We start from the raw sequence: 124,651 nt of genomic DNA, 5'->3' as shown, positions 1-124,651 counted from the left end.
CAAGTTCTCATTTACAACTTCGACCTGGCCAAGATAAAGCAAAGCAGTGCGACACAAACAACAACACAAAGTTCTCAATGGAATAAACAAACGTACAGTCAATAACACAATATAAAACATCTATATACAGTGTGTGCAAATGAGGTAAGATTATGAAGGTAAGGCAATAAATAGGCCGTAGTGGTGAAGTAATTGAAGAGGGAGTGGTTACAAAATTGATTGGACACACCTAGTAAGCAATACTATTAAACACATTAAAAAGTGAAATACTGTAGCTATGTTGTCAAAAAAAGAAAACTCCAAGCTAGAAGTATCAGAAGACTTAGATATGACTGGGAGAAGTGTCAAGAATAAGAAAGCAATATATTCGATAGTACACTAGAACACAGCAAACATGAACAACAACAGTCTAAAAATAGCTGAGGGCAATTGAGCAAAATGTCCACTAGATGACAACAAATGGACCTATCACGAACCTGGATTTCTCACCCTTCCTGTAGGTTCGTGATAGGTTCATTTGCTGTCTTCTAGTGGACATTTTGCTCAATTGCCCTCAGCTATGTGTAGACTGTTGTTGTTCATGATTGCTGTATTATAGTGTTCTCCCTCTTCAAATTAGGCCTAATTGGAAAAGCTGTTCAATAGAGGACATTGTATTATTTGTTTGTACTTCCTGACGAAGGCCATGCAGCTGAAACGCGTCAGATTTGTAAAACTTTGTTTCTATTGAACATGCCATACAAATAAAAGCATTTTAATCAATTATATGAAGAGTGCCTTGGTCCTCCTTTCTTTTTGATGACCAATTCACCCCTTTTACAAAAGAGCACCTTCTGTCTACCAAAATATACTATTGTGTAGCTTAGTAGCGCTTCCCTTCCTCCTCTTTCTACTCTACTCATCAAATTGGATGCAGTCTATCACAGTGCCATCTGTTTTGTCACCAAAGCCCCATATACTATCCACCACTGCGACCTGTATGCTCTCGTTGGCTGGCCCTCGCTTCATATTCGTCGCCAAACCCACTGGCTCAAGGTCGTCTATAAGTCTTGGCGAGGGAAAGCACCGCCTTATCTCAGCTCACTGGTCACCATAGCAGCACCTACCCGTAGCACACGCTCTAGCAGGTATATCTTTCTTTTTGCTGAGTAGAGTGTTGGAGGCTCTTTTGTAAATGACATTGCCAAAATCAAGGATCGGTAGGATAGTACAAGGGTATGTTTGGCAGCATGAGTGAAGGATGCTTTGTTGCAAAATAGTAAGCCGATTCAATATTTAATTTTTGATTGGAGATGCTTAATGTGAGTCTGGAAGGAGAGGTTACAGTCTAACCAGACACCTAGGTATTTGTAGTTGTCCACATATTTTAAGTCAAAACCGTCCAGAGTAGTGATGCTGGACAGGCGGGCAGGTGCGGGCAGCGATCGGTTGAAGAGCATGCATTTAGTTTTACTTGCATTTAAAAGCAGTTGGAGGCCATGGAAGGAGAGTTGTATGGCATTAAAGCTCGTCTGGAGGTTAGTTAACACAGTGTCCAAAGAAGGGCCAGAAGTATACAGAATGGTGTCGTCTGCGTAGAGGTGGATTAGAGAATCACCAGCAGCAAGAGCGACATCATTGATGTATACAGAGAAAAGAGTCGGCCCAAGAATTGAACCCTGTGGCACCCCCATAGAGAATGCCAGAGGTCAGGACAACATGACCCACTGAACTCTGTCTGAGAAGTAGTTGGTGAACCAGGCGAGGCAGTCATTTGAGAAACTAAGGCTGTTGAGTCTGCCGATAAGAATATAGTGATTGACAGAGTCGAAAGCCTTGGCCAGGTCAATGAATATAGCTGCACAGTATTGTCTGTTATCAATGGCGGTTATGATATCGTTTAGGACCTTGAGCGTGGCTGAGGTGCAACCCTGACCAGCTCGGAAACCAGATTGCATAGCGGAGAAGGTAGGGTGGGATTCAAAATGGTTGGTGATCTGTTTGTTAACTTGGCTTTCGAAGACCTTAGAAAGGCAGGGCAGGATAGATATAGGTCTGTAACAGTTTGGGTCTAGAGTGTCTCCCCCTTTGAAGAGGGGGATGACTGCGGCAGCTTTCCAATCTTTGGGGATCTCAGATGATAAGAGAGGTTGAACCGGCTAGGAATAGGGGTTGCAACAATTGCGAAGGATAATTTTAGAAAGCGAGGGTCCAGATTGTCTAGCCCAGCTGATTTGTAGTTGTCCAGATTTTGCAATTCTTTCAGAACATCAGCTATATGGATTTGGGTGAAGGAGAAATGGGGAGGCTTGGGCAAGTTGCTGTGGGGGGTGCAGGGCCGTTGACCGGGGTAGGAGTAGCCAGGTGGAAAGCATGGCCAGCCATAGAAAAATGCTTATTGAAATTGTCAATGATCGTGGATTTATCGGTGGTGACAGTGTTACCTAGCCTCAGTGCAGTGGGCAGCTGGGAGGTGGTGCTCTTATTCTCCATGGACTTTACAGTGTCCCAGAACTTTTTGGAGTTTGTGCTACAGGATGCAAATTTCTGTTTGAAAAATAGCTTTTGCATTCCTAACTGCCTGTGTATATTGGTTCCTAACTTCCCTGAAAAGTTGCATATCACAGGGCTATTAGATGCTAATGCAGTACACCACAGGATGTTTTTGTGCTGGTCAAGGGCAGTCAGGTCTGTAGTGAACCAAGGACTATATCTGTTCCTGGTTCTACATTTTTTGAATGGGGCATGCTTATTTAAGATGGTGAGAAAAGCACTTTTAAAGAATAACCAGGCATCCTCTACTGACGGAATGAGGTCAATATCCTTCCAGGATACCCTAGCCAGGTCGATTAGAAAGGCCTGCTCGCTGAAGTGTTTTAGGGAGGATTTGACAGTGATGAGGGGTGGTCATTTTACTGCAGACCCATTATGGTCGCAGGCAATGAGGCAGTGATCGCTGAGATCCTGGTTGAAGACAGCAGAGGTGTATTTAGAGGGCAGTTTGGTCAGGATGATATCTATGAGGGTGCCCGTGTTTACGGATTTGGGGTTGTACCTGGTAGGTTCATTGATAATTTGTGTGAGATTGAGGGCATCTAGCTTAGATTGTAGGACGGCCAGGGTGTTAAGCATGTCCCAGTTTAGGTCACCTAACATTATGAGCTCTGAAGATAGATGGGGGGCAATCAATTCACATATGGTGTCCGTCCAGGGAACAGCTCGGGGCTGAAGGTGGTCTATAACACGCGGCAATGGTTTGAGTTTATTTTTACAGGGACAGTGCACATTAATCAACGTTTCAGTAAAAGTGCCGGTTTTAGCCAGCCGGCTGATTTTCAACCGCAGTCCCAGGGCAGGTTATTAAAAACAATTACAATATAGACAATCATTGAGCAGTGAGCACACGCAGAGCAACATAGGACAAGCAAGACATAACATACAGACAGAGCAACATAGGACAAGCAAGAAGTAGCATACAGACAGAGCAACATAGAACAGAAAGCAGCAAGACAAAATTCATAAAAGCAACAAAGTGTTTCCACACCTCACAAGCTACAGACAACAGACCACATGGAAAGCGGCAACACACAGCTAGGGACCATGTTCACAAATCTGACTGACCTTTAGCCATGTCTTCATGCATTTTGTGAAAGTGTGATAAGTGGTGCAGTTATGTGTGTCTGATGGCAGTGTATTCCAGACATGAGAAGCTCTCACAGAGAAAGCGGATTTACTAAAGGTGCTTTTCCTTAAGGGAACTATACAGTCACCTCTCATGGCAGACCTTGTGGATCTGCTGCCATATATGTTTGGCTTTTCTGTTTAACAAAAATACTGAGTGGAGGGGGAGCCAGGCCATTTAATGTCATGTATTCAAGATTCGCGTTGGTGTATTGCACAAGATCCCAACTCAGGAGCTCATGCTTTCTGAGGATGTAACAGTGATGATGGCTATTAGGCGTCCTATCAAGCACTTTGAGGCTATTAGGCGTCCTATCAAGCACTTTGAGAGCCTGTTTGTAGACAGACTGAATAGGTTTTAATATTGTACAGCAAGCTTGGGCCCAACTAGTCAAGCAGTATGTTAAGTGGGCTCCACCACTATAATAATAATATAATAGATTTGAAGTACAGTTTTGCTCCCTCTGTAGTCAAACAATTTCGTATAAATTGGAAATTAGCTAGGTTGAATTTGGTTATCTGAAAAACCTTTTTCACATGCTTTTTAAAAGAGAGGTTGGAATCAAGTATGATGCCAAGGTACTTAAAATCAGATACCACCTGGAGCTTCTCTCCTGACACATAGACATCTGTCTCTGTAGCATCTGTTGCCCTCTTTGTGAAGAACATGCAAACAGTTATTTTCACATTGAGATGCAAACACGAGTCACTGAGCGACTTTGTAACCTGGACCATTACAGTAGTGAGTTCTTGTGTCACTGTATCATCTGCATACATTTGAACTTCAGACCCAGTACAGACAGAAGGCAGATCATTACTGTACAGGCTGAACAGGAGAGGCCCCAGTATTGACCCTTGGGGCATGCCCACATCATAGCTAAGAGTGGGCGACAGCTCATTGCTCACTCTGACACATTGAGTTCTGCCTTCAAGGTATGATTTCATCCATCAAGGCATCGGGGGAAAAGTTGAACTTGGACAATTTTGTGATGAGAATCAAAAGCCTTCCTTAGGTCCAGAAACACAGCCCCAACAATGCCTCCTTTGTCCATCTTGGACTTCACATTTTCCAGAAGAAAGCAGTTGGCCGTTTCTGTGGAGTGTTTCGCTCTGAAGCCAAACTGCATGGAGTGTAATGTGAAGGGGCTTTTGTAGAGGTGGGCAATCAGTTGTTCTGCTACACACTTTTCAGCAACCTTTGACACCTCAGGTAGTATACTAATGGGCCTGTAGTTACTCACGTCAGCAGGGTCGCCCGATTTAAAGATGGCCGTTATTATGGCCGACTTCTATACCCTTGGAAACACCCCCTGACCAATAGATGTGTTGGTGACCTTAGTAATGGGGCCAATGAGTGACTCTGTAGTTTTTAAGAAAGGTAGAGTCCAGCTAAAACACATATTTAGCTTTAGAGTTCTTTAGTGAGCTAATCACCTTATTCACCTCTGACTCAGAAACCTCCCTTATGATGAAGACAGGTTGAGTGTCATTTACTAGCACTGAGCCCAAGAAACCAGTGGAGGGCTTCTGTGTCAGTAACCTGACAGAGTCAATAAAGTAGGAATTGAAGGCTATTGCTATTTTGATTGCAACCTGTGTTAGATTGTTATCCACCATGATTTCTAGTATTTTTGCAGTGTTACTATGGTCTTTCCCTGTTAACTTTTTTAGATTTTTCCCAGATCAATTTATAATTTCCCTTTGCTTCACCAATTATGTTAATAAAAAAGTTTGCCTTGGCCTGTCTGATTTCTTTCATCACCTTATTTCTCAACATGGTAACTATGTCTGTCATGCTATAATTTGGATCTTAGTGCTGTTTTTAAGAGCATAATCTCGTTCTTTCATCAATTTCCAGATTTCTCCATTTAGCCAAGGAAGAGTGCTCTTTTGGCCAGGTTTGGATTTGATTTTCTTTAGGAAACCATTTATTGTAGTCTGGATTGTGGATAGAAAAACCTGACTATCAGCTTCCACATCTGTATAGGACAAGAGATCATTCTAGTTAATTCCCTTAATGTAAGTCGCTCTGGATAAGAGCGTCTGCTAAATGACTTAAATGTAAATGTTAATTACGTTTTCAAAAGAGTTGAATTCACTCTTAGGTATTCTTAGTTGATCCGGCTTTCTAACAGTAGAGAGGTTAAACCTGCTCTTAGACAGCTTTCTGGCTATAAGTGTCAGATTATGATCAGATAGCCCAGTAACCATATTGAATGATTTAGTCACTCTCTCTGGTTTATTACTGGATACCAAATTAATCTGTGTTTTAGATGAACAAGTCACCCTGGTTGGCCCTTTCACTAGCTGTGTAAGGTCAAAGGTATTAGTGATCCGTTTGAGGGTTTTCCTACAATACTTGTCTTCATAATTAATATTAAAATCTCCCATCAAGATGACCTCTTTCCCAAAATCACATTCCCTAAGCATGTTATTAAATTGATCAAAAACACACTTTTGGTGGAAGGTGGCCAATACATTCCAATAAGGGTAAAAGACATTTGGGGAGACAGGTGAGAGACTTGTTTCTGGAAAGGTGAATTTTTAGAAGTAGAAGTTTGAATTGTTTTGGCACAGACCTGGATAGTATACCAGAACTCTGCAGGCTAACTCTGCCCCCTTTGGCAGTTCTATCTTGTCGGAAATTTTTTATAGTTACGGTTGGAAATTTCTGGATTTTTGGTGGCTTTCCTAAACCAGCATAAAGACATGGCTAGGACATCCCGGTTGGCAGAGTGTGCTAAAGCAGTGAATTAAACAAACTTAGGGAGGAGGCTTCTAATGTTAACATGTATGAAACCAGAGGTCAACAAATGAGAGCGCCTGGGGAATGGGAGTGGAGCTATGCAGTGCAGGGCCTGGATTAACTACATCACCAGAGGAACAGAGGAGGAGTAGGATAAGGGTACAGCTAAAGGCTATAAGAACTGGTCGTCTAATGAATTCGGAACAGAGAGTTAAAGGAGCAGGTTTCTGGACGCGGAATAATAGATTCAAGGCATAATGTACAGACAAGGGTATGGTAGGATGTGAATACAGTGGAGGTAAACCTAGGCATTGACTGACGATGAGAGAGGTTTTGTCTCTAGAGACACCATTTAAACCAGGTGAGGTCACAACATGTGTGGGAGATGGAACAAAAGGGCTAGCTAAGACATATTGAGCAGGGCTGAAGGCTCTACAGTGAAATAAGACAATCACTAACCAAAACAGCAATGGCTAAGGCATATTGACATTAGGGAGAGGCATGCGTAGCTGAGTGATCTTTGGGACCAGTGAGTAGCTAGGCGAGCCGGAGACACGGCAATTCAGACAGCTAGCGGTCCAGGGCTAGCAGGCTAGCAAAAGGGCATTAGGGGGACATCGCGATGGAAGAGTCTGTTGTAGCCCCCTCGGACGGTTACGTCGGCAGACCAGTCGTGATGGATCGGCAGGGCTCCGTGTAGGCAGTAAAAGGGTCCAGGCCAATTGGCAAAATAGGTATTGTAGCCCAAGAAATTGGCTGATGGACCTCTTCAGCTAACAGTCTGATATGCTCTAGACAGCTAGCCGGACGCGGCTAGCAGATGGGCCTTCAGGGGACGTCGCGACGGAGGAGCCTGTTGAAACCCCCTCGGGCGGATTATGTCGGTAGACCAGTTGTGATGGATCGGCGGGGCTCTGTGTCGGCAGTAAAAGGGGTCCAGGCCAATTGGCAAAATAGGCATTGTAGCCCAAGGAGTGGCTGATGGACCTCTTCAGATTGCCGGGAGATGGGCCTAGCACAAAGCTAGTTCCAGGCTAACTGGTGCCTGCTTCGGGACAGAGACGTTAGCCAGGAGTAGCCACTCGGATAGCAGCTAGCTGTGATGATCCAGGTGAAAAGGTTCAGAGCTTTTGTTAGGAATCCGGAGATGTGGAGAAAAAGCAGTCTGGTATGCTCTGGGTTGAATCGCGCTATGTAGACTGGCAGGAGTTGACTGGGCTATGGTTAGCTGATGAACGCTAGCAGTGGCTAACTGACTACTAGCTAGTAGCTAGTTAGCTGGTTAGCTTCTGTTGGGGGTTCCGATTCTAAAGTATAGAAAATAGCAGATCCATACCACATTGGGTGAGGCGGGTTGCAGGAGAGTATGTTGAAATTGAGGTTAAACATATAAAAAATATACACAAAATATATACAAAAGAGAAAAAAAGATATATACAAGGGACACAACAAAACAAAGACGCCTGAACTGCTACGCCATCTTGGATATGATTGGCATGACCTCAAGAGAGCAGTTTACACCAGACATCTTAAGACATTGCTGAACTGAAACAGTTTTGTGAAGAGGAATGCTCCAAAATTCCTCCTGACCGTTGTGCAGGTCTGATCCGCAACCACAGAAAACGTTTGGTTGCGGTTATTTCTGACAAAGGAGGGTCAAACAGTTATTAAATCCAAGGGTTCACATACTTTTCCCACCCTACACAGTGAATGTTTACATGGTGTGTTCAATAAATACACGAAAACATATAATTGTTTGTGTGTTATTAGTTTAAGCAGACCATGTTTGTCTATTGTTGTGACCTAGATTAAGATCAGATAACATTTTATGACCAATTTATGCAGAAATCCAGGTATTTCCAAAGGGTTCACATTCTTTTTCTTCCCACTAACACACTGTTTCCAAAACTGTTCAAAACACGTTCAAAACAGAATGATGGCAAATGTTGTGCATTTCTGCAGTAACCAGATAGAAACATATAGAACATCTCAGCAGAATATGTAATCATTCCAAACACAGCTGATTGCAATTTCAGCTGAAAGCCTACCCAAGTGTCCTAGAGAAACATAAAATAACGATGAAGCAGTTGTACACTGTACCCTTTGAGAGAAACGGTGAACGTGTGAAAGAACTCCGGTATCAATATGTCCAGGTAAGATGTCTGTTCAATAACTAAACAGGGTATATACACAGCTATGCATAATGTAAAGTACTGTAAAACTGTGGATTTACTGTATTTTAGAGCGTAATGGAGAGGGAAGCCAGGCAAACTGCACATACATTCATCTTTGTGGATGAAGCTGGATTCAACATGGCAAAACACGACGCAGGGGAAGAAATGTGATTGGACAGAGAGTAACCGTGGATGTCCCAGGCCAGAGAGGAGCTAACATCACAATGTGTGCAGCACTGTCCAATGATGTTGCTGTTACACAAACCACGCATTGGCCCCTACAATACAGAGGCTAATTTATTTTATGGATGACTTGCTTAATTCAATTAAAAGCTGTAATTTAGCCATATATGGACCTTGGGTCAGTGAGAACGTTCCTATTTACTCTATAGTTTGTGTGTGGGTGTGTGTGTCACATGCTGGGCAGGATGTAGCGTTGAAGAGGAGGAGGCAGAGGCAGTCTGTCTGTCTGAGTCTCTCTCTCTTTCCCCATGCACACATGGATGGACAGACCACAGAGAGCCATCAGTGCAGGAGGCTCACCTGAGAGAAATAAAGGGAAGGAAAGAGAGAGAGAGAAATGTAATAAACATACCTGCAAACATAAGTACCTGGTGTGGGCACGTTTGGGTTTAAGGGCATCATGAATAGTTCTGAACTGTTTTAGTTGTGTTATTTGCACTGTGTTCAGTTTGAGAGCTGTAAAACTGTGCTAAATGTTACCTGTCTGTGTTGATGCTAAAAGCCAAGCAACATGCCAAGGGATAATACAGTTGAATTGTATTATAATAATGAAGTTATACTCACGGGTAGCTCCGTTGAGGTAGCGTAGTCGTATGAAGGCTCCACCCCTTACGCTGCTGATGGCTGGGAAAAGCTCCACCCCTTGGGGGAGGTCCTTAAAGGCCATGCCCAGGAAGCAGTCATCTACTACATATCCCAGAGTTCCTGTGTCCGCGTCCAGAACCAGCAGCACGCGCTCTGGGACAGGGTGAGGGGGGGACACAGATTGCTCTTCCGCCTGCACCCCTCTCTCCCCGGGGTATCTCCCCAGGGCTTGCCCTGCATGCCATAGCTGATTGTTTGTGAGTTCCCATCCCCAGGACTGTGAGTCTCCGCCCATCAGTGCAGTGTAACCAGAGGTTTGTAGCGGGCAGTGCTCTGTAGATACACCAATCACAGCATGACTTCCTCTGTGGGTGGGACACCAGAGCACCTCCCAGACGTGCATTCCTCCCCTTTCCCCCTTCTCCCCCCGAGCCCCGTCGCTGATCTGCTGGGTGGGTGCGCGTGTCACTTCCTCCCCGCACTGGGACAGCAGGAAGTGAGGTGAACAGTGTGTGGGGCTCCAGCGGCACCGGGGGTCTCCAGGGTCAACGGGAGAGGAGTTTAGGAGGAGTGAAAGGCGGGAGGAGGTAGGGATGGACAGCGGGAGGAAGGAGGAAGAGGAGGGAGCATCCTTCTTCATCTTCGCTGGGATGCCACCCAGCCATCCAGACAGTGACAGACCCATTATGGCCTACACACACACACAATATTCACTACTCAGACATCGGCTGAGCTAGGGTTTTTCAAGGCTGTGGAGAAAACAGAAATCATGTTAGACTGTTTTTCTCAATTGAGCAATCCACATTTCATAGTGATGTCATTCATCACAAGTTAAAGATCCTATCCTTGGGCCTGCCGAGTGGCGCAGAGGTCTAAGGCAATGCATCGCAATGCTTGAAGTGTTCATACAGACCCAGGTTTGATCCCAGGCTGTGTCAAAGCTGGCCGTGATCGGGAGACCCATGAGGCGGCACACAATTGGCCCAGTGTCGTCCGGGTTAGGGGAGGGTTTGGCCGGCCGGGGTTTCCTTGTCCCATCACGCTCTAGCGACTCCTTGTGGCAGGCCGGGTGCTTGCAAGCTGACTTCAGTCGCCAACTGTACGCTGTTTCTTCCGACACATTGGTGCGGCTGGCTTCCGGGTTAAGCGAGCAGTGTGTCAAGAAGCAGTGCTGGCAGGGTCGTGTTTCGGAGGACGCATGGCTCTCGCCTTCGCCTCTCCCAAGTCCGTACGGGAGTTGCAGTGATGGGACAAGACTGTAACTACCAATTGGATATCAAAAAATTGGGGAGAAACGGGAGTAAAAAAAACTATATAATAAAACGTTATCTTATCCTTACACACAGTATCATAAGAACATAAAGGACTCATTTATAACTAGTACTGTGGTAGCCTATAAATACTTTTCTGTCATGACAGCAAGATTTTGAATCAAGACTGGCCAAAGTCCTAAAGTATTATTCATACAATTTAAAGGTACTAGACCTCATGTAACAATTCAACAATGAACCATCTCTTTTTGTCAAATGTACTGGTGCCACAAATCTCTTGTTAAATTGACTGGTCCTTTGTTGCATTGACAACAAGAGACTTGCTGGCCCCAATCATTTTGACAACAAGAAAAGGTCTGTCTTTTGTTGACCAATATGAAGGCTGCACCATTTAAATGCAATTTTGTGTGGTCCCAATTACTTTTTGGGGGGGGTGAAATATTGTGAAACACTATCATTCTAGTATTACTGTAGATATATTTTGTGAAATTGCAATGCAAAGAATTACATATAGCTCCTTTAATAAATAAAAAAATCAGTCATACAAAATTGACATCACTATAATCTCTCCCAGAATGTTTTACATTAGATCAGGTTAATCAGATGGTGATTGTTTGGAGGAATTGTCGTTGGATAAATAAACGTAGGCTAACTTGTTTAGGTAAATAGATAGTAGCTTACCACACGTTCTCTCTCTCTTGCCCTTCGTAGTAATGGACATGGTCCCTCATGACCATGTTTTAACTCCTCTTACGTTCCCCTCACCGGACGCTAGCGGGACGGTAACGTAACCATGCGGTCCAGTGAGTCTGACGACCTCGGCGGAGAGAACAGCACGTTCCGAAATCACGGAACCACGTCAAACAGATTGCCAGTGCAAGGGCACGAGATTCTGTGACCTAAGTAGTGAAGTGATGATGGATATGCGAGAGATTTTGAGACAAACAAACAACGGATAGTATGTCATAATAGGGGGTAAACATAATCTGCATTCTACAATTTTGTCTGCTACAGTTTAATGCATGTATCATGCATGATTGCGTATTAAAACGTCAACAGCCTTTCTCACATCGACTGTATATTAGCCTATAGGCCTATTCCTTCCCTACTGGCTGGCTCCCTCCCTCACCCCCTCTCATCTTTCTCCATCGCCCCCTCCCTGTCTTCGCATCTTTCTCTATCGCGTCCTGTAGTGGATGAACACATACACCGCGAAACAGACGAAGAGGATGAGGCTAGGGCTTTTAATTGAGAAAAATAAGATAGAACTAGAATCGGCTCATAGAGAGAGCCAGAGAGAAGCATGCGCAGAAAGAATGTTAGCTTCTGTGCGTCCTCTAGGTCGTCGTTGGTTATTTTCCGAGTTTCTTTTCTTGTCTGTAGTTCAATAGGTAGGCTAAACGTTTACAATAGCAGTAATAGTTTACTGCTTGCTACAGATCACACTTCCATCATGATCTCAACAGTAGGCTGTTTTTTAACGTTGTTTTTATTTATAAAGGACATGTTAGCAAACAGTGGCGTTCGATGCAGTTTAAACTGGGGAGGACAATTTTTTCTTGATGAGAATGGCCTTTTTTCTATTATAACATATTGAATGACTGTCATTCATATTCCATTCACCCAGTTCAATGTAACATTGATAGGTTTAGGCTCCTACATGACAATCTAATTTTCCCTATACCCATCATGAAGTTGTTCCAACCTAGCCTATGAATGAAAGTTTACAATGCAGGTGCACACAGGTAGACATGGACAGACAGTGACATATTCAATACCGCCTTGCCCACTCTTGCCTACATCTAGCGGATCTAGGGTGTAATTATTAGTCCAACAGTTGCAAACAAGGGTTTCTATTGGACAAATTCAGGAATGTTTCGCCCTGTTTCGTTTTGTTTGCTTCTGTTTAAGAAACGTTTTTAAACAAAATCAGTGGAATGAATACACCCATGATCACCCATAAACACAGTTCGCTTTCATAGCAGCCACATTGTATTCCTTCTCGCATCTATGCACTCTCCCCTTCATTTGTGGACTTCTTTGCACAACACATCAGCTGTATGTGACCAGGTGAATAAATATTTCCAAGCCAAACCAAATCATAACCGTTACACACAACTTCTATAGTTGTCACCATATTAGCTAAAGTAACATCATAGTCAACACAGCCCAATATAACTAATGCATTAGTAACCCGCTACAATCATGCAGCAACATTACAGTGTATAGTCAGTAAGCAGTTTAGCAGTTAAACCGACAGGCCCTGGTGGCAAAACATTTGTAAAACCAAAAGCTTACATTGACTTGGAAGAGTTCCAGTGTATTGTTGGAAATGTATAGCCAGCTAGCTAACATAGCGTCCCTCTATTTGAGCAGGGTGTTTGAGTAGGCTAAACTAGCTAGCTGCATTTGAAACTGAAAGTGGGGAAAAATGAGGAAATCTCTCTTTCTATCTCTCTCTCTCTCTCTCTCTATTTCTTCTTAATTTGTTCAAAACTGATCAACCATTGTCTTTCTCTTTGAGAAAACTACTCATCACATTTTATGCACTGCAGTGCTAGCTAGCTGTACATTTTTGTCAAATTTAGAGAGACAAAAGACGCTACTGCTACTCTCTGTTCATTATATATGCATAGTCACTTTAACCATATCTACATGTACATACTACCTCAATCAGGCTGACTAACCTGTGTCTGTATGTAGCCTCGCTACTTTTATAGCCTCGCTACTGTATATAGCCTGTCTTTTTACTGCTGTTTTTATTTCTTTACCTACCTATTGTTCACCTAATACACTTTTTTGCACTATTGGTTAGAACCTGTAAGTAAGCATTTCACTGTAAGGTCTACACCTGTTGTATTCAGCGAATGTGACAAATACACTTTGATTTGATTTGATTTGAAAAGGACCAATCACACAGACAACCACTAGAGTAAGTTCAAATTTGATTTTATTGAACATTCTGGCTTGTAGAGGTCCTGAGAGACAATATTTTTTTTATTCAGCGTTTTGTTTCCGACTGTATAACCAAGTTATCACCGTCGGAGGACTTAGGCAAGCTACGGCAGTGCTGCCAGTTGTGATAGGGAACTGCATTTCACACTAAGTCAGTGGCGATTTTAGCATGTAAATCTTGGTGGGACGAACAAAAAACAAAAATGTTGGATGCCAGCAAAGCCACTACGCAACACAAGACTAAACAGTACATTAATTGCACTATCTGAGCAGCTAACCGATCTCTGCAGCTGTACATAATCTATTGGTAAATAGCCCACCCATTTTCACCTACCTCATCCCCACAGTTTTTATTGATTTACTTTTCTGCTCTTTTGCACACCAATATCTCTCTCTACCTGTACATGATCATCTGATCATTTATCACTCCAGTGTTAATCTGCAATATTGTAATTATTCGCCCACCTCCTCATGCCTTTTGCACACATTGTATATTGACTCCCCTTTTTTTCTACTGTGTTATTGACTTGTTAATTGTTTACTCCATGTGTAACTCTGTGTTGTCTGTTCACACTGCTATGCTTTATCTTGGCCAGGTCGCAGTTGCAAATGAGAACTTGTTCTCAACTAGCCTACCTGGTTAAATAAAGGTTAAATAAAAATAACCAAAACTGAGTGGGTCCAGTGCTAGTCCTGCTGTATTCTCTGGAGTGGGCCTGACTCAGGGGCTGCTGTAACATTCCTCCTCATCAATGGAAGCCAGTGCAACTGAGTCATAGACTGTAATGTATAGTAAACTATTTGCATAGTTTATCTCATCATATGACATCTTCAGCAAGGACAATCTTTACTTTATCACACATTCTTTGTTAGCTCTTCTATAAATGACTATTTTTAAGTCTAGTAAAGATTATGAATTCACTTCCATGCTTTATATTTGACAAGCCTTTTCAAAACCTTTTTAATTTGTAATTCAATCACACACATGTAGGTATGTACAGAGCACAACTATTGCTACTTTTTCCCCCTTCTGTACTTTTTTGTCTCATTGCTTTGATGAAAGGGTTTTTGTTAACAAGGTTGTCGACTAGACTAAACCGAACTCCCAGGCCTCTGAACTAACATTTCTTCATTTTACAGTTGAGTGGTAAGCATACAAGGAGACGCTGAAGCATTGATAATAATAAGTTGTTTTATTCTTCTCAAGAGCAAAAATTGTTAGTATTTTAACAAAACGCATTCTCTATAATTTAACATTTGAAACCTTAAGGGAATTTTATTTGAGTCAGAAAATGATGTTCATATGATAAGTATCAAAACCTTGCAGAGCACATACCCAATTGACAAACACTTAGAAAAAAATATTAACTATTGCAGCCAAGATTTAAAAATAACTGACGATAGCACAAGATGGAGGGACCGTTAACGAAAATGACAGTTAATGAAAATGTACTGTCGTGTCTTTGGCTATGCTGGATTAAGTGACATGACATGCTATTCTATAAAATAATTTCTCTGTAATTAATATTACCTGATTAAGCTAATCAGGTGAATGTAATTAACTTGAAAGTCGGGACACCACAAAATAATGTTTATAGAGCTGTTATCTTCCGAATAAACTCTTAAAAACCTAGTAATTTTACATCAGTAGCGGTCAATATTTAATCCTCGCCTTATTCAGTCTCATCTGAAAGTTGTAAATTCTTGGTTATCTTCATGAACCCTGGCTAACAAGTTGAATCAGCAATACAAAATTTGGTTTAATTATTCATTTACTAAATATCTAAATAATCACACAGAATTACATATACACAGAATGTATCATACATTGGGGCGGCAGGATAGCCTAGTGGTTAGAGCGTTGGACTAGTAATCGGAAGGTTGTAAATGACAAGGTACAAATCTGTCATTCTGCCCCTGAACAAGGCAGTTAACCCACTGTTCCTAGGCCGTTATTGAAAATAAGAATTTGTTCTTAACTGACTTGCCTTGTAAAATAAAATAAATTGATTACAAATTATGTCATAAAGGAAAATGTCCCTAGAGGACGGAACAGATACGATGGCTGGTTACACAAAGAGAGGGGGTTGGGTTTGAGTGAAAGAGCGGGAAGACTGAAGAGCAAAAAGGTTTTGTGTCTCTATCGGGACGTAGGCATCTATGCTATCGTAAATACAGTATCTTATGCATTCTAAATAACAGCCCATTTGAAAAAGCAGAATGCAATAAATATTTACTCTGAGCTGCGCTTCGGTAGATTGTTCGTAGATGGTAGGCCTGGTTGGTACAGCATGGATCTCTGGTCCTCTGAAGACTGTCTAGTGGTGAACTGGAGTGTGGTAGAATGGATATTCTGTCCGTCCTCTCCTAGCCCACGTTTAGAATGCGGATGGGGTAGCACTTCTTTCGTGAATAAGAGTTCAAAGTTCATACCAAGTTGCCATACTTTAAGCTCATGCTATATTCTGGTTGGTATAGTTGAAATTCATCCTTCTGGCGTGAAGGTCGTCACCTTCACATTGAAATTTGATGCCAATTGTGTTGCAACATGCTGATGTTGGCTTAGTTCTGTAGGTGGTCTTTGTCCTTTCAACGTGGGGATGATAAGTCCACACGTCCTTGGCACAGAAAGTTAAATTTTCGTCAAGGGGCTTATATAGAGAGGGCCATGTTTCATAGTTTAACATCCAGTGTTTGTACACATGGGCGGAGCCACTGAGTTGAGCATAGTTTACTCATGAAAACCAATTCTCTCATTTAGGAGCTAAAAATGACATTTAATCTTTTCACAAATAGTTAAATATTTAAACATTTAAATTGCACAACAATTCCATGTGAATCTGATAACTAGAATGTGTAGATTTTCCAAGACACAGTTTATGTCGTCCTATCATCAGTATTCATGTCTCAGACTCCAACTGAACTGACATCATATTCATTAAGTCCCAACGCATATTTTCAACTGGTTGGATTACCGAAATATGGTTCCGTTTCCCATCTTTTGATATCACCAGACTCTCTCAATGTTAACAAAGGGATTTTCAATAGTCACATTGGTGGAGTAGAGAGAGGAAAAAGGGGAAAGGTATTTATGGTTGGTCATAAACCTTCCCCTCAGGCCAAAGTCATGACAGTATGCTTAGTCCAGTATAAACAAATGTCTAGAATTTATTATCAAATCAATTTCATTTGTCACATGCGCTGAATACAACAAGTGTAGACTTTACAGTGAAATGCTAACTTACAAGCCCTTAACCAACAATGCAGTTCAAGAAATAGAGTTAAGAAGATATTTACTAAATAATCTAAAGTAAAAAGATCAAATCCAAAAGTAACACAAGACAATTACATAACAATAACAAGGCTATATACAGGGGGCACCGGTACCTAGTCAATGTGCTGGGGTACAGGTTAGTCGAGGTCATTTGTAAAGGGACTATGCATATTTGTAAAGTGACGCTTATATAGGCGACAAAATTCAGAAAGTATACAGCACAATGGCATAGCAGAGTCATGTCTTAACCCTTGTGTTGTCTTAAGGGTCAGAAATGACCCGCCACTATGTTTAACAGCAGAGAGAAATTGATGACTTTTCCTAGAGTGACCCCAACATTAGAAAAAGTGAAACATTGGCTTTGTTCAAATTTACATGAAAGCTGAACACCACCAGGGTACAAAGATTGTCTTAGGGTCATTTATGACCTGGCAGTTATAAAATAATTTACACACCACAAAAACCACAAAGACACACTCACAAAGACACAGTCCCTATAAGGGAACCCTTTTCTTGGAACCCCTTTCTCCAAGAGTGTCCTCATCAAGTTTAGCCTGTTAAGTTCACACCATTTGATTCTGTCCTCTAACATCTGCCTGGTATTCAAGATAACATGCAACATAGCACCACCACTTTTGAAGGTTTTCGTCAACCTCTGCTCAGACTTAAATTGCAGTGTTCCAAGAACCTCCACCAGGGGTGACTGTAGTATCCTCAAACAGACAAAAAGGAGACACAAGAGGCACCCCACACTCATTTTAGATCTCAGGGGTCTTTATTTTCATACTCTATGTTCTCACTCTCATCACTATCTCCTTTGCCATCTTATCAAGTCTTCACTTAGAACTCCATCCACACACACACACACACACACACACACACACACACACACACACACACACACACACACACACACACACACACACACACACACACACACACACACACACACACACACACACACACACACACACACACACACACACACACACACACAGAATGAGAAATTGAGATTATGTGTGCTACTGATTGAACTCAGACAAAACTTTCTTGTGCTTGTGCAGCATCTCCCCTCCACGACCCCACACGTGACTCAAGTTCACAGACAAAATAAGAAACCTTTTCAGACAAAATAAACAACATTTCAGACAAAAAAAATAAAACTTGAAAGCGTTGTTTACTAATGGGGAATGCAGTCAGAGGCTATAAAGGTGCTGCAGATGACAGTCCTCCCAGTTCTCTCTCTGCTGAAGTGCAGAACAGGTCGTATATCTGATTTTTTCAGATGTCCAGGAGGAACAAGAGAACAATGATTTAGAAGAGGAGGAGGTATCTGAAGAAGAATACAACCCAGAGCACGATGCATCGTCTTCAGATGAAGAAGAAATCCCCCAAGCTGAAAGAGAGACATTTTTGTCAAATAACAGCAAAATAACATGGTCCTTGTGACCATATGACAACCAGGGCAGGAGGGCAACACAAAATGTCATAATGATGACCTCAGGGCCCACAATACATGCAGTTGCCCATGCCCAGGACATTGCCTCAACATTCTACATGTTCATTACACCAGCCAACGAAAAATCATCCTGGATATTACAAATTTGGAGAGTTTCCGTAAATATGGAGACAACTGGAAAAAGATGGATGAGATTGACCTGCATGTCTACATAGGGCTGCTAATCTTAGCAGATGTGCATAGGTCCCAAGGCGAGGCTACATGTAGTCTCTGGGATGCAGAGAGTGGAGGGTGATTTTCCATGCCACGATGCCACTGAAAGTCTTTCAGTCAAGACCTGCAAGACGTGTAACAGACAAACTGGTGGCCATAAGAGAGGTCTGGGAGAAATGGGTGGAGCGTCTGCCATACCTCTACAACCCTGGGCCTGAAGTAACAGTGGATGAGCAATTGGTTCCCTTCAGAGGTACATTTTATTTTCATATCTGTAATGTAAGTGATTTTCACTGTTAATTGTATTATGTATTGCTATAATATCATTGATTTATGTGATTGTTTTCAGTGACACTGATACTAATTACTGATCGTAATCTCTTTTGTCAAAAGGTCGCTGTCCTTTCCGGCAGTATATGCCCAGCAAGCCAGCAAAGTATGGCATCAAGATATGGGTGGCCTGTGACGCACAATCCAGCTACGCTTGGAAGATGCAAGTCTTCACAGGGAAGCCGACCAGTGGAGGCCCGGAGAAGAACCAGGAGATGCGGGTTGTGGTTGATGTGACAGATGGACTGAGGGGGCACGATGTCACGTGTGACAATTTCTTCACCTCTTATGAACTCAGCCAGCAGCTCCTGAAGAGGAAGATCACCGTGATTGGCACATTTAGAAAGAACAAGCCTAAGCTCCCCTCTGCACTCCTCGCAACAAGGGGTAGAGAGGACTTCTCATCAAAGTTTGTCTTCACCCCCACCACCACTCCAGTTTCTTACATCCCAAACAGCAACAAGTATGTGGTCCTTCTGAGCACACTGCACAAAACGGCTGAGATAATATAAGCCATTTAGCAGACGCTTTTATCCAAAGCGACTTACAGTCATGTGTGCATACATTCTACGTATGGGTGGTCCCGGGAATCGAACCCACTACCCTGGCGTTACAAGCGCCATGCTCTACCAACTGTGCCACAGAAGGACCACATGATTGGGAGGACAGGAAGCCAGCCATCATCTTGGACTACAACCACAACAAAGGAGACATAGACGACCTGGACAAGGTGAATGGAACTTACAGCTACAGGAGGATGACTGCCCGCTGGCCCCTGGTCATCTTCCATAACATCATTGATGTGTCCTCATACAATGCCTTCGTGATATGGAACAAGATCAACCCTACCTGGATGCCTGATAAGCGGAACAAGAGGAGGGTGTTCCTGGAGCAGCTCGGAAAGGCACTTGTAACCCTACACATTCAAAGAAGACAGCAGCCTCTACAGCGCTTGTGAAAGCTGTTCAGGGGGCTGAATCTTGTTCTGATCCTTGTCTTCATCCACCTGAGGCTGCAGCTGGGGCAGGCAAGAGGAGATGCCAATTCTGCCACCCAAAGGACTGTAAAACCAATAATATGCGCTGCACATGTGAGAAATACATCTTCAAAGTCCATGCACACACATTTGCATACTGTCCCTCATGTGTTAATTAGAGTTGATTGATTTATGTTCTTCACGTTTTTGTTTTGTATCTATTATCTTTTTTTATTCTTATTTATTGTTATTGGTTATACACCTTGTGGGTGGGGACAATGGTTAAAAAATTAACCATATAACTTTGTGTTGATCTTTTTCTGCAGGGAGGGTTTTGGTGCCAGCAAGTTAGTGTATGGCCCCCTCTAGTGGTTCAGGATAATGGAGGTTTGGAGTACAGAACTCAACTAGTGGTAACCAATGATGTTATATACATGATGATACATGATGATGTTATATAACATCATTGTTTATATACATCATTGTTGGTAACTTTCTAATGCATACAGTCAGATCTGAATGTATTTTATCCAACCATATGGATATATATATACCATACCAAAGCTCCTCATGGGTCTTCTATGGGCCTCACTTAGTTGAACACACTGGTTGTGGTCGTCTGTAGCTCAGATGGTAGAGCATGGTGCTTGTAATGCTAGGGTATTGGGTTTGAGTCCAAAGACTACCCATTTTGTAAAATGTGTCCATGCATGATTGTAAAGTAGTGTTGGATGAAAGTGTCTGCTAAATGGCATATAGTCTTTGTAAATCCAGGCTAGCACTTTATTCTAAGGTACAAAACGACCAGCTATTTACTAAGAAATTACAAGTAATTACACAGTAATAACATAGGAATTACTCAGTTGTTTCTTTGGGATTACTGAAAACATGCACCACCAAGCAGCATTTGGCACCACACTGGTACCACATAATGTCCTATTAAATACCAGGTAAACACCAGTTGGAATAAAACATAAATAATTGCTACTACACCAGTGTACAGGGTACCTGCCCTCCCACTGTTTAAAATGCAGAACACGGTATATTGTGCATTCGGAAAGTATTCCGACCACTTTACTTTTTCCAGATTTTGTTACGCTAGAGCCTTATTCTAAATGGATTAAATAAAGAAAAAATCTCATCACTCTACACACAATACCCCGTAATGACAAAGCAAAAGCAGGTTTTTAGAAAGTGTAGCTAATTTATTAAAAATAAACAGAAACGCCTCCCGGGTGGCGCAGTGGTTAAGGGCGCTATACTGCAGCGCCAGTTGTGCCACCAGAGACCCCGGGTTCGCGCCTGTCGAACCGGCCGCGACCGGGAGGTCCGTGGGGCGACGCACAATTGGCCTAGCGTCGTCCGAGTTCTGTCTGGAATTCAATCAGCTCAGTTTGCGAGAATTCTCCACCAAGGTGGACTGTGATAGGATCACGTAAAACGCAAAGATATCCTTGAGCCTGCTGTCGTCTTCAAATCTGGTGCAGAAGTTGTCCCTCAGCTGCTTGACGAAATCTTGCGTCACTCTCCCTGTCGTTTCTTCGGTGTGCAACAAGTCCAAATCGAACAACTCAAGCTGCCTAGTTTTTACACCATGCCCACGGCTGTTTTCTTACTTGTAACTGCAGATTTAACCCGTTTAAGTGACAGTTAATGCTTCAATGTTTCTGCGTCGGGCCTCTGGGGCGGGAAGGCCACTTTGAAAGTTCCATGCTTGGATTCATAATAACGTCTGAGATTGAATTATTTGACAACAGCGACATTTTCATTGCAAATAAATTAGTCACAACGGCTTGGCAGTGAGAAGATAAGATGAACGCCTATCTCTGTATATTTCTCCCTGAAACTTTCCATTATCCTTCTTTCGTTTAATACTTTTTAAGAGGACAATTTATCTTTCTATCAAGCTAATTGTTCTGAACGAATGTTGACTTAAAAGAGATTAGTGTAGCCTACAGTAGTCTATGTAGACCTGTTTTCCCCCAGCAATCAACTCACAGAGAAATAGACAAAAATAATTATTTAATAGAGACATGGTGATTTTATGAGCGTAATCGGATCGAAATTATTATTTTATTGCCACTGTATGTATTATGTACTAATCAGATGTGTTAAAATTGTTATTGCATTTGTAGTGTAGGGCAATTAATTGTGCTAATATTATATAATAATTATGTTCTGGCCCACCGACTATTAGCTCAGAAATATTTTGTCTCGAGGCCAAACCTAGTTGATGAACCCTGATCTCCAGCCATGTCTGAGTACCCAGAGCTAGAAAAATGCATGCTTTCAGACACACAATCCGTTTCACTAAACTCTAAATTGTCTTCAAAAAGCGAAAAATGTTCACAAAAATAGTGTAGCATTCACAACTCTACTACAGCCTGTTAGAGTTGCGTCAATTCGAATCTGGTATCAGGATAAATATGACATTGAGTCACCGATTGTATACTATGTATGTTTTATTAGCTAAGCAATAAGTGGTAAATGCAATTTTCGTATATACGGGCTCTCTGTCCCACCTCGCACGGTAAAACAGAGAACTGACAAGATGTATATAAACAGTATTCTTTATACTGTGATAGACAGTTCCAACCCGTCTGTTGGCCTATCACAGTAGAGACTGGGCGTGGTTTAAACTTGCTCAGCCTATTGCAGGCGCTCAGGCGGGTCCCCGCCGTTATCTCGCACCTGGCTCCTGTTATCTAACAAAAGACCGCTTGTTCTCGCAACACCCCGCTCTGAATGTGCCCCCTCCCAACTCATTGAACAGTTCCTGTCTTCATGCTACTTTTCCATAATATAATATATATGCCATTTAGCAGACGCTTTTATCCATCATGAGAAAGGCCCATGGCCTTGAAACTGTTAACAATGTTTCAAGTCAGCTATGTTGCATAACACACACATACATCCACACAAGCCAACAGCAGATAATATTCAATCACATATATGGTAACGGGCTATAGTGCATAACACAGAAACCTCTGAGTACCTAAGGCCAAATAGCCGTCTTGGTATTACCTCAGTGTGAGCTGGTATAGCATATGTTGGATCTGGTATGGCATATCTACAGCCTATAGTATAGTAGTCTGAGTACCCATCGAGAAAAAAATGTTTTTAGACAAATAATACATTTTCACAAAATGACTGTAGCATTCACAACTGTGCATTGTCTTCATCAGGCCTTGTAAGCTGAAAACATGGTGTAGAAATAGTTTTGGAGTCGGTTAAAGCGTCTGCAAGTTTGAAGTAGACAAAAGGAAATGCCAATGAGCTTGTCATTGGCCAGTGAGGGTAATACGGTAACGGTATGTAGATACTGAACGTGATTGGCTACTGCAGCTTGCGGACTGGAAACCCCCTGAAAGATCAGTTTTGAAAGAAACGAAAGTTGAGCCTGACTGTTGATGCTGTTCAGAGTGGTGCGGAGGAAAAAATAAACACAAAAGAACAGGAAAAGAATAAGACAAAGTGAGCCTGCTTTTCAAGACACTGGTCCTGCTTCAACAGTGATCCTGCGTCAAGTAAAGCTTAGCAGTGTTTAGCAGTCTTCCACTTGACCGTAAGTACTTTATTATTAATGTTCCATGCCATGTATAAAACACTCCTAGACCCTGTCGCACAGGCTGGTGAAACTCAGCCTGACTTATTTGCCCTAATGCAGACAGCAGCACCATCAATCAAGCAATGGTGTAAAGTACTTAAGTAAAAATACTTTAAGGTACTACAAATGTAGTTTTTTGGGGGTATCTGTACTTTGCTTTACTATTTATATTTTTTGACCACTTTTACTTTTACTTCACTACATTCCTAAAGAAAATGATGTACATTTGACTCCATACATTTTCCCTGAAACCCAAATGTACCCGTTACATTTTGAATGCGTATGTAACGGATGTGAAACGGCTAGCTTAGTTAGCGGTGCGCGCTAAATAGCGTTTCAATCGGTTACGTCACTTGCTCTGAGACCTTCCCCTTTGCTCTGCAAGGGCCGCGGATTTTGTGGAGCGATGGGTAACGATGCTTCGTGGGTGACTGTTGTTGATTTGTGCAGAAGGTCCCTGGTTCGCGCCCGGGTATGGGCGAGGGGACGGACGTAAAAGTTCTGTTACACGTATCATGACATAAAATGGTAATTCGTACACTAAATCAAGAGAACATCACTCGCCATCCCAACTGCCTCTGATCTGGCACTAAACACAAATGCTTTGTAAATGATGTCTGAGTGTTGGAGTGTGACCCTGGATATCTGTAAACTTTACTTTTGATACTTAATTCTATTTTAGCAACTACATTATTTTTTAAACTTAAGTATATTTAAAACCAAATACTTTTACTCAAGTAGTATTTTACTGGGTGACTTTCACTTTTACTTGAGTCATTTTCTATTAAGGGAGCTTTACTTGAGAATGTAATACTTTTTCTACCACTGCAATCAGAGCTGGGTGGTGTGTGGGTGGTGTTTCCCTGTTGCAACTTGAAATAAACCGGATTGATTGTTGATTTACTTTACCTTCCACTGCGCTCCCTTTTGTTCACCTGGAAATTCTTATAACACCCCCCTAGCCTACTTGAGCCCCTTGATAATCAACCAGTGGCCATTTTAATAAAATACCTCCTCTGATGTCAAAGCCAGACAGTACAACAGCCGGGATTGAGTCAAATGTGCATTGTCGACCAGTGCACTGTACTTACTTTTGAAAATGTAGGAGAAAATCCATCTTCTAGATAATAACTAAACTACACAGCCCAGTCTCTCAATTCAGCTTATGGCAATCCTTCATTACAATGCTCTTTGCATTATCTTTAATGTTGTATATAATATCAACAGACTGACATGACCTCGGCTAATCCTCTCTAGTTTCAGACCGTTTTAAGTGATACCCACGGTGGGATGGGCAAACAAGGAATGTTATCCTCAAAATGTAAATGTAGGAAGTCAGTTTGTTTGGCAGGGTAATGTATATCTTACAGTAAGTTGTGCAGTAGGTCATAATTAATTCAGGGTGATACTGTTAGTTTGTTGTCATATTTAGACACATTGTCTTTTCTGCAATATAGAGCCATATATATGGTGACTCCTACTCAAAGGATAATGAACCAATGGCTTAACGCAGCAGAGTGTTAGGGTCTGTTGGAAATGATCAATCCAAGGAAATATAGTGCAGTGTTCAGTTAAAAAGGATATTGACAACAATAGTTTTTTGTAGATTTTTTCAAAGTGATCAGAGAACACCCTCCATTCAGAGATTGGGAATATTTGACCTACAGAGGATTTGTGCTGGTTTTTACTGAGAACAGAACTCAGAACCAACCTTTTACGATGGAAAACTACCAGAGCAGATGGTACTATATTATTATGAGGACCTTTATCTATGCTAGCCAGGTCAGCTATGCATGGCCCGAGAGAGAACCACTTGACCTGCAACTGACTTCAACACTTCCATAAATTCCTGTTGACCTTCAAGTAAAGTGTTTGGTCCCACACAATGTTTTGTGTTTACTTATACTTATGATCAGATGACAACAGCTCAAGATGGCGTGGAAAACACTTTTAATCAGGCTCAATGTAACACTGTGGAAGGATAAGGGCCCCTATTCAGGCACACATAGATAGGGGTCTAGGGGAGCCCTTTTCGCCCACATATAAGAAAAGTGTCTTTTCAGATTGGTGGTGTTTCTTAAAGGAGTATTCTGCAAACCAAACAACAACAAATAACATACAAATCAAAAAATCACCATGTTATTTTTGTCTATCTCTACTGTAGGCTACACTAATCTTTTAAGTCAACATTCGTTCAGAACAATTAGCTTTAAATCAAGACAAAATGTTGGTCTTAAAAAGTATCAAAAGAAAGTTGGATAATGAAAATCAAAATCTCAAGGAAGAATGTACAGAGAGATGAAAATGTCCCTGTTTGGAAATAATTAAATCTCAGAGATCATTATGAATCTAAGCATGTAACTTTGAAAGTGGCCTTCCCGCCCGAGACAGAGGCCCAGGTAGAAACACTGAAGCATTAACGGAAAGCTGATGTATTCTGTCATTTAAACAGGTTAAAGGTGCAGTTATAAGTAAGAGGGAATAGTCGTAGACATGGTGGAAAAACTTGAGGCCTTTACTAGGAAGATTGAGTTGTTCGATTTGGATGAATAATCTGGAAGGCTACTGCACTTCAGCACAGTGAATAAACGACAGGGAGAGTGACCAGGCCCAGCATTGTCACAGATGTGATTTCAAGATTTCATCAACCAGCTGAGGGACAACTTCTCCACCAGATTTGGCTGGGATTTGAAGACTGCACCATGCCCACGGATATCATTGCGTTTTTACGTGATCCTCTCACAGTCCGCACAGGTGGAGAATTCTCCTCCCTTGTTAAGAAAACGATACCCTCGCAGGGATGTGCTCAGGAGTGCGGAGGCCTTGTAGCGTTTTGGGTGGCATGCTCAGAGGAATACAGCACAATAAAGAAACTTGCATTTTATTTGCTATCAATGTTTGGATCGATTTACACCTGCGAGTCCTCATTTTCCTCTATGAACGCAATATAGATTCACGACAGGAAAAATATTTCATATAAGTCAATCGAGGACTGCCTGCGCATCAAAATCACATCCATCTCCCATTGAGTAAGTAACTTATTGGCCTATAGGACTGTATTTAGTAAATACTAACATTACTGTGAGTGCTTATCCAGGGATATTTAGGTCTCAAGCTGACAGTATTTTCTGTTCTGTCATTACACGTCTATCCGGATACAGACATTCAGATACAGACATTGAGCTACAGACATCGCCTTTTTTCTTTCAATTATGGTTTTATGTTGGATGCTACATTTTTGTCCAATTGCAGTTGTAAGTAGCCCTCATAAAAAAATCCTACTTCTATTAGGCCAAATATGTTTTCATTGTGAAAGATGATGTTAAGCCTCATAGCCCACCTCAGCCAGTATTTCATATAGGCCTAGACTCTGAAGAAATATACTTCAATTAAGCGCTGGTGTTGTTTGTAAAGTCAAATTAAAATGAAGATTAGTGTTGAACTGGTGTAGGTTTTTTATATATGTTGCTGTACTACACTTGCATAGCAAGACTCTTACTAGAGCTTGTGAATTCAATATAGATTTTAATACAGAGTAGCAAAGCCGTGCTGATCCATGGAACAACCAACTTATCTGAGCACAGAGCTCTGCCTTTATAGCTTTGCAGCCTCACACACAGCATATGGTACACCCCATATGTAAATGAAATCACTCCCCTTGTCTTTCCACCACCATTATCTTTTAGTCCGAGTTCTTGCTTGTTCACGCCTAGTAACGCCCACATCTGCTTCAGGTTAGATTATAATGGTGGCAGGACCCCTTATGTAATACAAAAAATAATACATTTATTGCATACTTCACGTTTCACATGTTGGTCATTTTGCTACCATCCTCCCTCCACGTTCTCCTGTCATTAGTATGTCCCGATGTAACAAATGTAATTATGGCCTTAGCTAATGTACTCATGTACATTGTTTTAATGTAATCATTGGCATGTTTGTTTTGCCCAGAAGCAACAAATGCACTAGATGATATCATTTCTACTTCCTGTTAATGTGATTATTGTCCTGTTTTCTCAGCATAGCAACTGCACCTAGTTACATTGCATTAACTCCCACAGAAGTTAGCTATATTTTCAGTACCAGGCGCTATTCACCTCCTATTGATTGCGCCGCGGTTGCAGCTTTACGTTTCACCACCACAAAATGGTCCGCCAACTTTTTTATTAATTCACTGTATCCTGCATTCTCTCTCCACATGAATGAAGTTAAAATGTAACCTTTTCATTATTTAGGTAGGGGCCAAATCATTTTGCTGGCATGCCAGATTTGGCCCGCGGGCCGCCAGTTGGGGAACCATGCCCTAAGGAAAGGGACTCTCCTCCCAGGGCTGGGTAAACGAGACCTTTCCTTCCCTGCTGAGCGAGAACACAGAACGTTTCAGCCAGTCAGGCAAGGAGCCACAGCACCTAGCCCCGCCCTCACTCTCCATTCGAACTGAATTATAAAAGCGTGGCTCGAATAATGGCCACTGCCGACCGAAATCCTTCTGCTGCTCAGACATAAGCGTAGTTGGTAACTGGAAAGCACCCTTGCTTACCTTCAGATTATAATTGTGACACATAGGCCTATGTTTTATCCCTACTCACTAAGAAAGTTTCCTATCAATTGAAATGATAGATGGTGCCCTGCTTATGGTGGAATATAGAAAACACATATTTTAAATTACACCATTAGTTACGCAATTAAATAGACATTATCATAATGTTAGGCCACTCCTCTACATCCTCTACACCAGTAATTAAAATATTCATGCAAGTAGACCACTGATTGACCAGCTCATCCTCCTCAGGACTATGGCATCATACTCTGAGGAAAAAGCAAGCATTTTTTTAAATGTCTGTTTGAGATACAAGTTTAAGGTGTTATTTTGTAATTTTTATATATATGTTTTGGCCATATATGAGTATAAGATGAGTCAACATTATTTGGGTATAACTGTCTATTTTCACTGGACAGTTACTTTAAGTCGAATAATGTTGGTGTTTTTTATGATGGGAGGGTCGGCAGCACGTGACTGGCTTCAATATTCTTTCATTGGTCACCTAAGTAAAGATGTTGCTAGAGTGCTGACCAACTTTTCAACATGTGCTCAAGCTGTAAATTCTCAAAGTATTTTGAGCTCTTAGTTTACTGACAGACTAGCTCTGGTCCAGAGCTTTTGCTGTCCCACATTCCTAATCTCAACAGGCATGGGATTTGAACCAGCAACCCTGTGGGCAATGGTTCACCTCTTTAACCTTTAGGTTGTACAGTACATTTTTATGGTAGCCTACATATTAAATTGCTGACTGACACTTCTTCTTTCTCCAATACTTTCCAAACATCCCACATCACTCTGTGTTACTGTATGTTGGTGGTTTCAGAAGACACATTAGTTCTTGTTCATTAGACTAATGTTTGCCTTTTTGGTATTTTAAACTTTTCTTCCAAATTTTCCTCAGACAACGCTGAAGTGAGAGCAGAACATGGACGTGGTTGTGCGCCATAACCACAGAGGACACCAGGAGTTTGCTGTCCAGGCCGAGCACTTGAAACTGCCGTACCTAGGACTGAGACTGAAAGCTCAGGGCATTCACAACAAGTACCTCTTCAAAGACAACATCCCAGAATACCCAAGGCCAGAGTTCTGGGTTTCCCAGCTCAGACACGACACGAATGAAGGCGGGCTATTTGGCATAGCCGTCGAAAGCGAAGGGGGGTTCTGTGCTAGGGACCGAGAAGAGGGGCCAGAGGACCCAGAAGAGGGGCCAGAGGGTTTGGACCTGCTGTGGTGGAGCTTGTCTTTGGGAGCAGAGGAGATGGCCTCGGCTGAACAACGTCTGCTCCAGACCAGGTACCCTGACAGGACAGAGGAGCAGGCCAGGGAGCAGAAATCCTTCCTGCAGAGGTTCGCCACCTCACCTGCCTTCCTGGACACCTCTCGACTGGGCTCCTACCGCTTCACCTTCCCCCTGGAGGAGCTGCTTAAGAGATACCGGGAACAGGTACTGAAGTCTTGTTAATGGAACTGTTAAAACATCTGTAGAATAAACATACAGGACTGCTGGGTACATACCGAGACCATGTGAGAATTTGTGGTCAAATAATTTAAAGAAACAAGAGCATGTAATTTAATGATATTGAAGGTGTTTGTCTTTTTTTTAGCTATGCGTTGGACACGAGCCAATCCTGCGTGTGTATGAGACAGTCCTGTACAAAAAGGAGGTGATGTACTCAGTGCTAGTCCACAGTCACTTCAACAACGACCTCTTTGAGAAGTACCCTCTCCTCCAGGACAATGACGATGGAGTCTGCGCTTATAGAGATGGACAAATCATTTGGAGACCCGAGGCCATGTGTGAGACACACAGGTTAGAGTGGACACAACTTTTACTGGGGACGGGGGGGGACATGACCCCTCCACATTCTGAAACTGGATGTTTGTTCCCCCCAGTTTTATCATTTATCACCCCCCAGTATAATTCACAGATCAATGTAAACAATGTGCAGACTCAAAACATTTCCATGCAATGCTAAATATGTCAGTTACTTTAGATGTAACGTAGCAATAATAGGTACAAAAATCACTCTCAATTATAGCATGGGATGCTTTAATTACAATTTGAATTGACTCACACTTTTACTTCCTTTCCACAGCTTCAAACTGGTGCCAAAGCCCTACCAGAACCAGGATGTAGCCCACCTGATCCCTGATAAACAGAAACACCAGTTCTACGTTTGGGACAACATTGCTGTAGCGTTCCACATGGACGGTTCACAGGTTAGATTTCACATCAACTCTATTGATTGGATCAACAATGTTTGTACCGGAAAGTAACAGGGTGTAAAGGATTTAGTTCTAGCCCAACTCTAACACACCTGATGATTCAATTAAGCAACTAATTATCAAGACCTTTAGAAGTGTAATCTGTGGCCTCCCGGGTGGCACAGTGGTTAAGGGCGCTGTACTGCAGCGCCAGCTGTGCCATCAGAGTCCCTGGGTTCGCGCCCAGGCTCTGTCGTAACCGGCCGCGACCGGGAGGTCCGTGGGGCGATGCACAATTGGCCTAGCGTCGCCCGGGTTAGGGAGGGCTTGGTCGGTAGGGGTGTCCTTGTCTCATCGTGCACCAGCGACTCCTGTGGCGGGCTGGGCGCAGTGTGCGCTAGCCAAGGTGGCCAGGTGCACGGTGTTTCCTCCGGCGCATTGGTGCGGCTGGCTTCCGGGTTGGATGCGCACTGTGTTAAGAAGCAGTGCGGCTTGGTTGGGTTGTGTATCGGAGGACGCATGACTTTCAACCTTCGTCTCTCCCGAGCCCGTACGGGAGTTGTAGCGATGAGACAAGATAGTAGCTACTACAACAATTGGATACCACGAAATTGGGGAGAAAAAGGGGTAAAAAAAAAAAAAAAAAAAAAAGAAGTGTAGTGTAATCTGTGTGTAAGTGGTGCCTGGAACAAAACCCTGCACACCCTGTATCTCTCCAGGATAGTTTTTAAGACAACTGCTTTGTTGGTATAACTTTTAAAGGTACAACAATGTTGCCAAAGCAGCACGACTTTACAATCAGCAATCAAAAGTCTAGTTATCAATTAAGATGATGAAAAATTCTGTTCCTCTCAGATGTTGAACTTCGATATGTACAATTTGAGAGGCCATCTGAGATTCTGTGAGCCAGGAACGCCACCAATTTCCTCCACCTGTGAGTTCACCACATACGAGGATGCCAAAGACAGCGTAGACTACTATTGGCCTTACTACCATACCCCCCTGTTCTGATAAACTTACTACTACACCCCCCCTGTTCTGATAAGCTTAATACCACACACCCCTGTTCTGATAAACTTACTACTACACCCCCCTGTTCTGATAAACTTACTACTACACCCTCCTGTTCTGATAAACTTACTACCACACCCCCCTGTTCTGATAAACTTACTACCACACCCCCCTGTTCTGATAAACTTACTACCACACCCCTGTTCTGATAAACTTACTACCACACCCCTGTTCTGATAAACTTACTACCACACCCCCCTGTTCTGATAAACTTACTACCACACCCCCCTGTTCTGATAAACTTACTACCACACCCCCCTGTTCTGATAAACTTACTACCACACCCCCCTGTTCTGATAAACTTACTACCACACCCCCCTGTTCTGATAAACTTACTACCACACCCCCCTGTTCTGATAAACTTACTACCACACCCCCCTGTTCTGATAAACTTACTACCACACCCCCTGTTCTGATAAACTTACTACCACACCCCCTGTTCTGATGAACTTACTACCACACCCCTGTTCTGATAAACCTACTACCACACCCCCTGTTCTGATAAACTTACTACCACACCCCTGTTCTGATAAACTTACTACCACACCCCTGTTCTGATAAACTTACTACCACACCCCTGTTCTAATAAACTTACTACCACACCCCCCTGTTCTGATAAACTTACTACCACACCCCTGTTCTGATAAACTTACTACCACACCCCTGTTCTGATAAACTTACTACCACACCCCTGTTCTAATAAACTTACTACCACACCCCCTGTTCTAATAAACTTACTACCACACCCCCTGTTCTGATAAACTTACTACCACACCCCTGTTCTAATAAACTTACTACCACATCCACTGTTCTGATAAACTTACTACCACACCCCTGTTCTAATAAACTTACTACCACACCCCCTGTTCTGATAAACTTACTACCACACCCCCTGTTCTGATAAACTTACTACCACACCCCCTGTTCTGATAAACTTACTACCACACCCCTGTTCTAATAAACTTACTACCACACCCCCCTGTTCTGATAAACTTACTACCCCACCCCCTGTTCTGATAAACTTACTACCACACCCCCTGTTCTAATAAACTTACTACCACACCCCCCTGTTCTGATAAACTTACTACCACACCCCCTGTTCTAATAAACTTACTACCACACCCCCCTGTTCTGATAAACTTACTACCACACCCCCCTGTTCTGATAAACTTACTACCACACCCCCTGTTCTGATAAACTTACTACCACACCCCCTGTTCTGATAAACTTACTACCACACCCCCTGTTCTAATAAACTTACTACCACACCCCCCTGTTCTGATAAACTTACTACCACACCCCCTGTTCTAATAAACTTACTACCACACCCCCCTGTTCTGATAAACTTACTACCTACCACACCCCCTGTTCTAATAAACTTACTACCACACCCCCCTGTTCTGATAAACTTACTACCACACCCCCTGTTCTGATAAACTTACTACCACACCCCCTGTTCTGATAAACTTACTACCACACCCCCTGTTCTAATAAACTTACTACCACACCCCCCTGTTCTAATAAACTTACTACCACACCCCCTGTTCTGATAAACTTACTACCACACCCCCTGTTCTAATAAACTTACTACCACACCCACTGTTCTGATAAACTTACTACCACACCCCCTGTTCTAATAAACTTACTACCACACCCCCCTGTTCTGATAAACTTACTACCACACCCCCCTGTTCTGATAAACTTACTACCACACCCCCCTGTTCTGATAAACTTACTACCACACCCCCTGTTCTAATAAACTTACTACCACACCCCCCTGTTCTGATAAACTTACTACCACACCCCCTGTTCTGATAAACTTACTACCACACCCCCTGTTCTAATAAACTTACTACCACACCCCCCTGTTCTGATAAACTTACTACCACACCCCTGTTCTAATAAACTTACTACCACACCCCTGTTCTGATAAACTTACTACCACACCCCTGTTCTAATAAACTTACTACCACACCCCTGTTCTGATAAACTTACTACCACACCCCTGTTCTGATAAACTTACTACCACACCCCTGTTCTGATAAACTTACTACCACACCCCTGTTCTAATAAACTTACTACCACACCCCTGTTCTAATAAACTTACTACCACACCCCCTGTTCTGATAAACTTACTACCACACCCCTGTTCTAATAAACTTACTACCACACCCACTGTTCTGATAAACTTACTACCACACCCCTGTTCTAATAAACTTACTACCACACCCCCTGTTCTGATAAACTTACTACCACACCCCTGTTCTGATAAACTTACTACCACACCCCTGTTCTGATAAACTTACTACCACACCCCTGTTCTAATAAACTTACTACCACACCCCCTGTTCTGATAAACTTACTACCACACCCCCTGTTCTGATAAACTTACCACCACACCCCTGTTCTAATAAACTTACTACCACACCCCCTGTTCTGATAAACTTACTACCACACCCCTGTTCTGATAAACTTACTACCACACCCCTGTTCTAATAAACTTACTACCACACCCCTGTTCTGATAAACTTACTACCACACCCCTGTTCTAATAAACTTACTACCACACCCCTGTTCTAATAAACTTACTACCACACCCCCTGTTCTGATAAACTTACTACCACACCCCTGTTCTGATAAACTTACTACCACACCCCTGTTCTAATAAACTTACTACCACACCCCTGTTCTAATAAACTTACTACCACACCCCCTGTTCTGATAAACTTACTACCACACCCCTGTTCTGATAAACTTACTACCACACCCCTGTTCTGATAAACTTACTACCACACCCCCTGTTCTAATAAACTTACTACCACACCCCCTGTTCTAATAAACTTACTACCACACCCCTGTTCTAATAAACTTACCCACACCCCTGTTCTAATAAACTTACTACCACACCACACCCCTGTTCTAATAAACTTACTACCACACCCCTGTTCTAATAAACTTACTACCACACCCCTGTTCTGATAAACTTACTACCACACCCCTGTTCTAATAAACTTACTACCACACCCCCTGTTCTGATACTACCACACCCCCTGTTCTAATAAACTTACTACCACACCCCCTGTTCTAATAAACTTACTACCACACCCCCTGTTCTAATAAACTTACTACCACACCCCTGTTCTAATAAACTTACTACCACACCCCCTGTTCTAATAAACTTACTACCACACCCCCCTGTTCTAATAAACTTACTACCACACCCCCTGTTCTAATAAACTTACTACCACACCCCCCTGTTCTAATAAACTTACTACCACCCCCTGTTCTAATAAACTTACTACCACACCCCTGTTCTAATAAACTTACTACCACACCCCCTGTTCTAATAAACTTACTACCACACCCCTGTTCTGTTCTAATAAAACTTACTACCACACCCCTGTTCTAATAAACTTACTACCACACCCCCTGTTCTAATAAACTTACTACCACACCCCCTGTTCTAATAAACTTACTACCACACCCCTGTTCTAATAAACCACACCCCTGTTCTAATAAACTTACACCACCCCCTGTTCTAATAAACTTACTACCACACCCCTGTTCTAATAAACTTACTACCACACCCCTGTTCTAATAAACTTACTACCACACCCCTGTTCTAATAAACTTACTACCACACCCCCTGTTCTAATAAACTTACTACCACACCCCTGTTCTAATAAACTTACTACCACACCCCTGTTCTAATAAACTTTCTACTACCACACCCCTGTTCTAATAAACTTACTACCACACCCCCTGTTCTAATAAACTTACTACCACACCCCTGTTCTAATAAACTTACTACCACACCCCCTGTTCTAATAAACTTACTACCACCCCCCCCTGTTCTAATAAACTTACTACCACACCCCCTGTTCTAATAAACTTACTACCACACCCCCCTGTTCTAATAAACTTACTACCACACCCCCTGTTCTAATAAACTTACTACCACACCCCCCTGTTCTAATAAACTTACTACCACACCCCCTGTTCTAATAAACTTACTACCACACCCCTGTTCTAATAAACTTACACCCCCCCCTGTTCTAATAAACTTACTACCACACCCCTGTTCTAATAAACTTACTACCACACCCCTGTTCTAATAAACTTACTACCACACCCCTGTTCTAATAAACTTACTACCACACCCCTGTTCTAATAAACTTACTACCACACCCCTGTTCTAATAAACTTACTACCACACCCCCACTGTTCTAATAAACTTACTACCACACCCCTGTTCTAATAAACTTACTACCACACCCCCTGTTCTAATAAACTTACTACCCCCCCTGTTCTAATAAACTTACTACCACACCCCCTGTTCTAATAAACTTACTACCACACCCCTGTTCTAATAAACTTACTACCACACCCCCTGTTCTAATAAACTTACTACCACACCCCTGTTCTAATAAACTTACTACCACACCCCTGTTCTAATAAACTTACTACCACACCCCTGTTCTAATAAACTTACTACCACACCCCTGTTCTAATAAACTGTTCTACTTACTACCACACCCCCTGTTCTAATAAACTTACTACCACACCCCCTGTTCTAATAAACTTACTACCACACCCCCTGTTCTAATAAACTTACTACCACACCCCCTGTTCTAATAAACTTACTACCACACCCCTGTTCTAATAAACTTACTACCACACCCCTGTTCTAATAAACTTACTACCACACCCCTGTTCTAATAAACTTACTACCACACCCCCTGTTCTAATAAACTTACTACCACACCCCCCTGTTCTAATAAACTACTTACTACCACACCCCTGTTCTAATAAACTTACTACCACACCCCCTGTTCTAATAAACTTACTACCACACCCCCCTGTTCTGATAAACTTACTACCACACCCCCCTGTTCTAATAAACTTACTACCACACCCCCCTGTTCTAATAAACTTACTACCACACCCCTGTTCTAATAAACTTACTACCACACCCCTGTTCTAATAAACTTACTACCACACCCCCCTGTTCTAATAAACTTACTACCACACCCCTGTTCTAATAAACTTACTACCACACCCCTGTTCTAATAAACTTACTACCACACCCCTGTTCTAATAAACTTACTACCACACCCCCTGTTCTAATAAACTTACTACCACACCCCCTGTTCTAATAAACTTACCACCACCCCCTGTTCTAATAAACTTACTACCACACCCCCTGTTCTAATAAACTTACTACCACACCCCCTGTTCTAATAAACTTACTACCACACCCCCCTGTTCTAATAAACTTACTACCACACCCCCTGTTCTAATAAACTTACTACCACACCCCTGTTCTAATAAACTTACTACCACACCCCTGTTCTAATAAACTTACTACCACACCCCCCTGTTCTAATAAACTTACTACCACACCCCCCTGTTCTAATAAACTTACTACCACACCCCCCTGTTCTAATAAACTTACTACCACACCCCCCTGTTCTAATAAACTTACTACCACACCCCCCTGTTCTAATAAACTTACTACCACACCCCCCTGTTCTAATAAACTTACTACCACACCCCCTGTTCTTATTTCTCCTATTTCTTGATTTGTTGTTTGGATTGTTTTCGTGATTGTGTATTTGGATTGTATTTGCGAGACGTTCTACTGCACTGTTGGAGCTAGTAACACAATCTTTTCCATGCACCTGCCATAACACCTGCAAATCTGTGTACGTGACCAATAAACTTTGATTTGATGATGATTTTGAAGTCAGGTAAAGTTAAAATGGTTATTCTTTCAACATGCTTCACTGGTTTAAACCCAGTAAGCAACATGTGTTCTTGTTAGTCAGCATTAGTACATTCTTTGTCAGGTTTGAGAAAATATTGCTTTTGTTATTTTTGTGCCTTTGCTCTACAAGGAGCTAAAAGGACTCAAGTATTTTTTGTTAAGTTAGAATCTTTAAGAAAATAAATCTTCTACATTGGGACTAAACTATGTAGCCCAGTCTCTCAATTCAGCCTATGGCAATCCTTCATCACAATGCTTTATTTAATCTCAACAGACTGACATGACCACTGCTACTCCTGTCTCTAGTTTCAACCCTTTGTTAATCATGATGGGCGGCCCATGACAGAATCAGCAAACATGGAATCGTATCCTCAGTTTGTTTGGTAATGTCTTTTACAGTAGTAGTACAGCGAATAATTATTTTTGCAGGGTGATATTGTCAGTTTGTTGTCACATTTAGATCTTTCTCCTGTATAGAGTGAGAGAAATGATAACTCCCACCCTGTGCAGCATTGTGTAAAGTTTCAGATGCATGGAAAGATGACTGGGAATATAGCCAAATACAAACAGTGTTGTTATTCCCCCCGCAAGGCAATCAAACAATTGAACAGTATAAACAGTATAAAGACAAAGTGGAGTCGCAATTCCATGGCTCAGACACAAGACCTATGTGGCAGGGACTACAGGAAATCACAGACTACAAAAAGAAAACCAGCCACGTCATGAACACCAACATCTTGCTTCCAGACAAAATAAACACGTTCTTTGCCCGCTTTGAGGATAATACAGTGCCACCGACGTGGCCTGCCACCAAGGACTGCGCCCCCCCCCCCCTCCTTCATTGTGGCTAATGTGAATAAGACACTTAAACGTGTTAACCCTTGCAAGGCTGCCGGCCCAGACCACAGTGGTTCCTTATGGGGGGTGATTCATGCCAGAATTAAGCTTTGTGAAGCTACTGATACCTCTCACCAAGTCACCTAACGTCTTCCTAGTGTCATAAATTAATGGCATGAATTAACATGGACTGTCAATGGAGACAAGTTTGTTTCTAAGGCATCAAACTGCCGACGCGTTCACGTCATGTGACACATACACATCATGTAGACGTAGTGTTCACGTGATGTTCACATCGCGTAACATGTCACTGACACGCCACATGTCAGTTTGTGTTTAAGTACCATGAAAGTCTTAAAAACGCCTACATGTGTTACATTGTTACGTGTTAGTTTAAGTGTCTGTGTAGTTCATCAAATTCATTTGTCGATTTAGCTAAAATAGGCCTATTACCTCAATACAAAAATTATTAGGCTAGTTGATATCGCAGCCACCATTACTGTGTAGATATGCCTATTTCTTGCATCAACAGAAAATCAAGGGCTTCTTGGTCGCCTAGTGGTTAGAGCATTGGACCAGTAGCTGAAAGATTGATAAATCAAATCCCAAAGCTGGTTCTCTGGGCGACTGAATACTTGTATTTCGATTAAGGCAGCCTCCCGCAATGCTCTGATTCAGAGGGGTTGGGTTAAATGCACATTTCAATTGTGGAGAGAGTCTAGGTCTCTAGGGGCGAATTCAAAACAACTCAGAAGTCAGCAATCTCTTACTTCTGACTTCAGCGCGTTCAAGACAACCTGGAACTCTGAAAAAAAACGAGGTCAGACTGGGATTTTGATTTTGTTTTGACCTGAAAATCATTGATGTCATTTGACCTCGTTTCCCCCCCACTTCCCAGTTTACCGGATTAACAGACACAGACACAACCATGCAACCTTCATCTATACATTTATGTGGAGATGTTTTATGGTTAAAAGCAGGGTTCGAATTGAGGCGTGTCCTGTCTGTACTATCATTAAATTGAAGACTTAGTTTTTATCAAAGATTCTCTGTAATTAGTATTACGCGATTAAACTGATTAATCATGTAACTGTAATTAACTAGGAAGTCGGGGCACCAAGGAAAATATTCAGATTACAACGTTATAATTTCCCAATATAACTTTTCAGATATTTTATATCTGATCACTTGGTCTTCGAATTAATGAATTATTTATTTGACCTCATGTTAGTCTCATTCCAAACTTCGTAAATTGTTGGTTATCTGCACGAACCCAGTCTTCACTATGAGTCATCCATACATCAATTGTCTTAAATCATTTATTTACAAACTAAGTGTTTGTGGGTGGTCCCACCTGTGGACGTCGGGCCCTCATGGAGTCTGTTTCTGACCGTTTGAGCAGACACATGCACATTTGTGGCTTGCTGGAGGTCATTTTGCAGGGCTCTGGCAGTGCTCCTCCTTGCACAGAGGCGGATGTCGCGGTCCTGCTGCTGGGTTGTTGCCCTCCTACGGCCTCCTCCACGTCTCTTGATGTACTGGCCTGTCTCCTGGTAGCGCCTCCATGCTCTGGACACTACACTGACAGACACAGCAAACCTTCTTGCCACAGCTCGCATTGATGTGCCATCCTGGATGAGCTGCACTACCTGAGCCACATGTGTGGGTTGTAGACTCCGTCTCATGCTACCACTAGAGTGAAAGCACCGCCAGCATTCAAAAGTGACCAAAACATCATCCAGGAAGCATAGGAACTGAGAAGTGGTCTGTGGTCCCCACCTGCAGAACCACTCCTTTATTGGGGGTGTCTTGCTAATTTCCTATAATTTCCACCTGTTGTCTATTCCATTTGCACAACAGCATGTGAAATTTATTGTCAATCAGTGTTGCTTCCTAAGTGGACAGTTTAATTTCACAGAAGTGTGATTAACTTGGAGTTACATTGTGTTGTTTAAGTGTTCCCTTTATTTTTTTGAGTAGTGTATATATTTACGCTCAGTGTGTCGTCTTGATCGCTGCTGAAAAGTTAGTTTCTGTTGGAGAGTTTCCGCCCTCTCTCTCTCTCTCTCTGCCGTGGTTAGGATAGATTGTTCAGAGTGACATTCATTAATTTCGTTATAGAATGGATGTTTCGGCGGTTGTCATTCTTCGCGTTCAATGATACCGAATTCCTTGCTGCAGACTAGTAATTAATATCAAAGACTTGTTCTTATTCTGTCAGTATCGATAGTCGAAGAGTTTAACTACGTGGTATGGTTAAAAGATTCAGAAATGGTCTGCAACCTTTGTCCTCTCGTAATGGAGAAAAACATGGTCTGTTGAGAATTTCTCAAAGTTGGGGTTTTATTCAGGAGTTGCAGAAAAGGGCCTGTCCCAGGATGCCTGACCCTAACTGGGCTCATGGGCGGTCCTCTGATTTAGTTAAACTCAAAAGGGAATTGGAGTTTCCTTCATTAAACAGTCCAAAATCACATTGCACAATTGTACAAACAGTATCATCCTCACTCATTCATCTTATACAACAATTAGATGTAAACCTCATATCTGAGGCTATTATATAAACAGCGTTATGGTAATGTGGCCGCACCGTATCCCATCAGTTTTACCAAGTTGTAACAAACGGACCAGTTCGTAGCTGGATTCTTCACTGATCTTTTATACCTTCTCCAGAACATAAATGTTGTTCGGACCTCAAGTTCTGTGAGGTGGAAGAAATTCCTTTGTTCTCTATGACACTTCACTCTGTCTCTATACTGTGGCCATGAGGCAGGGTCTTCCTTGGGAATTTACGACCTCTCTGACCACAGCAGCCTACTTGAAGGAGACAGGGAGAGGGGGATGGGGCTTGCTGTACCCAAGAAGGGCAACGTCATGACTGGGGGTATGTGAGGATATAGGCCTTGTTATAGAGACGTGCAAAAAGCAAATGCTACCATTTGTTTGCTTAGGTTTAGGAAAAACAACGGTCCATATTATATAAAGCGAACTAGGCTATAACAATGATTAACTCCACAATTATTTCACCATAGACTACTAGCTTATCGAAGGTCTTGCGCAGCCTAAACATCACAGGAAAATGTGGTTGGTTTATTAAATGCTTTGCAATTTAGAGCTATGCCTAACGCAAAATCCCAAAAAGTTAGAATCGGTGTGGGCCTATGCATCGACCAAACAGTTTAACAAATAATTACATATATTATTCAGGAGAATCCCATTGAATCAGGCTATTCATTTCAGTGCAATTGCGTTCTTACTCATATTCTTAGACTAAACAGAACCGAAAACACCCCAGCCTGTTTTGATCACAGATCATGATGAAGCCTGAACATTTAAGCTGTCTGTCATTGATTTAGCCCACAATTGCCTATAGATTTGATACACGTGAAGACTTATATTTAATATGGAATTGACAAACAAAAGCCTGAATAGGATCCCGATTTTCCCCCACATAATATTTATTACCAATTAGGCTAAATGTATTCCTAATAATTTGCATAGGCTAACCATTGCGATTAATGTTATTTACCATCTTCTGCTTTTTATGAATAAACAGGCATCAGTGTAAACATATCATTTCCATGACCCACACACACATTAATGTTACTTACCTTACAGATCACAAAGTGAGCTAATTTCCACTCCATTCATATGGAAATACATTTGATTCATACACTGGCTTGTCTGGCTGTCATGTTTTCATTTTAAACAGGCATTCCCTTATCTACACTGAAATAATTTTAGTCCTCAATTTGACTGCCTCGCCTGGTTCACCAACGACTTTGCAGACAGAGTTCAGTGTGTCAAATCGGAGGGCATGTTGTCCGGACCTCTGGCAGTCTCTATGGGGGTATGCAGACGACACCATTCTGTATACTTCTGGCCCTTCCTTGGACACTGTGCTAACTAATCTCCAAACGAGCTTCAATGCCATACAACACTCTTTCCGTTGGCTCCAACTGATCTTAAACACTACCAAATGCATGCTTTTCAACCGTTCGCTGCCCGCACCTGCCCGCCCGACTAGCATCACCAACCTGGACGGTTCTGACCTATAATTTGTGGACAACTACAAATACCTAGGTGTCTGGCTAGACTGTAAACTCTCCTTCCAGACTCATATTAAACATCTCCAATCCAAAATCAAATCTAGAATCAACTTTCTATTTTACACCAAAGCCTCCTTCACTCACGCCGCCAAACTTACCCTAGTAAAACTGACTATCCTACCGATCCTCGACTTCGGCTATGTCATCTACTAAATAGCCTCCAATACTCTACTCAGCAAACTGGATGCAGTCTATCACAGTGCCATACCAAATCACCTTATTCCACCCACCACTGCAACCTGTATGCTCTCGTCGACTGGCCCTCGCTACATATTCGTCGCCAGACCCACTGGCTCCAGATCATCTATAAGTCTATGCTAGGTAATGCTCCACCTTATCTCAGCTCACTGGTCACGATAACAACACCCACCCGTAGCACATGTTCCAGCAGGTACAGTGGGGAGAACAAGTATTTGATACACTGCAGATTTTGCAGGTTTTCCCTACTTACAAAGCATGTAGAGGTCTGTAACATAGGTACACTTCAACTGTGAGAGACGGAATCTAAAACAAAAATCCAGAAAATCACATTGTATGATTTTTAAGTAATTAATTTGTATTTTATTGCATAACATAAGTATTTGATCACCTACCAACCAGTAAGAATTCCGTCTCTCACAGACCTGTTAGTTTTTCATTAAGAAGCCCTCAGTTTGGGGCTCCATGCAAGATCTCACCTTGTGGGGCATCAATGATCATGAGGAAGGTGAGGGATCAGCCCAGAACTACACGACAAGACCTGGTCAATGACCTGAAGAGAGCTGGGACCACAGTCTCAAGGAAAACCATTAGTAACACACTACGCCGTCATGGATTAAAATCCTGCAGCGCACGCAAGGTCCCCCTGCTTAAGCCAGCGCATGTCCAGGCCTGTCTGAAGTTTGTCAATGACCATCTGGATGATCCAGAGGAATGGGAGAAGGTCATGTGGTCTGATGAGACAAAAATAGAGCTTTTTGGTCTAAACTCCACTCGCTGTGTTTGGAGGAAGAAGGATGAGTACAACCCCAAGAACACCATCCCAACCGTGAAGCATGGAGGTGGAAACATCATTCTTTGGGGATGCTTTTCTGCAAAGGGGACAGGACGACTGCACCATATTGAGGGGAGGATGGATGGGGCCATGTATCGCAAGATCTTGGCCAACAACCTCCTTCCCTCGGTAAGAGCATTGAAGATGGGTCGTGGCTGGGTCTTCCAGCATGACAACGACCCAAAACACACAGACAGGGCAACTAAGGAGTGGCTCCGTAAGAAGCATCTCAAGGTCCTGGAGTGGCCTAGCCAGTCTCCAGACCTGAACCCAATAGAAAATCTTTGTAGGGAGCTGAAAGTACGTATTGCCCAGCGACAGCCTCGAAACCTGAAGGATCTAGAGAAGGTCTGTATGGAGGAGTGGGCCAAAATCCCTGCTGCAGTGTGTGCAAACCTGGTCAAGAACTACAGGAAACGTATGATCTCTGTAATTGCAAACAAAGGTTTCTGTACCAAATATTAAGTTCTGCTTTCTGATGTATCAAATACTTTTGTCATGCAATAAAATGCAAATGAATTACTTAAAAATCATACAATGTGATTTTCATTTTAGATTTCGTCTCTCACAGTTGAAGTGTACCTATGATACAAATTACAGACCTCTACATGCTTTGTAAGTAGGAAAACCTGCAAAATCGGCAGTGTATCAAATACTGGTCATCCCCAAAGCCAGCACCTCATTTGGCAGCCTTTCCTTCCAGCTCTCTGCTGCCAGTGACTGGAACGAATTGCAAAAATTGCTGAAGTTGGAGACTTTTATTTCCCTCACCAACTTTAAACATCTGCTGTCTGAGCAGCTGTGCATAATCCATCTGTAAATAGCCCACCCAATCTACCTACCTCATCCCCATACGTTTTTTAATGTACTTTTCTGCTCTTTTGCACACCAGTATCTCTACTTGCACATCATCATCTGCTCATTTATCACTCCAGTGTCCATCTGCTAAATTGTAATTATTCACTCCTATGGCCTATTTATTGCCTACCTCCTCATGCCTTTTGCACACACTGTATATAGACTTTTTCCCCCTACTGTGTCATTGACTTGTTTATTCCATGTGTAACTCTGTGTTGTTGTCTGAGTCACACTGCTTGTCACGACTTCCGCCGAAGTCGGCTCCTCTCCTTGTTCGGGCGGCGTTCGGCATCACCGGCTTTCTAGCCATCGCCGCTCCATTATTCATATATCCATTTGTCTTGTATTGTTTCCATACACAACTAGTTTTCATTTCTCCAATCTACTTGTATTTAACCTTCTGTTTCCCATCATGTTTTGTGTGTAATTGTTTCATGTTATTGTGGTGTTTTTTTTACGCGCTTTACTTTTGTTATGTTCCGTGTTTTGAGCGCGTTTGATTTATGTAGTGCTCTCATTTTTGGAACTAAAATAAAAGTGAGCCTGTTTACATCACTCTACTCTCCTGCACATGACTTTGCCTCTATACACCCGATGACAGAATTACACACCAAAACATGATGGAAAACAGAGGGTTAAATACAATGGAACAAGACAAGACAAATGGATATATGAAAAATGGAGCGGCGATGGCTAGAAAGCCGGTGACGTCGATCGCGGAACGAACAAGGAGAGGAGCAGACCTTTTGCTTTATCTTGGCCAGGTCGCAGTTGTAAATGAGAACCTGTTCTCAACTAGCCTACCTAGTTAAATAAAGTTGAAAAAAAATGTATGATTTAAAAAACATTATAGCTCATTAGTACACCCTTGTGGTTGAGTATATATCTATTGTATGTCTTATGATACAAATACCATCAAGGGATACGTTAGAATTTACAATAACGAACACCTTATGAAACAGCTGTGAAAACCAATCTAGAAATATTTTAGACTTAAATACATAACCATTTATATATTTTTGGTACAATTTTGGTCAATTTACTTTCAGATTTTTAGTACACTCACATGGCATTCATAGACTAAAATAAAGAATTCTGGTGTGTGGAATAGCGAGGAGGTGGGTATTGTGTGGATGGGAGGTTCTGCCTGTCACTTGTTTTTCAACAGGCAGTGGAATCGAAGAGGGAAACTGCAAAGTCCAGGAATTGCTCCTGTGTTTGCAGTGATAATGTTTTTAGCTAATCTGTGCAGCTCACATTATGTACCCAGTATGATAGTGTTCTTGCTCTTTCTTAGCAGATAATGACAACATGACATTAACATTCGCGGATGTAATGAAAAGTTGTAGGGTGGTTGGTAATGGAGGACATCAGGTGGATCCATATCTGGGTGTTAGGACCCCAGAACCCCTCGGTCCTGGAGAACAGGAGCAGAGTAAAGGGAACAGGGTAGGAGACAGACATACACAAGCAAACACAGGTTAAATGATTATCAGCTATGTAAAAATACAGTTATTGAATGATTTAATTTAAATGTTTGATTAGACATGTAATAATGTTAATGGCAGACAGAAAATAAAGGATACCTGTCTAATTTTTTATGTCAGTGGGGCTGGTAAAGGATGGTCCCTGGAAAATATAAAGATGAATTGTGAGAGAAACTCCAGGGTGGTGTCATGACAACTGGAGGCATACACCTTAACAGTACCAACCTGGAAGTGGCGGTTACTTAATGTGACCCAGTGGTTAGCCTTGAGATTGACTATTTGGAGAAACCCTGGGCCAGTGTTGGTACTGCTGACAGCATGGTAATTCAGCCACCACAAGGCTGCAAATGTAAATAGTTTTCATCTGAGATTTTTATATTTCACTTTAACGGATGTTGACCCCAGCTAGGAGCAAAAGAGTGTAACCGTCCCTCTCCTCGCCCCTACCTAGGCTCGAACCAAGGGGAACAACTACCTCAAGGTCTCAAGAGCAAGCAATGTCACCGATTGAAACGCTATTAGCGCGCACCACTGCTAACTAGCAATTTCACATCGGTTACACTCACCCCCCTTTTGCTCAGCAACCAGTGATCCGGGTCAACAGCATCAATGTAACAGTTTAACTTTGGTCCGTCCCCTTGCTCCTACCCGGGCTCGAACCAGGGACCCTCTGCACACATAGACAACTGACACCCACGAAGCATCATTACCCATTGCTCCACAAAAGCCACGGCCCTTGCTGAGCAAGGGGAACCATTACTTCAAGGTCTCAGAGCGAGTGACGTCACCGATTGAAACGCTATTAGCGTGCACCACCGCTAACTAGCTAGCCATTTCACATCGGTTACAAGAGCAGCAAGCTTTCCTGGGTTTCGCCTTCCTTTCATCCTTCTTCCATGTCATTCACCCTGATGTTGAAACACTTGGTCCCCTTGATTCTTCTCAGGTGGCTCTCCTTCTCATGCGCCCTGTCCATGTTCAGTCTCACCTTGATTGATAGAAATAAATGCAATTATATTTCATATTATCACATATTATATCTCTTGGAAGGCCATAAAATAAATGAACAGTGGACAATAATTTTTACCTGGTCAAAAACCTCCACATCCTTCTCAGTCTGTGCCTGAAGGGGATCTTCGAAGGCGTTCTGATCTGGTTCGACTACTTACACCACATCAGGTGGAGTATTAGTGACCTCAAAGTACAATATTCAAAAACAGCAAAAGAAAAACAAAGTACATTTAAAAAATGTATACTACAGTATATGCAATAATGTTATATACAATTGCATTGTTTACGTCAGTTAACTGCTGTGGCTCCCCTCCATACAGCAGATGATTTAGTGAATACTCTGGAGGCATGGACACTGCTGTGTTGTGATAATTACCTTCAGATTGTCCTTCCACCATTCCTGGTACCGGTCAAGGGACTTGCCCATGGCAGTCCCGTTGGTCCATTCATCTACACATTCACATTATATATATAACTCACTGTCCTTTCAGCGTCAATTTCGAACCCCCCCTCCCCTCTAAATTACTGGATGTCTATGCGAAACAATACTACAACTATTACATTTAACTGACATTGACTAAAAGTAACTAGGCTCGAGCTAATTACTATGGCGCTTAGCCAAGCTACATTTGGTTAGCATCAAGCTAGCGAACTGTTAAAACGCTATTTTCGTACAAATATTAACACTAACACATTGTATCGTGTCATCACATATTTACATATATTACCTAAAGTAAACTGAGCCTTTGTTCATAGAAAATAAAATGTTATCCATAACGTTGAAAAAAAAAGTAAAGAACGTTTGGACGCCATGTTAATCCCTTCTCGTTCATGTGTTTAAACCATTAGCAACCTAGCCTAACTCCTTTAATTGACTTACAATGGGGGAATACCAACCAATTTTTCACTCAGTTAAAATTACCTTCAAACACCACCAAACGCATGGACTATGTAAATAACCAAGTTACCTCAATATTTTGAGTCATATTGCATTTTTGCACATTACATACTTGAAATAATAGAGTAAAATGATGAGACTGAGAAACGTTCGTTTTCAGAACTAGTCATTTTCCATAATGAAGAAGAAATGTTAAATATCTCCCCAACTCACTTATTGACGTCACAGCTCCCCTAGCGGCAGAAATGATATACATACATTACAAACAAATACCTGGGAGGCAAAATAAACAAAATAAAAAAACAAAAATATGACCATACATATGTGTGTCACATACACATGGCATATGCTTGAGTACCACCTTGACATTTCTGATCTGCTTGACTCTATAAATGAACACTAGAACATTAGTAGCCAGAATTAGCTAGTTCAAATCTAACTTTGTCACATGCGCAGAATACAAGTGTAGACCTTACCGTGAAATGCTTACTTACAAGCCCTTAACCAACAATGTAGACCTTACCGTGAAATGCTTACTTACAAGCCCTTAACCAACAGTGTAGACCTTACCGTGAAATGCTTACTTACAAGCCCTTAACCAACAATGTAGACCTTACCGTGAAATGCTTACTTACAAGCCCTTAACCAACAATGTAGACCTTACCGTGAAATGCTTACTTACAAGCCCTTAACCAACAGTGTAGACCTTACCGTGAAATGCTTACTTACAAGCCCTTAACCAACAGAACAGTTCAAGAAGAGTTTAAGAGAATATTTATTAAATAATGTAAAAAATGAAATAAAAAATAATAAAAAGTATCACAATAACATAATAATAACGAGGCTATATACAGGGGGAAACGGTACTGAGTCAGTGTGCGGGGGGTACAGGTTGAGGTAATTTGTAGGTGTGAAGTGACAATGCATAGATAATAAATAGCGAGTAGCAGCATTGTACAAAACAAATGGAGGGGAGTCATGATGTGCAAGTTAGACATCTTTTGTTCGCATGTTTTTAAAATATTTTATTGAACCTTAATTTAACTAGGCAAGTTAGTTAAGAACAAATTCTTATTTTTCAATGACGACCTACCCAGGCCAAACTCTAACCCGGATGACGCTTGGCCAATTGTGCGCTGCCCTATGGGACTCCCAATCACAGCTGGTTGTGATACAGCCTGAAAACGTAGAATTGTATCCTTTTTGGCAATGTCTCTTACAGTAGTAATACAACAGAGAATTATTTTTGCAGGCTATATTGTTAGTTTGTTGTCACATTTAGATGTTTCTGCTGTATAGAACGAGAGAAATGGTAACTCCCACCCTGTGCAGGGTTTCAGATGAATGTCACAGAGGGTAGAGTCAAAATCTAGGCCCCAGTGAGAATTGAATTGAACTCACGACCCCTGGTTTACAAGACCAATAATTGGAACGCTATAAAGAACACACCCATCATAGAGTTAAAAAAAGAGACACACCTAAGTAACCAAACATGCAGGTTTCCCAGTCTGGCTCCTACAGTAAAAGCAGATTCCTTGTCATAATTTGTTATACATTTAATGACAAACTCTCCCAGGTCTATGTGACCCACAGGCAGGTCTGGTCTAGTGGTCAACATTCTTCAGAATTCTCCTTTAATAGTCTCCTCTCCTCCTTTCCTTGTCTCCTCTCCTTCATGACCATCTATTTAGTTATTTTTAGGGGTAGTTCAGCTTTAATACTGCAGATAGATTGTGTGTCCTTTCAATGTAATTATCTGCATCATTTCCAATCCCCCATACATTTTTTTAACAAACATTCCATTGTATTATTTTCCCTTAACCCTACCACTCCTCCCCTAATTGGAGTAAATGAATGGACATCAATACTTAGGCTTCTACTTCTAGCTTATACATATTATAAACATATTAGGGACACAGTATATTTTTATATACAGACCCATAGACTTGCATTGGAAAGGCTTCTTAGCGCCAAAAAATCAAACGATTTCTGGATGGATTTTCCTTGGGTTTTCGCCTGCCATATGAATTCAGTTATACTCACAAACATTATTTTAACCGTTTAGAAAATTCAAAGTGTTTTCCATCAAATTCTATCAATTATATGCATTTCCTAGCTTCTGGGCCTGAATAACAGGCAGTTTACTTTGGGCACGTCAGTCAGGCAGAAATTCAGAATACTGCCCCCTAGCCTTAAGAAGTTTTAATACTTTCTCAGAAGTAGCCATTATTTACTATACTGAACAAAAATATATATGCAACACGCAACAATTGAAACGTTTTTACTGAGTAACAGTTACATTATTCATCTCATATGCATACGTATATACTGTACGACTGCATCCTTATGTAATACATGTATCACTAGCCACTTTAACTATGCCACTTTGTTTACTTTGTCTACATACTCATCTCATATGTATATACTGTACTCGATACCATCTACTGTTGTTAGTTAGATTACTTGTTGGTTATCACTGCATTGTCGGAACTAGAAGCACAAGCATTTCGCTACACTCGCATTAACATCTGCTAACCATGTGTATGTGACAAATAAAATTTGATTTGATTTGATTTATAAGGAAAAGTTCAAGTTAATGTTGTTATTCTTTCAACATGCATCACTGGATTACATGACCTCTGCTACTTCTGCCTCTAGTTTCAGCACTTTTTAAATCATGATCGGCAGCCCAGGACAGAATTGGCAAATGGAAACTCCCACCCTTTGTCGCACTGTGTAAAGTTTCAGATGAATGTCACAGAGGGTAGAATTAAAATCAAGGCCCCAGTGAGAATTGAACTCACGACCCCTGGTTTACAAGACCAGTGCTCTAACCACTGAGCTATGGAGCCATACAGGTATATTTGAAGAATTGGAACGTTATAAAGAACACACCCGTCATACAGTTAAAAAAAGAGACACACCGAAGTAACCAAACATGCAGGTTTCCCAGTCTGACTCCTACAGTAAATGCAGATTTGTGACATCCTTTGTTGTACATTTAATGGCAAACTCTCCCAGGTATATGTGACCCACAGGCAGGTCTGGTCTAGTGGTCAACATTCTTCAGAAATCTCCTTTAATAGTCTCCTCTCCTCCTTTCATTGTCTCCTCTCCTTCATGACCATCTATTTGGTTATTTTTAGGGGTAGATCAGCTTTAATACTGCAGATAGATTGTGTGTCCTTTCAATGTAACTGTCTGCATCATTTCCAATCCCCCATACATTTTTTTTTACAAACATTCCATTGTATTATTTTCCCTTAACCCTACCACCCCTCCCCTAATTGGAGTAAATGAATGGACATCAATACTTAGGCTTCTACTTCTAGCTTATACATACTATAAACATATTAGGGACACAGTATATTTTAAATTAGTCATATTTTTATATTTTTAATTTTAGTCCCACCCTTCAGCTACCCTCAACCCCTCCCACCAATCTCTGAAAACCATCCAACTTTATAATGGTACACTTATCATAGTTCAGTTGTATTCCAGAGAGGTTAGAGAAATTACCTAGATTGTCTATGAGGCTGTGCAGCGATCCAAATGGTGGTTTTGAGTCCTCAGCGTACAATGACACCTTTGTTTTTAAGGCCCGGATTTCTATCCCCTTGATTTTATTGTTGGATCTGATTTTAATAGCTAACATTTCGCTGGCCATAATAAAGAGATATGTCGACAGTGGACAACCTTGTTTCACTCCTCTTGACAGTAATACCCTCTTCCGACAACATCGGGTGAAATTGGAGAGCGCCAAATTCAAATGACAAAGTCATAATATTAAACATTCATGAAGATAGAAGTGTGTCATATCATTTAAAAGCTTAACTTCTTGTTAATCCAAATGCGTTGCCAGATTTCAATAAGGCTTTACGGCGGAAGCATACCATGTGATTATCTGAGGACAGCGCACCACATCAAAATATTTTTTCAACCAGCACAGGCTTCACAGAATCACAAATAGCAATGAAATAAATCACTTACCTTTGAAGATCTTCCTCTGTTTGCAATCCCAAGGGACCCAGCTACACAATTTATGTTTGTTTTGTTTGATAAAGTCCTTATTTATATCCAAAAAAGTTAGTTTAGTTGGCGCCATTGATTTCAGTAATCCACTCCTTCAACATGCATACAAAGGAATCCAAAAGCTACCGGTAAACTTTGTTCATACAAGTCAAACAATGTTCTATTCAATCCTCAGGTACCCTAATTTGTAAATAAAGGATAATACTCCAGACAGAAAGAACGGTGTTCAATAGGAAAGGAAAATAACGAAGAGCGCACCCTCATTCACGGGCGCCAAAAGCCTACTTTTCCTGTTGAGCTCCCTTGGGAAAACGACTATTACTTGTTCGTATTTCAAAAAACAAGCTTGAAACCCTGTATAAAGACTGTTGACATCTAGTGGAATCCATAGGTACAGCAATCTGGGAGGAATGTTTATATACAGACCCATAGACTTGCATTGGAAAGGCTTCTTAGCTCCAAAATCAAACGATTTCTGGATGGATTTTCCTTGGGTTTTCGCCTGCCATATGAATTCAGTTATACTCACAAACATTATTTTAACCGTTTAGAAAATTCAAAGTGTTTTCCATCAAATTCTATCAATTATATGCATTTCCTAGCTTCTGGGCCTGAATAACAGGCAGTTTACTTTGGGCACGTCAGTCAGGCAGAAATTCAGAATACTGCCCCTAGCCTTAAGAAGTTTTAATACTTTCTCAGAAGTAGCCATTATTTACTATACTGAACAAAAATATATATGCAACACGCAACAATTGAAACATTTTTACTGAGTTACAGTTAATATAAGGAAAAGTTCAAGTTAATGTTTTTATTCTTTCAACAAGCATCACTGGATTACATGACCTCTGCTACTTCTGCCTCTAGTTTCAGCACTTTTTAAATCATGATGGGCAGCCCAGGACAGAATTGGCAAATGGAAACTCCCACCCTTTGTCGCACTGTGTAAAGTTTCAGATGAATGTCACAGAGGGTAGAATTGGCAAATGGAAACTCCCACCCTTTGTCGCACTGTGTAAAGTTTCAGATGAATGTCACAGAGGGTAGAATTAAAATCAAGGCCCCAGTGAGAATTGAACTCACGACCCCTGGTTTACAAGACCAGTGCTCTAACCACTGAGCTATGGAGCCATACAGGTATATTTGAAGAATTGGAACGTTATAAAGAACACACCCGTCATACAGTTAAAAAAAGAGACACACCGAAGTAACCAAACATGCAGGTTTCCCAGTCTGACTCCTACAGTAAATGCAGATTTGTGACATCCTTTGTTGTACATTTAATGGCAAACTCTCCCAGGTATATGTGACCCACAGGCAGGTCTGGTCTAGTGGTCAACATTCTTCAGAAATCTCCTTTAATAGTCTCCTCTCCTCCTTTCATTGTCTCCTCTCCTTCATGACCATCTATTTGGTTATTTTTAGGGGTAGATCAGCTTTAATACTGCAGATAGATTGTGTGTCCTTTCAATGTAACTGTCTGCATCATTTCCAATCCCCCATACATTTTTTTTTACAAACATTCCATTGTATTATTTTCCCTTAACCCTACCACCCCTCCCCTAATTGGAGTAAATGAATGGACATCAATACTTAGGCTTCTACTTCTAGCTTATACATACTATAAACATATTAGGGACACAGTATATTTTAAATTAGTCATATTTTTATATTTTTAATTTTAGTCCCACCCTTCAGCTACCCTCAACCCCTCCCACCAATCTCTGAAAACCATCCAACTTTATAATGGTACACTTATCATAGTTCAGTTGTATTCCAGAGAGGTTAGAGAAATTACCTAGATTGTCTATGAGGCTGTGCAGCGATCCAAATGGTGGTTTTGAGTCCTCAGCGTACAATGACACCTTTGTTTTTAAGGCCCGGATTTCTATCCCCTTGATTTTATTGTTGGATCTGATTTTAATAGCTAACATTTCGCTGGCCATAATAAAGAGATATGTCGACAGTGGACAACCTTGTTTCACTCCTCTTGACAGTAATACCCTCTTCCGACAACATCGGGTGAAATTGGAGAGCGCCAAATTCAAATGACAAAGTCATAATATTAAACATTCATGAAGATAGAAGTGTGTCATATCATTTAAAAGCTTAACTTCTTGTTAATCCAAATGCGTTGCCAGATTTCAATAAGGCTTTACGGCGGAAGCATACCATGTGATTATCTGAGGACAGCGCACCACATCAAAATATTTTTTCAACCAGCACAGGCTTCACAGAATCACAAATAGCAATGAAATAAATCACTTACCTTTGAAGATCTTCCTCTGTTTGCAATCCCAAGGGACCCAGCTACACAATTTATGTTTGTTTTGTTTGATAAAGTCCTTATTTATATCCAAAAAAGTTAGTTTAGTTGGCGCCATTGATTTCAGTAATCCACTCCTTCAACATGCATACAAAGGAATCCAAAAAGCTACCGGTAAACTTTGTTCATACAAGTCAAACAATGTTCTATTCAATCCTCAGGTACCCTAATTTGTAAATAAAGGATAATACTCCAGACAGAAAGAACGGTGTTCAATAGGAAAGGAAAATAACGAAGAGCGCACCCTCATTCACGGGCGCCAAAAGCCTACTTTTCCTGTTGAGCTCCCTTGGGAAAAACGACTATTACTTGTTCGTATTTCAAAAAACAAGCTTGAAACCCTGTATAAAGACTGTTGACATCTAGTGGAATCCATAGGTACAGCAATCTGGGAGGAATGTTTATATACAGACCCATAGACTTGCATTGGAAAGGCTTCTTAGCTCCAAAAAATCAAACGATTTCTGGATGGATTTTCCTTGGGTTTTCGCCTGCCATATGAATTCAGTTATACTCACAAACATTATTTTAACCGTTTAGAAAATTCAAAGTGTTTTCCATCAAATTCTATCAATTATATGCATTTCCTAGCTTCTGGGCCTGAATAACAGGCAGTTTACTTTGGGCACGTCAGTCAGGCAGAAATTCAGAATACTGCCCCCTAGCCTTAAGAAGTTTTAATACTTTCTCAGAAGTAGCCATTATTTACTATACTGAACAAAAATATATATGCAACACGCAACAATTGAAACATTTTTACTGAGTTACAGTTAATATAAGGAAAAGTTCAAGTTAATGTTTTTATTCTTTCAACAAGCATCACTGGATTACATGACCTCTGCTACTTCTGCCTCTAGTTTCAGCACTTTTTAAATCATGATGGGCAGCCCAGGACAGAATTGGCAAATGGAAACTCCCACCCTTTGTCGCACTGTGTAAAGTTTCAGATGAATGTCACAGAGGGTAGAATTGGCAAATGGAAACTCCCACCCTTTGTCGCACTGTGTAAAGTTTCAGATGAATGTCACAGAGGGTAGAATTAAAATCAAGGCCCCAGTGAGAATTGAACTCACGACCCCTGGTTTACAAGACCAGTGCTCTAACCACTGAGCTATGGAGCCATACAGGTATATTTGAAGAATTGGAACGTTATAAAGAACACACCCGTCATACAGTTAAAAAAAAAGAGACACACCGAAGTAACCAAACATGCAGGTTTCCCAGTCTGACTCCTACAGTAAATGCAGATTTGTGACATCCTTTGTTGTACATTTAATGGCAAACTCTCCCAGGTATATGTGACCCACAGGCAGGTCTGGTCTAGTGGTCAACATTCTTCAGAAATCTCCTTTAATAGTCTCCTCTCCTCCTTTCATTGTCTCCTCTCCTTCATGACCATCTATTTGGTTATTTTTAGGGGTAGATCAGCTTTAATACTGCAGATAGATTGTGTGTCCTTTCAATGTAACTGTCTGCATCATTTCCAATCCCCCATACATTTTTTTTTACAAACATTCCATTGTATTATTTTCCCTTAACCCTACCACCCCTCCCCTAATTGGAGTAAATGAATGGACATCAATACTTAGGCTTCTACTTCTAGCTTATACATACTATAAACATATTAGGGACACAGTATATTTTAAATTAGTCATATTTTTATATATTTAATTTTAGTCCCACCCTTCAGCTACCCTCAACCCCTCCCACCAATCTCTGAAAACCATCCAACTTTATAATGGTACACTTATCATAGTTCAGTTGTATTCCAGAGAGGTTAGAGAAATTACCTAGATTGTCTATGAGGCTGTGCAGCGATCCAAATGGTGGTTTTGAGTCCTCAGCGTACAATGACACCTTTGTTTTTAAGGCCCGGATTTCTATCCCCTTGATTTTATTGTTGGATCTGATTTTAATAGCTAACATTTCGCTGGCCATAATAAAGAGATATGTCGACAGTGGACAACCTTGTTTCACTCCTCTTGACAGTAATACCCTCTTCCGACAACATCGGGTGAAATTGGAGAGCGCCAAATTCAAATGACAAAGTCATAATATTAAACATTCATGAAGATAGAAGTGTGTCATATCATTTAAAAGCTTAACTTCTTGTTAATCCAAATGCGTTGCCAGATTTCAATAAGGCTTTACGGCGGAAGCATACCATGTGATTATCTGAGGACAGCGCACCACATCAAAATATTTTTTCAACCAGCACAGGCTTCACAGAATCACAAATAGCAATGAAATAAATCACTTACCTTTGAAGATCTTCCTCTGTTTGCAATCCCAAGGGACCCAGCTACACAATTTATGTTTGTTTTGTTTGATAAAGTCCTTATTTATATCCAAAAAAGTTAGTTTAGTTGGCGCCATTGATTTCAGTAATCCACTCCTTCAACATGCATACAAAGGAATCCAAAAAGCTACCGGTAAACTTTGTTCATACAAGTCAAACAATGTTCTATTCAATCCTCAGGTACCCTAATTTGTAAATAAAGGATAATACTCCAGACAGAAAGAACGGTGTTCAATAGGAAAGGAAAATAACGAAGAGCGCACCCTCATTCACGGGCGCCAAAAGCCTACTTTTCCTGTTGAGCTCCCTTGGGAAAAACGACTATTACTTGTTCGTATTTCAAAAAACAAGCTTGAAACCCTGTATAAAGACTGTTGACATCTAGTGGAATCCATAGGTACAGCAATCTGGGAGGAATGTTTATATACAGACCCATAGACTTGCATTGGAAAGGCTTCTTAGCTCCAAAAAATCAAACGATTTCTGGATGGATTTTCCTTGGGTTTTCGCCTGCCATATGAATTCAGTTATACTCACAAACATTATTTTAACCGTTTAGAAAATTCAAAGTGTTTTCCATCAAATTCTATCAATTATATGCATTTCCTAGCTTCTGGGCCTGAATAACAGGCAGTTTACTTTGGGCACGTCAGTCAGGCAGAAATTCAGAATACTGCCCCCTAGCCTTAAGAAGTTTTAATACTTTCTCAGAAGTAGCCATTATTTACTATACTGAACAAAAATATATATGCAACACGCAACAATTGAAACGTTTTTACTGAGTTACAGTTAATATAAGGAAAAGTTCAAGTTAATGTTTTTATTCTTTCAACAAGCATCACTGGATTACATGACCTCTGCTACTTCTGCCTCTAGTTTCAGCACTTTTTAAATCATGATGGGCAGCCCAGGACAGAATTGGCAAATGGAAACTCCCACCCTTTGTCGCACTGTGTAAAGTTTCAGATGAATGTCACAGAGGGTAGAGTCAAAATCAAGGCCCCAGTGAGAATTGAACTCACGATCCCTGGTTTACTAGACCAGTGCTCTAACCACTGAGCTATGGAGCCATAAAGGTATTTATTAAGATACAAATGTCTCATATCATTTAAAAGCTTAACTTCTTGTTAATCCACATGCGTTGCCAGATTTCAAAAAGGCTTTCCAGCGGAAGCATACCATGTTATTATCTGAGAACAGTGCACCACATCAAAATATTTATTCCAGCAGCACAGGCTTCACAGAATCGCAAATAGCGATGAAATAAATCACTTACCTTTGAAGATCTTCTGGATTTCGGTAATCCACTCCTTCAACATGCATAAAAAGCAATCCAAAAAGGTACCGGTAAACTTTGTTCATACAAGTCAAACAATGTTCTATTCTAAAATAACGAATACTGCACCCTCATTCATGGGCGCCAAAAGCCTACTTTTCCTGTTGAGCTTCCTTGGGAAAAACGACTATTACTTGTTCGTATTTCAACAAACAAGCCTGAAACCCTGTATATAGACTGTTGACATCTAGTGGAAGCCCAATAGCCATCATCATTGTCACATCCTTAGAAAGCATGAGCTCTTGAGTTGGGAAAATCTTGTGCAATACACCGACGCATGTCTTGTATTCAAGATCCTTAATGGCCTGGCTCCCCCTCCACTCAATATTTTTGTTAAACAGAAAACCCAGACATATGGCAGCAGATCCACAAGGTCTGCCATGAGAGGTGACTGTATAGTTCCCCTAAGGAAAAGCACCTTTAGTAAATCTGCATTCTCTGTGAGAGCTTCCCATGTCTGGAATACACTGCCATCAGACACACATAACTGCACCACATATCACACTTTCACAAAATGCTTGAAGACATGGCTAAAGGTCAATCAGATTTGTGAACATGGTCCCTAGCTGTGTGTTGCCGCTTTCCATGTTGTCTGTTGTCTGTAGCTTGTGAGGTGTGTAAACACTTTGTTGCTTTTATGAATTTTGTCTTGCTGCTTTTTGTTCTATGTTGCTCTGTCTGTATGTTACGTCTTGCTTGTTCTATGTTGCTCTGTCTGTATGCTATGTCTTGCTTGTCCTATGTTGCTATGTTGCTATGTCTATGGTGCTATTGTCTATATTGTAATTGTTTTTAATAACCTGCGGTTGAAAATTAGCCGGCTGGCTAAAACCGGCACTTTTACTGAAACGTTGATTAATGTGCACTGTCCCTGTAAAAATAAAAAATAAACTCAAACTCAAACTCAATCCATAGGTACAGCAATCTGGGAGGAATGTTTATATACAGACCCATAGACTTGCATTGGAAAGGCTTCTTAGCGCCAAAAAATCAAACGATTTCTGGATGGATTTTCCTTGGGTTTTCGCCTGCCATATGAATTCTGTTATACTCACAGACATTATTTTAACCGTTTAGAAACTTTAAAGTGTTTTCCATCAAATTCTACCAATTATATGCATTTGCTAGCTTCTGGGCCTGAATAACAGGCAGTTATTCTTTCAACATGCATCACTGGATTACATGACCTCTGCTACTCCTGTCTCTTAGTTTCAGCACTTTTTAAATCATGATAGTAATACAACAGAGAATTATTTTTGCAGGCGATATTGTCAGTTTGTTGTCACATTTAGATGTTTCTGCTGTATAGAGCGAGACAAATGGTAACTCCCACCCTTTGTCGCACTGTGTAAAGTTTCAGATGAATGTCACAGAGGGTAGAGTCAAAATCAAGACCCCTGGTCATATTGTCACATATTTGTATTTATTTTTAGTCCCAACCTTCAGCTACCCTCAACCCCTCCCATCAATCTCTGAAACCATTCCGTTTACTTTTTGTTAGCTGTATGTGTGAAATAAGTCCACCAGTGGTATTTGTGATATCATTAACAATTATTATACCATTTGTAAACATTTTTTTTAATCAATTAGTGTATTTGAGACACTAATCAATTAGTGTAATTTGTTATTTTAGACTGGTTGAAATCTGTCCTTTGGGCTGATGAGTCCAAATTTGAGACTTTTGGTTCCAACCGCCGTGTCTTTGTGAGATGCAGAATAGGTGAACGGATTATCTCTGCATGTGTGGTTCAAACTGTGAATCATGGACCAAGAAGGAGGGTGATGGAGTGCTGCATTAGATGACCTGGACTCTTCAATTGCCCAACCTCAATCCAATTGAGATGGTTTGGGATGAGGGAAGGAAAAGCAGACAACAAGTGCTCAGCATATGTGGGAACTCCTTCAAGACTGTTGTAAAAGCCTTCCAGGTGAAGCTAATTGAGAGAATGCCAAGAGTGTGCAAAGCTGTCATCAAGGTAAAGGGTGTCTACTTTGAAGAATCTCAAATATAACATATATTTCGTTTTGTTTAAGACTTTTTTGGTTACTACATGATTACTACATATGTGTTATTTCATAGTTGTCTTCACTATTATTCCACATTGTACAAATGAGTAACAATAAAGAAAAACCCTTGAATGAGTAGGTGTGTCCATACTTTGACTGGAATTGTATTACTAATGTTTTTAATGTAGTTAATGCCATTGTGTGAAGAAAAAGGCACTTTTGCACACTGTGGACACTAGTGTTGAGTGATTAACCGAAATGTCTGTTATTTTTCAGTTTTAAAAAACTAACTGATGTCAAGTATATTAAATTATTTTAATTCCATTTTGTTCTGTGTTTTTTTTGGGCTCAATGCACACGTTGTGCATTTTCCTTAGAGCTAAATTAAATCAATCCAGATCAGCATAGGCAACAGCTCTATAAGAGGTGAGATGATGACTTGGAATGAGATAATAGTCATCAAATAAAACAAATGTAATATACACAAGAACTGAAATATTTTATTAAAGTAATGTCAATAAATGATGGCTAATAAGCATTAATGGGCAGTCACTACCATCATGGGACTTGTTTTAATAGTTTATTCTGTGTTATTACAGCATTTAACCCATATAATGCATTATGCATTTCATGTTTAAAATAATAATCGAAATCGTAATCGAAAAACGTGATGTATTAATAATCAAACTGAAACCGAACCGACCTCAAAAAGCAGTAATTGCTCAGTGCTAGTGGACAGTGTCGTTTTTAGTAGCAAGTAGGAATTACATCTCTGGTTAAATGGCGTTTTTCATCAGTATTGTTTCAGATCAAAAATGTTTGGGCAAGTTATTATGGTTAATTAAAAACAAATACAGACTATCATCATAAAGCAGTCAACTCTTCAACACGTGTCAATTTGCGGTGGTCAGACAAGCACTTCAGTGAGTCGCCTGGAGATGGCGGTCAAACCCCACTAATGATTCTGCTAGGCGCCTGTTGGGACAGTGTCTGGTGTCGGAATAGTTAACGTGGGGCCGCCCTGGCTTCAGTGACTTTCTTTATTTTTTAAGAAAAAAAAGAACCGACGGACCAGCAGGAGGGGTGGGATGCAGAACTGAACAGGACATACTGAAGGGGAAAATAGAGGGAACGCTAATGCTACAAAATATGGAGTCTTGCCCGATGTACATGTGTGTGTTTTACAATACATTGATGTAGCCAGTCAATTTTTTATATTTATTTGAACTATTTTTTGTGTGTGTGACATCTGCAATGACGAGGGTCGGGGTTTTGAGCAGGACCGCAGCGATTGTGCTCTGTCTTTTGGGATGCAATGTGTGGAAAGCGGTAACCAAAACCCTGCAAGATGACAACCCTCTAAAAGGTAGGTAGGTAGCTGATACAAATGATTCACTTTATTCGAAGTACTTGTGAGATGTTATGCCCAATATGTTCGTCTTGCTAGCTAGCTACTTGTATAGCTAGCGATAACTTGTCGTTGGTGGCTTATGTGCTAACTTCAGATAGTTATCTAGCTACGTTAGTTAGCTTTTCAATTGGCTAGTTCTATAACGTTCATTTGGCTGTCCTTTTCAGCCACAAAACTGTATACATACGTTATCTCGGTGGTTGTTCATGTTTAATTTAGCCAAGGTATTATATCATTTGAATGGTTTGAAGTGATTTTGTGTCTCACAACGTGTCCTCAACTGAAACAAAAACACCTCACCATCTTACCTAGCTCGATAGCTAGACCTAACTGATATTGCATGTTGTTGGCAAGAGGCTAGCTAACATTAGCTAGTTAGCTAACGTTAGTTGATGCTAAGTTCTTCTGCAGCCTCTCAATTGTAATGGATAATTTTGGTGCAAGCCTTAGCTAAAACATGTTTTACTTGTCCTTATTCAGATGAGGTGAAAACGTAATTTGAGCATTTTTTGATGCAATGTATCATTGTGTAATGGATTGTTTTCAGACCAGCAGTATTCCACGAGAGAGATAACGTTCATGCATTTTGTGTATGAATTTGACCACGTATGCAGGAGATTCCTCCAGACATGATTATAAGCTAGATGCTGCAGATATGAGTGGGAGGAGGAATCTCACACACACCACCATCTCTCATAAATGAGTGAAAGGCAGTATATGACAGGTGGCTTTTGCTTCACTGCCTCTTCCTTCACAGCCTCCTGCTGAGATGGAGCTGAATTGGGGGCAGTGCTGGAAATGGTTTAGGCTGGGCCCAGCGAACCTATTTGTATCATTCTGTGGTTTTATTCGTTGTTACAGACATGAGTGAAATGGCAACACGCTGTAAAGCGTAGTTAGAATCGCTGCAGATGTATTTCATTCAGCCACTCCAAAGCGTTCTCTTTTTTTAAAGAGAAGAGTGCTTCCAAGACTAGCCGTATCTGTTTCTCTCATGTACTCACTCACTTATTCTCACACACACACTACTTTGCTTGGAGAACTGTGTGGCTCTGTTTTGCTGCTTCAGTTTTCATTCTAATTTTGTTTGTTAATCATATTGCTGTGACTGAGTGTGTGCTCGTAGTTGTGTGAGGCCCTAACCAAACAGTAATTTATTAGACTATTTTGTGTGTCCTTGTCTGTCTGTAACTAAATATGAAGTGTCCCCAACTATCACGCGATGTCAACACATGACGTAGGTGCCTATTAAGTTCCTTAGAGAAAATTATTGATGCCTTCTGAGCATCTCAACTCAGTATTTTGATTGACACCCCCCCCACCCCTCTGTTTTTCTTCTCTGTCTCTCTCTCTCTCTCTCTCTCTCTCTCTCTCTCTCTCTCTCTCTCTCTCTCTCTCTCTCTAAAAAAAACCTTCAGACCCTCCCTGGGGCTCTTGTTGATACTGAGGGCCTCTTCTCGTCTCTCCTCTCCTCACACATAGCTAGCTATATATATATATATATGAGGCAGACAGACGACACATAGTTAGCAACATGGATGCAGACAGACACATAATTATAGATCCAACTCTCATTACTGCAACCCATAATACACTACAGCTGGGAACAGGCTCACTGCAGCCAGGGCTAGAGGACAGGGTGCCAGGAAGACCAAATCATGTTGAAGTGTGTGTGTGTGTTTGTGTGTGTGCCTATGCATGTGACACACTGCAATGCAGCACTCTGCTTATTCTTGGGGCTTGTGCACAGAGACTACTATAACAGTGCTTTATACACACATGCACTAGCACAACACCCGTATTGGTTGAGGGATTGCTGCAACAGTTTTCCACCAGATCTATAATTTTGTAATACATATATGTGTTTCTGTCAGAACGAAATCAATTATCTAATTATTGGATTAAGAGGGACTGAATAAGATCTGTGATTTTTGTTGAAGAAAGCACTTGGCAAAACACTGAATAAAGTACAGTGTCTGTTCTATACCTTCAAATTGTATTTTTCTGTCACAAAATAGATATTATAGTCTAGCTATCATCGTAACAGTAGCAGTATTATTTGGAAATTCTGTACATATCAGGATCAGCTTAATATTGCAGAAAAATTGTTGCTTCCATCAATGTAATTGTCTGCATCATTTCCAATCCCCCATATATTTTTGGGGTAAATGTAGTGTGGTTCGTTCTGCGTTGTGTACTTTTAATTAGGACGCTGCCACAACTGGAGGTCTGCTAGTTGAATTATTTTTTGATTTGCGCTGCACACGAAGAGACAACACACATTGTTAACCCTTGGCGCGGTCCTAGCTCTCAGGCACCTTGCTAGCCGAAGGTCGGGCAAAAGAGAACAATAAGGGGGTACGGAAATACAGATAACCCGCGCTGGACCAAACCAAAATATACACAACTTTTACAATCACATTTATGTACAATATTGATATGAAAAAGTGTTTGTACACCAAAGAAAAGCATTAGCTGTAATTAAATAAAGAAATACACTGAATTATTATTATTATTATTATTATCAAATTATTAACATCCCCCCCTTGACCTGGCCTATTTGAATTGGTCCTTGTGTGCAACTTGGTGCATAATCTAGGGGAACAACATCACACTGCTACATTCACCCCCACTGTTTTACACTAGATTATAGGCACGAAACACATTACCTCGAAGGTAATAAAGCAAAGAAAGAAAAAATCCATTTCACACTCACAGGGCGACAGAGTAACTCAGTGTAGTCCCTTAATTCTACACCCACAGGGCGACAGAGTAACCCAGTGTAGTCCCTTAATTCTACACCCACAGGGCGACAGAGTAACCCAGTGTAGTCCCTTAATTCTACACCCACAGGGCGACAGAGTAACCCAGTGTAGTCCCTTAATTCTACACCCCCAGGGCGACAGAGTAACCCAGTGTAGTCCCTTAATTCTACACCCACAGGGCGACAGAGTAACCCAGTGTAGTCCCTTAATTCTACACCCCCAGGGCGACAGAGTAACCCAGTGTAGTCCCTTAATTCTACACCCACAGGGCGACAGAGTAACCCAGTGTAGTCCCTTAATTCTAGACCCACAATTGGTCGATCAGCTGAAAAGCTATCCCGCGAAGGATTTGGAAAAATAAGGGGTAGCTATCCCTTATTCAACCGTATACGAAAAATGCCATATACATTTTATGCCGACGGACTACACACAAAGTTACATGAATTGTCAAGTATATTAGACAAACCCACAAATCATTCTAAGACACGCTTAGATTACTATATATATATATATATATAAGAAAAGGTAAGCAATATCCTACGGTCACTGAGAAACCAAGAACCGTTTGATTTCCTGTGTAGACATAGTTTGGGTTAGCCTATCCACTGGCTTAATACATCTACCTAGTCTAGTCCGAACACCCTCACCCAAAAACCTAGCAGGAATGTCACGGACAGCACTAACCGTGCTCAGAGGTCTAACCTCAGGATGGGGAGTACTACAGATCGGCATATCTGGAGCCAGCACACTTTCAGTTACAGATTCAACACTAGTAGTGTCAGACGACTGATCAGAATCCTGGTAGATTGTCACAGACCACACTGACGAAGCATCTTCAACCAAGGTAACATTATCTGTCACAGCATCATCCACACTGAATGGAGTTTTGCAATTAGAACTCTCACTTAGGGGGACTTGATACGGTTGTTCCACCTCACTTCCATCAGCTGGGACTTCACCATCCTCTTGGATTATCCTCCCAGAAGACTCAGGAAGGCCTGATACCCAGTGGACAGTCCTAGCGTCACTCCCATCCATTTGGCTGGAACCCGCATACATCTCAGAGGTCACCACTCGATAGAGATCCGAGACCGTCAGGTTCCTCCCATGAAGGCAAATGCAGAAAGTTGACTGGCATAATCAGGTTCCTATGCACAGTTTTGATGCGTCCAGTGGTAGGGTGTTGGATACGATATGTGTTGAGTGAGCTGTTCTTCGCAACCACTATGTACACCACACTCTCCCAGCGATCAGCCAGTTTCTTCTTGCCCCTTTCCCCCTTGTTAGCAAGTAGAACTCGGTCTCCCTTCTGCACAGAGTGACCCTTAGACCGTTTGTAGACCTCGGCTTGTCTCTCTTGTTGCTTACTGGCATGCTGCTGGGCCAATGTCATGGCCTCTCTCAGATCCTCACCCAGAGACTGGACATATTTATCCACATCTACTGTGTGGATCCACATCTACATCTATCCAACAGCACACTTTCAAACATAACATCTACCGGCAACCTAGGGATGCGTCCGAACATCAAGAAGAAGGGTGGAAACTCAGTAGTCTCGTGTACAGTGCAGTTAGGAGAATGTCAATGTGTTCAACATCTGAGGCCATTTAGCCTTGGACCTAGTGTGCGATTCAGACGTTCTGCTTGACCATTACCCATGGGATGATAAGGTGTGGTGTGGGACTTTTCAACACCAGATAACTGAAGTAATTCCTCAATAAGTGAACTCTCAAAGTCAGCACCCCTGTCAGAATGGATACAATCAGCGAACCCATAAATGCAGAATAAATTATTCCAGAGAACACGAGCAACAGTCTTAGCAGACTGGTTTGGACATGGATACGCACAGGCCAGCTTAGTAAAGTGATCTGTCACTACTAACACATCAATAGACTTGCTGTTTGAATCTTCTGCAGTCCGGAAATCAATACACACAAGTTCTAAAGGCGCCGTTGTCACAATGGAGACAAGTGGAGCTCTTGCTTCAGGCTCAGGTGCTTTACTCAACACATCTCTTACAGTGGGCCACGTATTCCTTGACGTCTTTCTCCATAGATTCCCAGTAAAACCGCTGTCTTGTGAGCCACAATGTGCACTGCTGACCCTGATGACCAGCATCACCATGAACTCCCTTCAACACACGGCCTCTCAAAGACACAGGTATGACATATTGGAATATTTTCTACTTACTCACTGGGTGCTTTTAGACACGATACAGAATCTCTAACCACGTGGTGAGTTTTCCCCACTGTCTTAGAGTATAAACTGTTTCTTTAGCTTCAAGGACTCGCTCTCTCCTAGATGGGCGTCGGCCTCTATCTACAAAGAACATGACTCTGCTGATGATAGGATCCAGTGACTGGTTATCATACAGCTCCTTGTGTGTAAGGATGGGTAAAGGGCTCTGACCCATGGACATCAACTTCTCAAGGTGCTGCATATGTGAAATGGCCCTCACTGTGGCACCATCATCCCATTGGGGGTGGGCATAGAGGACAGCAGACACCTCTTCACAGGAAACCAATCCACTGACATTGTGTCCAGCTCTACTCAACTCACTCCCAGGAGCCATAGACAGCCTACAGCCAGCCTCAGGCTTTTCACAGAGAGACGGAACATGTCTTGTACATCATCCACTCGAAGACCTCTGGCTTCCTCCAGCAGGACATCATATGGAATTCTTGTCAGTCGGTGCAGAACTTTGGAGCGGACAAATGGCTCTCTGCTCAAAACATCAGCAACAACATTCTTGGGCCCTAGTATGTACTGGATATCAAAATCAAAGGGTGCCAGCTTTGCAACCCATCTCTGCTCACATGCATCAAGTCTCGGTTTTGTAAGAATATATTTGAGTGGATTGTTGTCGGTCCACACAGTAAACTTATGCCCTCGCAGCCAATGGCTGAATTTGTCATGAATGGCCCATTTCATGGCTAGATGTGCATGCGCAGATCGCTCATCTCATCCACATGCACAGCTCCGGTGGTCGGCTTGAGCTGACAGTCGGCAGGTCGCGTCACCAGTTTGTAGCGTGGTTCGTTCTGCGTTGTGTACTTTTAATTAGGACGCTGCCACAACTGGAGGTCTGCTAGTTGAATTATTTTTTTTATTTGCCCTGCACACGAAGAGACAACACACATTATGTTAACCCTTGGCGCGGTCCTAGCTCTCAGGCACCTTGCTAGCCGAAGGTCAGGCAAAAGAGAACAATAAGGGGGTACGGAAATACAGAACCCGCGCTGGACCAAACCAAAATATACACAACTTTTACAATCACATGTACAGTAAGGCAAAAAAGTATTTAGTCAGCCACCAATTGTGTAAGTTCTCCCACTTAAAAATATGAGAGGCCTGTCATTTTCATCATAGGTAGACTCCAACTATGACAGACAAAATGAAAAAAAAAATCCAGAATATCACATTGTAGGATTTTAATGAATTTATTTGCAAATTATGGTGGAAAATAAGTATTTGGTCACCTACAAACAAGCAAGATTTCTGGCTCTCACAGACCTGTAACTTCTTCGTTAAGAGGCTCCTCTGTCCTCCACTCGTTACCTGTATTAATGGCACCTGTTTGAACTTGTTATCAGCATAAAAGACACCTGTCCACAACCTCAAACAGTCACACTACAAACTCCACTATGGCCAAGACCAAAGAGCTGTCAAAGGACACCAGAAACAAAATTGTAGACCTGCACCAGGCTGGGAAGACTGAATCTGCAATAGGTAAGCAGCTTGGTTTGAAGAAATCAACTGTGGGAGCATTTATTAGGAAATGGAAGACATACAAGACCACTGATAATCTCCCTCGATCTGGGGCTCCACGCAAGATCTCACCCCGTGGGGTCAACATGATCACAAGAACAGTGAGCGAAAATCCCAGAATTTGGTTTAAATAATGCAAAAACAAAGTGTTGGAGAAGAAAGTAAAAGTGCAATCAATATGTGCCATGTAAAAAAGCTAACGTTTAAGTTTGCAGAACAAGGGTAACAACTACTTCAAGGTCTCAGAGCAACTGATGTCACTGATTGAAACACTATTAGCGCGCACCCCTCTAACTAGCTAGCCATTTCACATCGGTTACACCAGCCTAATCTCGAGAGTTGATAGGCTTGAAGTCATAAACAGCTCAATGATTGAAGCACAGCGGAGAGCTGCTGGCAAGCTCACGAAAGTTCTGTTTGAAAGAATGCTTACGAGCCTGCTGCTGCCTACCATCGCTCAGTCAGACTGCTATATCAAATATCAAGTCATAGACTTAATTATAACATAGCATAATAACACACAGATATGAGCCTTGGGTCATTAATATGGTCGAATCCCGAAACTATAATTTCGAAAACAAAAAGTTTATTCTTTCAGTGAAATACAGAACCGTTCCGTATTGTCATTGAAAATAAGAATGTGTTCTTAACTGACTTGCCTAGTTAAATAAAGATGTTAAAAATAAAGAAAATTGGCCACAATCGTTGTCCAAAAATACAGATTACCGATTGTTATGAATATTTGAAATCAGAAATCGGTCGACCTCTACATATTCATACTTTTTAAAGAATATACCTTTAGTATTCCCCGCAAACCCTACCACCCTTCCCCCAATTGGATTAAAGTAATAAACACGTGGGCTTCTACCTTCAGTTTATACATCTTATACACGTTTTACAGAAACAATCTATTTTACAGTAGTTATATTTTGTTTTTCGTTCTTCCTCTTTCTGATGTACATATTTCATTGTATGTATTTTATTTTACAAAATGTGTATTTTTCAATAGCTAAATGTGTGCAGATCAAGTATTGATATCATGAATTGGATTCCTGCCTGTAACTTGAAAATCAGTGTTGTCAACAAACCAGCTAATGCTAGCTAGCAGAGAGGTTGAAGGACATGCTGACATGACCACCACCTCCAACCAGCACCTCTGCTGACCATCGAGCAGAGCTTCTAAATCCATTGTTTAGCTGGATTACAATGTTTGTATCCGGTATATTTAACATATGAATTCAAAACATAATGAATTAGCCTCATGCTGTTAGGCCTAGTCCCAAATGGCACCCTATTCCTGTTGGGAAAATGATGATTAAATGACTGAACAAATCATTTTAAATGGAACTGTAACTAAGTAAAACTTATACTCTGTTTTATATCTGATTAACAACATGAGTTCATAAGAAGGGATTGTGTGACACGGAGTAATTAAAGTTAATGAACACCATTCCAACTAGGCAGAAACGAATGGGTTGTGGATTAAGTAAGCAGATAAGGTAGTTAACCTATGGTTGAAACGATGAAACTGAGCTCTGGGGTGTTTTAGATAAGGCTGTGAGTGCATGCCTAGGTTTTCTGTTAATTAGAACTGTCAGCTAAGTGGTGATCGATAATGTTGATGAGTCAAAAGTTAATTCAGTTATGTTGTGTGACCTGTGAGTGTGTTCGTGAGTTGGAATGAACTATTAACCTCACTTTGTCCCGGTCGAGAGGAGGGGATTCTGTTAAGCAATGAAATGATGTCATGTTTTGTATATAAACTGTTGCTCGTGGTAACGTGGCAGCTCGCTCCGAGAATCAATTCTGTTACCTATTATTGAAATGGCTAGTCTCCGTCTATTTTATGCAAACAAGAATCTTACAAATTCTCATAAAATAGATGAAGGGTTTTCAATTAATGAAAACACATTGGCATAATTAAATTACAGTAACAATTCCCATAATAGTGCACTGCTTTTGACCAGAACTCAGGTCTCATATTATTGTATTCATACATTTTTAAGTGTATGTATGTTTGTGTTGACGTCACAAATGTATCATTTGTACAATTCTTTATTAAAGGTCCAATGCAGCCGTTCTTCTCTCTATCTTACTGCTTTCCATTATAATGGTAAAACATTTACAAAAATAGCTTTTGAGCGAAGAGCAATTTCTTAAGCAATAATTGAGCTAGTACTGTGATTGGGGAAGGAGAAACTGAAAACTAGCCATTTAATAACTTTTATTGGTCTATTAAGTAATGTACCGCCTGGTGATGTTACCAGACAGGCCAAAACTCCATTCCACCGAAACAGGCTGACGTTTTTTTTCAAACAGCTCTTACACTAAAATAGCACTATCATATTTTTCACAATATTATTCCAACTTTTAATAGTTTGGGAATGTAATACAAAACACAGGAAAAGGTTTTGACAGCAGTGGGTCTGATTTAAAAAAAAATATATATGTATATATTTTGTCACAGACTGTGTAAAACCTTGCAGTGCTACTTTTTTCTCAGTGAGTGAGGTGGATATATCTTGTTTTAAAACTAAATGTGATCGTTTCATTTTCTAGAGACAAACAATCTAGAGAGAATAGGTCTATCATGTCTATCCCCACGTCTTTATACACACAAAACCGGGAAATCGATGAAGGAAATGGAGTGTACGATAAATAGACCTAATAAGAGCAGAAATGGAGAGAGATGGGGAATCCCCCAAATATTAATGAGATGACTCAAAGGATTTATTTTTGTAGAACACAGAACACTGTAGTTTCCTAGTGTGCCAAGGAGGAGTTTGAAAGGTTGTGATGGTACCAAAGAAAGCCCCCTCTCTCCTCTCCTGCAGAGTTGAGGGGATTGTTCCCTCTATACTATAATCTCTGCCTAATCATTTACTGTCCTGGAATATTGATCAGGATATTTAAAGAGAGAACTTGGTAGGTTATGTTAGATGTTGTGGTGGATTATCCCTATCCTATTACATTTTTGTGTGTTTGTGTTGAGCGGGGAGAGAAATCACCAACAGGGGTTGAACCGGTACACACGCCAGTATCTAGGACCAGATCTGACAGTTTAATAACCACTAACCATGGATACCTTACAGCAGTAGCCCAGTTGACCTTACAGCAGTAGCCCAGTTGACCTTACAGCAGTAGCCCAGTTGACCTTACAGCAGTAGCCCAGTTTACCTTACAGCAGTAGCCCTCCATCAGAGCTGCTAGTAGCCACAGACAGAGGATGCTACTGTCCTCCTGCCATTATTATGGCTCAGTGATGATGTCCAACTCCCTCTACCTCACAGCAGGGTCTGATCAATAACCTCTACACACACTCACACAAACACAATGATACACACTGGCTCTACCTCTCACACTCATACTGTCTGTCTCACACACGCCCTGCTGCTCTGGCTGCTGTTGCTTTGGCTAATTGGTGGTAGATCTCAGCATCAGGTCAGGAAAAACTCTCTTTGATGCCTTTATCCTCCATATGGCAGACAGACCGACCCAGTTACTGAGAGAACGACTGGTTTAACAGGGCTGCTGAGACACAACATTTCTCTTCCTACATGCGTGTGTGTTTTTGCGATACACTTTTTTCAGAGGGCTGTAGCCTGTTTAAGGATGTCACCAGAGATTTATTGGATCAGAATGTGTGTGTGTGTGTGGTGTGTGTGTGCGTGCGTGTGCCCCAGTCTCCCAGGGGAGCTCTTCAGAGTGTGCACAGCTGGTACCCCTAAGGAAGGACGGAACACTGGGACAGGAAGTGATGCCTCATTTAAATACCTCCCTCTCCCAGACCCACTATAGTGAAACTTAAAATGTTTGTTGCAACTAGTTAGGTAAGTGATATTTTCGGGCGACCTAGATAGATAATCTGTAGTGGTCCGTCTCCTGTAGTCTGTATCTGTCTGACCCTCTGTGTGTCTGTTACCTGAATAATCATCCAGCCTGGGGAGTTGGGAGTGGAGGGTGAGCATGGTTGGGGGACGGGGTGGGTGTGTGTGTCTATGTAAGGCTAAAGGATGTGTATGTACGGTAGGGGGGAGGGGCACACCATTTCAGCCTTAACCTGTTAAGTCGACCCTCTACTTTTTCGAACATTCTGTTAAAAATCGCGCAACATTTCAGCGCCCTGGTACTCAGGCCAGGAATATAGTATATGCATATGATTAGTATGTGTGGATAGAAAACACTCAGACGTTTATAAAACTGGTTAAATCACGGCTGTGACTATAACAGAACGTGCGTTTCATCGAAAAGTGCAGGAAAATCTGATCACTGAAAATGGAAATAAATATCCTTGCGCTACTTCCAGGAATTGTTCAAAGTGAACCGAATTAAATGAGGCCGAGGTTGCAGTGCCTGTCTCCGACCGGATGTTTTGGTCGAGCTCTCTCCAGACATTTTTTCGAGACGGACACCTATAGAATTGACATCGCCTCCTGATGAATTTTATCGCTTATTAACGTGTACTAATACCTAAAGTTGCATTACAAAAGTATTTCGAAGTGTTTTGTGAAAGTTTATCGTCGACTTTTTGAATTTTAAAAAATGACGTTACGTTATGAAACGCTATTTTTTTCCGTTTATCACCCAGTCTTCATAGCTCGATATCTAGGCTATATATGGACCGATTTAATCGAAAAAAAGACCCAATAGTGATTATGGGACATCTATGAGTGCCAACAAAGAAGATGGTCAAAGGTAATGAATGTTTTATATTTTATTTGTGCGGTTTATGCGGTTTATGTAGCGACGACTATGCTAATTATTTTGTTTACGTCCCCTGCGGGTCTTTTGGGGTGTTACATGCTATCAGATAATAGCTTATCATGCTTTCGCCGAAAAGCATTTTAAAAATCTGACTTGTTGCCTGGATTCACAACGAGTGTAGCTTTAATTCAATACCCTGCATGTGTATTTTAATGAACGTTTGAGTTTTAACTAATACTATTAGCATTTAGCGTAGCGCATTTGCATTTCCAGAGCTCTAGATGGGACGCCTGCGTGCCAGGTAGGAGCAAGAGGTTAATTAAGGGCCAATGATCAGACACCACTTCCCTTATCACAGAGACAAGTGTCTGCAACAAGAGGACAGATGAGAGAGGGGGAGTGTGAGGGGGAGTGTTTGGTAGGGATTGCGAGAGGGTGTGTGTGTGTGTGTGTGTGAGACAGGGTTTGTGAGGGGGGTTGTGAGACAGGGTTTGTGAGTGGGCGGGGGTGTGAGACAGGGTTTGTGAGTGGAGGGGGTGTGTGAGACAGGGTTTGTGAGTGGAGGGGGTGTGTGAGACAGGGTTTGTGAGAGGGGGTGTGTGTGGGACAGGGTTTGTGACGGGGTGTGTGTGAGAGGGTGTGCGTGTGCATGTGCATGTATACGACATAGGAGTAAGTAGATGAGGAAGGTGTGTCTTGAGTTGATGAAATGAATTGCTCCTCTTGCTGTCGGTGACTACTAGACTGAGCTGCTACTTATTTCAGTGATGAAGTATGGCTAAAGTATCCTTGTTAGCCATTAGCACACATTACTGTTGTTTACATAACCTGCCAGACCAGAAATTTGTTTGGTGTTGGTACCAAGTCACCGTTTAGCTGTTCGCCAAGCTCCTTTATGAAACAAGCTGAAATGTGTGTGTGTGTGTGTGTGTGTGTGTGTGTGTGTGTGTGTGTGTATACTCTGTTTTTAAAGGTCTAGCTCTCTTTTTCTGGTTGTCCTCTCTCTCTGTCTCACTCACTCACACCGTTTGACTCATGCACAGTGCCTTTCGCCACAGTGGTAAAGGTTAGCGTTCTGGCCTGGGTAAAGGTGAGTGTTACCGTGCCAAGGTTAACTCACGCTCACTGAAACTAAAGTGTTCTAAATACTTGGATTTCTCTTGTGAAACTTGGGGTTTCACCATCTGTCTCCCATTCCAGAATACCCCTGTCTGTGTATGTGCAGTGCGTGCAGCTACCACTTTGTGTAGCGGTTGGCAATGATGCTAATGAAAACAGTCTTCTGGTAGATGGAAATGCTTTCTCAAAAAACTTCTCAATGAAATGTTAACTACAAAGTAGCCGAGCTTCCCTGGCAGAATGATATCAGGATTATTTTCTTCAACCCAGTGTGTATTTGTTTTGTAAACTCTACCATCACATGTGGCTACAAAAAAACTTAGGTGCTCACTGGAATTAAAGGTTATCTACACCCAAAAATCCTAATTTCCACCAAAAAATCCCAGACCTCTGATTTATCTGTTTTTTCTATTTAAAACGTGCAATTTTGAGAGTGAACCTGAAAAAACAGGGGGAAACGGAAACCTGGAAAAACAAACGGAATTTGGGGAGAAAAAATAAATGTAATCAATCACCAACCTCATCCCCATATTGTTTTTATTTACTTTTCTGCTCTTTTGTACACCAGTATCTCTACTTGCACATCATCATCTGCACATCTCACTCCTGTGTTAATTTGCTATATTGTAATTATTTCGCCACTATGGCCTATTTATTGCCTTAACTCCTTACTCCATTTGCACACACTGTATATAGACTTTTATATTGTGTTATTGACGTTTGTTTCTCCTGTGTAACTCCGTTGTTTTTTGTTGCACTGCGTTGCTTTATCTTGGCCAGGTTGCAGTTGTAAATAACTGACATACCTAGTTAAATAAAGTTTAAATTATTATAATATATATTTTTTAATTCATCAGATTTTATAGGGCCCTAACAAAGGTCTAGCCTAGATAAGCTTGGCCAGTGTGGGTGTTCCGCTCTGTCCAGTTTAGCTCTGGCACTGCATGAACTAGGGGTGTGTGTGTGTGTGTGTGTGTGTGTGTGTGTGTGTGTGTGTGTGTGTGTGTGTGTGTGTGTGTGTGTGTGTGTGTGTGTGTGTGGCCAGTGTTACAATGCTCTGCTATCCAACAGAGTTAATGGTTTAATGGAAGTATGTTATTCAGCAGTTTCCAGGAAAGTGTATGACAGTAATAAAGGAGATGTGTGCTCAGAGATTTCCTTCCTCAGGCATCAAGAAACAGCAAAAGGGCCCATTGTTTTGACAGAGCCTCGCTATTGGCTGGTAACCAGGAAATATGCTTTTGGCTGTTAACTGTGATTGGCTCAGAAAGCTTTTCCTGACTCCTGTATGGACTACTGTGTGTATATATACAGTTGAAGTCGGAAGTTTAAGTGTGAAAGTCACCCAGTAAATACTACTTGAGTAAAAGTATTTGGTTTTAAATACACTTAAGTATCAAAAGTAAAAGTATAAATCCTTTCAAATTCCTTATATTAAGCGAACCAGACAGCACAATTCTCTTCTTTTTTAAATTTAAGGATAGCCAGGGGCACAGTACAACACGCAGACATCATTTACAAATGAAGAATTTCTGTTTATTGAGTCTGCCAGATCAGAGGCAGTAGGGATGACGACAAAGGATGGTCTCTTGATAAGTGTGTGAATTGGACCATTTTCATGTCCTGCTGAGCATTCCAAATGTAATAAGTACTTTTGGGTGTCAGTCAAAATGTGTGGAGTAAAAAGTATGTTATTTTCTTTGGGAATGGGAATGTAAGTATTATTTTTAACTTATCTTACTTTACATCACTGACGCTTACTTAGCCGAGTGTGTAACTCTCGCACTCTCTCTGTGTAGAGGTGACTCTGAAGGTTCACCTGAGTGATGCCAGCACCCACCAGCCCCTGGGCGGAGCCACCATCGAGCTCTTCGCCAACCACACCTCTGTAACCACAGAGACCTCTGCTACCGACGGCAATGCCTACCTGCGTTTTCCGTACCGCCTTGGAACCCTGCTGGTTGTCACAGCAACCAGACAGGGCTACGTGCCAAATTCCGCCCCCTGGAGACCCACCAGACTGCCCGGTAGGTCAAAGTAGTAAAATCTAGTGTGTGTGTGTGTGTGCGTTCACACACAATCTGAAAGTGGTGTGTGAGGATAATGAGGGTGCCCCATTACAGATTTATTATAATAAGTAACCACCCCCATTATCCTCACACAACACTTTCAGATTGTTCACACACACATGCTTATCAGCACTGGACAATTTAGGAGTGACAGAGAGAGGAAAGGAGTGACAGAGAGAGGAAAGGAGTGACAGAGAGAGGAAAGGAGTGACAGAGAGGGGAAAGGAGTGACAGAGAGAGGAAAGGAGTGACAGAGAGAGGAAAGGAGTGACAGAGAGAGGAAAGGAGTGACAGAGAGGGGAAAGGAGTGACAGAGAGAGGAAAGGAGTGACAGAGAGAGGAAAAGAGTGACAGAGAGAGGAAAAGAGTGACAGAGAGAGGAAAAGAGTGATGGAGAGAGGAAAAGAGGAGTGACGGAGAGAGGAAAGGAGGAGTGACGGAGAGAGGAAAGGGGAGGAGTGACGAGAGAAGAAAGGAGGAGTGACGGAGAGAGGAAGGGAGGAGTGACGAGAGAAGAAAGGAGGAGTGACGAGAGAAGAAAGGAGGAGTGACGGAGAGAAGAAAGGAGGAGTGACGGAGAGAGGAAAGGAGGAGTGACGGAGAGAGGAAAGGAGGAGTGACGGAGAGAGGAAAGGAGGAGTGACGGAGAGAGGAAAGGAGGAGTGACGGAGAGAGGAAAGGAGGAGTGACGGAGAGAGGAAAGGAGGAGTGACGGAGAGAGGAAAGGAGGAGTGACGGAGAGAGGAAAGGAGGAGTGACGGAGAGAGGAAAGGGGAGGAGTGACGGAGAGAAGAAAGGAGGAGTGACGGAGAGAGGAAGGGAGGAGTGACGGAGAGAGGAAAGGAGGAGTGACGGAGAGAGGAAAGGAGGAGTGACGGAGAGAGGAAAGGAGGAGTGACGGAGAGAGGAAAGGAGGAGTGACGGAGAGAGGAAAGGAGGAGTGACGGAGAGAGGAAAGGAGGAGTGACGGAGAGAGGAAAGGAGGAGTGACGGAGAGAGGAGGAGGAGTGACGGAGAGAGGAAAGGAGGAGTGACGGAGAGAGGAGGAGGAGTGACTGAGAGAGGAAAGGAGGAGTGACGGAGAGAGGAAAGGAGTGACGGAGAGAGGATAGGAGGAGTGACGGAGAGAGGAAAGGAGGAGTGACGGAGAGAGGAAAGGGGAGGAGGACGAGAGAAGAAAGGAGGAGTGACGAGAGAAGAAAGGAGGAGGACGAGAGAAGAAAGGAGGAGTGACGGAGAGGGGAAAGGAGGAGTGACGGAGAGAGGAAAGGAGGAGTGACGGAGAGAGGAAAGGAGGAGTGACGGAGAGAGGAAAGGAGGAGTGACGGCGAGAGGAAAGGAGGAGTGACGGAGAGAGGAAAGGAGGAGTGACGGAGAGAGGAAAGGAGGAGTGACGGAGAGAGGAAAGGAGGAGTGACTGAGAGAGGAAAGGAGGAGTGACGGAGAGAGGAAAGGGGAGGAGTGACGAGAGAAGAAAGGAGGAGTGACGGAGAGAGGAAGGGAGGAGTGACGAGAGAAGAAAGGAGGAGTGACGGAGAGGGGAAAGGAGGAGTGACGGAGAGAGGAAAGGAGGAGTGACGGAGAGAGGAAAGGAGGAGTGACGGAGAGAGGAAAGGAGGAGTGACGGAGAGAGGAAAGGAGGAGTGACGGAGAGAGGAAAGGAGGAGTGACGGAGAGAGGAAAGGAGGAGTGACGGAGAGAGGAAAGGAGGAGTGACTGAGAGAGGAAAGGAGGAGTGACGGAGAGAGGAAAGGAGGAGTGACGGAGAGAGGAAAGGAGGAGGACGGAGAGAGGAGGAGGAGTGACTGAGAGAGGAAAGGAGGAGTGACGGAGAGAGGAAAGGAGGAGGACGGAGAGAGGAAAGGAGGAGGACGGAGAGAGGAAAGGAGGAGTGACGGAGAGAGGAAAGGAGGAGTGACGGAGAGAGGAAAGGAGGAGGAGGAGTGACGGAGAGAGGAAAGGAGGAGAGAGGAAAGGAGGAGACGGAGAGAGGAAAGGAGGAGTGACTGAGAGAGGAGGAGGAGTGACTGAGAGAGAGGAGGAGTGACAGAGAGAGGAAAGGAGGAGTGACAGAGAGAGGAAAGGAGGAGTGACGGAGAGAGGAAAGGAGGAGTTTTTATTCAGAGAGGAAAGGAGGAATGACGGAGAGAGGAAAGGTGGAGGATTTAGAGGGAGTTAATGGAGGAGGACGGAGAGAGGAAAGGAGGAGTCAGAGAGAGAAAGGAGGATTTAGACAGAGAGAGGAAAGGAGACCAAGGTCTCTTTAGAGACAGGAAAGGAGGACCACGGACAGAGAGAGGAAAGGAGTTAGATGAGAGAAAGGAGGAAAGAGGACAACTTTTGTCTCTGATTTTTATTCAGTCTTTATTTAGACAGGTAGTGAATGCTGAGACCAAGGTCTCTTTATTTAGACAGGTACTCAATGCTGAGACCACGGTGTCTTTATTTAGACAGGGAGTTAATGCTGAGACCAAGGTCTCTTTATTTAGACAGGGAGTCAATGCTGAGACCAAGGTCTCTTTATTTAGACAAGGAGTCAATGCTGAGACCAAGGTCTCTTTATTTATACAGGGACTCAATGCTGAGACCAAGGTCTCTTTATTTAGACAGGGACTCAATGCTGAGACCAGCGTCTCTTTATTTAGACAGGGAGTCAATGCTGAGACCAAGGTCTCTTTATTTAGACAGGGAGTCAATGCTGAGACCAGCGTCTCTTTATTTAGACAGGGAGTCAATGCTGAGACCAAGGTCTCTTTATTTAGACAGGTAGTCAATGCTGAGACCAAGGTCTCTTTATTTAGACAGGGAGTCAATGCTAAGACCAAGGTCTCTTTATTTAGACAGGTACTCAATGCTGAGACCACGGTGTCTTTATTTAGACAGGGAGTTAATGCTGAGACCAAGGTCTCTTTATTTAGACAGGGAGTCAATGCTGAGACCAAGGTCTCTTTATTTAGACAAGGAGTCAATGCTGAGACCAAGGTCTCTTTATTTAGACAGGGACTCAATGCTGAGACCAAGGTCTCTTTATATAGACAGGGAGTCAATGCTGAGACCAGCGTCTCTTTATTTAGACAGGGACTCAATGCTGAGACCAGCGTCTCTTTATTTAGACAGGGACTCAATGCTGAGACCAAGGTCTCTTTATTTAGACAGGTAGTCAATGCTGAGACCAAGGTCTCTTTATTTAGACAGGGAGTCAATGCTGAGACCAAGGTCTCTTTATATAGACAGGGAGTCAATGCTGAGACCAGCGTCTCTTTATTTAGACAGGGAGTCAATGCTGAGACCAAGGTCTCTTTATTTAGACAGGGAGTCAATGCTGAGACCAAGGTCTCTTTATTTAGACAGGGAGTCAATGCTGAGACCAAGGTCTCTTTATTTAGACAGAGAGTCAATGCTGAGACCAAGGTCTCTTTATTTAGACAGAGAGTCAATGCTGAGACCGAGGTCTCTTTATTTAGACAGGGAGTCAATGCTGAGACGAAGGTCTCTTTATTTAGACAGGGAGTCAATGCTGAGACCAAATTAAGGGCGCTATGAGAAACACCATCCAAGGCTTTAATAGTAGAGGCAGATCACAGAGAATGGAAAAGGGAAAGCTAGAGATTTAAACTAATCAAGTAAGATCTTCAAAAAAATGTTTTTCTACAAACCACAATGATAGAAAAAAAGAAACCACTAGGTTTAGAATGAAGTTTAGAGGAACACAAAATTCAAAAGTTGACCTTTTATTAGTGAGAATAAAAATGAGCCACAGGGTGGGTTATTGTGATGAATAAATGAGTGACTGTGGTGGGTCCCATGTGGCTCAGTTGGTAGAGCATGGTGCTTGCAACGCCAAGCGTCTGCTGAAATGTCAAAATGACTGAAATGTGTGTGTTCCAGTGTTTTCCTCTCTCAGTCTGGAGCTGCTACCAGAGAGAGCTGCCACTCTGATGGTGTATGAAGACCTGATACACATTAACTCTGGATCCCAAGGTGAGAGAGAGAGAGTACTTAGACACTGTCCCTGGCCCAGTGACCTCACACACATTAATAATGAAATATGTCCACCCCTTTAAAACATCTCTCTAATGAAAGACACACACACACACACACACACACACACACACACACACACACACACACACACACACACACACACACACACACACACACACACACACACACACACACACACACCATACGCACGCACGCACGCACACACAGGCAGCATGTGTCCTCTGTTCCTCTGTCAATCAGTCAGGAGCAATTACATTAGATAAGATTTAAATTAGATGTGATCTTATAACATGTATCTTTGTCTGCCGTGTGTCTGATCAGTGTGCTTGTTTTGCTATGTGTGTGTCTGTGTTCGTCTTCAATAAATACTATCTGCTCTTCTCCTGCTCTGCCATCCTCTCTGAGCGAGGTTCTGCTGCTGCTACTCCTTTAAATCTTGCTGACTGAGCTGTGTGTGTCCGTCCTCCAGGAGGGCAGGATAATTATGCTATGGTCTGGTGCATACAGTGGCCCCCATCCACACACAGTGTGTTATATCACGATATTTTGAACCTGGAAGCCCAGGGGAGCGAGAAACCTTGTCATGCAGCAGGAGGAGAGAGAATGAAAAGAGAAAGGGGAAGAGAGGGAGTGGGGGGGAAGAGAGGGAGTGGGGAGAAGGGGGTGGGGAAAAGGGGGAAGAGAGGGGTGGGGAAAAGGGGGAAGAGAGGGGTGGGGAGAAGGGGGAAGAGAGGGGTGGGGAAAAGGGGGAAGAGAGGGGGTGGGGAAAAGGGGGAAGAGAGGGGGTGGGGAAAAGGGGGAAGAGAGGGGTATGGAAAAGGGGGAAGAGAGGGGTGGGGGAAGAGAGGGGTATGGAAAAGGGGGAAGAGAGGGGTATGGAAAAGGGGGAAGAGAGGGGTGGGGAAAAGGGGGAAGAGAGGGGTATGGAAAAGGGGGAAGAGAGGGGTGGGGAAAAGGGGGAAGAGAGGGGTATGGAAAAGGGGGAAGAGAGGGGGTGGGGGGAAGAGAGGGGTATGGAAAAGGGGGAAGAGAGGGGGTGGGGGGAAGAGAGGGGTATGGAAAAGGGGGAAGAGAGGGGTGGGGAAAAGGGGGAAGAGAGGGGTATGGAAAAGGGGGAAGAGAGGGGGTGGGGAAAAGGGGGAAGAGAGGGGTATGGAAAAGGGGGAAGAGAGGGGGTGGGGGAAGAGAGGGGTATGGAAAAGGGGGAAGAGAGGGGGGGGGGGAAGAGAGGGGTATGGAAAAGGGGGAAGAGAGGGGTATGGAAAAGGGGGAAGAGAGGGGTGGGGAAAAGGGGGAAGAGAGGGGTATGGAAACGGGGGAAGAGAGGGGGTGGGGAAAAGGGGGAAGAGAGGGGTATGGAAAAGGGGGAAGAGAGGGGTGGGGGGAAGAGAGGGGTATGGAAAAGGGGGAAGAGAGGGGGTGGGGGGAAGAGAGGGGTATGGAAAAGGGGGAAGAGAGGGGGATGGAAAAGGGGGAAGAGAGGGGTATGGAAAAGGGGGAAGAGAGGGGTGGGGAAAAGGGGGAAGAGAGGGGTATGGAAAAGGGGGAAGAGAGGGGGTGGGGAGAAGGGGGAAGAGAGGGAGTGGGAAGAGAGGGGGTGAGGAGAAGAGGGAAGAGAGGGGGTGGGAAGAGGGGGTGAGGAGAAGAGGAAAAGGGGAGGTGAGGAGAAGAGGAAAAGGGGAGAGGCAGGGAAGAGAGGGGATGGAGAGAAGGGGGGAAGGGTGCAATGTTCATTATAGAGGGAAGAAAAGAGAGGGAACTCTTAGGATGGGTTGGCACAGGAACCCCCCCCCACACACAAACACACACACACACACATGCTCTGCTACATCTCACACTGTGTCCAAGCTGTTACCTGGAACTAACTCCTCTCCATTTTGTTACTCCAGTCCTGTTGATGTGATTATATCCCAGACCACCTCCAATACTGGACATTCAGTTCAATAACAGACCTCCTTCAAAACTGGACATTCAGATCAATAACAGACCTCCTTCAAAACTGGACATTCAGATCAATAACAGACCTCCTTCAAAACTGGACATTCAGATCAATAACAGACCTCCTTCAAAACTGGACATTCAGATCAATAACAGACCTCCTTCAAAACTGGACGTTCAGATCAATAACAGACCTCCTTCAAAACTGGACATTCAGATCAATAACAGACCTCCTTCAAAACTGGACATTCAGATCAATAACAGACCTCCTTCAAAACTGGACGTTCAGATCAATAACAGACCTCCTTCAAAACTGGACGTTCAGATCAATACCAGATCAGGTGCACTGAAGGCAGAGGATACACAGAGCTAGAGAAAACACACAGGCACGGCTGCAGCGGTGTCTCATTGCCCAGGAATGTACACTCATCACAGTGGAAACACTATGACATCATCGCGAAGCCCCACTATACAAACTTCTCTTTAACACACACGGTCTTGTTTAACTAACCTTGTGGGGACACAATTGATTCCCATTCTAAATCCTAATTTCCTTAACCCCTAACCATACCCCAACACCATCTCCTAACCCACAACCCCTTACCCCAATACTAACACTAATTCTAACCTTAATCTAAAGCCCCTAGAAATAGTATTTTTTTGTAGTTAAACATGTCCGCAAGCGTGTGCACACACACACAGTCTTGTTTAACTAACCTTGTGGGGACACACAATTGATTCCCATTCAAAATCCTGTTTTCACTAACCACAAAACCTAAACCTAACCTACAACCACTTACCCCAATTCTGACACTAATTCTAACCTTACCCTAAACCCCCTAGAAATACATTTTTCCGTTGGTCGATTAAACACACACACACACACACACACACACACACACACACACACACACACACACACACACACACACACACACACACACACACACACACACACACACACACACACACACACACAAGAGAGAGAGAGCAATGTGTTACTATACTTGTGAAGACTTTCGCACAGTAGCCCTGAGACCACGCAGCTCCCGCGGGACTGCCCTGTGTTTCTATCATTTTTGGGGGTTTGGTTATTGGCGGTAGCTGCACCTGATTCAGCTGCCCTGTGCGCCGGACAAGCCAACTGTTGCCAATTTGAAACATTTCATGTGTCTGAAGGTACAAACTCTTCCTTTCCGGCGGACCCGGAGAGCAAATCAAGTGCACTATAGGCCTCCCGCTGGCCAATGGGATGGCTCAGATGACAGTGTCTGCAGTACAAGAAAGCTACAGCAAAGATATCAGAACATTTAAAACCATGACTAGAGAGAGACTGTCAACGAATACAGCAAAGATATCAGAACATTTAAAACCATGACTAGAGAGAGACTGTCAACGAATACAGCAAAGATATCAGAACATTTAAAACCATGACTAGAGAGACTGTCAACGAATACAGCAAAGAGCTGATGTTTTTATGAGTGACTCCATGTTTAAGTTCTTACTCAGCCCTGTGTTGTATTCAACACTTTGTATTCAGCACTTTGTATTCAGCACTTTGTATTCAACACTTTGTATTCAACACTTTGTATTCAACACTTTGTATTCAACACTTTGTATTCAACACTTTGTATTCAGCACTTTGTATTCAGCACTTTGTATTCAGCACTTTGTATTCAGCACTTTGTATTCAACACTTTGTATTCAACACTTTGTATTCAACACTTTGTATTCAGCACTTTGTATTCAGCACTTTGTATTCAGCACTTTGTATTCAGCACTTTGTATTCAGCACTATGTATTCAACACTTTGTATTCAGCACTTTGTATTCAGCACTTTGTATTCAGCACTTTGTATTCAGCACTATGTATTCAACACTTTGTATTCAGCACTTTGTATTCAACACTTTGTATTCAACACTTTGTATTCAACACTTTGTATTCAGCACTTTGTATTCAGCACTTTGTATTCAGCACTTTGTATTCAGCACTTTGTATTCAACACTTTGTATTCAACACTTTGTATTCAGCACTTTGTATTCAACACTTTGTATTCAGCACTTTGTATTCAGCACTTTGTATTCAGCACTTTTTATTCAACACTTTGTATTCAGCACTTTGTATTCAGCACTTTGTATTCAGCACTTTGTATTCAACACTTTGTATTCAACACTTTGTATTCAACACTTTGTATTCAACACTTTGTATTCAACACTTTGTATTCAACACTTTGTATTCAGCACTTTGTATTCAGCACTTTGTATTCAGCACTTTGTATTCAACACTTTGTATTCAGCACTTTGTATTCAGCACTTTGTATTCAGCACTTTGTATTCAGCACTTTGTATTCAGCACTTTGTATTCAGCACTTTGTATTCAGCACTTTGTATTCAACACTTTGTATTCAGCACTTTGTATTCAACACTTTGTATTCAACACTTTGTATTCAACACTTTGTATTCAGCACTTTGTATTCAACACTTTGTATTCAACACTTTGTATTCAGCACTTTGTATTCAGCACTTTTTATTCAGCACTTTGTATTCAACACTTTGTATTCAGCACTTTGTATTCAGCACTTTGTATTCAACACTTTGTATTCAACACTTTGTATTCAACACTTTGTATTCAGCACTTTGTATTCAGCACTTTGTATTCAGCACTTTGTATTCAGCACTTTGTATTCAGCACTTTGTATTCAACACTTTGTATTCAACACTTTGTATTCAGCACTTTGTATTCAGCACTTTGTATTCAACACTTTGTATTCAACACTTTGTATTCAGCACTTTGTATTCAGCACTTTGTATTCAGCACTTTGTATTCAGCACTTTGTATTCAGCACTTTGTATTCAACACTTTGTATTCAACACTTTGTATTCAACACTTTGTATTCAGCACTTTGTATTCAGCACTTTGTATTCAGCACTTTTTATTCAGCACTTTGTATTCAGCACTTTTTATTCAGCACTTTGTATTCAACACTTTGTATTCAGCACTTTGTATTCAGCACTTTTTATTCAGCACTTTTTATTCAGCACTTTTTATTCAACACTTTGTATTCAACACTTTGTATTCAACACTTTGTATTCAACACTTTGTATTCAACACTTTGTATTCAACACTTTGTATTCAACACTTTTTATTCAACACTTTGTATTCAGCACTTTTTATTCAACACTTTGTATTCAGCACTTTGTATTCAGCACTTTGTATTCAGCACTTTGTATTCAGCACTTTGTATTCAGCACTTTGTATTCAGCACTTTGTATTCAACACTTTGTATTCAACACTTTGTATTCAACACTTTGTATTCAACACTTTGTATTCAACACTTTTATAAGCCATAAAATGCACTTTCTTCCTATTTCCACTCAACTCTGCAACAAGCAGTGCAGCAGTAATGAATGAATAGGAAAGTGTATCTACAGGCTTGTTGTTATTAGCGGCTTGGGTCTTTTTTAATATCAAAGAATATTTCACTCTCTCTGGTCATAGGAGTAACAACATGAATTTGTGCATGAGGTGGAAATAATGTGGTGCGACTTGAGTTTCCCCAACAGCTGGAAGAAGGTGTCCCTTTTTGGTCAGTTTCAGTGGAGGAACGCGAGAGCGGATGGGATGTTGAGAGGTGGCCCCTCAGTCTGCTGCTCTCTCCCTCCTCTGAGACTGACCCTCAGTCTGCTGCTCTCTCCCTCTGCTGAGACTGACCCTCAGTCTGCTGCTCTCTCCCTCCGCTGAGACTGACCCTCAGTCTGCTGCTCTCTCCCTCCGCTGAGACTGACCCTCAGTCTGCTGCTCTCTCCCTCCGCTGAGACTGACCCTCAGTCTGCTGCTCTCTCCCTCTGCTGAGACTGACCCTCAGTCTGCTGCTCTCTCCCTCCGCTGAGACTGACCATCAGTCTGCTGCTCTCTCCCTCCGCTGAGACTGACCCTCAGTCTGCTGCTCTCTCCCTCCGCTGAGACTGACCCTCAGTCTGCTGCTCTCTCCCTCTGCTGAGATTGACCCTCAATCTGCTGCCCTCTCCCTCTGCTGAGACTGACCCTCAGTCTGCTGCTCTCTCCCTCTGCTGAGACTGACCCTCAGTCTGCTGCTCTCTCCCTCTGCTGAGACTGACCCTCAGTCTGCTGCTCTCTCACTCCGCTGAGACTGACCCTCAGTCTGCTGCTCTCTCCCTCTGCTGAGACTGACCCTCAGTCTGCTGCTCTCTCCCTCCTCTGAGACTGACCATCAGTCTGCTGCTCTCTCCTCCGCTGAGACTGACCCTCAGTCTGCTGCTCTCTCCCTCCGCTGAGACTGACCCTCAGTCTGCTGCTCTCTCCCTCCGCTGAGACTGACCCTCAGTCTGCTGCTCTCTCCTCCGCTGAGACTGACCCTCAGTCTGCTGCTCTCTCCTCCGCTGAGACTGACCCTCAGTCTGCTGCTCTCTCCCTCCGCTGAGACTGACCCTCAGTCTGCTGCTCTCTCCCTCCGCTGAGACTGACCATCAGTCTGCTGCTCTCTCCTCCGCTGAGACTGACCCTCAGTCTGCTGCTCTCTCCCTCCGCTGAGACTGACCATCAGTCTGCTGCTCTCTCCCTCTGCTGAGACTGACCATCAGTCTGCTGCTCTCTCTCTCCGCTGAGACTGACCCTCAGTCTGCTGCTCTCTCCCTCTGCTGAGACTGACCCTCAGTCTGCTGCTCTCTCCCTCCGCTGAGACTGACCCTCAGCCTGCTGCTCTCTCCCTCCGCTGAGACTGACCCTCAGTCTGCTGCTCTCTCCCTCCGCTGAGACTGACCCTCAGTCTGCTGCTCTCTCCCTCTGCTGAGACTGACCCTCAGCCTGCTGCTCTCTCCCTCTGCTGAGACTGACCCTCAGTCTGCTGCTCTCTCCCTCTGCTGAGACTGACCCTCAGTCTGCTGCTCTCTCCCTCCGCTGAGACTGACCCTCAGTCTGCTGCTCTCTCCCTCCGCTGAGACTGACCATCAGTCTGCTGCTCTCTCCCTCTGCTGAGACTGACCATCAGTCTGCTGCTCTCTCCCTCCGCTGAGACTGACCATCAGTCTGCTGCTCTCTCCCTCCGCTGAGACTGACCCTCAGTCTGCTGCTCTCTCCCTCTGCTGAGACTGACCCTCAGTCTGCTGCTCTCTCCCTCTGCTGAGACTGACCCTCAGTCTGCTGCTCTCTCCCTCCGCTGAGACTGACCCTCAGTCTGCTGCTCTCTCCCTCTGCTGAGACTGACCCTCAGTCTGCTGCTCTCTCCCTCCGCTGAGACTGACCCTCAGTCTGCTGCTCTCTCCCTCCGCTGAGACTGACCCTCAGATCAGCCCAGTAAAATAAAAATAAAAAGCAAATTATTTAAATGTCTGCTCACTCAGCTGTGCCTCACAAGTAATACAACAGATCTATTACCGGTGTGATCATATAGCCCCAAATGTTTTAATATAAAAACTTTTTTTATGTCCCAAACTACAATGCATTGGCAGGGCAATTCAAGCAAAACCAGTATGCGGTGATAATGTATTGGGCCTGTAGCTTACTGCACAAACCTCATTGTTACAGTACTGTTTTTAATTGGTTGTTTCATAGAAAAAAAGTTTAGCCTATTTTTTTTAAGCGGTAGATCTTGGCTTGCATTTGGACTCAAAGGGATCTTGACTCAGAAAAGGTTGGTGGCCACTGTTCTAGAGTTTTCCTTGTTAACACTATCACAGTTTCCCTTTACTATGGCAATTTTGATCGAATCAAGGCAATATTTGCCACTTTCAGTGCAACATACTGAAACCAAATTTGGTTGTAGGCAGCATGAGCGGTTGTGAGTAGATGCGCTTGTTTTGAGATCAAAGCGAGAGCTGCATGTAACCACGTGTGCACATTTTGTTCATATCCTTTGCTAGTTCCATTCTTTTACTTTTGAGATTTGTGTGTATTGTGAAGTGTTAGATGCTACTGCATTATTGGAGCTAGGAACACAAGCATTTCGCTACACCTGCAATAACATCTGCTAAACATGTGTATGTGACCAATAAAATGTGATTTGATTTTAGTTAGTGAGCTATTAGCCCAGTTATAGATAGTTTGTAGTCGGCCTAAACATACTTCAGCCTAAACATCAGCGCCACAGATAACTTCCACAAAGCTGTGAACGATCTGAGAGACAAGAAGGGCCTTCTGTCATCAAAAGGAACATACAATTAGACATACCATTAGGATCTGGATACAAATACTGGAATCAGTTATAGAATCCATTGAATCCAAACATTCACAAAATGGGACAAACACCAAATTGAGACTCTGCACGCAGAATTCTGTAAAAATATCCTCCATGTACAACGTAGAACACCAAATAATGCAGAGCAGAATAAGGACAATACCCACTAATTATTAAGATCCAGAAAAGAGCCGTTAAATTCTACAACCACCTAAAAGGAAGCGATTCGCAAAGCCTCCATAACAAAGCCATCACCTACAGAGAGATGAACCTGGAGAAGAGTCCCCTAAGCAAGCTGGTCCTGCCTGGAGAAGAGTCCCCTAAGCAAGCTGGTCCTGGGGCACTGTTCACAAACACACCCCACAGAGCCCCAGGACAGCAGCACAATTAGACACCACCAAATCATGAGAAAACAAACAGAGAATTACTTGACATATTGGAAAGATTTAACAAAAAAACAGAGCAAACTAGAATGCTATTTGGTTCTTAACAGAAAGCACACAGTGGCAGAATACCTGACTACTGTGACTGACCCAAACTTAAGCACAGCTTTGACTATGTACAGACTCAGTGAGCATAGCCTTGCTATTGAGAAAGGCAGACCTGGCTCTGAAGAGAAGACCTGCTATATGCACACTGCCCACAAAATGAGGTGGCAACTGAGCTGCACTTCCTAACCTCCTGCCAAATGCATGACCATATTAGAGAGACATATTTCCCTCGGATTACACAGACCTACAAGGAATTTGAAAACAAACCCAATTTTGATAAACTTCCTTATCTATTGGGTGAAATACCACAGTGTACAATCACAGCATCAAGATGTGACCTGTTGCCACAAGAAAAAGGCAACCAGCGAAGAACAAACACCATTGTAAATACAACCCATATTTATTTATTTTCCCTTTTGTACTTTAACTATTTGCACATAATGAACTTTTGTGTAATGTTTACTGTTCATTTTTGTGTTGTTTTATTTGACTTTTGTTTATCTATTCCACTTGCTTTAGCAATGTGAACATGTTTCCCATGCCAATACACCCCTTAGAGAGAGGCAGTGAGACAGAGGAAGAAAGCGGGAGGCAGTGAGAGAGAAAGAGGAAGAGGGAGGCAGTGAGACAGAGGAAGAAAGCGGGAGGCAGTGAGAGAGAAAGAGGGAGAGAGAGGAAGAGGGAGGCAGTGAGACAGAGGAAGAAAGCGGGAGGCAGTGAGAGAGAAAGAGGGAGAGAGAGGAAGAGGGAGGCAGTGAGACAGAGGAAGAAAGCGGGAGGCAGTGAGAGAGAAAGAGGGAGAGAGAGGAAGAGGGAGGCAGTGAGACAGAGGAAGAAAGCGGGAGGCAGTGAGAGAGAAAGAGGGAGAGAGAGGAAGAGGGAGGCAGTGAGACAGAGGAAGAAAGCGGGAGGCAGTGAGAGAGAAAGAGGGAGAGAGAGGAAGAGGGAGGCAGTGAGACAGAGGAAGAAAGCGGGAGGCAGTGAGAGAAAGAGGGAGAGAGAGAGAGGAAGGGTGGCAGAGGGAGATGGAAGGAGGCAGTGAGAGAGAAAGAGGGAAAGAGGAAGAGGGAGGCAGTGAGAGAGAGGAAGAAAGCAGGAGGCAGTGAGTGAGAGAGAGAGGGAGAGAGAGAGGAAGAGGGAGGCAGTGAGAGAGAAAGAGGGAGAGAGAGAAGAAGAGGGAGGCAGTGAGAGAGGGGAAGAAAGCAGGAGGCAGTGAGAGAGAAAGAGGGAGAGAGAGAGAGAGGAAGAGGGAGGCAGTGAGAGAGAGGAAGAAAGCAGGAGGCAGAGAGAGAGAGAGAGGAAGAGGGAGGCAGTGAGAGAGAGGAAGAAAGCAGGAGGCAGTGAGAGAGAAAGAGGGAGAGAGAGAAGAAGAGGGAGGCAGTGAGAGAGGGGAAGAAAGCAGGAGGCAGTGAGAGAGAAAGAGGGAGAGAGAGAGGAAGGGTGACAGAGGGAGATGGAAGGAACTGATTGAGTAAAAGAGAAAAACCATTAGAAAGTTGAGATGTAATATGGAGGAGTAAAAACAGTGATAAGAGAGGAGAGAAGGCCAGCGTCCATATGGCGTTCATCACACATCTTCCAGACATTCATCTGACGAGCTACAAGGATTACATGGGAGATGGACACTAAGGAACACTGGATCTAAGTGTGTGAGTGGTTCCTGACCCCCCCCTCTTTCCTCCTCAGGATCGAGGGGTCAGTCCTGGGTTCAGTTCCAGCGTCGAGCCCTGAGCCTCCCTCCCAACTCGTCCTACAGCAATCTCACTGCCCTGCTGACTGTGGCCAACAACCCCAGCCACATCCAGCACTTCCCCTACCTACAGGGCCTGGGGGGCAACGGAACAGGTACCTCCACTGGGACTGGGACAGACTGGGACCAGACTTAGGTGGAATACACTCTTGGTACCATTCCATTGGTGCCGTTGTATCCAACAAACTAAATAAATTCTTTGAAAGTATTTGACATGGATGAGGGGTGGATGGGGTGAAGGGAGGAGGGGGATGAAGGGTGGGAGGGATGGAAGAGATGAAGGGTGGGTGGGTGGGGGATGAGGGGTGGGTAAGATAGAAGACATGTGGGGCTGGTGGGGAGTGTGTGGTGAAGGGATGGATGAGGGGTAAGTGGGTGGGTGGGTGGGGTGAAGGCAGGGGTAAGGTAGGGGTGTGGTGGAGGGGGGTTGAGTGGGGTGAAGGCAGGGAGGGTTGAGGAGATTAGGGGTGAGGGTAGGGGTGTGTGTGGTGAAGTGAGGGGTGGATGTGAATAAGGTAGGGTTGAGGAGATTAGGGGTGAAGGTAGGGGTGAGGTACAGCTCTATGTAAGAGGCTCCATCAAAGATACACTACCCAGAAGAGCCCCCTTTAACACGATATACAGTGCCTTGCGAAAGTATTCGGCCCCCTTGAACATTGCGACCTTTTGCCACATTTCAGGCTTCAAACATAAAGATCTAAAACTGTATTTTTTTGTGACGAATCAACAACAAGTGGGACACAATCATGAAGTGGAACGACATTTATTGGATATTTCAAACTTTTTTAACAAATCAAAAACTGAAAAATTGGGCGTGCAAAATTATTCAGCCCCTTTACTTTCAGTGCAGCAAACTCTCCAGAAGTTCAGTGAGGATCTCTGAATGATCCAATGTTGACCTAAATGACTAATGATGATAAATACAATGTGTGTAATCAAGTCTCCGTATAAATGCACCTGCACTGTGATAGTCTCAGAGGTCCGTTAAAAGCGCAGAGAGCATCATGAAGAACAAGGAACACACCGGGCATGTCCGAGATACTGTTGTGAAGAAGTTTAAAGCCGGATTTGGATACAAAAAGATTTCCCAAGCTTTAAACATCCCAAGGAGCACTGTGCAAGCGATAATATTGAAATGGAAGGAGTATCAGACCACTGCAAATCTACCAAGACCTGGCCGTCCCTCTAAACTTTCAGCTCATACAAGGAGAAGACTGATCAGAGATGCAGCCAAGAGGCCCATGATCACTCTGGATGAACTGCAGAGATCTACAGCTGAGGTGGGAGACTCTGTCCATAGGACAACAATCAGTCGTATATTGCACAAATCTGGCCTTTATGGAAGAGTGGCAAGAAGAAAACCATTTCTTAAAGATATCCATAAAAAGTGTAATTTAAAGTTTGCCACAAGCCACCTGGGAGACACACCAAACATGTGGAAGAAGGTGCTCTGGTCAGATGAAACCAAAATTGAACTTTTTGGCAACAATGCAAAACGTTATGTTTGGCATAAAAGCAACACAGCTCATCACCCTGAACACACCATCCCCACTGTCAAACATGGTGGTGGCAGCATCATGGTTTGGGCCTGCTTTTCTTCAGCAGGGACAGGGAAGATGGTTAAAATTGATGGGAAGATGGATGGAGCCAAATACAGGACCATTCTGGAAGAAAACCTGATGGAGTCTGCAAAAGACCTGAGACTGGGACGGAGATTTGTCTTCCAACAAGACAATGATCCGAAAACATAAAGCAAAATCTACAATGGTATGGTTCAAAAATAAACATATCCAGGTGTTAGAATGGCCAAGTCAAAGTCCAGACCTGAATCCAATCGAGAATCTTTGGAAAGAACTGAAAACTGCTGTTCACAAATGCTCTCCATCCAACCTCACTGAGCTCGAGCTGTTTCGCAAGGAGGAATGGGAAAAAAATTCAGTCTCTCGATGTGCAAAACTGATAGAGACATACCCCAAGCGATTACAGCTGTAATCACAGCAAAAGGTGGCTCTACAAAGTATTAACTTAAGGGGGCTGAATAATTTTGCACGCCCAATTTTTCAGTTTTTGATTTGTTAAAAAAGTTTGAAATATCCAATAAATGTCGTTCCACTTCATGATTCTGTCCCACTTGTTGTTGATTCTTCACAAAAAAATACAGTTTTATATCTTTATGTTTGAAGCCTGAAATGTGGCAAAAGGTCGCAAAGTTCAAGGGGGCCGAATACTTTCGCAAGGCACTGTAACCCCTGTGCTCTCAAACAACCTATGTGTGTGTGTCCATTTTACATTTGTATCATTTAGCAGACACTCTCCTCTCCCTTTCTCTCTCCCTGCTTCTTCTCCTCTACTTCTAATCTCCTCCTCTCACTAAACTTCTCCTCCCTCTCCCTCTCACTACTCTCATCCCTCTCTCACTGCTCCTCTCCTCCCTCTCTCTCACTACACCTCTCCTCTCTCCCTCTCTCTCACTACACCTCTCCTCTCTCCCTCCCTCTCACTACACCTCTCCTCTCTCCCTCCCTCTCACTACACCTCTCCTCTCTCTCCCTCCCTCTCACTGCACCTCTCCCTCTCTCACTACACTTCTCTCTCTCCCTCCCTCTCACTACACCTCTCTCTCTCTCCCTCTCACTACATCTCTCCTCTCTCCCTCTCACTACACCTCTCTCTCTCCCTCTCACTACACCTCTCTCTCTCTCCCTCTCACTACACCTCTCCTCTCTCCCTCTCACTACACCTCTCCTCTCTCCCTCCCTCTCACTACACCTCTCCTCTCTCTCTCTCTCCCTCCACTACACCTCTCCTTTCTCTCTCTCACTACACCTCTCCTCTCTCCCTCTCACTACACCTCTCCTCTCTCCCTCCCTCTCACTACACCTCTCCTCTCTCTCTCTCCCTCCACTACACCTCTCTCTCTCCCTCCACTACACCTCTCTCTCTCCCTCTCACTACACCTCTCTCTCTCTCCCTCTCACTACACCTCTCCTTTCTCCCTCTCACTACACCTCTCCTCTCCCTCTCACTACACTTCTCCTCTCCCTCTCACTACACCTCTCCTCTCTCCCTCTCACTACACCTCTCCTCCGTCTCTTCGACCCTCACTACTCCTCTCTTTTGGCTCTCCTCTTCTCCTCTAACAGGAAGTGAGCGTAGGTTTGAGCTGACTCCAGTGGCGGCCATCTCTGTCCACCTATTGGCCAGCGAGGGGGTGGAGCTCCAGGTGAATGGCCCAATCAGCATCTCCATCTCTCTACCGGCCAATAGCGGCCTGAAGGAGAACCAACACATCCCAGCCTGGAGGTTCGACCCCAGTCTAGGTGAGTACATACACACACACACACACAGCTTTTCAGTTTTTCTGAGCAGGGAGCAGATTTCCTGTGTTTGGGTCCAGAATTCCTCCCCTCGGAACCTCTAATCAGTAGGGTAAGGTACGTGTTGTGTGTCTACCCTTCTGCATCCTTCATCCGTGGGATCTATGTTTCCTGAAAGGTAATGGGATGTGTGTATCTCAGTCAGGCTGGGAAATGCATCACTACATACTTTTTTAAAAAGGAACTGGGGGGAAAAACCGTACCAGAGTGCAACGCACACACACACACACACACACACACACACACACACACACACACACACACACACACACACACACACACACACACACACACACACACACACACACACACACACTGTACAGTGAGACGGGAGATTACAGTGGGGCAGAGTTATGAATGGAATAATTGAGAACTTTCTAAAAGATTATCTGTCATATTATTGGACGTAACGCACCGTATTAAAACACACATCAAAACACAATACTTCTTGTTCCTGATTACATCCACATCACAAGATTGGTTAGAAAATGTAGCCTAACCTGTTTGAAAATCCCTCCCTCCCCAGATCAGTAGAAGTGTAGTCAGCCGTAGATCATTGACTCAGACAGCAGTGGAGTGATTTAGGAGGGTAGCCAGAGTAGTGCTTGAACCAGCTGAGGTACACTACCAAGGACGTCCTGTGATATGAAGGTCCAGTGGTGACTTACTGTTGTTGAAGGAGACCATTCATTAGGACGGGGGCTACAGGAGCACACACACACACACGCACACAATGACACACACACACATAGGTGTAAACATTCACACACAGTACTGTACCGAGCCCAGCACAGCCATGTTCTCATGAGGAGTCAACTCTCACTGGGTGACCCTTTACATGATTGCCATTGAAAGCCACTGTTCCCAGGATGCCTTATAGCCAGAGGGTATGTAGCCTTGTGTCAATACACGCACGCTGTATGGTTAATATTTCCCAGAAACACCCACCTCTGGTCCTCTGTGTTTTAGTCCACCGTTTCCCTAGCAACCCCCAAATAACAAACCTAACAGACCCGGGGCTTTAATTTAGTTTCTCCAGTGACCAGTTAGAGAGTGTGTGTAAGTGTGTGAGAGAGAGAGTTTGAGATTTCACCAGAAATATTTCTCACACAGACACACAGAATCTTGAGCACACAGACACACAACACAGATGCTTGAGCACACACACACACACACACCAATTCTCACACAGACACACAGATGCTTGAGCATACAGACCCACACAAACTCTCACACACAGACACAGACGCTTGAGCAAAAGACACACACAGACTTGGTGAAACCTGTTCTGCTAGTTTAACTGACAGCATGTATTTTGTTCTGTGATGTTGTGGAGTACTGAGCTGAATGATGTCACATACTGTTAGAAAGGAGCTGGTTTACCTCTGTGTGTTTATGATGTAAATACCATCCAGACTCAATACATTACAGAGAGGAGTTAATGATGTCAATACATTACAGAGAGGAGTTAATGATGTAATTACCATCCAGACTCAATACATTACAGAGAGGAGTTAATGATGTCAATACATTACAGAGAGGAGTTAATGATGTAATTACCATCCAGACTCAATACATTACAGAGAGGAGTTAATGATGCCAATACATTACAGAGAGGAGTTAATGATGTCAATACATTACAGAGAGAAGTTAATGATGTAATTACCATCCAGACTCAATACATTACAGAGAGGAGTTAATGATGCCAATACATTACAGAGAGGAGTTAATGATGTCAATACATTACAGAGAGGAGTTAATGATGTAATTACCATCCAGACTCAATACATTACAGAGAGGAGTTAATGATGTCAATACATTACAGAGAGGAGTTAATGATGTCAATACATTACAGAGAAGAGTTAATGATGCCAATACATTACAGGGAGGAGTTAATGATGTAATTACCATCCAGACTCAATACATTACAGAGAGGAGTTAATGATGTCATTACATTACAGAGAGGAGTTAATGATGCCAATACATTACAGAGAGGAGTTAATGATGTCAATACATTACAGAGAGGAGTTAATGATGCCAATACATTACAGAGGGGAGTTAATGATGTCAATACATTACAGAGAAGAGTTAATGATGTAATTACCATCCAGACTCAATACATTACAGAGAGGAGCTAATGATGTCAATACATTACAGAGAAGAGTTAATGATGTAATTACCATCCAGACTCAATACATTACAGAGAGGAGTTAATGATGTCAATACATTACAGAGAAGAGTTAATGATGTAATTACCATCCAGACTCAATACATTACAGAGAGGAGCTAATGATGTCAATACATTACAGAGAAGAGTTAATGATGCCAATACATTACAGGGAGGAGTTAATGATGTAATTACCGTCCAGACTCAATACATTACAGAGAGGAGTTAATGATGTCAATACATTACAGAGAGGAGTTAATGATGTCAATACATTACAGAGAGGAGTTAATGATGTCAATACATTACAGAGAAGAGTTAATGTTGTAATAACCATCCAGACTCAATACATTACAGAGAGGAGTTAATGATGTCAATACATTACAGAGAGGAGTTAATGATGTCAATACATTACAGAGAAGAGTTAATGATGTAATTACCATCCAGACTCAATACATTACAGAGAGGACTTAATGATGTCAATACATTACAGAGAGGAGTTAATGATGTAATTACCATCCAGACTCAATACATTAGAGAGAAGATAATTATGTCAATACATTACAGAGAAGAGTTAATGATGCCAATACATTACAGGGAGGAGTTAATGATGTAATTACCGTCCAGACTCAATACATTACCTAGAGGAGTTAATGATGTCAATACATTACAGAGAGGAGTTAATGATGTCAATACATTACAGAGAGGAGTTAATGATGTCAATACATTACAGAGAATAGTTAATTATGTAATTACCATCCAGACTCTACATTACAGAGAGGAGTTAATGATGTCAATACATTACAGAGAGGAGTTAATGATGTAATTACCATCCAGACTCAATACATTACAGAGAGGAGTTAATGATGTCAATACATTACAGAGAAGAGTTAATGATGTAATTACCATCCAGACTCAATACATTACAGAGAGGAGCTAATGATGTCAGTACATTACAGAGAAGAGTTAATGATGCCAATACATTACAGGGAGGAGTTAATGATGTAATTACCGTCCAGACTCAATACATTACAGAGAGGAGTTAATGATGTCAATACATTACAGAGAGGAGTTAATGATGTCAATACATTACAGAGAGGAGTTAATGATGTCAATACATTACAGAGAAGAGTTAATGATGTAATAACCATCCAGACTCGATACATTACAGAGAGGAGTTAATGATGTCAATACATTACAGAGAGGAGTTAATGATGTCAATACATTACAGAGAAGAGTTAATGATGTAATTACCATCCAGACTCAATACATTACAGAGAGGACTTAATGATGTCAATACATTACAGAGAGGAGTTAATGATGTAATTACCATCCAGACTCAATACATTAGAGAGGAGATAATGATGTAATTACCATCCAGACTCAATACATTACAGAGAGGACTTAATGATGTCAATACATTACAGAGAGGAGTTAATGATGTCAATACATTACAGAGAGGAGTTAATGATGTCAATACATTACAGAGATGACTTAATGATGTCAATACATTACAGAGAGGAGTTAATGATGTCAATACATTACAGAGAGGAGTTAATGATGTAATTACCATCCAGACTCAATACATTACAGAGAGGAGTTAATGATGTCATTACATTACAGAGAGGAGTTAATGATGCCAATACATTACAGAGAGGAGTTAATGATGTCAATACATTACAGAGAGGAGTTAATGATGTAATTACCATCCAGACTCAATACATTACAGAGAGGAGTTAATGATGTCAATACATTACAGGGATGAGTTAATGATGTCAATACATTACAAAGAGGAGTTAATGATGTCAATACATTACAGAGAAGAGTTAATGATGTAATTACCATCCAGACTCAATACATTACAGAGAGGACTTAATGATGTCAATACATTACAGAGAGGAGTTAATGATGTAATTACCATCCAGACTCAATACATTACAGAGAGGAGCTAATGATGCCAATACATTACAGGGAGGAGTTAATTATGTAATTACCATCCAGACTCAATACATTACAGAGAGGAGTTAATGATGCCAATACATTACAGAGAGGAGTTAATGATGTCAATACATTACAGAGAGGAGTTAATGATGTAATTACCATCCAGACTCAATACATTACAGAGGGGAGTTAATGATGTCAATACATTAGAGGGGAGTTAATGATATCAATACATTACAGAGAGGAGTTAATGATGTCAATACATTACAGAGAGGAGTTAATGATTTAATTACCATCCAGACTCAATACATTACAGAGAGGAGTTAATGATGTCAATACATTACAGAGAGGAGTTAATGATGCCAATACATTACAGAGGGGAGTTAATGATGTCAATACATTACAGAGAAGAGTTAATGATGTAATTACCATCCAGACTCAATACATTACAGAGAGGAGCTAATGATGTCAATACATTACAGAGAAGAGTTAATGATGTAATTACCATCCAGACTCAATACATTACAGAGAGGAGTTAATGATGTCAATACATTACAGAGAAGAGTTAATGATGTAATTACCATCCAGACTCAATACATTACAGAGAGGAGCTAATGATGTCAATACATTACAGAGAAGAGTTAATGATGCCAATACATTACAGGGAGGAGTTAATGATGTAATTACCGTCCAGACTCAATACATTACAGAGAGGAGTTAATGATGTCAATACATTACAGAGAGGAGTTAATGATGTCAATACATTACAGAGATGACTTAATGATGTCAATACATTACAGAGAGGAGTTAATGATGTCAATACATTACAGAGAGGAGTTAATGATGTAATTACCATCCAGACTCAATACATTACAGAGAGGAGTTAATGATGTCATTACATTACAGAGAGGAGTTAATGATGCCAATACATTACAGAGAGGAGTTAATGATGTCAATACATTACAGAGAGGAGTTAATGATGTAATTACCATCCAGACTCAATACATTACAGAGAGGAGTTAATGATGTCAATACATTACAGGGATGAGTTAATGATGTCAATACATTACAAAGAGGAGTTAATGATGTCAATACATTACAGAGAAGAGTTAATGATGTAATTACCATCCAGACTCAATACATTACAGAGAGGACTTAATGATGTCAATACATTACAGAGAGGAGTTAATGATGTAATTACCATCCAGACTCAATACATTACAGAGAGGAGCTAATGATGCCAATACATTACAGGGAGGAGTTAATTATGTAATTACCATCCAGACTCAATACATTACAGAGAGGAGTTAATGATGCCAATACATTACAGAGAGGAGTTAATGATGTCAATACATTACAGAGAGGAGTTAATGATGTAATTACCATCCAGACTCAATACATTACAGAGGGGAGTTAATGATGTCAATACATTAGAGGGGAGTTAATGATGTCAATACATTACAGAGAGGAGTTAATGATGTCAATACATTACAGAGAGGAGTTAATGATTTAATTACCATCCAGACTCAATACATTACAGAGAGGAGTTAATGATGTCAATACATTACAGAGAGGAGTTAATGATGCCAATACATTACAGAGGGGAGTTAATGATGTCAATACATTACAGAGAAGAGTTAATGATGTAATTACCATCCAGACTCAATACATTACAGAGAGGAGCTAATGATGTCAATACATTACAGAGAAGAGTTAATGATGTAATTACCATCCAGACTCAATACATTACAGAGAGGAGTTAATGATGTCAATACATTACAGAGAAGAGTTAATGATGTAATTACCATCCAGACTCAATACATTACAGAGAGGAGCTAATGATGTCAATACATTACAGAGAAGAGTTAATGATGCCAATACATTACAGGGAGGAGTTAATGATGTAATTACCGTCCAGACTCAATACATTACAGAGAGGAGTTAATGATGTCAATACATTACAGAGAGGAGTTAATGATGTCAATACATTACAGAGAGGAGTTAATGATGTCAATACATTACAGAGAAGAGTTAATGTTGTAATAACCATCCAGACTCAATACATTACAGAGAGGAGTTAATGATGTCAATACATTACAGAGAGGAGTTAATGATGTCAATACATTACAGAGAAGAGTTAATGATGTAATTACCATCCAGACTCAATACATTACAGAGAGGACTTAATGATGTCAATACATTACAGAGAGGAGTTAATGATGTAATTACCATCCAGACTCAATACATTAGAGAGAAGATAATGATGTCAATACATTACAGAGAAGAGTTAATGATGCCAATACATTACAGGGAGGAGTTAATGATGTAATTACCGTCCAGACTCAATACATTACCTAGAGGAGTTAATGATGTCAATACATTACAGAGAGGAGTTAATGATGTCAATACATTACAGAGAGGAGTTAATGATGTCAATACATTACAGAGAGGAGTTAATTATGTAATTACCATCCAGACTCAATACATTACAGAGGGGAGTTAATGATGTCAATACATTACAGAGAGGAGTTAATGATGTCAATACATTACAGAGAGGAGTTAATGATGTCAATACATTACAGAGAATAGTTAATTATGTAATTACCATCCAGACTCTACATTACAGAGAGGAGTTAATGATGTCAATACATTACAGAGAGGAGTTAATGATGTCAATACATTACAGAGAAGAGTTAATGATGTAATTACCATCCAGACTCAATACATTACAGAGAGGAGCTAATGATGTCAGTACATTACAGAGAAAAGTTAATGATGCCAATACATTACAGGGAGGAGTTAATGATGTAATTACCGTCCAGACTCAATACATTACAGAGAGGAGTTAATGATGTCAATACATTACAGAGAGGAGTTAATGATGTCAATACATTACAGAGAGGAGTTAATGATGTCAATACATTACAGAGAAGAGTTAATGATGTAATAACCATCCAGACTCAATACATTACAGAGAGGAGTTAATGATGTCAATACATTACAGAGAGGAGTTAATGATGTCAATACATTACAGAGAAGAGTTAATGATGTAATTACCATCCAGACTCAATACATTACAGACAGGACTTAATGATGTCAATACATTACAGAGAGGAGTTAATGATGTAATTACCATCCAGACTCAATACATTAGAGAGGAGATAATGATGTCAATACATTACAGAGAGGAGTTAATGATGTCAATACATTACAGAGAAGAGTTAATGATGTAATTACCATCCAGACTCAATACATTACAGAGAGGACTTAATGATGTCAATACATTACAGAGAGGAGTTAATGATGTAATTACCATCCAGACTCAATACATTAGAGAGGAGATAATGATGTAATTACCATCCAGACTCAATACATTACAGAGAGGACTTAATGATGTCAATACATTACAGAGAGGAGTTAATGATGTCAATACATTACAGAGAGGAGTTAATGATGTAATTACCATCCAGACTCAATACATTACAGAGAGGAGTTAATGATGTCAATACATTACAGAGAGGAGTTAATGATGTCAATACATTACAGAGAGGAGTTAATGATGCCAATACATTACAGGGAGGAGTTAATGATGTAATTACCATCCAGACTCATTACATTACAGAGAGGAGTTAATGATGTCAATACATTACAGAGAGGAGTTAATGATGTCAATACATTACAGAGAGGAGTTAATGATGTCAATACATTACAGAGAAGAGTTAATGATGTAATAACCATCCAGACTCGATACATTACAGAGAGGAGTTAATGATGTCAATACATTACAGAGAAGAGTTAATGATGTAATTACCATCCAGACTCAATACATTACAGAGAGGACTTAATGATGTCAATACATTACAGAGAGGAGTTAATGATGTAATTACCATCCAGACTCAATACATTAGAGAGGAGATAATGATGTAATTACCATCCAGACTCAATACATTACAGAGAGGACTTAATGATGTCAATACATTACAGAGAGGAGTTAATTATGTAATTACCATCCAGACTCAATACATTACAGAGGGGAGTTAATGATGTCAATACATTACAGAGAGGAGTTAATGATGTCAATACATTACAGAGAGGAGTTAATGATGTCAATACATTACAGAGAAGAGTTAATTATGTAATTACCATCCAGACTCAATACATTACAGAGAGGAGTTAATGATGTCAATACATTACAGAGAAGAGTTAATTATGTAATTACCATCCAGACTCAATACATTACAGAGAGGAGTTAATGATGTCAATACATTACAGAGAGGAGTTAATGATGTCAATACATTACAGAGAAGAGTTAATGATGTAATTACCATCCAGACTCAATACATTAGAGAGGAGATAATGATGTAATTACCATCCAGGCTCAATACATTACAGAGAGGACTTAATGATGTCAATACATTACAGAGAGGAGTTAATGATGTCAATACATTACAGAGAGGAGTTAATGATGTAATTACCATCCAGACTCAATACATTACAGAGAGGAGTTAATGATGTCAATACATTACAGAGAGGAGTTAATGTCAATACATTACAGAGAAGAGTTAATGATGTCAATACATTACAGAGAAGAGTTAATGATGTAATTACCATCCAGACTCAATACATTACAGAGAGGACTTAATGATGTCAATACATTACAGAGAGGAGTTAATGATGTCAATACATTACAGAGAATAGTTAATGATGTAATTACCATCCAGACTCAATACATTAGAGAGGAGATAATGATGTAATTACCATCCAGGCTCAATACATTACAGAGAGGACTTAATGATGTCAATACATTACAGAGAGGAGTTAATGATGTCAATACATTACAGAGAGGAGTTAATGATGTAATTACCATCCAGACTCAATACATTACAGAGAGGAGTTAATGATGTCAATACATTACAGAGAGGAGTTAATGTCAATACATTACAGAGAAGAGTTAATGATGTAATTACCATCCAGACTCAATACATTACAGAGAGGAGTTAATGATGTCAATACATTACAGAGAGGAGTTAATGATGTCAATACATTACAGAGAGGAGTTAATGATGCCAATACATTACAGAGAGGAGTTAATGATGTCAATACATTACAGAGAGGAGTTAATGATGTCAATACATTACAGGGTGGAGTTAATGATGTCAATACATTACAGAGAGGAGTTAATGATGTCAATACATTACAGAGAGGAGTTAATGATGCAATTACCATCCAGACTCAATACATTACAGAGAGGAGTAAATGCTGTCAATACATTACAGAGAGGAGTTAATGATGTCAATACATTACAGAGAGGAGTTAATGATGTAATTACCATCCAGACTCAATACATTACAGAGAGGAGTTAATGATGTCAATACATTACAGAGAGGAGTTAATGATGTCAATACATTACAGAGAGGAGTTAATGATGTCAATACATTACAGAGAGGAGTTAATGATGTCAATACATTAGAGAGGAGTTAATGATGTCAATACATTACAGAGAGGAGTTAATGGTGTCTATACATTACAGAGAGGAGTTAATGATGTAATTACCATCCAGACTCAATACATTACAGAGAGGATGTAATGATGTCAATACATTACAGAGAGGAGTTAATGATGTCAATACATTACAGAGAGGAGTTAATGATGTCAATACATTACAGAGAGGAGTTAATGGTGTCTATACATTACAGAGAGGAGTTAATGATGTCAATACCATCCAGTTCACATCTGAACAGAATTCATGATGACGTTCCTACAAACTCTCACAAAGGACTAGTACTAATGTAAAGGCGACCAGTATTGACTCTGTGTGCATGCTTGCGTGTGTTTGTGTGTGTATATGTGTGATGCCTTCCAGCCAGAGGATACAATACACTGATGTAAAAGGTCATCCAGTGAGAGTTGACTCCTCAAGAGGACAGGGCTGTGCTGGGTTGGGCTGTTTCTGTGCTTAGCTGTGCTTGGTCCATGGGGATCGATGACACTGTGTATGTGAGGGAGGGAGGGAGGGAGGCGAAGCGTTTCATAAAGATGCTGAGTCACAGGCATTTCTCTCCTTCTCTTGTTTCTCTTTCCCCCTCCCTGTACATTAGTTCTTCCCTTCTAATTGGGTTGCATCAGAGCATCTATAATAGACAGAGAATCCGCTGCAGAGACCACTGCTGCACTGTCATAGCCCCTCTCATACACAGATCTTGGTTCAGCCTACATACCACAAATCGTTATCATACGAATGGTGACGAAATAAAAACTGTTGTCCAGGTCGTGTTACATCATCTTACACAATGACTGTGTCTGACTATGTTATGATGATTCTAGCTCATATGGCTCCTGGCCAGTGTGAGTTATGACTGTGTCACTGTGAGTCTGCTGCCTCCCAGTGGTTGGCTGGAGAACTGCAGCAGCACAGTGACGAGGCCAAAAGCTTTACACTAATTTACTGTGTTTGAAGAGTATATCTCTAACTCTCTCTGTGTTTGTAGGGGCCTGGTTGAAGAGCAGTCTGGGCTATGTCCAGAGGGAGGGAGACCAGCTCAGCCTAACCTACATCGCCCCTCAGCTGGGATACTGGGTGGCTGCCATGTCCCCACTAGACACAGGTACCAACACACACCATGTCCCCACTAGACACAAGTACCAACACACACCATGTCCCCACTAGACACAAGTACCAACACACACCATGTCCCCACTAGACACAGGTACCAACACACACCATGTCCCCACTAGACACAGGTACCAACACGCACCATGTCCCCACTAGACACAGGTACCAACACGCACCATGTCCCCACTAGACACAGGTACCAACACACACCACGTCCCCACTAGACACAGGTACCAACACACACCACGTCCCCACTAGACACAGGTACCAACACACACCACGTCCCCACTAGACACAGGTACCAACACACACCATGTCCCCACTAGACACAGGTACCAACACACACCACGTCCCCACTAGACACAGGTACCAACACACACCACGTCCCCACTAGACACAGGTACCAACACACACTATGTCCCCACTAGACACAGGTACCAACACACACTATGTCCCCACTAGACACAGGTACCAACATGCACCATGTCCCCACTAGACACAGGTACCAACACACACTATGTCCCCACTAGACACAGGTACCAACACACACTATGTCCCCACTAGACACAGGTACCAACACACACCATGTCCCCACTAGACACAGGTACCAACACACACCACGTCCCCACTAGACACAGGTACCAACACACACCACGTCCCCACTAGACACAGGTACCAACATGCACCATGTCCCCACTAGACACAGGTACCAACACGCACCACGTCCCCACTAGACACAGGTACCAACACACACCACGTCCCCACTAGACACAGGTACCAACACACACCATGTCCCCACTAGACACAGGTACCAACACACACCACGTCCCCACTAGACACAGGTACCAACACACACCACGTCCCCACTAGACACAGGTACCAACACACACCATGTCCCCACTAGACACAGGTACCAACACACACCACGTCCCCACTAGACACAGGTACCAACACACACCACGTCCCCACTAGACACAGGTACCAACACACACCATGTCCCCACTAGACACAGGTACCAACACACACCATGTCCCCACTAGACACAGGTACCAACACGCACCATGTCCCCACTAGACACAGGTACCAACACACACCATGTCCCCACTAGACACAGGTACCAACACACACCATGTCCCCACTAGACACAGGTACCAACACACACCATGTCCCCACTAGACACAGGTACCAACACACACCACGTCCCCACTAGACACAGGTACCAACACACACCATGTCCCCACTAGACACAGGTACCAACACACACCACGTCCCCACTAGACACAGGTACCAACACACACCATGTCCCCACTAGACACAGGTACCAACACACACCATGTCCCCACTAGACACAGGTACCAACACACACCATGTCCCCACTAGACACAGGTACCAACACACACTATGTCCCCACTAGACACAGGTACCAACACACATTTAAAACAGGTAAAACTTCCTCTGTGAACCTTTAAAAAAAAAGGACTGTGTCTGTTTATGCAGGTCCGATGGTGGCAAAGGACATCAGTACGTACCACACAGTCTTCCTATTGGCCATACTGGGAGGCATGGCTGTCATCCTCCTCTGCCTGCTCTGTCTACTACTGTACTACTGCAGGTCTGTCTGGATCAATGGACTTCCCTGCTGACTGTCATAAGTGTGTCTTGTGCGTCAGTGACGTAGTCTTGAGTTTCAACAGGACTGTCTTCTCTTTCCTCTCCCCATCTCTCACTATCTCTCTCTCCCTGTCTCTCCCTCACTATCTCCCTGTCTCTGTCTCTTTCCAGGCGTGGTTGTGTGAAGCCTCGTCTGTCCCAGCGGAAGCTGACTCTGTCATCTGGTCTGGAGGGCAGTAAGAGAGACCAGTCCACCTCCATGTCCCACCTCATCAGCAGCGAGGTCAGTCAACATCCAGGCCAGGGACCACTGGTCTCTTCATACTAACATGCTTTCTCCCTTTGCCACTGCACTTTGGAACTGCACTTTGCCACTGCACTTTGGAACTGCCACTGCACTTAGCCACTGCACTTTGCCACTGCACTTTGCCACTGCACTTTGGAACTGCCACTGCACTTTGGAACTGCCACTGCACTTTGGAACTGCCACTGCACTTTGGAACTGCCAGTGCACTTTCTATTGTTATAATCACAGCTAATATTCTGTTGAGTTGTTTCACTTTTGTGTTAGTGTGTATTGATGGTATTGTTCCCTGTGTGTTCTGTGTATTCTGTTTGAAGAGCATGTTAGATAATGGCATAGCGCTACTGTCTGTGAAACTGACACTAAAACCTTTTCACATCTCTAGGTTCATTTGGAGCTGGTCTCTACGACAGCAGAACCCGACATGACCACGCCCATGCTAAAACCCTCCTCCTACGATCGCCATGACCTGGTCTCCCATGGCAACCACAGTCACATGTCGCTAGGAAACCACAGCCGAAGTCGTCATGGCTCGTCGCTAGGCAACCTGACACCGCGCAGCAGAGACTACCGTCAGTCTGTGGAGACGTTCCCGTTTAAGTCAGCCCTCTCCGCCGGGACGGATGCCGGCTACCGCCAATCATACACCTCTATCTGCTCATCCATCAATCAGCTCCCAGATAGACTTTCCTCCTCAAATCAGGTGCAGGCGTCAGCAAGTCAATTGAGTGGTGTTGGGGAGGGCGGGACTAGTGTGCGTGAGGCTACCTCGCCCTGCTCCCCACCTGTCTCCCCTATTAGAGGGGAGGGGTGTGAGCGCAGACCCCCAGACTACCTCCTGTCCCGGTCTGTGGACCACCTGGGCTCCCTGCCCCTCTCCCTCCCCAGGCCGGGCCAGCTGTTGTGCTGTGGCTCCGTGGACCTGCTGAGTGGAGGAGACGGTTACCCCAGGAGGATCCGGCCCACCCTGGTGATCCCAGCCCACTACATGCGCCTGCCGGGGGAGCACCCGCTGTGTGGCCAGGCCCTGTTCTTACAGACTGACCAGCAGAGTGACCTGGAGACCATCCAGGCTGAGCTCAACGCCTCACACTCCCAGCAGCCCCTGGGGCAAACACACGCCGATTATGCTATCGCCTCAGCCAACCAGGGACAAGGAGAGGGGCAAGGGGAGTGGAGCAGCCTATCAGAGTCCCTGTCTATCCCGACAGCACTTGGGGAGGCAGGTATTATGCAAATGAACGGCGAGGACACGCTATTGGCTGAGAGGAAACTGATGGAACTGCGGGGAGGGAAGCCCCTCACACACCCGCGCGCCTGGTTCGTCTCATTGGACGGTCGGTCTAACGCCATAAGACACTCTTACATAGACTTGCAGCGGGCTGGGCAAGCCAAGGGGAATCCAGGTGGAGGAGGTAGCCATGGTAACAACAATGGTGGTAGACATGTCAACGGAAACGACGCAAGTCTGGACTCCGGGGTGGACCTGAATGAGCCCAGAGCAGGGCGGAGGGGGAGGGAGGTAGAGAGGAAGGTAGGAGAGAGGGAAAGAGAGAAAGACAGAGAGAGGGGGAGGACAAAGAGTGGCCCTCCTGCCATGGCCTACACCCAGCTGGTATATGTGGATGACCTGGAGGGGGAGACTCCTGAGTGTAGCCCCCAGGACAGCCCTTTAGGTCCAGGGTTGCAGAACACACAGGGACATCAACAAGTAGAGGAAGAGGAGGAGGACAGAGGAGAGGAAGAGGAACACAGAGGAGAGGGGATGATACAGGAAGAGGCTCCTTCACCCCTCTCCTCCCCCTCATCCTCATCCTCCTCCTCTCCACCCCCACTCACAGAGACAAAGGGCGTTGTCTTCAGGACTGAGCATGACCAGATGGCCCTATTGTCTGTTGCCCCTGACGACCACGGAGAGGAGGAGAAGAAGAGCCCCTGGCAGAAGCGGGAGGAGCGCCCCCTACTGGCAGTCTTTAACCTCAAATGACCTTACTTCCCCTCCCACCACCCCACCCCAGAGTGATATGAAGAAGGAAGTACATCTGCACTGGGAGCTAAATGGAACTGTCAGTGAATGGAAACGATTGGAACAGTTGGATCTCCATACATTCTAATGTCTAATCCTTCCTGTGTATCATCATAGCCCCACACTACATGGACAGGCCACTGACTAGACATGCCATAGAGACTTTGTCTGAGTGATACAGATGAACTCCTGAACTAAAAATAAACTTAACAATGTCATGAACATGCAATGCACAACTGCTATGCCTTTAGTAAATTAGCTGTGTCAGCAAAAAGGGGCTGTGGAATAAAGTAGAGACAGACCATGTGTGTTTCAATACTTAGCAGCAGCCTCCTTTCCTCAGCCTTATCTGCTTCAGTCCACTGATCTGAAAAGCATCGGACAAGTAAAAGCAATATGGCGAATGTCTACTGGCAAGTCTAGGTAGAAGGAGTAGTAGTGTTTTCAGATCAGTAACTAGGACAGGATATACATACAGCAGGAAAGGAAGCTACTCTAATGTATAATGCTGCCCAGAGGCACAGATCTACGATCAGTTTTCCCCCCACAAGTCTTAACCTGAGCAGCAGGTAGCCTAGCAGTTAGAGCGGTGGGCCAGTAACGCAAAGATCGCTGGTTCGAATACCCAAAACCAAGACGGTGAAAAATCTGTCGATGTGCCCTTGAGCAAGGCATTTAACCCTGATTTGCTCCAGGGGCGCCGTACTACTATGGCTGCATCTATCCAGTGTATGTGACACTAAAACATATTTTGTTTTGTTATTTTTTTAGGTTTCCATTTTCCAACGTTAGGGCACCTTAGATTAGTGTGTGTAACTTCAGTTTCCCATCCACACGACTGGTGAATCAGATTATGGGATACAGCCCCCTCTGTTGGTGACAGAGGGGGCAGTTTGTGTGTTGAACCACTGACTTCGGCATACTTTGCTCTGAACGGCTGGCTATGCATCACTTTTATACAGTTGCTTGAGATGCCTTGTTTTGTAATTGTAAGTACTCTGTGATTTTAGTTGCCAACCTATTTTACTCAAATATGTTTATGCTATTTTCTACTCAGATATGTTTTATCGTTTTTTTTCCCTTACTGTAAGTACAGAGTTTTAACAGACACACACCCAAGCCTTTTCTCTGAAACCAAACCGCATCCTGACGTTTGGAAACCACTATAATCGACTTCCTCGTTTTCCAAGTGCCTTTGAACAAGTTGACTCGTACACATCAGTTGATCAGTTCAGCTAGCTATTTATTTCTCCTCTCCCCTGTTGAGCTCTAACCCTCCACTACCTCATCCCTCTCTCCTCTCCTCCCTCTGTCCCTGGCAGACAGCATGCAGCAACCCCCTCTCTCCTCTCCTCCCTCTGTCCCTGGCAGACGGCATGCAGCAACCCCCTCTCTCCTCTCCTCCCTCTGTCCCTGGCAGACAGCATGCAGCAACCCCCTCTCTCCTCTCCTCCCTCTGTCCCTGGCAGACAGCATGCAGCAACCCCCCTCTCTCCTCTCCTCCCTCTGTCCCTGGCAGACGGCATGCAGCAACCCCCTCTCTCCTCTCCTCCCTCTGTCCCTGGCAGACGGCATGCAGCAACCCCGTCTCTCCTCTCCTCCCTCTGTCCCTGGCAGACAGCATGCAGCAACCCCCTCTCTCCTCTCCTCCCTCTGTCCCTGGCAGACGGCATGCAGCAACCCCCTCTCTCCTCTCCTCCCTCTGTCCCTGGCAGACAGCATGCAGCAACCCCCTCTCTCCTCTCCTCCCTCTGTCCCTGGCAGACAGGTCATGCAGCAACCCCCTCTCCTCTCCTCCCTCTGTCCCTGGCAGACGGCATGCAGCAACCCCCTCTCTCCTCTCCTCCCTCTGTCCCTGGCAGACAGCATGCAGCAACCCCCTCTCTCCTCTCCTCCCTCTGTCCCTGGCAGACAGCATGCAGCAACCCCCTCTCCTCTCCTCCCTCTGTCCCTGGCAGACAGCATGCAGCAACCCCCTCTCTCCTCTCCTCCCTCTGTCCCTGGCAGACAGCATGCAGCAACCCCCTCTCTCCTCTCCTCCCTCTGTCCCTGGCAGACGGCATGCAGCAACCCCCTCTCTCCTCTCCTCCCTCTGTCCCTGGCAGACAGCCCCTCTCTCCTCTCCTCCCTCTGTCCCTCTGTCCCTGGTCCCTGGCAGACAGCATGCAGCAACCCCCTCTCTCCTCTCCTCTCCTCCCTCTGTCCCTGGCAGACAGCATGCAGCAACCCCGTCTCTCCTCTCCTCCCTCTGTCCCTGGCAGACAGCATGCAGCAACCCCCTCTCTCCTCTCCTCCCTCTGTCCCTGGCAGACAGCATGCAGCAACCCCCTCTCTCCTCTCCTCCCTCTGTCCCTGGCAGACAGCATGCAGCAACCCCCTCTCTCCTCTCCTCCCTCTGTCCCTGGCAGACAGCATGCAGCAACCCCCTCTCTCCTCTCCTCAGTCACAAAGGGAGGATGCTGTGTGACCGTGGCTAGATTGTTTATTGACTTTTGCATCTGCCTCTGTGTGCCAGTGTGTGGGCCCGTCTCTGTCTGTACTCATGTCTTTCTGCACAAGCATGTGCCTGAGTGTTCATATCTGTGCGTGCAGACAATATACTGCAGGTCGTGTGTGTGTGTGACAGCATATGACATCTAAGGCATTACAGTGTATATAGTTCTCTCCTTTACATGTTGACATGTGAGCTAGTGTTGTGAATGACCCCTCATCCTCTCTCTCTCGCTCTGTACTCCCAGTAACCACTCTGGGAGAGTACTGTATGTTACTGTTCCATCCATTCTGAATGTCTTAACTGGTTGCTTGTATTATAATTTACGCTTATTATTCTGAATAAAGAGACAAACTGGACTTCTGCATCTTCTGTGTATGGTTTAGCACTAGTCTAGAGACTATAGAGCAAGTTTTGGTGTAGTAAAGTAAGTAGAACATAATTGAGTCATCCTCTGTAGATCAATGTCAAATGTGTGCAAGCTTCAGGGTTAGACTGTATCCAGATGCATGGTTCACGTTAATGTATCTGATAACTAAAGCAGTAGTCATGGCTACATGTTCTACATTACTGAACCACACAGGTTCAGAGAGAGAGATTGACAGCTTATGGTAAAGCTTTTCATTCCCTTATGGTTGACCTATCAGTTTCCATTAGGCTTGTCATATTTCATGCTCCTTTTGACAGATCTGTATATAGACAGGAAATCAATCAACATCTTGCTGACTGGGAGAGCCTGACTCCCCCCTCAAGGCCTTACCGGTTACTAACGGGCGGATTTAATGGAGCAGCATATCAACCCTCCATCGGGACATAATGGCCAGAGAACCTGCAGCTCAGCCGTTTCCCCCTGAATTCAGTAGCTGACAGACGCGCTCCATAGCGTGGCAATGTTGATGTTATTTTTTTAATATACGATGGAAATGTTTGATCTACGCTATACAGTACCAGTCCAAAGTTTGGACACACCTACTCATTCAAGAGTTTTTCTTTATTTTTACTATTTTCTACATTGTAGAATAATAGTGAAGATGTCAAAACACATGGAATCATGTAGTAACCAAAAAAAATGAAACAAATAAAAATATTTTATATTTGACATTCTTCAAAGTAGCCACCCTTTGCCTTGATGACAGCTTTGCACACGGCCCCTCTGCAGTCCAGGGGCGGTTCCTCCTGCAGGCAGAGGAGGGTCGTTAGTGATTGGGGCTCAGGGTATTTAACCTGCTGTTTCACTAATCTCTCTCTCTCTGCTCCTCCAGGTATGATCCTGTTTTGTTTGTTCCTTTGTAGTTTTGCATAGTTTTCACTCAGTCATTCACACACACAGATTCACGCATCCCTGCACTTTATATACATACACCTTATATTATGATACTTTCACACCTCATTCCCTTTTCTTTGTTTAAAGTTAATCGTTTTGGTTTACAATAAAGAACCTTTTTGATTGGCCTATACCTGTTGTTCGCGTCCCCTCATTTTTGCCACAGGCTATGAGCCGGCCTGTTACACTTGGCATTCTCTCAACCAGCTTCATGAGGTAGTCACCTGGAATGCATTTCCATTAACATGTGTGCCTTGTTAAAAGGTAGGGGTGGTATACAGAAGATAGCCCTATTTGGTAAAAGACCAAGTCCATATTATGGAAAGAACAGATGAAATAAGCAGAGAAACAACTGTCCATCATTATTTTAAGACATGAAGGTCAGTCAATCTGGAACATTTCAGTCACAAAAACCATCAAGCACTATGATGAAACTAGCTCTTATGAGGACCACCACAGGAAAGGAAGATTGAGTTACCTCTGCTGCAGAGAATACATTCATTAGAGTTAACTGCACCTTGGATTGCAGCCAAAATAAATGCTTCACAGAGTTCAAGTAACAGACACATCTCAACATCAGCTGTTCAGAGGAGACTGCGTGAATCAGGCCATCCTCGTCCAATTGCTGCAAAGAAACCACTACTAAAGGACACCAATAAGAAGAGACTTCCTTGGGCCAAGAAACACAAGCAATGGACATTAGATCGGTGGAAATTGGTCCTTTGATATGACGAGTCCAAATTTGAGATTTTTGGTTCCAACCGTCGTGTCTTTGTGAGACACAGAGTAGGTGAACGGATGGAGATCACAGTTCCCACTGTGAAGTATGGAGGAGGAGGTGTGATGGTGCTTTGCTGGTGACACTGTAATTTATTTAGAATTCAAGGCACACTTAACCAGCATGACTACCACACTATTCTGCAGCAATACGCCATCCCATCTGGGTTGCGCTTAGTGAAATTATCATTTGTTTTTCAACAGGACAATGACCCAAAACACACTTCCGGGCTGTGTAAGGGCTATTTGACCAAGGAGAGTGATGGAGTGCTGTATCAGATGACCTGGCCTCCACAATCACCCGGCCTCAACCCAAATGAGATTGTTTGGGAAGAGTTGGACTGTAGAGGGAAGGAAAAGCAGCTGACAAGTGCTCAGCATATGTGGGAACTCCTTCAAGACTGTTGGAAAAGCATTCCTCATGAAGTTGGTTGAGTGAATGCCAAGAGTGTGCAAAGCTGTCATCAAGGCAACGGGTGGCTACTTTGAAGAATCTCAAATATAAAGTTTTTTTTTTTTTGTTTAAAAATTATTTGGTTACTACATAATTCCATATGTGTTATTTCATAGTTATGTCTTCACTAATATTCTACAATGTAGAAAATAGTAAAAATAAAGAAAAATTATTGAATGAGTAGATGTGTCTAAACTGTTTCTTGGTACATTTTACATTTAAGTCATTTAGCAGACGCTCTTATCCAGAGCGACTTACAAATTGGTGCATTCACCTTATGACATCGAGTGGAACAGCCACTTTACAATAGTGCATCTAAATCTTTTAAGGGGGGTGAGAAGGATTACTTTATCCTATCCTAGGTATTCCTTAAAGAGGTGGGGAATATATACCGTATATACAAAAGTTTGAACACCCATTCAAATTAGTGGATTTGGCAATTTCAGCCACACCCGTTGCTGACAGGTGTATACAATCGAGCACACAGCCATGCAATCTCCATAAACAAACATTGGCAGTAGAATGGCCTTACTGAATAGCTCAGTGACTTTCAACATGGCACTGTCATAGGATGCCACCTTTCCAACAAGTCAGTTCGTCAAATTTCTGTCCTGCTAGACCTGCCCCGGTCAACTATATGTGCTGTTATTGTGAAGTGAAAACAAAACATCTAGGAGCAACAACGGCTCAGTCACGAAATGGTAGGCAACACAAGCTCAAAGAACTGGATTACTGAAGAGTGTCTTTCCTTGGTTGCAACACTCACTACCAAGTTCCAAACTGCCTCTGCAAGCAACGTCAGCACAATAACTGTTCGTCCGGACCTGGGTTTCCATGGCCGAGCAGCCGCATACAAGCCTAAGATCACCATGCGCAATGCCAAGTGTTGGCTAGAGTGGTGTAAAGCTCACCGCCATTGGACTCTGGAGCAGTGGAAACGTGCTCTCTGGAGTGATGAATCACGCTTCACCATCTGGCAGTCCGACAGACAAATCTGGGTTTGCAGATGCCAGGAGAAGAACGCTACCTGCCCGGATGCTTTGTCAACTGTAAAGTTTGGTGGAGAAGGAATACGGGTCTGGGGTGGTTTTTCATGGTTCAGGCTAGGCCCCTTAGTTCCAGAGAAGGGAAGTCTTAACGCTACAACATACAATCACATTCTAGATGATTCTGTGCTTCAAACTTTGTGGCAACCGTTTGAGGAACGCCCTTTTCTGTTTCAGCATGACATTGCCCTCGTGCACAAAGTGAGTTCCATACAGAAATGTTTTGAGATTGGTGTGGAAGAAGTTGACTGGCCTGCACAGGGCATCTGACCTCAACCCCATCGAACACCTTTGGGATGAATTGCAACGACCACTACGAGCCAGGCCTAACGTCACTAATGCCTTTGTGGCTGAATGGAATCAAGTCCCTGCAGCGATGTTCCAACATCTAGTGGAAAGCCTAACCAGGAGAGTAGAGGCTGTTATAGCAACAAAGGGGGACCAACTCCATATTAATGTCCATGCTTTTGGAATAAGATGTTCGCCGAGCAAGTGTTCACATACTTTTTGTAATGTAGTGTATAGCTGATCTCTCCTTGTTTCGATGTGATTTGGGAACTTAGCCTACTGCTCTGCAAACGTGCTGTGAGGAGATTGGGCACCAGATGGCGCTATTTCCGACTAACCTCTTTGTTTTTCCCATCCCTCCCTGTCTCCTGTTCATTCAGCATATTTTATATATATATATAGGTTTTCATCCATAATGGCGGAAGATAGCGAGTCCGCAGCCAGTCAGCAGAGCCTGGAGCTGGACGACCAGGACACCTGCGGAATAGATGGCGATAACGAGGAGGAGAATGAACACATGCAAGGGTGAGGCTCGGCTTCACCAACCAGACACAAAACGCAGCAGTCCGGGGCAGCACGCGTCCACGCTCCGATGGCTCGGTCCTGTGTAGGGGGTGGATGAGTTTCTTTGGATAATGAGCTCGCGCATACATCTAACGTTTGTGTTTTTACAACCAAGGACCATATATGCCCTGTTCGTTAATTCTATCACATAATGTTTTTATGTGATGATGGCCCATTCCGTCCTCTGAGTAGCAAGTGTATTATAATCCTGCTGGTTTGTGGATGTCATGGCAGTGTAGCCATATAAATGAAAGCTAGCTCAGTAGCTTTTCATTTGAATGAATGAGACTCGGCGTGCTAGGCGTTGTGTAGTTATTGCAAGCTAACTGGCCAGCTAGTTAAATTGCCAGTTTAGCATGCGAGTAGCCTTTAGGATTGACTTGTTCGCATTTAAAGCAATTGTCAATGGAATGACATACGCTAAATGGATATTTATCTAACTAAATGTTTAGTTTTATACTGCTGGCGCATTTGCTAGCTAACAGCAGCGCATATCCTTGGCTGTCCTTCTCTGACGTTACAGCAGCAGGCTAGACGTAAAACAGTATGTGAACTAACGTTGTTAGGCAGAGTGATTGCTACTCTGCTCCGGTTACACCCACTGAGGTACATAATCTGGCCCCATTTTAGCCTGACTTTAATTATTCAGCATGACAATAGTACCAGCTAACCTTTACTCCAGAGCAGAGATGTAGCCCGCTAGCTATCAAATCTCTGTGTGTGTAGGAGTCCGGGGGGAGACTTGGGGGCTAAGAAGAAGAAGAAGAAACAGAAGAGAAAGAAAGAGAAGCCGAGCTCTGGAGGGGCCAAGTCAGACTCTGCCTCAGACTCACAGGAGATAAAGGTGACTAACCGCTCTCTCTCTCCCCCTCTTGCTCAGGCCCAATTCCAAATCAAGCCCTATGCACTTGTGGAGATCTGACTGGATTTGACAGGTTTAAGCAATATGGCAATAGCACCACCTTGTCCTGAGATAGGCTTAGTGGAAGTTACACCATATTTCATATACCAATCAAATCCTCTCAGATCTCCACAAGTGCATAGGTTGTAAGAGGTCCATTTGGGATTCTGTCTGTCTGTCTGTCCGTCCGTCCTAACTTTCTCACCTTCTCACCTGTGTGTAGAACCCAGGGCTGCCCATGCAGAAGCTGCAGGACATCCAGAGAGCCATGGAGTTGCTGTCCTGCCAGGGACCAGCTAAGAGCATCGACGAGGCCACCAAACACAAGTACCAGTTCTGGGACACACAGCCAGTACCTAAACTCCGTGAGTAGACACACACACACACACAGTGAGTGAGACATACACACTTGATCACACACTTTTACTAAACTACACATTCAGAGCCTATAGAAAGTCTACACCCCCTTGGATTTCTTTACATTTAGTTACAAATTGGGATTCAAATTCATTTATTAGTGATTTTCATGTCTATGATCTATGCTAAATACTCAGTGGAAGAATGTTTTAAAATATATATATTCATATAAATGTACATTTTAGTAATTTAACAGATGCTTTTATCCAGAGTGACTTACAGTTAGTGCATTCATCTTAAGATAGTTAGTTGGGTGGGACAACCACATATCACAGTCATAGCTATTTTCAGGAAAAATGTACTTACTATCAGCTTAGTCAGAGCTAGTAAGGAGGCATTTATTTTTGGACTGGGCTGAGGGGGAGCTTCCCTCCCGTGGGGTGGGAGGGACAAGAGACCAGAGGTGGCAGAACAGTGTTCGGGTTGAGGTGTAGGATATGAGCATAGCCTGATGGTAAGGAGAGGTAGTTCCTCTTGCTGCTCCGTAGACAAGTACCAGGGTCTTGTCGTGGATGCGAGCTTCGACTGGAAGCCAGTGGAGTGTGCGGGGTGACATGGGAGAACTTGGGAATGTTGAACACCAGGCGGGCTGAACAAATGAAATACTAATATACTTTGATTAGATTAGTAATCAGTCCCCTGCGTGAATACATGTTAGAAACACATTTGGCAGCGATTTACAGCTGTGAGTCTTCTTTGGTAAGTCTCATAAGAGCTTTGCACACCTGTATTGTGCAATATTTTCCAATTTTATTTTCAACATTCTTCAAGCTCTGTCAAGGTGTTGGGGGTCATGGCTAGACAGCAATTTTCAAGTCTTGACATAGTTTTGACCTAAATCTGCTTGAAAATCTGTCTTGGCTACTCAGGAACATTTGCTCTCTTCTTGGTAATTAATACCAGTGTAGATTTGGCTTTGTGTTGTAGGTTATTGTCCTGCTAAAAGATGAATTCCTTTCCCAGTGTCTTGTGTAAAGCAGATTGAAGCAGGTTTTCCTCTAGGATTTTGCCTGGGCTTAGCTCCCTCCTGAGTTTTTCAGGAGAAACAGAAGTCTTTGCCCATGTCAAGTATACCCATAACATGATGCAGACACCACCATGCTTGAAAATAAGGAGGTAGTTACTCAGTGTTGTGTTGAATTTGCCCCAAACATTAGACTTTGCATTTATGCCAAAAAGTGTGTTCCTTTGCTGTGCTTTCTTTGCAGTATTACTTTAGTGCCTTGTTGAATACATATGTATGTTTTGGAATATTTGTATTATGTATATTTGTATTCTTCTTTTCACTCTGTCATTTAGGTCATTATTGTGGAGTCACTACAATGTTGTTGATCCATCCTCAGTCTGTCATTTAGGTCATTATTGTGGAGTCACTACAATGTTGTTGATCCATCCTCAGTCTGTCATTTAGGTCATTATTGTGGAGTCACTACAATGTTGTTGATCCATCCTCAGTCTGTCATTTAGGTCATTATTGTGGAGTCACTACAATGTTGTTGATCCATCCTCAGTCTGTCATTTAGGTCATTATTGTGGAGTCACTACAATGTTGTTGATCCATCCTCAGTCTGTCATTTAGGTCATTATTGTGGAGTCACTACAATGTTGTTGATCCATCCTCACTCTGTCATTTAGGTCATTATTGTGGAGTCGCTACAATGTTGTTGATCCATCCTCAGTCTGTCATTTAGGTCATTATTGTGGAGTCACTACAATGTTGTTGATCCATCCTCAGTCTGTCATTTAGGTCATTATTGTGGAGTCACTACAATGTTGTTGATCCATCCTCAGTCTGTCATTTAGGTCATTATTTAGGTCATTATTGGAGTCACTACAATGTTGTTGATCCATCCTCACTCTGTCATTTAGGTCATTATTGTGGAGTCACTACAATGTTGTTGATCCATCCTCACTCTGTCATTTAGGTCATTATTGTGGAGTCACTACAATGTTGTTGATCCATCCTCAGTCTGTCATTTAGGTCATTATTGTGGAGTCACTACAATGTTGTTGATCCATCCTCAGTCTGTCATTTAGGTCATTATTGTGGAGTCACTACAATGTTGTTGATCCATCCTCAGTCTGTCATTTAGGTCATTATTGTGGAGTCACTACAATGTTGTTGATCCATCCTCCCTCTGTCATTTAGGTCATTATTGTGGAGTCACTACAATGTTGTTGATCCATCCTCAGTCTGTCATTTAGGTCATTATTGTGGAGTCACTACAATGTTGTTGATCCATCCTCCCTCTGTCATTTAGGTCATTATTGTGGAGTCACTACAATGTTGTTGATCCATCCTCAGTCTGTCATTTAGGTCATTATTGTGGAGTCACTACAATGTTGTTGATCCATCCTCACTCTGTCATTTAGGTCATTATTGTGGAGTCACTACAATGTTGTTGATCCATCCTCATTTAGGTCTGTCATTTTGTTGGTCATTTATTTATTGTGGAGTCACTACAATGTTGTTGATCCATCCTCAGTCTGTCATTTAGGTCATTATTGTGGAGTCACTACAATGTTGTTGATCCATCCTCAGTCTGTCATTTAGGTCATTATTGTGGAGTCACTACAATGTTGTTGATCCATCCTCAGTCTGTCATTTAGGTCATTATTGTGGAGTCACTACAATGTTGTTGATCCATCCTCAGTCTGTCATTTAGGTCATTATTGTGGAGTCACTACAATGTTGTTGATCCATCCTCAGTCTGTCATTTAGGTCATTATTGTGGAGTCACTACAATGTTGTTGATCCATCCTCACTCTGTCATTTAGGTCATTATTGTGGAGTCACTACAATGTTGTTGATCCATCCTCAGTTTTCTCCCATCACAGCCATTGAACTCTAGAGCTGTTTTAAAATCACCAATGGCCTCATTGTGACATCCCTAAGCAGTTTCCTTCCTGTCCTGCAGCTCAATTAAGGACTTCTGCATCTTTGATGTGTCTGGGTGGTTTAATACATCATCCACAGCATTATTATTATTATTAACTTGACCATACTTCAAGATATATTCAATGTCTGATTTGTTATTGTTACACATCTACCAATCACTGCCCTTTATGAGGCTTTCAAAAAGTTTCCTGGTCTTTGTAGTTGAATCTGTGCTTGAAATTCAATACTTCACTGAGGGACCTTACAGATGTTGTATGGGGGACAGAGGAAGGAGTAGTCATTCATTCAAAAATCATGTCAACTCCTATTATTTCACACAGTGAGTCCATATAACGTATGTGATTTGTTAAGCCACATTTTACTTCTGAACTAATTTAGGCTTGTCTAAACAAGGGGTCTGAAAATACTATTTAAGTATAAAATGCTTATTCATTTCTAAAAGTGTGTAGAATTGAGTATTTTGTACAGATCAATGACACATCTATTTCAAGATCACTTTGTAGCGCAAAAAAAGTTCAAGGGGATGTAAACTTTCTATAGGCCCTGTAAATATGTACAGATACAGTACTCCCACAATCAGAGAAAGTTAAGCACGTTGTTATAGTAAGAAAACACACTGGCTGTATTTCCTCAAGTCCCCTGGTTGTGATTGGCTGGCTGGTTGGTTGTGATTGGCTGGTTGTGTTTTGGCAGATGAGGTTGTAACCAGCCATGGGCCCATGGAGGCTGATAAGGACAACATCAGACAGGAGCCCTACTCTCTACCACAGGGCTTTATGTGGGACACGCTGGACCTCAGCAACGCTGACGTGGTGAGTGTGTATGTTTCTTTGTGTTCAAAAGTTTATATTCATTGCCACCAGACATCAAAGTCGTGCAGACAGAAGACTTTACTAAGACTCTCTTTCTCTCTCTCAGCTGAAGGAGTTGTACACCTTGTTGAATGAGAACTATGTGGAGGATGATGACAACATGTTTAGATTTGATTACTCACCCAGCTTTCTCAAATGGTAAGTCAAATCCATACTCTACTTAGATTATGTTAAACTGTCTGTGTGTTTGGCCTCTGTCTAAACTACTCTGCTTCCTCTCTCTCCTTTTTCTCTTTCTCTCTCTCTCTTCTTTCTCTCTCCTTCTCTTCTCTCTTTCTCTCTCTCTCTTCTTTCTCTCTCTTCTTTCTCTCTTCTCTCGCCTTCTCTTCTCTCTTTCTCTCTCTTCTTTCGCCTTATTCTTTCTCTCTCTCTTCTTTCTCTCTCCTTCTCTTCTCTCTTTCTCTCTCTCTCAGGGCGTTGCGTCCTCCAGGCTGGTTGCCCCAGTGGCATTGTGGGGTGAGGGTTTCCTCCAATAAGAAACTGGTTGGTTTCATCAGTGCCATTCCTGCTGATATTCACATCTACGACACGTGAGTCACACACACACACACGCCCTAACCACACACGCCCTCACCACACACGCCCTCACCACACACGCCCTCACCACACACGCCCTCACCACACACGCCCTCACCACACACGCCCTCACCACACACGCCCTCACCACACAGCGGACACACATCAACAACGTCGTGGACAGGTGCATGTCAGTGCTGAACTTGATGCACACGTTTTCCTCCCTCCCTCTCCAGCTTAAAGAAAATGGTTGAGATCAACTTCCTGTGTGTTCATAAGAAATTGCGTTCAAAGCGTGTGGCTCCAGTTCTGATCAGAGAGATCACACGAAGGGTTAACTTGGAGGGCATATTCCAGGCCGTCTACACGGCAGGAGTGGTTCTACCCAAACCTGTGTCTACCTGCAGGTACACAGACACAATTCATCAATTTGTCCTAACATAATAAGAATACATAGAATGCTTAACTTAAGTTGCCTAACTGTAGTAAGTTGACTGTAACTTAGAGTATGTAACAGGAGTGTTGTGTTTTGTGAACAGGTACTGGCATCGTTCTCTGAACCCCAGGAAGCTGGTGGAGGTGAAATTCTCTCACCTGAGCAGAAACATGACGCTGCAGAGAACCATGAAATTGTACAGACTACCAGACGTAAGAACACACACAATGTTACACTTCCACCATCTATCACGTCTCTCCTACATTGAGCAAGACACTTTTCTCCCAGCTGATGGGGCTAATAAACTTTGCTTTATGGTTACAGGCCTGTGTGATGTTGGGTGTATGTGTATAACTCCCCTTTCTCTCCGGCTCTGTAGAGCACTAAGACCCCGGGCTTGCGAGCGATGGAGAGGCGTGACGTGCGTCAGGTGACGGAGCTGCTGCAGAAACACATGAGACGTTTCCAGCTGGCGCCCTCTATGGGCGAGGAGGAGGTGGCACATTGGTTCCTCCCTCAGGACAACATCATAGACACATTTGTCGTGGAGGTAGGGGTCTGTCTTTTTGTCTGTTCAATTAGATAATGAGATGGATATACTGAACAAAAATATAAATGCAACATGTAAAGTGTTTGTCCCATTTTTCATGAGCTGAAATTAAAGATCACAGAAATATTCCATACTCACAAAATGCTTATTTCTCTCATTGTGCCCAACTTGTCTACATCCCTGTTAGAGAGCATTTCTCATTTGCTAAGATAATCCATCCACCTAACAGGTGTAGCATATCAAGAGGCTGATTAAATGGCATGATCATTACACAGTTGCACCTTGTGCTGGGGGAGAATATAAGGCAACTCTAAAAGGTGCAGTTTTGTCACACAACACAAGGCCACAGATGTCAAGCATTGAGGGAGTGTGCAATTGGCATGCTGACTGCAGGAATGTCCACCAGAGTTGCCAGATAATTGAATGTTAATTTCTCTACCGTAAGCCACCTCTCAACGTCGTTTTAGAGAATTTGGCCTCACAACCGCAGACCACGTGTAACCACGCCAGCCCAGGACCTCCACACCTGGCTTCTTCACCTCAGGGTTTGTCTGAGACCAGCCACACGGACAGTTGATGAAACTGAGGAGTATTTCTGACTGTAATAAAGCCCTTTTGTGGGGGAAAACTCTGATTGGCTGGCCCTGGCTTCCCAGTGGGCGGGCCTATGGCTGCGCCCCTGCCCAATCATGTGAAATACATAGATTAGGGCCTAAGGAATTTATTTCAATTGACTGATTTCCTTATATGCACTGTAACTCAGTAGAGTTGTTGCATTTATATTTTTGTTCAATATAATTAGATACTGACATCTGAGTACTTTTAATTTGCTACTCTGTGTTTACCCTCAGGGTGCTGGTGGTGTGTTGACAGACTTCACTAGTTTCTACACCCTGCCCTCCACAGTGATGCACCATCCACAGCACAGAAGTCTAAAGGCTGCTTACTCCTTCTACAGCGTTCACACACACACTCCACTACTGGACCTGATGAATGACACTCTCTGGCCAAACTGGTACTGGCCAAACTGGACCTGATGAATGACACTCTCATACTGGCCAAACTGGTACGCTACTGCACACACACACACACACTCCACTACTGGACCTGATGAATGACACTCTCATACTGGCCAAACTGGTACGCTACTGCACACACACACACACACTCCACTACTGGACCTGATGAATGACACTCTCATACTGGCCAAACTGGTACGCTACTGCACACACACACACACACCACTCCAGGACCTGATGAATGACACTCTCATACTGGCCAAACTGGTACGCTAGGACCTGATGAATGACACATACTGGCCAAACTGGTACACACACACACACACACTCCAGGACCTGATGAATGACACTCTCATACTGGCGAAACTGGTACGCTACTGCACACACACACACACACACACTCCAGGACCTGATGAATGACACTGTCATACTGGCCAAACTGGTACGCTACTGCACACACACACACACTCCAGGACCTGATGAATGACACTCTCATACTGACCAAACTGGACCTGATGAATGACACTGTCATACTGGCCAAACTGGTACGCTACTGCACACACACACACACTCCAGGACCTGATGAATGACACTCTCATACTGGCCAAACTGGTACGCTACTGCACACACACACTCCACTCCAGGACCTGATGAATGACACTCTCATACTGGCCAAACTGGTACTGCACACACACTCTTTCTTTCCAACATAAATACAAAGGTTCAACACAACTATGATCACGTCCATCTAATTGGTGTGTGTTTGTGTGTCCCACAGAAAGGCTTTGATGTGTTTAATGCTCTGGACCTGATGGAGAACAAGGTGTTTCTGGAGAAGCTCAAATTTGGCATCGGAGACGGCAACCTGCAGTATTACCTCTTTAACTGGAAATGTCCCCCCATGGACCCCGACATGGTGTGTGTGTGTGTGTGTGTGTGTGTGTGTGTGTGTGTGTGTGTGGGTGGGGTGGGGGTGGGGTGTATTCCCGGGTGTGCTGTGAAAGAATTTCATTATGGGAAATCGGTCAATTCTAATTATTTTTCTATCTCTGTCGCTCTGTTTCAGGTTGGCCTTGTTCTTCAATAACTAGTCTGTCTGTGACTGCTACACACTCAGAGGTCAAAGGTCTTCTTTGACCCCTAACATCGCTCTACCTGGACACACAGGTAGTCCCAAACTAGAAGAACACAATGACAACAATCAAAGTGATCGGGAGGTGTGCATCACTTTGAGCATCTCTCCTGGATCATTTTTATCATGGAGAACATTCTCTCTGCTCACCCGGAACTGCTAACTCTTTTTAACCATCAACATCCTGAATGTGAAGTCCTATGCTCTGCCTGAGACAGACTCTTGTACAGTACACACACACTACATGAAGAGAAGGAAGACTTGCATCCATAATGTTTTTCTTGTTTTATTCAAAAAGGTGCATTGGTAACTGTGTTTGTTGGACAGTGCAGAAATGTAGAACCTGTACATTTAATGCCAGAACACATGTATTCCTGTAGTGTGGAATATGGGGGGTGGGAGAGGAAAGATTCAACTAGCGTAGATGTTATTGACTTTGGTGTTCCTATGAATGGTTAAGAGGGGAGGGGATTCTAGGGATTTTTGAGGAAGAATGTATTTGAAGCACAAATCTTCTTAACTGAGTGAAAGGCTCCTTATAACAACCCCAGGTGCATTTTATATATCGATTATTTCTGTTTTGTGTGTTTAGGTTTTTCAATATCTGAGTGTTTGAGAAACACAAAATGCAGGATGAGAATTTTATTATTTTAAAATGGTTTTTAATTTGTTTTGTGTGTTTGCACCTAACAACATATTGTTTTAAAAAGGTCCCATTTTTTTTCCCGGGCACAATTCTGATATTTAGGATTGTGCTTATATGTTGTGTGTTCTGTCACCATTCCTCCCATGTCTGTCAAACTGGCATCTTCACCTATAAATAAAGGTATTGGGTTGGAGTATCAGGCAGCTTCTTGTGTATGATCCAGCATATGAAGGAACCTGTGATGAGAGAAAACAGCTGTTTTGTTTGCTAATGTCGTCATGGTTACTACAGTTAGATAAACAAGTGTCCCTGTCAATGAGAAACTGAGTTAGTTGATTGTGTACATGGGGGAAATATAATGTACAAAACATTTGGAACACCTTCCTAATATTGAGTTGCAGACCCTTTCGCCCTCAGAACAGCATCAATCGTCGGGACATGGACTCAACAAGGTGTCAGAAGCGGTCCATAGGGATCCTGGCCCATGTTGACTCCAATGCTTCCTACAGTTGTCAAGATGTCCTTTGGGTAGGGGACCATTCTTGATACACACGGGAAACTGTTGAGTGAAAAACCCAGCTGCGTTGCAGTTCTTGACACTTAAACTGGTGCCCTTGGCACCTACTACCATACCCTGTTCAAAGTTACAAATCTTTTGTCTTGCCCTTTCACCCTCAATGGCACACATACGCAATCCATGTCTCAAGGCTTAAAACGGTCTTTAACCTGTCTCCTCACCATCTACACTGATTGAAGCTGAT

At 42.7% G+C, this 124,651-nt stretch overlaps 4 protein-coding genes, 4 long non-coding RNA genes, 4 other non-coding genes and 1 pseudogene across 18 annotated transcripts; 5 read left to right on the top strand and 8 right to left on the bottom strand.

Moving 5' to 3' along the window:
* Positions 1 to 8,050: 8,050 nt before the first annotated feature.
* On the bottom strand, positions 8,051 to 12,037 carry si:ch1073-228j22.2 (SPRY domain-containing SOCS box protein 2). Its single transcript, XM_035762569.2, has 3 exons — positions 11,361 to 12,037; positions 9,388 to 10,157; positions 8,051 to 9,123 (listed from the first exon to the last, which is right to left on the bottom strand). The coding sequence occupies exons 2-3, from the start codon at positions 10,091 to 10,093 to the stop codon at positions 8,993 to 8,995; spliced, it is 837 nt and encodes a 278-aa protein (XP_035618462.1). The 5' UTR covers positions 10,094 to 10,157; positions 11,361 to 12,037; the 3' UTR covers positions 8,051 to 8,992.
* Positions 11,393 to 19,868, top strand: LOC127919209 (piggyBac transposable element-derived protein 4-like; annotated as a pseudogene).
* Positions 19,869 to 23,258: 3,390 nt separating this feature from the next.
* On the top strand, positions 23,259 to 31,447 carry LOC118375923 (uncharacterized). The gene is made up of 5 exons (XM_035762561.2): positions 23,259 to 23,451; positions 28,938 to 29,480; positions 29,641 to 29,846; positions 30,133 to 30,256; positions 31,097 to 31,447. The coding sequence occupies exons 2-5, from the start codon at positions 28,962 to 28,964 to the stop codon at positions 31,250 to 31,252; spliced, it is 1,005 nt and encodes a 334-aa protein (XP_035618454.2). The 5' UTR covers positions 23,259 to 23,451; positions 28,938 to 28,961; the 3' UTR covers positions 31,253 to 31,447.
* A 703-nt stretch (positions 31,448 to 32,150) lies between these two features.
* LOC127919204 (uncharacterized) lies at positions 32,151 to 36,604 on the bottom strand. Of its 5 annotated transcripts, none has more exons than XR_008102167.1 (6): positions 36,474 to 36,604; positions 36,111 to 36,218; positions 35,188 to 35,336; positions 34,447 to 34,593; positions 33,995 to 34,053; positions 32,204 to 32,261 (listed from the first exon to the last, which is right to left on the bottom strand). It is a non-coding gene; the product is annotated as an uncharacterized LOC127919204 (long non-coding RNA). The 5 variants fall into 5 exon arrangements; XR_008102168.1 differs by lacking the exon at positions 33,995 to 34,053 and adding an exon at positions 33,882 to 33,940; XR_008102169.1 differs by lacking the exon at positions 33,995 to 34,053 and adding an exon at positions 33,514 to 33,572.
* LOC127919203 (uncharacterized) lies at positions 32,316 to 33,026 on the bottom strand. 2 transcript variants are annotated; one of them, XR_008102165.1, is made up of 3 exons: positions 32,913 to 33,026; positions 32,666 to 32,824; positions 32,316 to 32,455 (listed from the first exon to the last, which is right to left on the bottom strand). It is a non-coding gene; the product is annotated as an uncharacterized LOC127919203 (long non-coding RNA). The 2 variants fall into 2 exon arrangements; XR_008102164.1 differs by having other exon boundaries at positions 32,336 to 32,485.
* A 1,011-nt stretch (positions 36,605 to 37,615) lies between the features above and the next one.
* On the bottom strand, positions 37,616 to 47,494 carry LOC118375924 (uncharacterized). 2 transcript variants are annotated; one of them, XR_004823929.2, is made up of 5 exons: positions 47,334 to 47,494; positions 46,788 to 46,861; positions 46,488 to 46,595; positions 45,500 to 46,388; positions 37,616 to 45,330 (listed from the first exon to the last, which is right to left on the bottom strand). It is a non-coding gene; the product is annotated as an uncharacterized LOC118375924 (long non-coding RNA). The 2 variants fall into 2 exon arrangements; XR_004823928.2 differs by lacking the exon at positions 47,334 to 47,494 and adding an exon at positions 47,140 to 47,307.
* A 2,594-nt stretch (positions 47,495 to 50,088) lies between these two features.
* On the bottom strand, positions 50,089 to 50,161 carry trnat-ugu (transfer RNA threonine (anticodon UGU)). The gene has a single exon. It is a non-coding gene; the product is annotated as a tRNA-Thr (tRNA).
* Positions 50,162 to 52,399: 2,238 nt separating this feature from the next.
* trnat-ugu (transfer RNA threonine (anticodon UGU)) lies at positions 52,400 to 52,472 on the bottom strand. The gene has a single exon. It is a non-coding gene; the product is annotated as a tRNA-Thr (tRNA).
* Positions 52,473 to 54,715: 2,243 nt separating this feature from the next.
* On the bottom strand, positions 54,716 to 54,788 carry trnat-ugu (transfer RNA threonine (anticodon UGU)). Its single transcript has one exon. It is a non-coding gene; the product is annotated as a tRNA-Thr (tRNA).
* Positions 54,789 to 56,963: 2,175 nt separating this feature from the next.
* trnat-agu (transfer RNA threonine (anticodon AGU)) lies at positions 56,964 to 57,036 on the bottom strand. The gene has a single exon. It is a non-coding gene; the product is annotated as a tRNA-Thr (tRNA).
* Positions 57,037 to 60,281: 3,245 nt separating this feature from the next.
* On the top strand, positions 60,282 to 110,408 carry fam171a1 (family with sequence similarity 171 member A1). Its single transcript, XM_052502703.1, has 10 exons — positions 60,282 to 60,675; positions 74,876 to 75,103; positions 79,034 to 79,126; positions 89,459 to 89,617; positions 92,666 to 92,842; positions 103,493 to 103,609; positions 105,115 to 105,229; positions 105,400 to 105,511; positions 105,918 to 109,326; positions 109,721 to 110,408. The coding sequence occupies exons 1-9, from the start codon at positions 60,564 to 60,566 to the stop codon at positions 107,517 to 107,519; spliced, it is 2,715 nt and encodes a 904-aa protein (XP_052358663.1). The 5' UTR covers positions 60,282 to 60,563; the 3' UTR covers positions 107,520 to 109,326; positions 109,721 to 110,408.
* On the top strand, positions 104,161 to 104,555 carry LOC127919202 (uncharacterized). Its single transcript, XR_008102163.1, has 3 exons — positions 104,161 to 104,289; positions 104,324 to 104,391; positions 104,528 to 104,555. It is a non-coding gene; the product is annotated as an uncharacterized LOC127919202 (long non-coding RNA).
* Positions 110,409 to 113,255: 2,847 nt separating the features above from the next.
* On the top strand, positions 113,256 to 124,089 carry LOC118367938 (glycylpeptide N-tetradecanoyltransferase 2). The gene is made up of 13 exons (XM_052502702.1): positions 113,256 to 114,463; positions 115,229 to 115,346; positions 115,627 to 115,768; positions 119,413 to 119,531; positions 119,638 to 119,729; positions 120,005 to 120,121; positions 120,344 to 120,514; positions 120,647 to 120,755; positions 120,923 to 121,093; positions 121,945 to 122,050; positions 122,172 to 122,233; positions 122,891 to 123,028; positions 123,179 to 124,089. Exons 1-13 carry the CDS (start codon positions 114,354 to 114,356, stop codon positions 123,197 to 123,199), a joined length of 1,476 nt encoding a protein of 491 aa, XP_052358662.1. The 5' UTR covers positions 113,256 to 114,353; the 3' UTR covers positions 123,200 to 124,089.
* Positions 124,090 to 124,651: the final 562 nt, after the last annotated feature.

Source organism: Oncorhynchus keta, unplaced genomic scaffold, assembly GCF_023373465.1.
Source record: "Oncorhynchus keta strain PuntledgeMale-10-30-2019 unplaced genomic scaffold, Oket_V2 Un_contig_1599_pilon_pilon, whole genome shotgun sequence".
NCBI classification, from domain to species: domain Eukaryota; kingdom Metazoa; phylum Chordata; class Actinopteri; order Salmoniformes; family Salmonidae; genus Oncorhynchus; species Oncorhynchus keta.
The sequence above is the reverse complement of the archived record's forward strand: the minus strand, read 5'-3'. Positions and strand labels throughout refer to the sequence as shown.

Coding starts and splice junctions, on each gene's coding strand:
- si:ch1073-228j22.2 (XM_035762569.2), bottom strand. CDS start 10,093: ATGGGTCTGTCACTGTCTGGATGGCTGGGTGGCATCCCAGCGAAGATG. Junction 9,124..9,387: donor CTACCTCAACGGAGCTACCC/GTGAGTATAACT, acceptor TATTTCTCTCAG/GTGAGCCTCCTGCACTGATG.
- LOC118375923 (XM_035762561.2), top strand. CDS start 28,962: ATGGACGTGGTTGTGCGCCATAACCACAGAGGACACCAGGAGTTTGCT. Junction 29,481..29,640: donor TTAAGAGATACCGGGAACAG/GTACTGAAGTCT, acceptor TCTTTTTTTTAG/CTATGCGTTGGACACGAGCC. Junction 29,847..30,132: donor GCCATGTGTGAGACACACAG/GTTAGAGTGGAC, acceptor TCCTTTCCACAG/CTTCAAACTGGTGCCAAAGC.
- fam171a1 (XM_052502703.1), top strand. CDS start 60,564: ATGACGAGGGTCGGGGTTTTGAGCAGGACCGCAGCGATTGTGCTCTGT. Junction 79,127..89,458: donor CATTAACTCTGGATCCCAAG/GTGAGAGAGAGA, acceptor TTTCCTCCTCAG/GATCGAGGGGTCAGTCCTGG. Junction 92,843..103,492: donor GAGGTTCGACCCCAGTCTAG/GTGAGTACATAC, acceptor CTGTGTTTGTAG/GGGCCTGGTTGAAGAGCAGT.
- LOC118367938 (XM_052502702.1), top strand. CDS start 114,354: ATGGCGGAAGATAGCGAGTCCGCAGCCAGTCAGCAGAGCCTGGAGCTG. Junction 115,347..115,626: donor CAGACTCACAGGAGATAAAG/GTGACTAACCGC, acceptor ACCTGTGTGTAG/AACCCAGGGCTGCCCATGCA. Junction 120,515..120,646: donor AAACCTGTGTCTACCTGCAG/GTACACAGACAC, acceptor TTTTGTGAACAG/GTACTGGCATCGTTCTCTGA.